At 40.9% G+C, this 128917-nt stretch overlaps 1 protein-coding gene, 1 long non-coding RNA gene and 1 pseudogene across 36 annotated transcripts; 2 read left to right on the top strand and 1 right to left on the bottom strand.

The window, feature by feature from the left end:
* Window positions 1-31312: 31312 nt before the first annotated feature.
* Window positions 31313-36673, bottom strand: LOC140712371 (uncharacterized). The gene is made up of 2 exons (XR_012093904.1): window positions 36525-36673; window positions 31313-31729 (listed from the first exon to the last, which is right to left on the bottom strand). It is a non-coding gene; the product is annotated as an uncharacterized lncRNA (long non-coding RNA).
* A 96-nt stretch (window positions 36674-36769) lies between these two features.
* CREM (cAMP responsive element modulator) lies at window positions 36770-122432 on the top strand. Of its 35 annotated transcripts, none has more exons than XM_008002794.3 (9): window positions 36770-37116; window positions 47962-48059; window positions 57647-57770; window positions 88592-88689; window positions 88837-88979; window positions 97393-97581; window positions 110442-110477; window positions 116849-117005; window positions 121611-122432. In XM_008002794.3, the coding sequence occupies exons 2-9, from the start codon at window positions 48016-48018 to the stop codon at window positions 121753-121755; spliced, it is 936 nt and encodes a 311-aa protein (XP_008000985.1). In that variant the 5' UTR covers window positions 36770-37116; window positions 47962-48015; the 3' UTR covers window positions 121756-122432. The 35 variants fall into 35 exon arrangements, with proteins under 35 accessions (XP_008000985.1, XP_008000983.1, XP_037842440.1 ...); XM_008002792.3 differs by having other exon boundaries at window positions 121203-122432; XM_008002793.3 differs by lacking the exon at window positions 36770-37116 and adding an exon at window positions 37139-37490 and having other exon boundaries at window positions 121203-122432.
* LOC140712370 (V-type proton ATPase subunit G 1 pseudogene) lies at window positions 58254-68705 on the top strand (annotated as a pseudogene).
* Window positions 122433-128917: the final 6485 nt, after the last annotated feature.

Genomic DNA, 128917 nt, shown 5'->3' with positions numbered 1-128917 from the left:
TTTCACCATGTCACCATGTTGCCCAGGCTGGTCTTGAACTCCTGAGCTCAGGCAATCCACCCACCTCGGCCTCCCAAAGTGCTAGGATTACAGGCCTGAGCCACCGTGCCAGGCTCCCCCCGGTTTTTGTTTTGTTTTGTTTTTGTTTTTGACACAGGGTCTCCCTCTGTCCCTGAGGCTGGAGTGCAGGAGTGCGGTGGCCTGATTATACCTCACTGCGGCCTCAAACTCCTGGGCTCAAGCGAGCGCCCCATCTCAGTTTCCCAAGTAGTGGGGACTACAGGCATGTGCGCCACCACACCCAGCTTATTTTTGTATTTTTGGTAGACGTGGGGTCTCACTGTGTTGCCCAAGCTGCTCTGGAACTCCTGAGCTCAAGTAATCTGCCCACCTCAGCCTCCCAAAAGTTCTGGGATTACAGGAGTGAGCCACCACGCCTGGCCTCCTCTGTCTTTTTGACTGAGTTTGTTTTTGTACTGATGGTACAAAGGAATAGGGACACTATTGATGCCTTAGCAGGGATCAAGACAGTGCCACCAACCTGTCTGGGTGGTCATTGGATCGCTGTATTTACTGCCACACATTCCCAGTTTTTAAGACTATTGATTTAGGAATATCCTGGATGAAGCAGAAGCATTAATTTTATTAAATTTTGGCCCTTGAATACAAGTCTTTCTAACACTGTAGGTGAAGAAATGGTACGTACACATACACTTCTGCATGCCAAAGTGGGATGACTGTCTTGAAGACAAGCACTTGTGTGGTTGACTTACAGGCTGAACTACCTGCATTTTTCATGGTGAAACTGCCTTTGCAAAATATGATAGTAAGAGGAATCTGACCTCATTGATTTAATCTTGCTTCTGACCTCCAAGGTGTTCCTGGTCATTCCTGGGCATAGGCCAACTTAATTTGGGGAGGAAGTTAGTTTATGATTTAACTTGAAAGCTAAGTTCCTCCCTAAAACTACCCCTGCTCTTGCTTAGGGATGAAAAACCACCTTTGGAAGACTAATGAAGAGCAGCAAGAATAGGATTATGGGAGGGGTGTGAACTTTGCTAAAGTGTAGGCATATTTCTATTAATATACTCCCTTACTGCTCAGGGGTCATATGGCCAGAGGTCACAAGATTTGTGACTTCCCCAGTTGCTCCTATAAATAACATCAGTATTGTATAACTGAAGATCGCTTTTTGAGATATTTTTCAGACTGACACCTGGACTCGTGACTTGTGACTCAGAACTGGTCCTATAGCCCCACCCAGAGGCAGGCTCAGCACTCAAGGACTGTTTTCCACACCCCCATGATTCCATCCCCAACCCATCAGCAGAACCCATTCTCTAGCCCCCTGCTCACCAAATTGTCCATAAAAACCCTGACCTCCAACCCAGGGGGAGACTGATTTATCACTCCAGTTCTCCTATGTGGCTGGCCTTGGGTCAATTAAACACTTTATCTACTGCAATACATTGGTGTCAGTGAATTTTGTCTGTGCAGTAGCCAGGAAGAACCCATCTGGTCATTACAATGGAAGGCCATTTTTACTTGAAAGAACAATGGACAGATTTGGTGACTCATGCCTCCCAGCACTTTGGGAGGCTGAGGTGGGCAGATCTCTTGAGTATAGGAATGTGAGACCAGCCTGGAAAATATAGAGAAACCCTGTCTCTACAAAAAATACAAAATTTAGCCAGGCATGGTGGTGTGTGCTGGTAGTCACAGCTACTTGGGAGGCTGAAGTGGGAGAATCACTTGAACTCGGGAGGCAGATGTTACAGTGAGCCAAGATCACTCCACACTGTACCCAGCCTGGGTAATAAAGGAAGACCTTCTCTCAAAAAAAAAAAAAAAAGAAAAGAAAAGAAGAATATCTGTAATTATCCAAAAGGACTATTTAATTTTCTTTCTAAGTCCTGAGTTTCTTCATATACTTCAACCATAGAGAACCTAGCTATCTTCTATTAAATCAAATACTTAGAGAGTTGCAAAAATACAAAAGCAATCCTTTTCTTCTGATCAAATTTTTTTTATTTTGGAAAATATGGTTATTTTTCATAAAAGCATGCAATTTATGTTAAAATGTGTTTGGTTTATTGTTTTTAAAATTAATCAACAATTTAAAAAAGTTTTATCCTTTAAATTTCTAATACAGTAACTATTTATAGATAGATAGATAGTTTCCTAAGGCCTCCCTAGACACTGAGCAGATGCCAAGATCATGCTTCCTGTACAGCCTGCAGAACCATGAGCCAATTAAACCTCTTCATTTCATCAATTACACAGTCTCAGGTACTTCATTATAATAATACAAGAATGGCCTAATACAATAGATATAAACCACATGAACATAAGCTCTTCGAAGTCCTCAATAAATTTTTTTTTTTTTTTTTTTTTTTTTTTTTGAGATGGAGTTTCACTCTTGTTGCCCAGGCTGGAGTGCAATGGTGCCATCTCGGCTCACTGCAACCTCCGCCTCCCAGGTTCAAGCTATTCTCCTGCCTCAGCCTCCCAAGTAGCTGAGATTACAGGCACGTGCCACCACGCCCAGCTAATTTTGTATTTTTAGTAGAGGCGGGGTTTCACCATGCTGGTCAAGTTGGTCTTGAACTCCTGATCTCAGGTGATCTGCCTGCCTGGGCCTCCCAAAGTGCTGGGATTATAGGCGGGAGCCACTGCACCCAGCCAGAATAATTTTTAAGCATGTAAAGAAACTGAAAAGTTTGAGAACCCTGCTCTAACTCATGAAATTCCTTCACTCTCATCACTTTTCTCTTAATTCTGGTTGGAAATGTGATCGAGCATGAAGGGTGCCAACCATGAATCACTATAACAGCCCCCTTTATTTCTAAATTCCAGAGATTGCCCCCACCTCTTGACAGTTTACCCCAACTCTATAGTAGGGAAATAATATTCGTAAAATAGTTATTAGCATCCAAGTCCTTAATATCAAAGTGAACTTACTTCCTTTTTCCAGAAAAAAAAAAAATGTTTTTGGGTAACCCTTTAAGTTACCACTTTTGCATTAGTTGGACCTTACTCCCCAAACAAACCTCAAATCCTAGTTCAGCTATGATTGCTTTCCTTGTTTTACTTTATAGCAAATACTACATTTTACAAAACTGTGTTTTGGTCTTGTATGTTTATTTAATTCCTTTATAATTGTTTCTGACTTCAAAAGTAATGTGCTGGCGGGTCACAATGGCTCACACTTGTACTCCCAGGACTTTGGGAGGCTGAAGCTGGTGGATCACTTGAGGTAAGGATCACTTGAGGTAAGGGGAATCACTTCGAGACCAGCCTAGCCAATATGGTAAAACCTTGTCTCTACTATAAAAAAATACAAAGATTAGCTGTGCATAGTGTTGCTATGGGATTTCAGTGTTGCTGAAATCCCAGCTACTCAGGAGACTGTGGCAGGAGAATCACTTGAATTCAGAAGGTGGAGGTGCGGGGAACCGAGATCGTGCCACTGCACTCCAGCCTGGCAACAGAGCAAGACTTCAACTTGAAAGAAAAGAAGAAAGAAAGAAAGAAAGAAAGAAAGAAAGAAAGAAAGAAAGAAAGAAAGAAAGAAAGAAAGAAAGAAAGAAAGAAAGAAAGAAAGAAAGAAAGAAAGAAAGAAAGAAAGAAAGAAAGAAAGAAAGGAAGGAAGGAAGGAAGGAAGGAAGGAAGGAAGGAAGGAAGGAAGGAAGGAAGGAAGGAAGGAAGGAAGGAAGGAAGGAAGGAAGGAAGGAAGGAGAAGAAAGAAAGACTTTTTGTAAAAACTACCTCTATTACAGAAATAGAGAATCATGTTTGGGTTGATGTACATAACTCACAATTTATTTCTATGAATATGATCAAATATATTTTTACACATATCAGAACATATAATATTTATGCCATTTTGTAGTCAGCTATTTGTACTTCTCTGCTTTTGACCTTTATGAAAATGCAAATAATTATTTTGTGTGTGTGTGTGTGTGTGTGTATGTTTTTGAGACAGTGTCCCTCTGTTACCCAGGCTGGAGTGCAGTGGCATGATCTTGGCTCACTGCAACCTCTGCCTCCCCAGTTCAAACCATTCTCACGCCTCAGACTCCTGAGTAGCTGGAACTACAGGCATGTGCCAATACACCCAGCAATATTTTTTGTATTTTTAGTAGAGACAAGGTTTCACCATGTTGGCCAGGCTGGTATTGAACTCCTGACCTCAAGTGAGACACCCGCCTCAGCCTCCCAAAGAGTTAAGATTATAGGCGTGACCCACCAAGCCCGGCCAGTTATGTCATGTATTAAACATTTTTCTACCTTTTATTTTGGGAAACTAAAGAAATAGATACTGTACAGCAGTTTTAATGTTTGGAGTGGCTCATTAAGGGTCTATTTTGAGGTTGGGCATGATGGCTTAGCCTGTAATCCCAGCACTTTGGGAGTCCGAGGTGGGTGGACTGCTTGAGGCCAGGAGCTTAAGACCAGCCTGGCCAATATGGTGAGACCCTATATCTACTAAAAATACAAAAATAAGCCCGGGTTGGTGGTGCGGGTGCCTGTAATCCCAGCTACTCGGGAGGCTGAGGCAGCAGAATCACTTGAACCTGGGAGGCAGAGGTTTCAGTGAGTTGAGATTGCGCCACTCCAGCATGGGCAATAGAGCAAGGCTCTGTCTCAAAAAAGAAAGAAAGAAAGAAAGAAACCCAGCTATTTCGAGTTTACAAAAGTGCGAGTCTCTTTAAAGAAGTGGCTAACGTGATAGCCGGATACAGTGGCTCATGCCTGTAATCTCAGCACTTTGGAAGGTGGGGATAGAAGGGTCACTTGAGGCCAGGAGTTCAAGACCAGCCTGGGAAACAGAGCAAAACCCTGTCTCTATGAAAAATAAATACAACAAAATATCAGTTGGGTATGGTGGTGCATGCTGGTAGTCCCAGCTACTCTGGAGGATCACTTGAGCCCTGGAGGTCGTGTTTGCAGTGAGCTGTGATTATGCTACTGCACTACAGACTGGGTGACAGGGCCAGACCCTATCTTTAAACAAACAAATAAACAAAACTGTATAGGTTAAGAAAGTAAGGAAGTACTAAAAAACAAAACAAAACAAAATCTGCTTCCATAAGAGTATTTCAAAGGGGCACAGGAGCCAACTGAGAGACAGATGTTGTTGTTTGCTGAAACTAAAGTGCTCGTGTTAGGTTTTTAGTAGTAGAAAGATGTAGCTTCAGGTCCCCCCCCGCCTTTTTTTTTTTTTTTTTTGAGATGGAGTTTCACCCTGTTGCCCAGGCTGGAGTGCAGTGGTGCAATCTCAGCTCACTGCAAACTCTGCCTCCTGGTTTCAAGTGATTCTCCTGCTTCAGCTTCCCAAGTACCTGGGATTATAGGCACCTTCCACCATACTTGGCTAATTTTTGTATTTTTAGTAGAGATGGGGTTTCACCATGTTGGCCAGGCTGGTCTCGAACTCCTGTCTTCAAATGACCCATCCACCTCAACCTCCCAAAGTGCTAGGATTACAGGTGTGAGCCACCGTGCCCAGCCTCATGTTCCTTTTCTTCAAAGGTTCACCTTATCTTATGTAAAATGTAGATTTACTGAGCACTAACTAAAGTGTCACAAGTATGCAACTATTTGCCTCACTGCCGCCCCCTTGATTTAAGAAAAATGTATAAATACTGAACTTCCTGCGAACCTCTTTGGTAAAAGCAGCCAGATGCATCTGTGCCTTGGATATTTCCTAGTTGTACCCTTAAGCTGGCTCAGCATACCTCAAGGAGGGAGGATTGCTTGAGGCCAGAAGTGCAAGACCAGCCTGGGGAGGCTGACATGGAAGGATTGCTTGAGTTCAGGAGACTGAAGTTGCAATGAACTGTGATCATGCCATTGCCCTCCAGCTTGGGCAACAGAGCAAGATCCCCTGTCTCAAAAAAAAACAAAAACCAAAAACAAACAAAAAAAGAACTTATAGTACCCCTCAGCCAGGTGATCAAGCTCAGTATTAACAATGTACCCTTGGCATGATGTGATGAGAATGGCACTTTACCTCTGTGATCATCCTCCCCAAACCTCTAAGCCCAGTCTATCATGAAAAGAATGTTAGACAAATTCCAGCTAGGCACAGTGGCTCACGCCTGCAATTGACACTTTGGGAGTCCCTGGTAGGTGGATCACTTGAGGTCAGGAGTTTGAGACTAGCCTGGGCAATACAGCAAGACCCCATCTCTACTAAAAATAAAAAACTTAGCTGGGCTTGGTGGTACACGCCTGTAGTCCCAGCTACTGGGGAGGCTGAGACATGAGAATCACTTGAGCCCGGGAGGCAGAGGTTGCAGTGAGCCGCAATTATGCCACTGCACTCCAGCCTGGGTGACACAGCAAGACTCTGACTCAAAAAAAAAAAAAAAAAATTAAATTAATTAATAAATAAATAAAAGAGAAAAAGTACAAGGTCTCTAATCAGAAAAGCTCAGAACTCATATCATATTCTGTGGGTGATGGTGGTACTAGATGAACAGGTTATATCTTTGCCTCTCCGAGACAATCCTGGTTGAAAGCTATTTAAAAAGGAAATATAAAAAGTATTCTTTTTTAATAAAAAGAAATTACCAGTGGATCCTTTATATTTCTTTGCAGTCACTTTTAGACAGGCAATTTAATAAGATAAAAGCTGCACTGAAAAAGAACTCATTTGGAGGAAAAACCCACTATTTGAGATAGATAGCTCACTATTTGAGATAGATGATGCATTTATGATTTCTCAAAATTGGGAATACAGAGTAAATCTCGGTAATGGATTGCAAGGACTTATACATGATATGTGAAAGAAGGGGAGATGACATTTTTCTGAACTGTTACATCATATTAAAAATACCGCACACACGGTGGCTTACACCTGTAATTGCAGCACTTTAGGAGGCCAAGGCAAGAGGATTGCTTGAGGTCAGGAGTTCAAGACAAGACCTGTTTCTACCAAGAAAAAAAAAAAAATGTGTGTTACCAAGAGCAAAATATGAATTGTGACCCACCCAGATAAGGATGATGACAAAGAAGATGGAATAACTTGTAACTTAATAAAAAATAAGCAGGCGGGGCACAGTGGCTCATGCCTGTAATCCCAGCACTTTGGGAGGCCGAAGCAGGTGGATCATCTGAGGTCAGGAGTTTGAGACCAACCTGGCCAACATGGCAAAACCTCGTCTCTACTAAAAATACAAAAAATTAGCTGGGCATGGTGGTGGGCGCCTGTAATCCCAGTTACTTGGGAGGCTGACGCAGGAGAATTGCTTGAACCCAGGAGGCAGAGGTTGTAGTGAACTGAGATTGCATCATTGCACTCTAGCCTGGGCAACAAAGCAAGACTCTGTCTCTAAATAAATAAATAAATAAAATAAGAAATATAGGCCATCTCATTTGAGAAGATAGGAACAAAGAAAGCAGAACAAGTCAAATGTGGCAAGTCTGGAGGGAAGCTAATTCACAGAAATAACAACTGAACTAAAAGACGTAGTTCCTGGGCTAAGGAAGGTGGTTGATCAATAATATTAACCTGGGCCGGGCGCGGTGGCTCACGCCTGTAATCCCAGCACTTTGGGAGGCCGAGGCAGGTGGATCACAAGGTCAGGGGATCCAGACCATCCTGGCTAACATGGTGAAAACCTGTTCTACTAAAATACAAAAAATTAGCTGGGTGAGGTGGTGCACACCTATAGTCTCAGCTACTCGGGAGACTGAGGCAGGGGAATCACTTGAACCCGGGAGGCAGAGATTGCAGTGAGCCGAGATAGCATGACTGCACTCCAGCCTGGCAACAGAGCGAGACTCCATCTATAAATAAATAAATAACTTGTACCAAGTGGGTCCTGAGTACTGGGTATGCTCAACATCATGTTAGAAGTAGAAACTACCCAAGATTATACAACCAGATTTCTAAAATAGCACACTTAGGCTTAGCAAGGCTGAGGCAGGCGGATCACCTGAGGTCACAAATTCAAGACTAGCTTAGCCAACATGGTGAAAGCCCATCTACTAAAAATACAAAAAAAACAAAACAACAACAACATTAGCTGTGTGTGGTGTGCACACTTGTGATCCCAGCTGCTTGGGAGGCTGAGACATCAGAATCGCTTGAACCTGAGAGGCAGAGGTTGCAGCCTGGGCGACAGAGCAAGTCTCCACCTAAAATAAAATAAAAAAATAAAATAGCACACTTAGGTATGGATGGCAAGGTTAAGAATCTTAGCTAAGTGTCAATGCCTTTTCCAATAAATAAAATATGTGTTAAGCCAAAATAAAAAAATTAAAAAGTAGACTTTTATTAACCTTATGGTTTACTTGACTAGATCTCTGTGGGCAAGTGAATAAAACTAATATACTAAGAATTGTACAGTGGGGTTTTTGTTTTCATTTTTTTTTTTCTAGAGACAGGGTCTTGCTGCGTTGCCCAGGTTGGTCTAAAACTCCTGGTCTCAAGTACTCCTCCTGTCTCGGCCTCCCAAAGTGCTGGAATTATAGGCATGAGCTGCTGTGCCTGGTCTTGTACAGTCGTTTAATATTTAATAAACATTCTATAAAATAAAATATTCTGGTATAACACCAACCTAAAAAAAGGTTAGCAACATCTTGCTTCCAAAAAAACATCATTTGCTATTAGAAAAGAAAACAAAGAAAAAAAAATTCACAATATGAACTCTCAGATCAGAGTATGCACCAAACACTCCACTAGGAATAAAAAAGGATAAATTTGCTGGGACTTTTGTAACCTGCACTACATGTAACAAGTTACTCACTTGAAGCCTACATCCTCATCACATTTCCCTTATTAGAAAAGATGGGAGGCATGGCCCCTATTGCACTCTTTTTTTTTTTTTTTTTTTTTTTTTTTTTTGAGACGGAGTCTCGCTCTGTCGCCCAGGCTGGAGTGCAGTGGCGCAATCTCGGCTCACTGTAAGCTCCGCCTCCCGGGTTCACGCCATTCTCCTACCTCAGCCCCCCCAGTAGCTGGGACTACAGGCGCCCGCCACTGCGCCCGGCTAATTTTTTTCTATTTTTTAGTAGAGACGGGGTTTCACCATGGTCTCGATCTCCTGACCTTGTGATCCGCCCGCCTCGGCCTCCCAAAGTGCTGGGATTACAGGCGTGAGCCACCGCGCCCGTACCCTATTGCACTGTTATACTTTATTTTCTGTTTTTCTGTTTTTATTTTTATTTTTAAATGACCTAGGCCAGGCATGGTGGCTCATGCCTGTAATTCCAGCACTTTGGGAGGCCGAGGCAGGTGGACCACTTGAGGTCAGGAGTTCGAGACCAGCCTGGCCAACATGGCGAAACCTCGTCTCTACTAAAAATACAAAAATTAGCTGGGCATGGTGATGCACACCTATAACCCAGGTACTCAGGAGGCTGAAACAGGAGAATTGCTTGAACCCGGGAGGCGGTGGTTGTAGTGAGTCAAGATAGCACCACTGAACTCCAGCCTGGGCGACAGAGTCCATCTCAATAAAAAACAAATGACCCTACAGTAAAAATTGACTGGGCAGAGGGGTGTACCTTCTGTCCATTTCAACCCATTTACGGCCATGCGTGGCCATCACCACAATCAGGACACAGAGGAGTTCCATTCTCCCCAACTCCTCTCTTGTGCTCTTCCTCTATATATCACAGGGTTTTCTTTCCATGTCACCATGGGTTTTTGTCCATGTCCTTTGCCACCTGAGTTTTTCTCCCTTCTTCCCAGTCATTTCTGAGCACTTGAGCCTTGGAACAATCAGGAATGGAGAGTGCCTCTAGTGAGAAGAGGGAGAGGGAATTAGAGGAGAGGCCTTCTGGGTTGTGGGAATACAGGAACTTTATTCAGATCATGAGGTTTCAGCCTTCTATCTGGAAGAGTCTCACAGCCAGTTGGGCACTTAACTTAGCTCAACTAAAAATCTTAAAGGTGAGAGGTATTGACAGACATTCACTTGATGTCGCTGGCAATAGTGGCTTATAATTGCAGGACAGCTCAAAGCTACAGAACCAGTTGCTTTCAGCATGGAGACAACTGGTCTACCATTGGAGAAAATCTGGAGACCACACTGTGACCTCATTAGTACCAACATCTAGCCATACACAGGAATCTGTTTTAATATCACCAGATTAACTCACATCAAAACAGCTGCTTTGATTTTTAGGGTCCATTATTATTCCTGTTTTACTGGAAGCTACAATGAAGACTAAAGTGATGGAAGCGTCAACACAATAGATTCATGCCTACTAATTCCTGCTGTAGAACCCCTGAGACTAAGATTAGTTTCAAATTGAAGAGTTACAAGTGGGATGCTAGGTCCTCTTACAGCTCAGTCACCACACACACAAGCACTCGTTTCTTCTGAATCAACTCCTGTAACTCTTCAGTTCCAAACTAATCCTTTGCATCATTCAATTCTACTGGGTATCAAAAGCATAATTAGAAGATGTGTTTCACCCAGAACTACAGCAGTTGCTATTGACATGTGTAGTATAGTACAGCTTGTGCTCGGCTCCCTGCTCCAATTCTACTGCACCAAAGGGGAATGGTTTCTAATTAGAGGGAGTAGAACTAACAGAGCATGAAAAACATGATATCCGTGACATAACCTAAGTTATTTAGTGTCTGCCGTTGACTAATAAAATAAGAAACAGTCTCCCAAAGTGCTGGGATGACAGGTGTGAGCCATTGCAAGGCGGGCCAATCACCTGAAGTCAAGAGTTCGAGACCAGCCTGGCCAATAAGGCGAAACCCCGTCTCTACCAAAAATACAAAAATTAGCCAAGCATGGTGGCACACGTCTATAACCCCAGCTACTTGAAAGGCTGAGGCAAGAGAATTGCTTGATCCCAGGAGGCAGATGTTACAGTGAGCTGAGATTGTGCCACTCCAGCCTGGGTGACAGAGTGAGACTCCATCTCAAAAAAAAAAATAATAACATTGATAAAAATAAAAACAAAATAAAATAAGAAACAGGTTGGGCACTGTGACTCATGTCTGCAATTCCAACACTTTGGAAAGCCAAGGCAGGCGGATCACTTGAGGCCAGGCGTTCGAGACCAGCCTGGCCAACATAGCGAAGTCCCATTTCCACTAAAATACAAAAATTAGCCAGGCATGGTAGCACATGCCTGTAATTCCAGCTACTTGGGAGGCTGAGGCATGAGAATCACTGGAACCTGGGAGGCAGAGATTACAGTGAGCTGAGATTGTGCCACTGCGCTCCAGCCTGAGCAACAGAGCCAGACTCTGTCTCAAAAAAATAATAAACAATAAATAAAATAAATTTAAAGGCCAGGCATGGCGGCTTACACCTGTAATCTCAGCACTTTGAGAGACCGAGGTGGGTGGATCACGAGGTCAGGAGTTCAAGACCAGCCTGGCCAAGATGGTGAAACCTTGTCTCTACTGAAAATGCAAAAATTAGCCGGGCACAGTGGCAGGCGTCACTGGCTACTCGGGAGGCTGAGGCAGGAGAATCGTTTGAACCTGGGAGGCGGAGGTTGCAGTGAGCTGAGATCGCACAACTGCACTCCAGCCTGGGCAACAGAGTGAGACTCTGTCTCAAAAAAAAAAAAAAAAAAAAATTAAGAAGAAACAACTGAGGTGACAATGTTAGTTCCAGCCACAATAATACTCCAATTATTAAAATCAAAGTTGAACAATGCTGCCTATCTATTAAGGGGAAGAGCCAGTTGTAACATTAGTATGAAGAGCTCTCTAATTTAATGTTTTCATTGTGTCCAATCTGTTATATATTTATAAATTACCTAATCCAGAAACCTATGCACTTTCAAGGTACTTCCATCCCAAATCTACTTGGCTCAAAAATTTTTTTTTGTTTTTGAGACAGAGTCTTGCTGTGTTGCCCAGGCTGCAGTGCAGTGGTGTGATCATAACTCACTGGAGCTTCAAAGTCCTGGGCTCAAAGGATCCTCTCACTTCAGCCTCCTGAGTAGCTGGGACACAGGTGCCTGCCACCAGGCCAAGCTAATTTTTTGTATTTTTAATAGAGATGAGGTTTAAGCATGTAGCCCAGGCTGGCCTCTAACACCTGACCTCAAGTGATCTGCCCGCCTCAGCCTCCTAAAGTGCTGGGATTATAGGCATGGGCCAACATACCTGGCCGCTCAGAATGTTTTCACCAATGCAGGATTTTCCCCAGCCAGTATGAACTAATATTGCTCTCATACTCTGCCTCTCATTTATTCTTTCTCCTCTAGATATAATCTAAAGGTTTACAATAAAATGTAACATCTCCAAGGGATAGATCTTGGAATTGAGGGAATCCACTTAAAAAAAAAAAAAAGAATATAAAAATGCAAATAAAAAATGCTAGTGCCGGCCGGACGCGGTGGCTCACGCCTGTAATCCCAGCACTTTGGGAGGCCGAGGCGGGCGGATCACAAGGTCAGGAGATTGAGACCATCCTGTGAATGGTGAAACCCTGTCTCTACTAAAAATACAAAAAAATTAGCCGGGTGTGGTGGTGGGAGCCTGTAGTCCCAGCTACTCAGGAGGCTGAGGCAGGAGAATGGCGTGAACCCGGGAGGCGGAGCTTGCAGTGAGCCGAGATGGGGCCACTGCACTCCAGCCTGGGCGACAGAGCGAGACTCCGTCTCAAAAGAAAAAAAAAAATGGTAGTGCCTGGCACAGTGCCTTGGGAAAGGAAATTTAAGCTTCTTTAGCTTTATGGTAACTCATTTCTGTCTCCAACATCTGGAAAACTTTAAATATAGTCCATTAGCCCTACAAAAACACTGTTCTTGAGATAAGCATACACACGTGCACACACACAATTTCACACATACATGCAGGGTCCATAAGATGGCACCAGAGGCTGGACATAGTGGCTCATGCCTGTAATCCCAGCACTTGGGGATGCCGAGGAAGGTGGATTGCTTGAGCTCAGGAGTTGGAGACCAGCCTGGGTGACATGGAGAAACCCTGTCTCTAGAAAAATATAAAAATTAGCCAGGCATGGTGTCATGCATTTGTAGTCTTAGCTACTCTGGAGGCTGAGGTTGGAGGATGGCTTGAATCCAGGAGTTCAAGGCTACAGTGAACCAAGATCTGGCCATTGCACTCTAGCCTGGGAAGATGGTCCCAGACATTACTCTTCCCATTAAGGTTAACCCCTTGACTTCCTGGTCTCCTTCCCTTTTCTCTCCTCCCCTCCATGTATTTTGATTGCCTAGAACCTTGGTGTAAGGAAGGAGGTGGAATTGCTGGGCTTCTTTTCCAATTTCTAGTTGTGTTAAGGATAGGGGAAATTTTAGGAAACTACAGTAATGTGCAAATACGGGCACTCAATACATTAATGGCAAATTAATTCAATGTATAAGTAACCATGGAATCCAAGATTTTTTTTTAATATGAACAGTCCTACTAAAGGAAGAAGCAAAGACTTTTTTTTTTTTTTTTTTTTTTGAGACAGAGTCCTGCTCTTGTTGCCCAGGCTGCAGTGCAATGGCGCAATCTCAGCTCACTACAACCTCTGCCTCCCGGGTTCAAGCGATTCTCTTGCCTTAGCTTCCTGAGCAGCTGGGATTACAGGCGTCTGCCACCACACCCAGCTAATTTTGTAGTTTTAGTAGAGACGGGGTTTCGCCATGTTGGTCAGACTGATCTCGAATTCCTGATCGCAGGTGATCCACCCGCCTGGGCCTCCCAATGTGCTGGGATTACAGGCGTGAGCCACTGTGCCCAGCCCAAAGATTCTTAAAGATATAGTCAGGCTTGGCCGGGCGCGGTCGCTCACGCCTGTAATCCCAACACTTTGGGAGGCCGAGGTGGGCGGATCACGAGGTCAGGAAATCGAGACCATCCTGGCTAACACGGTGAAACCCCGTCTCTACTAAAAATACAAAAAAATTATCCGGGCGTGGTGGCGGGCGCCTGTAGTCCCGGCTACTCGGGAGGCTGAGGCAGGAGAATGGCGTGAACCCAGGAGGCAGAGCTTGCAGTGAGCCGAGATCACACCACTGCACTCCAGCCTGGGTGACAGAGCAAGACTCTGTCTCAAAAAAAAAAAAAAAAAAAAAAAAAAAAAAAAAGGTATATTCAGGCTTGAGAAATGTGTTGAAACAAACAACATGACATTTAATAGGGATCAAATGTGATGGCTTGGATTTAGGTTTTAAAAAACTAAGTAACTGGGCCGGGTGCGGTGGCTCACGCCTGTAATCCCAGCACTTTGGGAGACCGAAGCGAGTGGATCACGAGATCAGAAGATCGAGACCATCCTGGCTAACACAGTGGAAACCCGTCTCTACTAAAAAAATACAAAAAAATTAGCCGGGCATGGTGGCGGGTGCCTGTAGTCCCAGCTCCTCCGGAGGCTAAGGCAGGAGAATCACTTGAACCCGGGAGGCAGACGTTGCAGTGAGCCGAGATCACACCATTGTGCTTCAGCCTGGGCGACAGAGCAAGACTCTGTCTCAAAAAAAAAAGAAAAAAAGAAAAAAGAAAAAAAGAAAAAAACCCCAGACTAATTACATACAATAAAAGGAATATAATTAATGTTCAACAGAACCCTTATTAAAAGCCATGAACCTGGCTCCTGAGTCAATCTCTTGAAAAAAAAAAATCAACAAACACCAATAAACTTTAGGAGAAAAACACACAGCAAATGACATACTGGTATGGGACAATGTACTTTACACATAGATAGCTAGGAAGGATGAGAACAGCATATATTCCCAACAATCACTGAAGTAACAGATTAAAAATTTAGAGGGTTGGAGATTAAACAAAAATGTGTAGGTGCTATAGAAAAAATGTTTGCATCCCCCCAAAATTCATATGTTGAAACCTAATCCCCAATATGATGGTTTTTGTAGTACAGGGCTTTGGGAGGTGTTACCTCATCAGGGTGGAGGCCTTCTGAATGCGATTAGTGCCTTTACAAGAGTTCCCAGAGAGCTCCCTCACTCCTTTGGTCATGTGAGGACACAGCAAGAGGACAACCATCTGTGATCCACAGAGGGGCCTTCAGCAGACACCAGATCTGCCAGTAACTTGATATTGGACTTAGCCTCCTACAAAAAATAATTTTTTTTTTTTGGGGGGTACAGAGTCTCACTCTGTCGCCCAGGCTGGAGTGCAGTGGCACGATCTCGGCTCACTGCAAGCTCCTCTTCTCAGGTTCACGCCATTGTCCTGCCTCAGCCTCCCGAGTAGCTGGGACTACAGGCGCCCGCCACCATGCCTGGCTAATTGTTTGTATTTTTAGTAGAGACGGGGTTTCACTGTGTCAGCCAGGATGGTCTCGATCTCCTGATCTGCCCGCCTTGGCCTTCCAAAGTGCTGGGATTACAGGTGTGAGCCACTGCACCCGACCAAATGTCTGTTGTTTATAAGCCACCCAATCTACGGCATTTTGTTATGGTAGCCCAAATGGAAAGATAGTGGGTCTGATGTTATCATTGTAACTCCTGTTAGAAAAAGGATAAATTGTGTCTGCATTGCCCTTATCTGGTTTTGAAAGCAGAGTGGTTATGATCTGAAAAAGGATTACAGGTGATGACTTTGAAAATAGGCTGAAGACTAAGATTTTAAAGAAAAGGGCAGTTTACTTTATGACAGTACGTCTGATGTTATCATTGTAACTCCTGTTAGCAATAAGGAAAAAGGATAAATTATGTCTGCATTGCCCTTATCTGGTTTTGAAAGCAGAGTGGTTATTATCTGAAAAAGGATTATAGGCGATGGCTTTGAAAGTAGGCTGAAAGTCAAGATTTTAGAGAAAAGGGCAGTTTATTATTTCAAGTATTTTTCATAATTGTCAATAAACAAATATACATAAAATACCTCCAACAAGATACATGCCTAAGTGTTGCCTCTGGAGAGAACTGGAGAAGTGGGGACACAGAAACGTGTCCTTTAATGTTGTTGTACTTTTAATGTCATGTGGATTTTGTGCCATGTTTATGTATCATCAATTTAACACTTACTAATTTTAAAAAGTAGAAGACCTGGTTCCTACTCTTCCTAAGTTCATTGCTCCTTTTCTGTGTACTTGTACTCTCTGGGATTATTGCTAATGTGGCACTTATCTGAATTCACTGCAATTATTTAGGGCAAGGGAAGAGTTTGTGAGGTTTTCATGTTGGAAAAATAACATCTTAGCCTTTTGTGAATGGAGAATGGATTAACAAGAGACCAGAATGGATGCAGGCTGATCAGTTAAGAGGCTATTGCACCTGCCTAAGTAAGAAGTGACAGTAGTTTGGGCCAGGCACGGTGGTTCATGCCTGTAATCCCAGCACTTTGGGCTAAGGTGGGAGGATTGCTTGAACCCTGGAGCTCCAGACCAGCCTGGGCGACAAAGTGAGATCCTGTCTCTTAAAAAAAATAGAAAAAATTAGTGGGGCGTTGTGGTGCATGCCTGTAGTCCCAGCTACTTGGGAGGCTAAGGTGGGGGGATCACCTGAGCCCAGGAGGTCGAGGCTGCAGTAAGCCGAGATCATACCACTGTACTCTAGCCTGGGTGACAAAGTTAGACCCTGACTCAAAAAAAAAAAAGGAAAAAAAAGAAAAAAAACACAGTTATTTGGACTAGAATAATGTGGGAAAGACAGGGAGGAATGAAAAATTTGGGAGCTATTTAAATGTCTTTGATATTGGAATTGAGGTAGGAGGAAGTTACCAAAGATGACACCTGTTTCCAGATTTGGGAATGTATTAGCTACCTATTGCTGTGCATGGATTCTTTGGGTCAGATTTGGGAGTGGCTTAGCTGAATAGTTCTTTTTCAGGGTTTCTCATGAGATTTCAGTCAAGGTATTGGCCTGGGCTACTGCCATCTGAAGGCTTGACTGTGGCTGGGGGATCCTGCTACCAAACCCACTCACATAACTGTTGGCAGGAGACCTCAGTTCCATGCTGTCCCTGTGGACTTCTCCCTGGGTCTTCCTGGATCTCCTCATAAATTGTTAGCAGTCACACAGAAATCCGATGTTTGCTGAATTAATGTTTTTTAAAAACCTAGCCATTTCTGCTAGGGACAGTGGCTCATGCCTATAATCCCAGCACTTTGGGAGGCCGAAATGGGCGGACCACCTGCGCTCAGGAGTTGGAGAGCAGCCTGGGCAGGATGGTGACACTATCTCTACAAAAAATACAAGTTAGCCAGGGGTGGTGCATGCCTATAGTTCCAGCTACTTGGGAGGCTGAGGTAAGAGGATTGCCTGAGTCTGGAGGTCGAGGCTCCAGTGAGCCATGTTTGCACCTAGCAGAAATTTTTTTTTTTTTTTTTTTGAGACAGAGTCTCGCTCTGTCCCCAGGCTGGAGTGCAATCTCGGCTCACTGCAAGTTCCACCTCCTGGGTTCACACCATTCTCCTGCCTCAGCCTCCCAAGCAGTTGGGACTACAGGTGCCCATCACCATGCCCGGCTAATTTTTTTGTATTTTTAGTAGAGATGGGGTTTCACCGTGTTAACCAGGATGGTCTAGATCTCCTGACCTTGTGATCCACCCGCCTCAGCCTCCCAAAGTGCTGGGATTACAGGCGTGAGCCACTGTACCCGGACAGAAATGGTTAGGTTTTTAAGAAACATTTAAAAAATGTTTAGCCTAGGTGACAGAGTGAGACCCTGTCTCAAAAACAAAACAAAACAAAACAAGAAACCTGGCCATCATTTCAACCAGGCAGAATTATACATTTATGCATCCATCAATCTTTAATTCTTTGATTGATTACATCATTATTTCATATATATTATGTGCCATGCAATGTTCTATAATTGTGCTGGGGCACAATATTTGTAGGGTCCTTTTCTCAATAAACTTACATTCCAGTGAGCAGAGACAGATAAAAATCAGGTAAATGAATGACAAAGATAATTTTGTCTACTAATTAATACTGTAAAGAAAAACAGTATAATTGAATGAAGTAATGGGGGATACTACATTAGCTAAGGCCATTAGGCAAAGATTTTCCAAGGCGACATTTGCGTTTACACGGCAAGGAGAGGCCAGCCCCACAAACATTTGCAGAACGAGATTTCCAGACAGTGGGAGCAGCAAGGGAAAAAGCTTGAAGGATGGATGAGTTAGGTGTGTTTGTGAAATAAAATGAAAGCCAGTGTGATCAGTGCATAATGAAAAGGAAGACCAAAACCAAATCTTGTAGGATTTTATCAACTTTAGTAGAGAAGTTCGGTTTTATTTCAACCACAAGGAAGTCACTGGAGGTTTTTAAGCATGAATAATGATATAATCTGGTTTGCCATAATTAAAATATCCATAGTAGGCCAGGCATGGTGGTTCACACCTGTAATCTCAGAATTTTGGAAGGCTGAAGCAGGAGGATTGCTTCAGGCCAGGAGTTCAAGAGCAGCCTGGGGAACACAGTGAGACCCCCATCTCTAGAAAATAATCGAAAAATTAGCTGGGTGTGGTGGCACACACCTGTGGTCTCAGCTACTCAGGAGGCTGAGTTAGGAGGATCGCTTGAGCCTCGGAGGTCAAGGCTGCAGTAAGCCGTGATTGTGCCGTTGCAACACAGCAAGATTCTGTCTCAGAAACAAAACAAAACAACACATGAAATATCCATACTGCTATAGGAAGAAGGCAGTATAATTGTTTGCTAGGGCTGCCATAACAAAATGCCACAGATTGGGTGGATTAAAGAACAGAAATTTATCCAGGCACAGTGGCTCATGCCTATGATCCCAGCATTTCGGGAGGCCAAGGCAGGCAAATCACTTGAGGTCAGGAGTTCAAGATCAGCCTGGCCAACATGGTGAAACCCTGTCTCTACCAAAAAATACAAAAATTACCTGGGTGTGGTGGTGCACCCTCATAGTTCCAGATACTCTGGAGTCCGAGATGGGAGAATTGATTGTACCTGGGAGGTGAAGGTTGCAGTGAGCTAAGATCACACCACTGCACTCCAGCCTGGGTGACAGTGAGACCTTCTCTAAAAAAATAAAATAAACAGAAATTAATTTTGTCACAGTTCTGGAGGCTGGGAGTCCAAGATCAAGATGCTGGTATGGTTGGTTTCCTCTGAGGGCCTAAGGGAGAAGTCTGTTCCAGGCCTCTTTCCTTGGCTTGCAGATCGCCACCCGCTTGGTTGCTGCCTCTTCACATATTTGTCTCTGTGTGCATGCATCCCCGGTATCCCCCTCTTATAATTACACCAGTCATATGTGATTAAGGTCCTACCCCAATGGCCTCATTTTAACTTAATAATCTCTTTAACGACCTAATCTCTGGATATGGTTACATTCTGAGGTGCTAGAGGTTGTGACTTAGACAAGTGAATTTGGGAGAGACACATAACAGCCCAGAACAGAAGTCAAGAATGGAAGCAGCAAGATCAGTTAGGACACTATTGCAGTATCTCAGCAAGAGATGCCAGTGGCTTGGATTAAGATTTTTAGATTAGGAGTAGTTGGATTAGATAATTATTTTAAAAGTAGCATGCGGCCGGGCGCGGTGGCTCAAGCCTGTAATCCCAGCACTTTGGGAGGCCGAGACGGGCGGATCACGAGGTCAGGAGATCGAGACCATCCTGGCTAACACGGTGAAAACCCATCTCTACTAAAAAAAATACAAAAAACTAGCCGGGCGAGGTGGCGGGCGCCTGTAGTCCCAGCTACTCAGGAGGCTGAGGCAGGAGAATGGCATAAACCCAAGAGGCGGAGCTTGCAGTGAGCTGAGATCCGGCCACTGCACTCCAGCCTGGGCGACAGAGCGAGACTCCATCTCAAAAAAAAAAAAAAAAAAAAAAAAAAATTAGCATGCATGGGTTTGCTACTTCTAAGTGCTAAAAAGAAATGACTCAGGGATTATCATCAGTTTTTGGCCTGAGCAACTTGGTTGCCATTTGTGAAACAGAGAAAATGAAGAAGCAAGTTTACAGGGAGAACAAGAATTATGAGATTAAATTATTCTTTTTTTTTTTTTTTTTTTTTCTTTTTTCTTTCTTTCTTTTTTTTGAGATGGAGTCTCGCTCTGTCGCCCAGGCTGGAGTGCAGTGGCATGATCCTGACTCACTACAAGCTCTGCCTCCTGGGTTCACGCCATTCTCCTGCCTCAGCCTACTGAGTAGCTAGGACTACAGGTGCCTGCCACCACGCCTGGCTAATTTCTTTTTGTATTTTTTGGTAGAGACAGAGTTTCACCATGTTGGCCAGGATGGCTACGATCTCCTGACCTCGTGATCCACCCGCCTTGGCCTCCCAGAGTACTGGGATTAGAGGCATGAGCCACCGCACCCAGCCAAGAATAAAGGATTATTTAAGAATCACTCTTCTTTTATGAGAAGATTTTTTTCTTTTTTTTTTTTTGGATTCAGGTTCTGGCTCTGTTGCCCACCTGGAGTGCAGTGGTACAATTGTGGCTCACTGCAGCCTCAAACTCCTGGGTTCAAGTGATTCTCCTATCCTACTTCCTAAGCAGTTGGCACTACAGGTGTGTGCCACCACGCCTAACTAAGTTTTTCTATTCATACTTTTTATAGAGATAGGGTCTCACTATGTTGCCCAGGCTGGTCTCAAACTCCTGGCCTCAAGCCATCCTCTGCCTTGGTCTCCCAAAATGCTGGCATTACAGGTGTAAGCCATGGCACCCAGCCAAGAATTCTACTTTGAACATGTTATGTCTAAAACATATTAGACATTCAGGCCAGGCATGGTGGCTCACACCTGTAATACCAACACTTTGGGAGGCCGAGACGGGTGGATCACTTGAGGTCAGGAGTTCAAGACCAGCCTGGCCAACATGGTGAAAACTGGTCTCTACTAAAAGTGAAAAAATTAGCTGGGTATGGTGTGGCACGTGCCTGTAATCCCAGCTACTCGGGAGGCTGAGGCAGGAGAATCGCTTGAACCTGGGAGGCAGAGGCTGCAGTGAGCTGAGACTGCATCATTGCATTCTAGCCTGATACATTGCTATTAATTTCCAAAAAAACTTTTCATGGTCTCTGATTCAATTCCTGCACAGCACAAACTCATAGCCTACTGTCCAAAGATTGGGAGTGTGGTAGAAGAGGAGTCACTGCTCAACTGTACAAGGGTCTATGTGTAGAGAGGACCCTGAAGGCCTCATTACTCCTTGTACAAACTCACAACCAAATCCTATTTCAGCTCCTATTTTCTGGTACCTACTTTTCCTAGGACTCTTAGAAGTTCTTCAAAGTAAATCAAATTGTTTCTCACTGGTCTTCCCTTCTGCATCCTATGTCTACTATTAACTATCATTCTTTCAGTCTCACAAAAATTTGTTGAACTCTCATCTGCTGGAACTCTGCTTTCAGCAAAGATGGAAAGACCAGAACTGGATTTATCCTTCTGCCTAAAACAACTAGAAAATCAGACAGAGTACATAAAACAATGGTTTTCAGATGGTGGATAATGGGCACTGCAGGACTGCGATCCCCAAGCAAAGGGAAGACACAGGTGACTCCTACAATTGAGCCAGCTTACTGTCTGGAGGCAGTTTTCAGGCTCTAGTGCACGTAAAGGGAACCCAGACAGAGCATGGCTCTCTGGCTAGGTTGAGGAGCTAGATACCAGGGTTCAGAGAAGTCACTAGAATTTTCAGAACAGACTGCGAGAGGAAGCCTTCTTGGCCGGGTGCAGTGGCTCACGCCCGTAATCCCAGCACTTTGGGAGGCCGAGGTGGGTGGATCACAAGGTCAGGAGATCGAGACCATCCTGGCTAACATGGTGAAACCCCGTCTCTACTAAAAATACAAAAAAATTAGCCGAGTGTGGCAGTGGGCACCTATAGTCCCAGCTACTCCGGAGGCTGAGGCAGGAGAACGGCGTGAACCCAGGAGGTGGAGCTTGTAGTGAGCCGAGATCGCGTCACTGCCTCCAGCCTGGGGACAGAGCGAGACTCCGTCTCAAAAAAAAAAAAAAAAAAAGAACAGACTGCAAGAGAAGACAGAGCTCTATAGAGAGAGGTCTAGAGACCTGGAAAACGAGTTTCCTCAAGTCTATGGCTGAGTTTTGGGCTGTGCATGCACGAGAAGAACATGACTGGGACAAGAGAAATAATCTCTGGAAAGGAGTAGACAGAAAAAAATCCTAGACCTCACACAGGGCTGGAAATAAATTATTCATGTTCTCAAAAGTCACAGTATTATACAGGGCATCAAGCAGAATCTTCAAAAGGTTGTTGCCTGAGTTGTGAAATCAAAATAGATCAAGATTAAAGACCGTTCTTTACTTACACCAATCATCTTAAAATAAAATTTCACAAGGATCTAACTGATTTCAAGTACTTAACTGCACGCTATATAAAATAATTCAGGCAGAGCATGGTGGCTCATGCCTGTAATCCCAGCACTTTGGGAGGCCAAGGCAGGCAGATCACGAGGTCATGACACGGAGACTATCCTGGCCAGCATGGTGAAACCCACTCTCACAGTGTATTTGTAAAAATACAAAAATTGGCTGGGTGTGGTGGCCTGCACGTGTAATCCCAGCTACTCTAGAGGTTGAGGCAGGAGAATGGCTTGAATCTGGGAGGTGGAGATTGCAGTGAGCTGAGATCAAGCCACTGCACTCAAGCCTGGCAACAGAGCGAGACTCCATCTCAAAAAAGAATTCAGCGGCCAGGTGCGGTGGCTCACGTCTGTAATCCCAGCACTTTGGGAGCCTGAGGTGGGTAGATCACCTGAAGTCAGGAGTTCGAGACCAGCCTGGCCAAAATGGTGAAACCCTGTCTCTACTAAAAATACAAAAAAATTAGCCAGGCGTTGTGGTATGTGCCTGTAATCCCAGCTACTTGGGAGGCTGAGGCAGAAGAATCGCTTGAACCTAGGAGGCGGAGGTTGCAGTGAGCCTATTATCACACTACTGCACTCCGGCCTGGGCAACAGTGAGACTCCGCCTCAAAAAAATAAAAATCAAAATAAAAATAATTCTGCAAGATCCAGTAACTAGCAATGTGAAATTCACAACATCTGGCATCTACCAAAAATTACCAAGAATGCAAAGAAGCAACAAAATATAATTCATAATCAGGAGAAAAATAGAAAAATCAATCAATAGGAACAAACTCAGAAATAATAGATATGATGAATCTAGCAGACAAGTTTTTTTTTTTTTTTTTGAGATGAAGTTTCGCTCTGTCACCCAGGTTGGAAGTGCAATGATCTCAGCTCGCTGCAACCTCTACCTCCCAGGTTCAAGCGATTCTCCTACCTCAGGCTCCTGAGAAACTGGGATTACAGGCACCCACCACACCCAGCTAATTTTTGTATTTTTTATTACTTTAAAAATTATTACTATTATTTATTTATTTTTGGGGATGGAGTCTCGCTCTGTCACTCAGGCTGGAGTTCAGTGGCGTGATCTTGGCTCAGTGTAAGCTCCGTCTTCTGGGTTCATGCCATTCTCCTGCCTCAGCCTCCCAAGTAGCTGGGACTACAGGTGCCTGCCACCACACCCGGCTAATATTTTTTTGTATATTTAGTAGAGACGGGGTTTCACTGTGTTAGCCAGGATGGTCTCGATCTCCTGACCTTGTGATCCACTGGGATTACAGGTGTGAGGCACTGCTCCTGGCCCTGTATTTATTATTATTTTTTTTCTTTTAGTAGAGACAGGGTTTCACCATGTTGGCCAGGCTAGTCTGGAACTCCTGACCTCAAGTGATTCTCCCTACCTCGTCCTCCTGAAGCGCTGAGATTACAGGCATGAGGCACCGCCCCCAGCTGCAGACAAGTTTTGTTGTTGTTGTTTTTTGTTTTTTTGAGACAGTCTTGCTCTTGTGACCCAGGCTGGAGTGCTATGGCACGATCTTGGCTTACTGCAACTTCCACCTCCCAGGTTCAAGCTATTCTCCTGCCTCAGCCTCCTGAGTAGCTGGGATTACAGGCGCCCGCCACCACACCTGGCTAATTTTTGTATTTTTAGTAGAGACGGGGTTTTGCTATGTTGGCCAGAATGGTCTTGAACTCCTGACCTTGTGATCTGCCTGCTGTGGCCTCCCAAAGTGCTGGGATTACAGGTGTGAGCCACTGTGCCTGGCCCACAGACAAGTTTTTAGAAATAGATTTTATAAATATATACAATATATTCATAAAAATAGAGGAAAACATGATCATGGTGAGGAGAGAGAAAATATTTTTATTTTTATTTTTATTTTTAATTTTTTTTATTTTTATTTTTATTTATTTATTTATTTTTGAGACGGAGTCTTGCTCTGTAGCCCGGGCTGGAGTGCAGTGGCCGGATCTCAGCTCACTGCAAGCTCCGCCTCCCGGGTTCACGCCATTCTCCTGCCTCAGCCTCCGGAGTAGCTGGGACTACAGGCGCCCGCCACCTCGCCCGGCTAGTTTTTTGTATTTTTAGTAGAGACGGGGTTTCACCATGTTAGCCAGGATGGTCTCGATCTCCTGACCTCGTGATCCACCCGTCTCGGCCTCCCTAAGTGCTGGGATTACAGGCTTGAGCCACCGCGCCCGGCCTGAGAAAATATTTTTAAAGTCCCAAATAGAACTTCTAGAAATGAAAATGCAATGTCTGAAATTAAAAAATACATTGGATGGAGTTTAAAGAAGATCAGATGCTGCAGAAGAAAATATCAATGAATTTGACAACACAGATATAGAAACTATCTAAAATGGAGCACAAAGAGGCTGGGCGCAGCAGCTCAAGCCTGTAATCCCAGCACTTTGGGAGGCCGAGGTAGATAGATCACCTGAGGTCAGAAGTTCAAGACCAGCCTGGCCAATATGGCAAAACCCCATCTCTACTAAAAACACAAAAATTAGCTGGGTGTGATAGTGTGTGCTTTTAATCCCAGCTACTCGGGAGGCTGAGGCAGGAGAATTGCTTGAACCCAGGAGGCAGGAGATTCTCTTGAACCCAGGAAGCAGAGGTTGCAGTGAGCCGAGGTCGTGCCACTGCATGCCAGCCTTTGCAACAGAGCAAGATTCTGTCTAAAAAACAAAACAAAAATAAAATGGAGCACAAAGAGAAAACAAGGCCAGGTGCAGTGGCTCACACCTGTAATCCCAGCACTTTGGGAGGTGGAGGCAGGCGGATCGAAGGTCAGGAATTCGAGACCAGACTGGCCAACATAGTGAAACCCCATCTCTACTAAAATACAAAAACTTAGCCAGGCATGCTGGCGGATGCCTATAATCCCAGATACTCAGGAGGCTGAGGCAGGAGAATCTCTTGAACCTGGGAGGCGGAGGTTGCCCTGAGCTGAGATCGTGCCACCACACTCTAGCCAGGGCGACAGAGCAATACTCCATCTCAAAAGAAAACATTAACAAGAGAGATAAATTAATCTAAATGTTGGTTCTGGCTGGGTGTGGTGGCTCACACCTGTAATCCTAGCACTTTGGGAGGCTGAGGCATGAGGATCGCTTGAGCCCAGGAGTTTGAGGCCTGCCTGGGCAAAATAGTGAGACCCCTGTCACTACAAAAAAATGCAAAATTAGCTGGGTATGGCACACACTTGTAGTCCTAGCTACTAGGGGGGCTGAGGCAGAAGGATGGGTTGAACATCCAGTCTGGTTAAGACTGTAGTGAGCCGAGACTGCGCCACTGCACTCCAGCCTGCAGGACAAAGTGAGACCTGGTCTCAAAAAATATAATAAAATAATAAATAAATGTTGATACTTTGAAGAGAGCATATCATAATCTGAAGAGAGCAATAAAATGGATAAAAACTGAAACAGAGAAAGAGAAAAGATAAAAATTACCAAGATCTGGCTTGAAAGATGATATCACTACAGATCTGATAGACATTAAAGGATACAAAAATATTATGGGCCGGGCACAGTGGTTCACGCCTATAATCCCAGCACTTTGAGAGGCCAAGGTGGACCGATAACCTGAGGTCAGGAGTTTGAGACTAGGCTGGCCAACATGGTGAAACCCCGTCTCTACTAAAAATACAAAAATTAGCCAGGTGTGGTGGTAGGTGCCTGTAATCCCAGCTACTCTGGAGGCTGAGGCACAATAATCGCTTGAACCTGGGAGGTGAAGGTTGTACTGAGCTAAGATCATGCCACCGCACTCCAGCCTGGGCGACGGAGCCAGAGTCCATCTCAAACAAACAAACAAAAATTATGAACAATTTTATGACAATAAATTTGACAATGGAGACAAAATAGAGAAATTCTCTGAAAGACATAAACTGCAAAACTTACTCTTTTTGAGTAAGAAATAGATAAGCTGAAAAGATCTATATCTATTGTTTCTCTCTAATGATGTTTAATTTCACAGTAATGTACCCAGCTGTGGCTTTTTTTTGTGATGTCGTTTAACCCTCTTTGAATCCTTTCAATCTGAAATTTTCCTTATTTATAATGTAAGAATATAACTTTTGGGGGATTTAAAAAACAGTATGTCAAGTATTTAGTAAATGTCCAGTACTCAGTAAATATTAGATGTTCTGGCTGGGCATGGTGGCTCAAGCCTGTAATCCCAGCACTTTGGGAGGCTGAGGCAGGCAGATCATGAGTTCAAGAGACTGAGATCATCATGGTGAAACCCCGTCTCTACTAAAAATACAAAAAATTAGCTGGGCGTGGTAGTGCACGCCTGTAGTCCCAGCTACTCGGGAGGCTGAGAATCGCTTAAACCTGGGAGGTGGAGGTTGCAGTGAGTCGAGATTGCACCACTGCACTCCAGCCTGGGCGACAAAGCGAGACTCCGTCTCAAAAAAAAAAAAAAAAAAGGTTAGCCAGGGCTGATTTCCAACTTGTTTTGGATGTAAGCATCCAGAAGAGACATTCTTCCACCCTTACAACAACAACAACAACAACAAAAGGCAAACTTACTTCAAATTACCAAGTATTTTTGAATTTATCAAAGAGTTGAGTTCCCAGAACAAAAAACCAGTCCAAAATCTAAGAAACAACAGATGCCTGCAGGAAGAGAAGGGCACTAGCTTACTTGGGACAGACACAACCAGGTACTGGTATAAGTTTAGCTAGAAGAATTGCGGAATTCATGCAGGCTGGTGTGGACTGGCAGAGCACTCAACTCTGTTGCTCAGGCTGGATCTTGGCTCACTGCAGCCTCTATCTCACAGGCTCAATCCTCCCACCTCAGCACTCGAGTATTGGGACTATAGATGAGCGCCACTATGGCTGGCATTTTATTTTTTGTAGAGACGAGGTCTCACTATGTTTCCCAGTCTGGTCTTGAACTCCTGGGCTCAAGCAGTTCTCCTGCCTCAGCCTCACAAAGTGTGGGAATTACAGGCATGAGTCAGTGCAACTGCCTTTTTTTTTTTTTTTTTTTTTTTAAACTGCTCTAAAAGGCAACTATCAAAAGCAAAAATAGCACAAGTATTGTATGTTTACAGCATTTGTAAAAGTGAAATGTATGGCAACAATAGCACAATGAATGGAATGGAAGAGCTGGGAATACAGTGTTTTAAAGTCCTTCTGCTACATGTGAAGTGGTCTATTACTGGAGGTTCCTATTATGTGGAACCTATTTGAGTGGACCATTCCATGAAAGTTGTAGGCATGCAAGAATAAAAGTGTTACAGAAATATGTGACCTTGAATTCTAAAATTACACTGCATTACATGTATTTTTATAACAAGTATGCTCTTATGCTTTAAAAAGCTGTCTTTGTTTCTTAATAGACTTGATTTTTTTCAGAACAATTTTAGGTGTGCAACAAAATTGAGCAGAAAGTGCACAGTTCCTATCATACCCTCCCCCATATATGCACAGCCTCCCTATCAACATCCTGCACCAGCATGTTCTATTTGTTAGAACTGATGAATCTACACTGACACATCATAATCATCCAAAGTGCATACATTAGGCTTCATTCTTGGTGATGTACATTCAATGGGTTTTGACAAATGTATAATCGCATGCATCCACCATTATAGTATCATGTAGAATAGTTTCACTACCCTAAAAATCCTGTGCGCTCCCATTGGTCATTCTAAATTTTCATTCCTCCAAAGCTACAAATCCCAAAGTTAAAGTTGGCCTTTTTCATTCTAAAGTATGTCTTCAATTCTGGGAAATTCTCAGCAATAATTCTTTCACATGTTATTCTTTTTTTTCTCCTTCTGGAATTTCTATTAGAAAAAATAGTTATGCTTCTACCTTCCACTTTTTTTTTTTTTTTTGAGACGGAGTCTCACCTGTGACCCAGGCTGGAGTGCAGTGGCACTGATCTTGGCTCACTGCAACCTCCGCCTCCTGGGTTCAGACGATTCTCCTGCCTCAGCCTCCTGAGTAGCTGGGACTACAGGCGCCCACAACCACGCCCAGCAAATTTTTGTATTTTTAGTAGAGACGGGGTTTCACCATGTTGGCCAGGATGGTCTCAATCTCCTGACCTTGTGATCTGCCCGCCTTGGCCTCCCAAAGTGCTGGGATTACAGCCATGAGCCACTGCGCCTGGCCTACCTTCTACATTTCTTAACTCTCCTTTCATGCTTTCCATGTCTTAGTTCCTTCCTTCCTCTAATCTTCTGGTTCATGAGTGAACTGTCCAGCTATATTCAACCCATCCATTGAGTTACTTCATTAATATTTGTCAACATCCAATTCACAAATGCTTGTTTGTGCTTTGTGTTTCCAACATTTTCCCTTCTTTCTCTGAAGCTCTGTTAAGCTTATTTTCCATTCTTATTGTCTGATCCATTCACTTGACTTTCTCTGATATAGCTAGTTCTATGTATTGCTTTAGTAGTTCTCATGGTCCTCAGATGTTTCATGATTTTCCCTCTGTCCTCATACTTATTCCTTGGGACAATCAGCTGCCTTGGCTATCATGTCTACTGAGGGAAAGGGAGAAAAGCCTCAATGTTTGTTTGTGCTGCTCCAAAGGGTTTAGGACTTGGGAAAAGGTATATCTCATGTTGAAGTGCTTCCAGGATAATGATCCAGTTCAAGCATTCTCTGTTTTTCCATTTTGGGCATGTCCAGATCATTTCACAATTCCTCTACTCCAGCCACTGCTACTGATGGAGAGGTAAAGGGAAAGAATAGGGGGATAGTGGGGCCCCCAGACACAGGCTGGCCAATCCACACTGACACACCACATTTCCAAATGTCTTGGCTGGTTCTTTTTTTTCTGACCTACTCCTTAAAGGTTGATGTTTTCCAATGCTCCCTGCATGTTCCTTTTATCTAACATTGGATGGACTTTCTCTGGCTCACATTTTCTTTGCCTACACATAGCAGCCAAACAAATAATATTCAAAGTTTGTTAAATAATTGTGTAATTGGGAAATTCAAGGGACATTTTCAACCACATTCTGAATCTTGGAGGAGGTAAGGCTCAGTTTCAGCTTTAAAGTACCTGTCTTTATTGGTTCAGTTATTTTATCTTAAAAAGGAGGTAAATACCAAACAAAGTTAGAAAAAGAATTATAACGGTCCAACTCTCTATTTCTGTGGATCTCCATTTGCATTGTGGAATTGCTCAAGCCATATAATTTTACCACGTTTAGTCTCTGGTGGATGTCAGTTAATATTAAGTGTATTATGGACTAATTTTTAGCTCTCTGTGAAAATCAACACACCCAGTTCTTAACACAAATATTTTGGTGTTCATATATCTAGGCATACTATAATTTTTAGGGAGGTTTTAAAATTAATTTTATTTATTTATTTATTTACTTATAGAGACAGGGTCTCACTCTGTTATCCAGGTTATAGTCCAGTGGCACAAACTCCTAGACCCAAGGGATCCTCCTGCCTCAGCTTTCCGCTTAGCTGGGACTACAGGTATGCCACCACGTCTGGCTCATTTTTCAATTTTTTGGTAAAGATAGGATTTCACTTTGTTGCCCAGGCTGATCTCGAACTCCGGCTTCAAGCAGTCCTCCCACTTCGGCCTCCGACCTCAACCTGTGTTGAGATTACAGGCACGGGCCACCTTGCCCAGCCCAGGGAGGTTATTTTTTGAAATTCTTTTCCTTAGACTGTATTGCTCTCTGGGCAATATAAGCCAGTCTGAGGTCACTCTTTTGGCTCTATACATTAATATTTATTTTTTATTCTTACCTTTTCAGAACATGGCAAAAAAAACCTTTGGCTCCAATTTCTTTGCACAGCCTAGTATCCAGAGAGAGAGAAAACTGATCATCTATAGGGACTGCATGTATTATCAAGCTATGGTATTCAGATCTATTTTATCATCTATATGATCATTTCCAAATTTTGTATATTAAAAACTCAGATATAGAAGTGAGTGAATCTGTACACAGAAAGGCTTAGACACAAATACCAAATTAATTGTCATGCCAGGCTGGGCACAGTGGCTTATGCTTCTGATGTCAGCTACTAAGGAGGCTGAGTTGAAGGATCGCTTGAGTCTGGGAGGCAGAGGTTGCAGTAAACTGAGACTGCACCACTGCACTCCAGCCTGGGTGACAGAGGGAGAATTTGTCTCAATAAATAAATAACATAAAATATAAATTGTCCTACCTGGGTTTGGGATGGCTGGGTTTTCTAGTTTCTATTATAAAAAGTTACAATTTATTTGAAGAAAACAAAGTATCCACATGATGGCACTATAACCTACAAAATAAGAGGTTGTCAATTTATGAAGACCAAGAACTTAGAGTACTTATTACTCTAAAATACTGAAAAGAAATTGCCTAAAGAATGTGCTGAAAAATGGCTGGGCTCATGCCTGTGAATCTCAGCAATTTGAGAAGCCAAGGCAGGCAGATCGCTTGAGCCCAGGAGTTCAAGACCAGCCTGGATGACATGGTGGAAACCCCCTCTAGGAAAATACAAAAATTAGCCTGGCATGGTGATACGCGCCTGTAGTCCCAGCTACTCGGAAGGCTGAAGTGGGAGGATTGCTTGAGCCCAGGAGGTTGAGGCTGAGCGAGCCAAGATCATACCACTGCAATCCAACCTGGGCCATAGAGTAAGAGATCCTGTCTCAAAAAAACAATAATGAAAAAAAAGAATGCTGAAAAATAAGGCATTTTATATATAAGGTACTATGGATATAGTTCCCTTATGTTTTACGTAGACTTACTGGCTAATCCTTCATATCCCTTTCCAAGTTCATTTTTCCATGATTTATTTAATAATAGTATCTTAGTCCTAAAGGGAGCACATGACCATATTGGGAGCTACTTAATGCATTCCCCATGTCATGTCTTCCTACAGGCGATTCTAGGGGAAACAGTGTTAAATGAGACAGATGCCATCCATGGAGTTTATATTCTGGCCGGAAGATAGGCTTTATTTATTTATTCTTTTGGGGTGGAGTCTCACTCACTCTGTCACCCAGGCTGGAGTGCTGTGGCACGATCTCAGCTCACTGCAAACCCCACCTCCCAGGGTCAATTGATTCTCCCGCCTTAGCCTCCCAAGTAACAGGGACTAGGGGCAAACCACCACGCCCAGCTGATTTTTTGTATTTTTAGTAGAGACAGGGTTTCACCATGTTGGCCAGGCTGTAAGATATGCACTGTATTAAAACCTTTATGTTATTCGCTAAGGTATTCTTCTTCACAAACACTTTATGAAGTCAGTACTAGGATCCCTGCTCTACAGCTAAAGAAAACTAGGCTGAGAGAGGGGCTAAGGCCACAGAACAAAAATGTGGCATGGAGCCCTTTTCCAATACGAAATATATTGATAATAACAATCTTCCTCTTTTCCTTATGCCTTTCTTCTCCCTTAGTGAGGCATGGTGGCACATGTCTGTAGTCCCAGCTACTTGGTCAGCAGAGGTGGGACGATTGCTTGAGTCCGGGAGGTCGAGGCTGCAGTGAACCATGATCACACTACTGTACTCCAGCCTAGGTGACAGAACAAGACCCTGTCTCAAATAAATAAAATAAAAATTAGTTTAGTTTAATGACTGCAATCTTATAGTTTTAAATAATTCAGTAGCCTGGGTTTTTATTACAATATCCTTTAGCGATAGTTCTAAGTAGTTTCCTGAGCACAGAGCACATCAGATTTAGAGGTTTAAGTTTACCAAAGTTAAAAACCAAAAGCACGTAAACACACATACAAAATGGTATTTCCCATGTTGGAACATAGAACTGTTAACTCTCTAATAGAACGAAACATTTTTTGCCACATCGCAAATCAAAGACATCATAAATCAAGCACATATTATACTAACTTGTTTTTACCTTTCTCAAATATTTAAATTGGGCACACTATCTTTGTAAGTCTCAAATCCTAAAGTTTGAATAGAAAGGGCCTGCGTAGAAATGCTTTTAAGGTGAATCCATTTTCTAGTTTTTCTCTGTATTAAATTAGTAAAATAAACAAAATAGGATAGTCATTTGAAAAATGCTAAATCTTGGGATCTGTGGTGTAGAGAAAAGAAAGAGTACAGGGCTAAAAGTCACAAGTTCGGGGTTCTAGTTCTAATATTACTATCTACTAGCCAAAGGACATTTTGAAACCTCTCAGCCTCTACTCTCTAATTTATAAAACAAAGGGGTTTATTTTGATTTCTAAGTTGTCAGATTTCACACAAGTCAACAAAGAAACTTGGCCAAGTCATAAAATAATGATTATAGCTTACATTTATTTAGTGCTTTACATGCATTAATTTAATTCATGTAACTTGTGAGGCAGGTAGTAATAATATCCTTATTTTATTTTATTTATTTATTTTTTTTGAGATAGAGTCTTGCTTCATTGCCCAGGCTGGAGTGCACTGGCACAATCTCGGCTCACTGCAACCTCCACCCCCTGGGTTCAAGTGGTTCACATGCCTCGGGGCTCCTAGGTAGCTGGGATCACAGGCTTGCTCCATCATGCCCGGTTAATTTTTGTATTTTTAGTAGAGATGGGGTTTTGCCATATTAGCCAGTCTGTTTGTTCTCAAACTCCTCGCCTCAAGTGATCTGCTTGCCTTGGCCTCCCAATGTGCTAGAATTATAGGCGTGGGCCACCGTGCCTGGCCAATATCCCCATTTTAGAGAAGCCACCTATATTAAAAAAAATAAAATTAGACAGGCGTGATGGTGCACACCTATAGTCCTAGCTACTCAGGAGGCTGAGGTGGGAGGATGACTTGAGCCTGGGAGGTCAAGACTGCAGTGAGCTGTGACAGCACCACTGCACTCCAGCCAGGGTGACAGAGTAAGATCCTATCCACAAATAAACAAAACATACAAAAAACAAAACAAAACAAATGACTTCATGCCAAACTTAGTTGTACTCTGTTAGCTAATAACATCTCACTGGAGTTTTTGCTTCAATTAAAATGTCATTTATTTTTAAAATATGTAAAGCACTCTTGCAGTACACAATTCAAGAGGCCACCAAAGATAATTCACAATCTCCTTTCACTTCTGTTCCTTAAGTTTCAGTCCCTCCTAGTCACTGTAGATTTTTTAAGAAGAGAAATCACATTACCAGAGCTATATCTAAGGAAAATGAATCAAACAGAAATGCTTAGGATGAACTATACTGGAAGTACCAGACAGGTAACAGTGGGAATAAAAAAAAAGGGATGGGTGCAAGTTTCTACAGGCAAAAGCAACAACACTTAGCATTTAGCACAGGGCCTGGAACATAGCAGGCACTTCAAAATATTTTCTATGTGGCTCCTGAATGACATGAGTAGACGAACAACCAAAATGATTTCAAGGTGTAGAGGCAGGATGACAAGGAGCTGAAAAGTGCCATTAACATTGCCAAAACAACAATAAAAAATCAAGATTCAGGTATGAAAGGGGAAGAAGACAAGACATGTAGTTTTGAACCTATGAGTTGGAAATGCTCATGGGCCACGGAAGTGAGAACTGTCAGGTGTTCGAAAATATGATCTGGTGCTAATGAATGAATTCGGAAGCTTTGGGTATAAAGGTTAGAATTATCTTTCAAAAAAATGGGTATGATTAGATAACTAAGGAAAATACTGTTTGAGGACAGTATAGAAGATGATGTCCAAGGACAGAAAATTAGTAACTGTCTACATTAGGGAGACAAAGATGAGTGAAACCATGAGAGCTAAGTATCATGAAAATTCAGGAGGGAGACTATATTAAGAAGGCGGCAGGCTTATGCCTGTAATCCGAACACTTTGGGAAGCTGAGATGGGAGGATCGCTTTAGACCAGGAATTTGAAGCTGAATGAGCTATGATTGCACCACTGCACTCCAACCTGGGTGACAGAGCAAGACTCTGCCTCTAAGTAAATACATTTAAAAAAGAAGGCAGCAGTCATTGGTAGTATCAGATGAGGAAAATAGGTCAAGTAGAATGAAAAATGAGAAAAAGTCATCAGATTTAGTAATCAGAAAGGGGACAGATTTAGTAATCATTCCAAGTGCAATGGCTCATGCCTGTAATCCCAGCACTTTCAGAGGCCAAAGTGGAAGGATTGCTTAAGCCCAGGAGTTCCCGACTAGCCTGGGCAAGAATGAGGCCCCATGTCTACATATAAAAATAAAAATTAAATTAAAAAAAAAAGAGAGGGAAGAGAGCAAAAATTTGGCAGGAAATAACAAACGAGTGGGTGGTGAGGAAGTGAATACAGCCCCTGCCTTGCCTTCCTCTCTTGAGAAATCTGATGGTAAGGGGATGGCAAGGGATGGAGCAGTAAGCAAATGGGCAAAAAATGAAATGTAAATGTACAACCTGGAATTGGCAACTCTGTGGCCTTCCTTATAGGGTTAGCAGTGCCAACGGTTTTCAAGAGGCAAGATACACATTTGTAGGGAATGAAGGAGCCAAGAGGACGAAAAAAGCTGCAGGTATGACTCGTGGTAATTGAGCAAGATCTGATATGGGAAAGAAATGACAGCTAACTTACAGTTGGATTTGGAAAGGAAAAGAGGCGCTCCTCCCGACCCAGAAAGGGAGGGAAAGTGGAAGATATTTTGAAGTGAGGAGGGAGGATAAGGGTGTGACTGACAGCCTGTATTTTCTCAGAAAAGTAGGTGACCTACTTGTCCCTCCCCACCAGAGAATTAACTATCACCTAGGTGAGGAGCCCCAAAAGCTAGACACTGGACTAACACAAACATGACTAGGTTTTTAAGTACTTATCTTATGGCAGATGTTTTTTAAAAATCTATAATAACCCTAACAGGTAGGTACTATTTTTCTTCCCATTTTAAAATCTTATGCTTCCCTTAAGAGGATATGAAACTTGCCCACAGCTAACAAGCATACATTTAAACCCAGATCCAACTGCATGGTTTTTTAAGTCTATTACATCTTATGGCAAGGGGATAGCAGAGGCCATGAACTGATGGGCTTATAAGTATGTGTATCTCACCTCTAGTGTTGATCTTCGTAAAAAAAATAGATGAACAAAAAAATATGGTTTGTGCTTTCTGAACTTTATAATTAAGACTACATACATATGGGAGTAAAATACTGACAAGAAAGGAAACAGGAGAGAAAATACTTTGCAAATAAGAAATTGCCGTTCCTTTGATTCTTTTTGATTCATATGAACTTCTGTTACACAGACAATTGTTGTGGACACAATTCCCTTTGACCTATGAAAATTAGATTTGAACAAAGGTTCAGATTGGATTTAGATTATGCTCAGTGAAAATTATGAAAACACTGACACTACAGTAACTGATATGAAAGAATACAATAAATCCTCACTTAACATTGTCAATAGCTTCTTAGAAACTCGTTTTCAGTTAAACAATGTACAATGAAACCGATTTTTGTTGTCATCAATATTATAATGAAACGAAGACAACATTGAATGAAATGTTTTTTTGTGGACCTGCTGTAAGTTGTTAGGCTAAAAATCATGGTTTCTAAGAACCTATCGTTAAGTGACGACCTACTGTACTCTATAACCATGCTGCTATTCTTTATTCCTGACATCTAATTTTTTTTTTTTTTTTTTTTTTTTTTTTTTTGAGATGGAGCCTTGCTCTGTCACCCAGGCTGGAGTGCAGTGGAACGATCTCTCAGCTCACTGCAGCCTTGACCTTCCAGGTTCAAGCGATTCTCTTGCCTTAGCCTCCCAAGCAGCTGGGACTACAGGTGTCTGCCACCACTCCCGGCTAATTTTTGTATTTTTAGTAGAGATGGGGTTTCACCATGTTGGCCAGGCTGCTCCTGACCTCAAGTGATCTGCCCATGTCTGCCTCCCAAAATGCTGGGATTACAGGCGTGAGCCCCAGGCCGACCTTTCTAATCTTAAAAAAAAAGAGAGATGGGGTCTCACTGTGTTCCCTAGGCTGGTCTCCTGGGCTCAAGCGATCCTCCCACCTTGGCCTCCCGAAGTGTTGGGATTACAGGCCTGAGCCAGTGCGCCCGGCATGCGGAGCATTTCCAGTCAAACACTGGGATAAACTGCAAGAAACGACCCGAAGAAGCAGGTGGATTGTCTCAGGCGCTCAAGCTTCCTTTGGAGAAGGACTCAACCAGCTGTGACTGGCTGTGAAGACGGAGGAAAAGGGCCACTAGTTAAGGCATGTAGACAGCTTTTAAAAGTCAGAAGAAGCACGCCTGTAGTCCCAGCTACTCAGGAGGCTGAGGCGGGAGGATCACTTGAGCCTCGGGAGATAGACGTTGCAGAGCCGAGATCACGCCACTGCAGTCCGGCCTGGACAGAGGTGACACGCTCGCGGATCTTGGCTTGGGGTTGGCGGCTTTAGGAAGAAACTGACCTCGAGACCCTGGGGACCTGGCGACAGCCGTTACTCTGGCTGACAAGTCATTGGACTTCCGGCGCACGCGCGGCGCGGCGCGGCAAGGTCAGCTTTCGATTTCCAGCCTTCCCCCGGCCCCTACCTTCCGCCCCACCTCCAGGCTAGTTCCTCCTCTTGGCCCCGCCCCCTGACCTTACTTCTCCCCACGCCTAGGCCCCGCCCCCTGACCCGCTCCTTCCCGCCGCCCTTCCCCCGTTCCATTTCATTGTTGGATTGTGGCGCCTCACTCCTGCTGGCGGCCGGCAGGGGGCGGAGTTCGAGCCTGGATTTTTCCTCGGGGCGTCCCCCGGGAGGCCGTCCCGGCGTGGGGGAGAGGAGGGCGGGGCGGGAGAACGCGGTTCCGTCGGCTGCAGCGCTACTTTTGGTCCGGGGTCGGCAGGGAGGCCGCGGCTACCGCATCAGAGCTGACGTGGGGACTACGTGGGGCCGCTGCCGGCGCCGGGTTGCTGGGCGGCGGCGCCGCTGCTGAGCGGCGGTCGGGCTCGCCGTCTCCACCTCCTCGCGTCCGTAATCAGTGACGAGGTCCGCTACGTAAATCCCTTTGCGGCGGGTAAGTGGTGCGCCGGCCCCGGCCCCGAGACCCAGCAGCCGGCGACGCGGCGCAGGAGGCGGAGGTGGAGGCAGGAGGCGGAGCGGAGCCGGGGGCGGTGGAGCAGCGGAGGCCGAGCGGAGCCGTGGGTGGCGGGCCGGGACCCCGGAGCCGGGCGGAGGTTTGGCTGGGAAGCCGCGAGTTCACCTGACGCGGCCCCTCGCTTGGCGCCCCCGTGGCCGCTGCCTTCTCGGTCCACGCCCGCTTGGTCATCTCAGCTGTCCCGGGACCCGCCTGCCTCCTCGCGAACTTGGGACGAGTTGGAAAATCCGCCCTGAGAGAGCCTTGCGGCTCAGGGGAGCGGTTTAACTCGGAAAAGGAAAAGGAAGCCAGAAGTAAGGACTTCGGATTTCAGTGCCCACAGCGCCTCTGCCCCACTTTGCGAGCTCAGTTCAAACTTCAGCGAACGCAGCCCGTTTTTCCCAAAACCCGGCCGGAGGGCCTCGTAGCTGAGTCATTCGGTCCCGGGCGCGGGCAGTCTTAGGAGAGGGAAGGGCAGAGCCGCGACCGCTCTCGAATGGCGCATTTTCCCTTCCGCCTGAGTCTTACCTTTTTAGGGCCATCTGGAAAGGTTTCCAGAGCCTGCTGAATTTGGAGAATAAACACATTATTAAACATGCTTCTTTTTTTTTTTTTTTTTTTTTTTTTTATTTGAGACAGTTTTGCTCTGTTACCCAGGCTGGAATGCAGCGAGCGGCATGATCTCAGCTCACTGCAGCGTCTGCCTGCTGGGTTCGAGCGATTCTCTTGCTTCAGCCTTCCGAGTAGCTGGGTTTACAGGCATGCGCCACCACGCCTGGCTAATTTTTGTATTTTTAGTAGAGCTGGGGCTTTTACCATGTTGGTCAGGCTGGTCTCGAACTCCTGACTTTCCACCCACCTCGGCCTCCCAAAGTGCTGGGATTACAGGCGTGAGCCACCGCGCCCAGCCTCAACATGTTTCTTGATCCTGTTGCGTTTTATTTGTATATCAGATACCTGAGTTTGAAATCACTTAGGGGTTTCCTGCATGCTGCTCAGTGAAGCAGCTGTCAGTTTGTAATCACATTTTAAGAAATTGTGACTTACAAGGCCAGTCTCAAAGTGTCATTGAAACTGAAAGAGCCCGTTAACAGTGTGGTTTATGTACGTGACTCAGTTTTCTTTTCTATTTAATTTGCCGGGCGGATAAGAGTGCACCTTTCCCTTGACACAAAAACCTAGATTGAACAGTGAGAGGTCCGCTATGAACATTGTATCAGATTACATTAATAAACCACGCTGTTTTGTTTTGCTTTTGCTTTGAGCACCACGTTTTTTTCCTAGTCTTTTTTTTTTTTTTTTTTTTTTTTTGAGACAGAGTCTGGCTCTGTCGCCCAGGCTGGAGTGCAGTGGCACGATCTCGGCTCACTGCAAGCTCCGCATCCCGGGTTCATGCCATTCTCCTGCCTCAGCCTCCCAAGTAGCTGAGACTACAGGTGCCTGCCACCACGCCTGGCTAATGTTTTGTATTTTTCGTAGGGACGGGATTTCACCGTGTTAGCCAGGATGGTCTCGATCTCCTGACCTAGTGATCCGCCCGCCTCGGCCTCACAAAGTGCTGGGATTACAGGCGTGAGCCACCGCACCCGGCCTTTTTTTCTTAGTCTTGATTCTGTTTTTGGATAACAAACTTTCCCTTCCTAAGTCATAGTAGTCTTAAAGTCTTTAAATCTAAAGTAATTTTTTTTTCCCAAAGGAAGGCAAATTGCACACAATATGTTTGGCCAATAAATGCTAAGTATTAAAACTGATGTTTAAAGAACTATGTATTGATCCCGACACAACTTTAACAAATACATTAAAATGGTTTTGATCCTGAATGAGTAAACACTTAAAGCATCATCAGTATACACACGACTTTGGCGAATCTGTAAATAGATGAATATAACACATACTTTCCCAGTGAGTTGGTGATGGATATGGAATCATTTTGGTGAGTGTGAAGTTGTAATTACGGTGATGTTTGTGTACATATTTTGGTGACAGTATATGAATAAATTTTTATTTAATGCGTAAACACAGAGGACATTTTTATTTTTAGTCTTTTTGTTTTTGCATTGTCCGTGAAAGTTAATGAAATTTACTTCTACTTTCTGAATTTTAAACTCTCAAATCCATAGTTAATAGGCTGTATTCCAGTTTCATACTCAGGTGAGTCATTGCGTAATCAAAATACAAAATCTTGCTTAGGGTTATGACCGTTTCATGAAAAGTAGGGAAAAGTTTTGCATTATTAATGTACATAAGGAATTCTGACTGAATCTTTACCAATATAGACATACGTTTCTGAAGTTGTATTTTCTCCTAAGTTGTATTCCCTGCAAATTAAGTATTGGGCCAGAAGATTGAGCTAGGTTTATTGTTGAAGTGGATAGTCCTACTGAAGAGCTCTCAAATGTCCTGTTCCTTTTAGATAGACTTCTTAAAACTGAGCAGTGCAAGTAATAGCTGAACCACTGAGAGACGTTATTTTTTAGAGCAGTTTTAGAACCAATATTTTTATATTTCCTTATCAACGTTGACAAGGAAATAAGCCTGAAATGCCGAATTTTATTGTTTCTACTTAAGTAAACTGATGGATTCCGTATGTAAAAGTCAGCTTTGAAAAGAATTATTATTGTACATTGAATACAGTTTTGATATTATCAACACAGGAACTTAAAAAACCCATTTTAGGCTGGGCGTGGAGGCTCATGCCTGTACTCCCAGTATTTTGGGAGGCTAAGGCAGGCGGATCACCTGAGGTCGGGAGTTCAAGACCAGCCTAACCAACACGGAGAAACCCTGTCTCTACTAAAAATACAAAATTAGCCGGGCATGGTGGCCCATGCCTGTAATTCCAGCTACTCAGCAGGCGGAGGCTGGAGAATCGCTTGAACCCAGAAGGCAGAAGGTGCAGTGAGGCGAGATCAAGCCATTGCACTCCAGCCTGGGCAACAGGAGCGAAACTCTGTCTCAGAAACAAAACAAAACAAACAAAACCCCACCCATTTTAGGAAAGATGTATCTCATTACACAATAGGTAGAAATGAACATTTTAAATAATTATGTTAATAATCTTTTAGACAATAACATTTTAAATACCTTTTGCAATGGGAGCTCTACAATAAAGACTGCTGTTGTTAAGAATAAATGCTTTTACTCATAGGTTTTCATTTTCTGATACTGTATATCCAGTAGAGAATAAGCAAGAACAAAGAAGAAAACCTAAGGATATCATTAGTGGAAATTTTTGTTGATATTACTTATGAAAATGCCTTAAATCTTACTGCACTGAATAATGATGTTTTGATCAATGATGGACCATATATATGTCCCTTAAGATTATAATGGAGCTGAAGAATTCCTGTCACCTAGTGATGTCCTAGCTGTCCTAATGTCAGAGGGCAGAGTATTACCTTTTCTATGTTTAGGTATGTTTCGACACACAAATACATTCCACTGTGTTCTGATCACCTGCAGTATATAGTACAGTAACATGCTGTACAGGTTTTGTAGCCTAGGAGCAACAGGCTATCCCATTTGGCATAAGTGTGTAGTCGGTTACGCCATCTTGGTTTGTTTAAGAGCAGTTTATAATGTTCGCAGAATGAAGTTGCCTAATATTTCTAAGAACGTATCCCCATTATTAAGTGAAGCATAACTGTAGTTCAGTTATAGTAAGGTTTACAAAGTAAAATGATATCTATTTGCACATTTCATGACAGGCCTTCATAGGAGTGATAGAGGAAATTACTGGCAACGTGTGTGAAGTAGTTTTTGTAAGTAGAGGAAATGCATAGGCTACAAAACTGTATGGTAGTTTTGCTTAAAGACTGCTTAAATCACTATCTCATTGGTCAGGAAGGATGCTTACCTCTAAGAAAACCTTACTAGCAACTCATCCTCTTGTTAGACGTTTTTGAAGCCTCATCAGTTCTCCACAGATGAGAAGCATCTTTGTGCATGTTTTCTAAACAGTAGTATAACCAGGCCAATTAAATGTCAAGATATTAGTAAAATCCTGTGAACATTTAAGAGTGGAGCTAATGTAATGCTAATATTTTCCTTGAGAATTTCACAAAATAAACTCAGTGTCTTCAAAGTTATCTTAGTAAAGATTTTTTTTTGTATTTTTTTAAACATAGCAGACTTAAATCATCCATCTTAGAATAGCAAAATAGCAGATAGTTTTGTTTATATTCTTAACCTCAATGTTTTCATTGATAGCACAAAAAATGATTTTTTTTTTTTTTTGGCTTAGAAATGGTTTTAACTGGAATTTATATCCTAGCATTGATTATGGTGAAAGTGTCCACCCTTGGAATTGTGGCAACTGTATCATACATAAAGACCTATATTACTGAATATGGGTGCTTGGAATGTTTTTACTCTTAAAAATTTCTGGAGGAGTAAAATTAGGCATGTTTCTGCACTTAGAAAGATACAGGTTTTGTTCAGATGTGTAAGATAGGCCCAATCTAGGTAAGTAAAATAATGGTAAAATTATTTTTTCTGATCTTAAGCTGATTCAGGTAGTTTACTTTGTCAGATTTACTATCTAGTAGTTAATGCATTTATACTTAATATGTAGATGTTTTGAAATGTACTTAATGTGCAGTAAAGAAGCATGCAATTGGAAGAAAAAAAAAAAAGACAACATTACAGTGAGCCTAGTCAAGCAAATAACTCCCTCAAAAGTTTACAAATTTGGTTTCACATTGGCCAGGTGCGGTGGCTCATGCCTGTAATCCCAGCACTTTGGGAGGCCGAGGTGAGTGGATCACGAGACCAGCCTGACCAAACGTGGTGAAACCCCGTCTCTGCTAAAAATACAGAAATTAGCTGGGCATGGTGGCTTGCATGTGTAATCCCGGCTACTCAGGAAGCTGAGGCAGGAGAATCGCTTGAACCCGGGAGTTGGAGGTTGCAGTGAGCCAAGATCGTGCTACTGCACTCCAGCCTGAGTGACAGAGCGAGACTCAGTCTCAAAAAACGTAAAATAAAAATTTGGTTTCACATGAAGTGGTGGTGGTGGGGGAGGGAGGTGTTTGAAAGGATGGAGATAGACCATGATTATTTGAATTTCATTTTTCATTTCCTCCTCAGCAGCCGATTCTGTAGGTCATTTACTGTGAAATAGCCAAAAGCAGGCAGCAGGTGGGGAAATTAATTGCAAAAGAGACACTTATTGAATAGCTAATCCTTTAGTGATTTTAGTAAAGAGTTAAGATTTCTTAATAACAGGTATCTCAGGCAATTAAATTGGAGTAGCCGTGAATCTGTATTAGAGAGCCTCCTGAATTTATGTATAATTCATGTTTGAAATATTAAAGACATTTACAAGTGTTTGGAATATTTATTTACGAGTATCCCTTTTGGCTATTCTGTTTTTACATGAAAGTGTAAAGATTATTTTTTGAAAGTTATTGTAACTTTGCTTCATAAAGAGTGTAAGACTAATGGTGTAATTTCATGGTACTGCTTTCTCACGTCGTTTTTCCTGTACTCATCTCCTTCCCCTAAAATGGGTAACCATAGTCTCATCCCTGTCAATTTCAGCTGTTGGAATTATTTGTCTTATAACTAGCCCCACCTTCTCTTAATATTTTAATCGACTTGGTTGAGAAGGACCAACTTTACAATATGATCTTCATATTCTCCTTTATCTTTCAAACTTTATTGCTATTGCTACTTAAATTACAGTTAACCTATGGATATCTACTTTTGCAAAGAACTAAAACCTTGCTTCATCACAGAACCAAATTGTATTTCTCTGTGTTCTTTCTCTTCCTGCTTCTGTAAAAGGTATGATACCTTTTATTCCACATTCCTTTCTTTTTCTTTTGGATGTGCTAGTTGCAGTGCTTTCAGTTTTTCTTATTATTTTTCTTAGCTTTTCTTTCCAAAACCATCTCAATAATGCATAATTTACAGTTTATATTTTTGGGTTTTTGAAAGTGGCGTAGGAACTTAGATTGTTTGGCAAGTGTCTTATAAATCTTCATTTAATATTTCCCGTATTTCATAGTTATCTCCAACTGTAATATCTAGTCCAAAAGCAGATTTTTTTTTTTTTTTTTTTAGACAGAGTCTCACTTTGTTGCCCAGGCTGGAGTGCAGTGGAGCGATCTCGGCTCACTGCAGCCTTCACCTTCCCGGGTTCAAGCGATTCTCCTGCCTTCGCCTCCCAAGTACCTGGGATTACAGGCGCCCGCCACCATGCCTGGCTAACTTTTGTATTTTTTGCAGAGATAGGGTTTCACCATGTTGGCCAGGCTGGTCTCGAACTCCTGACCTCATGTGATCTACCCGCCTTGGCCTCCCAAAGTGCTGGGATTACAGGCGTGAGCCACGGCGCCTGGGCAGAAGCAGTTTTTTTAAAGCAGAAAAAGCAAAACTAACTGTATTGTCTTTCCAAAGCATTCAACTTAGTCTTTAGAGAAACAGTTCTCTTTTTGAATCATTTAATCCACTTAGTCATTTCATCTAAGGTACTATTTAATAAAATTACAAAATTGCAACAAGTATGGCTGGCATAATCAGGTTTGGTGACAAATACAACTAACTCTTGGTAAGCACTCATCCCTGTTGGAGTGAACACAAGTGCTTGGGCACACTAGAGAACTGTGGTGGGCATTAGCTATACTGTAAGCTTCACAGGAGTGGAGAATGCTGTTAATATGGAGAGCTGGAAATTGGTTAAGTAGACTTAGGTATTCTAGTAAACTTGCCCAAGAAGTTTAATTCTTATATATACCTAATTTTTCCAGAAAGTTACATTAAGGTATTAATGTAATTAACCACAGCAGATTAGGTATTCAAAGTTTTTTGTTTTGTTTTTTTTTTTTTTAGACAGCTCTGTTGCCCTGGCTGGAGTGCAATGGTGCTATCTCGGCTCACTACAATTTCCACCTCGTGGGTTCAAGTGATTCTCCTGCCTCAGCCTCCAGAGTAGCTGGGATTATAGGCACACACCACCATGCTAGCTAATTTTTGTAATTTTTTTTTTTTTTTTTTTTTTAAATGAGACAGAGTCTCACTGTTTCCCAGGCTGGAGTGCAGGGGCGCGATCTTGGCTTATTGCAACCTCTGCTTCCTGGGTTCAAGCAATTCTCCTGCCTCACCCTCTCAAGGAGCTGGGATTGGTGCATGCCACCATGCCTGGCTAATTTTGTATTTTTAGTAGATGGGGTTTCGCCACGTTGGCCAGGCTGGCTGGTCTTGAACTCTTGACCTCAGGTGATCTGCCCACCTCAGCCTTCCAAAGTGCTGGGATTATTGGGGTGACCCATGGTACCTGGCCTCAACATTTTTAAGTGTTAATTTAATACTATCTTTATCAGCATATTGTATTTGTTTGCTTATTTTATATGAGCGTTTTCCAACATTTGCTTTATTACCCTCTCTGTAATATATAATCCCATATTCAGATTTCACCATTTGTCCCCAAAATGTCCTTTATAGCATAATCAACATATTTTAAATATCATTTGTATAGAAAGCTATATATTGAAGTATACTGACAGCAATGAAATTAATTAAGCCTGGCACGATGGCTCAAGCCTGTAATCCCAGCACTTTGGAAGGCCGAGGCAGGCGGATCACTTGAAGTCAGGGGTTTGAGACCAGCCTGTCCAACATGGTCAAACACCGTCTCTACTAAAAATACAAAAATTAGCTGGGCGTGGTGGCCTGTGCCTGTAATCCCAGCTACTTGGGAGGCTGAGGCACGAGAACTGCAGAACTGCTTGAACCTGGGACGTGGAGTTTGCGGTGAGCTGAGATGGTGCCACTGCGCTCCAGCCTGCGTGACAGAGCAAGACTCAGTCTCAAAAACAAAAAACAAAAAACGAAAAAAAAGAAATTAATTGAAGCTATTACACCAGAGGGTGAACATAGAGCAACATGCTGGTGAAAGTAAGGTGAATGCCAAATGTTATTTTTGGAATCATACCTAATAAAGTTTTTATCAGGATGTTAGATGGCCTTCAAAATATGGCACAGAAATCCATAACTAGGCAAAATAATTTTGAGTCTCATTTCTTCTTATAAGTTATTACTTGCCTGTAACAAACTCCTCTAAAATATGCCTTTCTGCTCTAAAAGCTAAAGCTTAAGAGTCCCTTGGCAGATGGGACTTTTAAATTATTCCTGTAGAAAATTGGTAGTATATAAGTGTCACGGCTCTTAGAATTTGTCCAGCAAGCTCTCTCTCTGGTTTTTGCCAGAATGCCCTCCACCCCCCAAAAAAAGAAAATTGGTAGATTGGTAGTATACAGGATATATCAGTGTTCTCTGGGAGTTTAGGTATAAAGAGATCTGATCAGAAATTATAACTGGAGAGCTGATTACAGTGGCTCATGCCTGTAATCCCAACACTTTGGGAGGCTGTGGTGGGAGGATTGCTTGAAGCTAGGAGTTTGAGACCAACGTGGGCAACACAGTGATACCCATTTCTGGGGAAAAAAAAAAAAAAAGAGAGACATTTAAAAAAAAAATGCGCCAAAGAAGATAGAGAACAAAAGGCTAGATAATTTGGAAGAAAAGCATGAAAGTAATGTCATAAAGAATTCAAAGAGGACAAAGTTTCAAATAGAGGAGGAAATGCTGTAGGGGTATTGAGGAAGATGGGGACTAGAAAGCATCCTTTTAGATTTGGCAAGCGGGCAAGCATTCATTGGTGACCTTGTGGAGAATAGTTGGAATGAAGTAAGACTCTGATCATCCTGAGTCAGGGTCAAGTTTATCTTGTCCTTATTCGGGTATGAGGCTAGTTTTTCTTTTTGATATCCTGTGGCTCCCATGGCAAGAATATGGTGCTTTCTTCAGTGCTGGTTACCTCTGGGAAGAGGAAGCAGGTGGCTGTTCCTGGACCTCTCTGAATACCTTTTTCTAGTTTTAAAGTTTTGAACCACAAGAATTTATTATTCAGCAAATAAAATATTTCCAAGTGAAATACAGAAATTGGCATTTGTTTCTATGATATAGTGCTGTGGTTGCCATTATTGTTCAAGTGCTATTATTATTTTATTGACACATCTGCCCCCTCTTTAGATTGTAGGCTCCTGGAGAGCTGTCTCCTGCAGTGCCCCAGCATCTAGTGTGAGGGGGTGGCATCTAATGGGTTATACAACTTTTAAGGAGCATAAGATGTCCCTATGTGAAATGCTAGTGTAGTATAACAGAATAAGGTTTAATCTCAGAATGGCATCAGTTCTGCTTTTTGTTCCTGTTGTGAGGAGCCTGTTCAAATGCCCTACTGTCTCTTGTCTCTATGCTGGGGGCAGATGGTAGCAGTAGTAACCATCGCCTTAGTGCGCTTAGTAAGGTCTGATAAACCTGCCTGCTGCCTACAGTTCCAAATTTGACCGGGATTGTATGCCATCATTTAGAGGAACCCTTAGGAGGGGACTCTGAAAGCAGTGTGTCTGTCTAAGCACTGCTGTTGCGGGCAGAGGTGCCTAGAGGTTACTTAGGGATGAGCACGATTGTTTTCTCCAGCTCTAAATTAAGGACTCCCAGAATTTTTTTTTTTTTTTTTTTTTTTTTTTTTTTTTTTTTTTTTTTTTTTTGAGACTGTCTCGAAAGAGTGTAGGTCTGTGAATGGTCTTGCTCTGTCACCTAGGCTGGAGTACAATGGTGCGAACATGGCCCATTGCAGCCTCAACTTTGCGTGCTCGAGTGATTCTCCCACCTCAGCCTCCTGAGTAGCTGGGAGTCCAGGCCTGTGCCACCATACCTGGTCAGTTTTCTTGTAGAGACAAGTTCTCACTATGTTGCCAAGGCTTGTCTCAAACTCCTGAGTTCAAGCAAACCTGCTGCCTCAGCCTCCCACAGTGCTGGGATTACAGGTGTGAGCCACCATGTCTGGTGACAGAGCAAGACTCAGTCTCAAAAACAAAAAACAAAAAACGAAAAAAAAGAAATTAATTGAAGCTATTACACCAGAGGGTGAACATAGAGCAACATGCTGGTGAAAGTAAGGTGAATGCCAAATGTTATTTTTGGAATCATACCTAATAAAGTTTTTATCAGGATGTTAGATGGCCTTCAAAATATGGCACAGAAATCCATAACTAGGCAAAATAATTTTGAGTCTCATTTCTTCTTATAAGAACACCATGTGTTCTTTTGTCTTTTTTTTTTTTTTTTTTTTTGCCAGTTTTACTTTGTTCCACATGTCAAATATATCTTTTTAAAGATATTAGTAAAAAAAATAGAGTTTAATTGCTACAGTGTCTAAACTAGGTTTTTTTCATGGATTGAAGGCTATCAGAAGGACGTTTTGAATAAATGTATTTTGTTTGGAGTTTAATTTTTGGATAAAAACCCAAGTTGGAATTTAAGGTAAATGAAAATTTTGTTGCATTGAAGTGAAGTATAAGGAAATAATTCATTAAGTTTATTAAATGATCATTACTTCTTAAAAATAGAGCTGATACCCATGAGCTATACTTAGTGTGTATTAGATGATTTAGATAGCACTGCTTTGTCTTCAGTAGCAAATAATCAGAAAAATAGTGTATCATTTCAGTTTTGTCAATTTTTTCCCCCTGGGAAGATAAGAAAAATACAGTAGAAATAAGATTGACAAAAAACAGTACAGGGCTGTTTTTAGCTTTCTAGTCTTTTGGTTTTTTTTGCGGGGCAGGGGGTGGTGTTTTGTATTTTTAGTTTTATAGAAATTAGAATGTTCTTCCTGGCCTCATTTTGAGAGGTTTTAATTTAAATAAAATTTAATTTGAGAGTTTTTTGAAGTGAAATGTTACGATCTCCCAATTCAACATTATAATTTTACTGCAGGATAAATAAAGAAAACGGGAAAGGAGGAAAGCATTGATTACAAATGTCTTAACAATGAGCAAATGTGCAAGGAAAAAATATATTAAGACAAATCTAAGGTAGGTAGATGTATGTTTTTCTGTTCTTTTGAAAATTCTACTTAAAGTTCATGATGAGTAAATGGATGTATAGATGTACACATACATGTATGTATGTATATATATTCTATTATATACTCAAATTATTCAGCCATTCACTTAAGGTACCATGTACTGTGTACCATGCTAGGCGCTGTAGGGGACGTGTGGGTATGTCAGTTGACGTATGCCAAGTACTGGTCTTTTCAGTTAGAAAGTAGACCATTTGTGAGGATGTCGATAGTTCAGCGGAATTGTAGAGTTTGAAGAGTCCCCAGGGTTTTATTCTTCCTCCTGGCCTTTTGGCTATACTTGTATTTAACCTTACGAAATAGAAGAAAGTTTCTACCAACACTTTACAAATATCCAAATAGAATTTTTCAAGTTTTCTTTTGATTACTTTCAGAGACATTCTGTTTCATCAGTTGGATATAGCCCTGAAGAGAAAATTGATTTTCCACTTTTTCTAAAGTTATTTAAAAGAATAGAAACAACTTTAATAACTTCCTTTTCCAATTGGATTCTGTTTTTAGAAGAGGTGAAAATTTTTTTCAAGGGTAATGCACTTCCTCTGCAGTGTAATTTGTCTTTGAAAATTGGATGCAACTAAAATTTTAGAATTTTTTTTTTTCTTTTTTTTGAGACAGAGTCTCACTCTGTTACCCAGGCTGGAGTGCGGTGGCATGATCCTGGCTCACTGCAACCTCTGCCTCCCAGGTTCAAGGGATTCTCCTGCCTCAGCCACCTGAGTAGCTGGGATTACAGGGTGCCACCATATCTAGCTAATTTTTTGTATTTTGTATTAAAACAATTTTTTATTAAAAATTTCTTTTTTTTTAGACTGTGTGCAGTGGCTCAAGCCTATAATCCTAGCACTTTGGGAGGCCAAGGTGGGAGAACTGCTTGAGGTCAGGTGTTAAAGACCAGCCTGGGAAAAAAAAAGAAAGCAAGAAAAGAGAAGAAGACCAGCCTGGGTAACATAGCAAGATCCTATCTCTAAGGAAAAAAAATGTTTTAATGGAGGGTCCTATTTTTAAAAAAACAATAGTTATATTAATATTTTATTAATTTGGATCCCAGTATATTCAAAACAGGTTGGGATAATATTTGCTTTTCTATCAAAGGAGAGAAAGGTTTGCTAAATAATATAAAGGAGATTTCAGAAGAAATGTTTAACTTCAAAGGAAAATAATGTTCCTGCTATTATTAGTTGTTCGTAAATTTAAATATCCCCATTTTAGCTATTTTTTTGTTTGTTTGTTTGAGACACAGTTTCACTCTGTTGCCCAAGCTGGATTGCAGTGGCACAATCTTGGCTCACTGCGACCTCTGTCTCCCAGGTTCAAGAGATTCTTGTGCCTCAGCCCTTGAGTAGCTGGAATTATAGGCGCGGGCCACCACGCCCAGCTAGTTTTTGTATTATTAGTAGAGATGGAGTTTCACCATATTGACCGGGCTGGTCTCAAACTCCTGACCTCAGGTGATCCTCCTGACCTCAGGTGATCCACCTGCCTCGCCTTCCCAAAGTGCTGGGATTACAGGCATGAACCTTCATGCCCAGCCACCATTTTAGCAAATTTGTACCTGTTTTTAGAATTGTGGAACCAAATATTTGCCAGTATTTTGCTTGTTGTTAATTTATAGTGCTTAGTGGACTTTTTTGTTTGTTTTAGTTTTGTTTTATCCTTACATGTTTTTATTTTTAAATATTTTGTAATTCATAATTGTGAATTGGTTCTTTTCTCTCTGAAAAGGATTATTGTTTAAAATTAAAATACTACATAGTTAATTAAACACTATTAGTTTTAGTACAGCTGTGTTTATTTAATATCACAACTATGTTTAATTTAGAAAGTGAGATTTGGGGAAATATATTCTATGAGACATCTCTTCAATTTTAATATATTTAGTTATAAATTGTGTAGTGAATAATGTAAGATGATAATGGACTCTATAAATTCTATCTGGAGCAGCTGTGGCTGATTTATAGATGTTAATGTTGTATGTGCAACATTGACAGCTGAGTTTGGGGTCCTGCATTTCTGCTGAGATAGTGCTTGAAAAATGCCTGGTACAGTGCTTGACCCATGTTGAGCACTGAATTGTTAGTTGAATCTTCTGCACTGAGTCCTGTGTAGGAGTTGGGTTTTAGTGGGTTTAGGGGGTTGTACTGGAGGGCAGTTGGATATAAATCTGCGGAATAAACTGGCTGGAAATAGCATATCTAGTTTAAATTGCTAGTGTTAACCTTACTTTTTTATAGATGATTTTTACCTTCAAAAAAATAATTTTAGTATCAAACTTTAACTAAATGACATGAACTGAACACCGTGCTAGGTACTCTGACAGAATACAAATGGAATAAAATTACAGTCCATACATTTGCTATGAAAGAGAAAGCATATCTGAGTGAGATTGCAACAACAATTGCAGCATACTCCAAAACACATCATCATCATCATAAAATGTTGTCCAAACTGGAATACACAGGGCACTGACCATGGAAGGAACCCTGGAGTCACAGTCACAACACCTCTTTTTCATCCCTCATCATGCTACCTATTATGTTCCCTGTAAAAGTCCCTTGATCTCTCTGAATGTTATTTTTGTTATTATAATAACACCTGATAGTTGCACAGTCTTCCAGGATAATTGAATAATTGGTTTATGTAGCATATACTGTACTAGGCACTGGGAATGCATAGAAATCTATAAGATAGGATCCCTGTCCCTGAGTTGCTCATGCTGCTGTGTGAATACATGTATTATATGCTACACAAATGTTATAACAGACTTGTAAAATGCTTTGGGAACTCAAAAAAGAATATCTAATTCTGCCCATGGCTGTTAGAATAGGCCTTTGAAAGATGGTGTCCTTGAACCAGACCTTGACAGACTAGTGAGAATTTGCCAGTTGGACAAAGAAGGGTAAAGGGCATTTCAGGAAGAGGGAAGATTAGATGTAAAAGATTAAAACTGGGAGAGTAAGATATGTACTTGAAAAAATGTCTGATTAGGAGGCTGGCATGCAGTGTGTTGGAAAGAGTAGAGGGACTGGAGATGAGGCTGTAGAACTAAAATGGGTCACATTGTGAAAGAGATCGAATGGCAGTGTGGTTTGGTAATGGAGTATATGGACTTCGGAAAAAAACCTTGGTTCGAAACCTGGCTATGCCACTTATACCTTTGTGGTAAGATCAAATTCTTAACCTCCCTGAGTCTCCTTTTCCTTATTGCTAAAAGAAGAACTAATTATTTTTTATTTTTTGGGACAGTCTCACTCTGTTGCCCAGGCTGGAAGAACTGATGATAGTGCTCTTACAGAGTTGTTAATCGAAACTACCAGTCACTTACCACATGCAAACTCTCAATAAATGATGGTTATAGTTATAAGAATTAGAAGTTTGGATTTTATTCTGTAGTCAATAGGAAGCTACTAAAGAGTTTTAAGCAAAGAAATATTTTAAGTAGAAATACATGTTTTAGAAACGTAACTGTTGGCATGGATTGGAGCCAGGAGATAGAGTGGTGGCTATGGAAATGTAGAGAAGGAGACTTAATTGTTCTTTAGAAGGTAGAATCATCAAACCTGATGATGGTGCTGTGTGGAATGACAGGGAGTTTCAGGGGTTTCTGGCTTGAACAATTGGTTGGATGGTGGGGTCCCATTTCCTGAGATAGGAAACTCAGAAGGGTAGAAAGTTTGTGGAGGAAGAAGAGGAGTTTAGTTCTAGACCCATTGATTTTGAGATTCCTGCAGGCCATGTGTTTGGAGATGTTAAACAGGGATTTGGATATTGCATTTTGGAATTCAGAAGAGACGTCTGGCCTAGAGTCGTGGACTTAAATCTGGCACTTGAATCCAGAGAAACAGACCCCATGAAGTAGGGAGAGATTTGAGAGTGAGGCAAGAAAGCTAAGCAGAGTCCCAAAGACATGCAACGTTGAAGGTTAACATTGAGAAAGGGTAGGAATTGTCAGAGGAGCTTGTGGAGGAATTGTCAGCGAATCAGATTGGAAGAGGAAAATGTAGTATCAGTACACTGAGACAGTGTTCAAGAAGGAAGATGTTGTCAACAGTTTCAATGCTGCTGAGGGATCAAACAAAAGATAGGACTTAAAATGTACATTGGATTTAGTGACAGAGATTAGTTACCATTTCTAGAGATGTTTTAGAGGCAGAAACCTGTAAACTTGGGGGGGGGGTGTCTAGGAGTATGTGGGATGTGAAGTAACGGAGATAGTGTTGGCAATTCTTTCAAGTAGTTCAGCAGTGAGAAGGAGAAGAGAGGTTCAAGGGAATCGCTTGAGAGATTTCTGATCCAGTGGATTTGTGGCTGTGTGTGTAAGTTGTGAGATGGGACAGATGTGAATGTGTTTAAGTCTTTACAGGAAAAAACTGTTAGAAGGGGAGAGAATAATTGATAGTATAAACCCCTGAAGGGCATGGGCTCTAAACAACAGATACAGGAATTTTAAGAGTGGGGAGGAGGCAGGAGGCAAGGGAGCATGGTGAGTGTAGATGTCAATAGCTTTGTTGATTTGGTGTGGGGAGTTGATGGAGTTCTAATTAGAGACAGCAGGCAAGGGCTTTCATTGAGTGTAGTCAGTATAGAAACGCAGGGATTGAGAAGAGGGAGCACATTCGAAACAGTTGTGGAGAATGGGAGAGTAGTAAGCCAAGTAGGCAAACTCCATCAGTTTGCCGCCCATTTGAGGTTGAAAACCAAGAATTTAATAGCTATATTTATTTTATGTTTTTAGAGATGGGGTCTTGCTCTGTCGCCCAGGCTGGAGTGCAGTGGCACGATTATGGTGCGCTGCAGTCTTGACCTCCTGAGCTCAAGCATTCCTTCCACCTCACCCTCCTGAGTAGCTGGGACTATAGGTGCCCACCACTATGCTCAGCTAATTTTTTTGTTTTTTGTGTAGAGACGGGGTCTCACTATGTTGCCCAGTCTGATCTCGAACTCCTAGGCTCATGTGATCCTTCTGCCTTGGCCCCGCCAAAGTGTTGGGATTACAGGTGTGAGCCCCTGTGCTTGGCCTTAATAGCTTATTCTGGCTTATAATTTCATTCAATATTGTTCATCTGCCTTGGTGCAGGCATAGAGGAGATGAAGAGTTGGTTTTATACAAGGTTGGTATTTACTAAGAATTTACAGCAGCGGCATAATCTTGGCTTACTGCAACCTCCACCTCCCAGGTTCAAGCAATTCTCCTGCCTCCACCTCCCAAGTAGCTGGGATTACAGGCCCCTGCCACCACACTCAGCTTATTTTTGTATTTTTAGTAGAGACAGGGTTTCACCATGTTGGCCAGGCTGGTCTTGAACTCTTGACCTCGTGATCTGCCCACCTTGGCCTCCCAAAGTGCTGGGATTACAGACGTGAGCCACCGTGCCTGGCTGGGAAACAATAATTAAAATGAGAAGCCATGCTAGCTGAATAGGGTGGGAGGTGAAGAAAGAGGGAGGTGGATGGGCAGAGAGAAAGTGATGTGGAGATCTCAGTGTGCTGGAATAACAAGTGTGATGGGAGTGGTCAAGGGAGAGGGTAAGCTGGGGGAATAGGATGTTGTAGGCAGGGTGGTATGTCAGAATTAATTTTTTCAGAGCTGGACCAGTTTGCACATTGGCAGTGTCCAGGGTGTGGCCAACCATTCCAGTAGATGGCTGAAGTGGCATAAAGTAAGTCATTGATCTCAGACATCTGGGTAAGGGATGGGTCTTCATTTGAGTGTTGAACATAGACAGAATGGTGAAGAGGAAGACTTTTACGTCAGGAGCCAGAGTCTTCAGTTTACATCCTGGAGGTCAGTAGATACTGGTTATCTTATGGATCCTGATGACCTTGAGCCTCAGTTGAACAAGGGTTTTTACAAGGGAGTAAAGGAGGTGCAGGTGGGAAGCAACAGTGGAGAACAAAGCAGATGGCCAGTCGACATGATGACCTTGATTGGGTGTGGGAAGATGAGCAGTACCTTCTTGAGAGGACAGCTGCGAGGCTTTGGGAGTTCCAGATAGCACATTGCTGGGGTTTGGAAGGAGAACAGGAGTGAGGGGTTGTATTATGGAGGGAAAGGAAGCACTGGTTATGAGAGTGAAGATGAAATATGGAAGGAGTTTATATCTTGGACAGTGATTTGAGTATGATTCTGGCATGGGTACAGGGGCATTGCAGTTTAGTTGTGGCTTAGGAAGAGGCCCATTGTCTGTGATTTTTGTCTTCAGAGTGGGTGGCAGCAACTGTGTGGAACAGCAGCTCAATTACTTTGTCCAGTGAGGCGATGGGAGGTTACAGCGGACAGTGCCCAGTGCTAAATTCTGGTAAGGAGGAGGAGTTGGGGTGGCTGCTGACCTTCCATCTCTGCCTTTCTCCCTAAGGCTCAAGGCCTCATGGCATTCTGACTGCTGTTTAACTTTGTGGGGTTGCTTTTTGTGGTTGATCTGGTTCTGACTGATAATATAGATACACGATTCTAGCTTTGGAGTCTGAATGGACGATGATACTCTTGACTAAAAGAAGAGATAAAAGAGAAGGGACAAATGTCCATGAAAACCCCAGGTTGAGATGCTCAGTAGGAGGGAAGTGGGTGTAAATACAGATTTGGGAGCCATCTGCATATAGGATTGAAGAAGCCATAGTATTCATATTGGAAAGTTCTGTAATACTGACAAAAGGAAAAGGGCAAAGGACTGAACTCTCTGGGAAATGCCCCCAGAGAAAAATGGACCAATTAAAATGATTTCTTAAGATGATACGTATCAAGACATTTTCATGTATAAAACATTTTGAAATCTGTTTGATAGCTTATAGTCTTTTATCATATCTCAAAAATTGAGTCCCAAATAGTTTATTTTCTTAATCATTAAAACTTTTTTTGTTTTTAAATGGGAGACTTCTTGGATTCCACAGTGTGTACCCCTCTGTCCTTAAAATATACTGAACATAATTAGCCTTTTTTTGATGACTTAGGATAGTTATTATAAATATCAGTTATTGAGTTGTAACTCAGGCTGGGCATGATGGCTCACGCCTGTAATCCTAGCACTTTGGGAGGCTGAAGCGGGCTGATCACTTGAGGCCAGGAGTTGGAGACCAGTTGGAGACCATGGCCGACATGGCGAAGCCCCGTTTCTTCTAAAAATACAAAAATTAGCTGGGCACGGGGGTGCACGCCAGTAATTCCAGTTACTTGGGAAGCTGAGGCCAGAGAACTGCTGGCACCTTGGAGGCAGAGGTTGCAGTGAGCTGAGATCATGCCTCTGCACTCCAGCCTGGGTTAACAGAGCGAAACTCTGCCTCAAAAAAAAAAAAGAAAGAAAGAAAGAAATTACTTTACTTGTGATTTACTTTAATTACTGACCTGCCAATAAGCTGTGTTTCTCAAATTTTAGTACATATTGGAATTGTTTGAATATAAGAAGTTAAATTCTCAAGAAAGTTTGATTAACTAGGTTTGGGGTTGAGCCTAAGCTTCTGCATTTTTTAGGGCAAATACTTTTCGTTAATTCTGATGCGAGTTGTCCAAGGACCATAATTTGAGAAACCAACAACATAGTTAATAGATTCCGCCAGGGCAAGGGCCATGACTTACCTGCTTTTGTATTTTCAGAGCCTGCCATGTAGATGATGCTAAATGAATGTTTCTAGAATGAAATAGAGTTTACTGGGGAAGGCCTTTCGGCATGTAATTTTTGAGTTGAGACCCAAGTTGTTGCAGAACCTTAAGAAAGGTTTTATCTTTCAAAGGTATACAAAATAGCACAAGACAACATTTCCCATGTGGTTTCCAAAATACTCCTGCTAAGGCATACTTTGTGGGAAAAGGGTTTGTTTGGTGGTCAGATACTTTTAGAAAATGGTGTCTGTTGGACCTGTGCCTTTCACCCTTCTCAAGACACACTAGCAGATTGAAGCTTTTGAGCTGTTCTGTGGGAAAGAAACCCTTTTAATCTTTAAAACGTTTTGACAAAGCACTTTCCCTACCCTTTTTCCCCAGATAATGCCTTTTTAGAACCTGCAGAACTAATGTCTTGAGGTATTTTCTTTGGAAACTGCTCGCGTAACCAAAAGTAGAACAGTAGGAGTTAACCCTTTATGTGTGATGATGACCTATAATTACCTAGAATTGGAGAGGCCACTCTGGGAAGTTTTAAGAAAAGAGGTAAAGGATTAGGCAATATATAGGGAAAGACATTTTTCTATGGTAGGCTCTATGTTTGTATTTTGGTATAATTGCTCTAAATTGTCCTGGTCAGTTGTAAGTGTTAAAATAACTGTAATATAGACGATAGCAGACAGGTTTGAGCATGGAAGGATTGAATTTGGCTAATGGCTACTGGAATGCAAAAGGTGGTATGAAGTCAAAGACACTAGATGAAGGATCTGTAGGATCTGGTAACTAATTAAATCTGGAAAAACAACTTGGATATTTTAATTCAGAGATCTAAGTGGACCATATACTTTTTGGATATATAGTTATACTAAGGTGAAAAAAACATACTGTATTATTGACAGCTGAAAAGATGTATAACAACAGGGAGTAGTTTCTGTAAGTTTTTAAATTTAAATTTTATTTTGTTTATATTTTATCTTTAACAGGATAAAATTTATTATAATATAGTTTGCCTTCTAAAAAGAGTCCATATAGAAATCATTAACTTAAACTGAATTCATACACAAACTTCAAATCACATCAGAAGTTTTTTCCTGGAAAAATTAGGTCCTCTTTTTTCAATAATTGGGGTTTGTTTATCAGAAATGACTTAGTGATAACAAAGCAAGACACATTTTAATATTATTATACATTTAATTTAGACAATGGGGAAATTCCTTCACGCTACCTCATAATATAAAACAGGTTTATTAGGCCTTGAGAATCATAGAATATTTATACTTTTCATGTAAAATAGGAAACATAATTTTCCAGTCATTCATGCTAAACAGCAGGGTTAAAGTAATGATCAGGAAGATTTTATTATAAGTATTTTAAGTTTTAAAATAAGGTAGTTCTCACAAGACGTTTTGCAGTGCTCCCTTGGTAATGTTCATATTCAGTGAGCAGAAAAGAAAAGCTGAGAGAGTTAGGACTCTACTATTGAACCTGTTTCTTGGAAAAAACAAAAACAAAAAACCGATAGTACAATTGGATGTCAGAAATGGTTATTAGAAAGCTAGGTAAAAACAGTACAGGTTGAGTATCCCTTATCTGAAATGCTTGGGACCAGAATTGTTTCAGAATTTGGATTTTTTTGGATTTAGGATATTTGCATATACATGTGAGTTACCTTGGGGATGAGAGCCAGGTCTAGACATGAGATTCATTTATGTTTCATATACACCTTATAGTCCGAAGGTAATTTTATACAATATTTTTAATGATTTTTGTACAAGATACAAAGTTTTGAGCCATAGCATGAGGTCACATGTGGAATTTTCCATTTGTGGCATGTAAATGCTCAGAAAGTTTCAGATTTTGGATTTTTGGATGAGGGATGTTCAACCTGTATTTCCAAATACTTAAGATAGGGCCTTAATTTGTCTTCCTTTTTATTGTCTTTTCAGACAAATGACCATGGAAACAGTTGAATCCCAGCATGATGGAAGTATAACAGCTTCTTTGACAGAGAGCAAGTCTGCTCATATGCAGACTCAGACTGGCCAAAATTCAATCCCTGCTTTAGCTCAGGTAGGCAATAGGCAGGCACCGTTGAAAGTCAAAATACATGGAAATGAGAATTAGGTGCAGATTCTGTTTTCTTGCCATTGATCTTAAATTTTCCATGTTCCTTGGTTATCAGCCATTCTTGCTGATTTGATTGTGAAGAAAAGATACATATTGTGATTAGCCTTGCATTTTAACAGACATTCAGCAGTGCCCCATCTCCACTGCCACTACCACTATGGACAGAAAAACAAAAACCCTTCCGGAATATGTAATCCTCAAAGTATGATATGAGAGGGTTGCTAATTCGAAATCGATACAGTTCTGATGTCCCTAGCTGTTAAGATGACAGAAATCTTACCATTTGCCCAGTATGTATTTGTCTTGATCATTACTTTCTTTTCAGTTAGGTCTCTAACTTTGAATTGGTTTCATTCAGAGAGCACCAGTATCAGTCAGTACCTGTTTCCAGATCCGAAAATTTATTTCTGAGATATCTATAAAAATATATAGCAAAAACAAACACATTTGTTAGTTCATCAAATATTTATTGAATGTCTGCTGTGTCTAATTATTCCAGATGCATGTGGATATGTAGTTTCGGGCCTTAAATATCTCATGGTTTGGTAGGGTAGACATATTTTAGCAATAACTCCAGTAGGGTAAGAAGTGCTGTAAAATACTATGTAGAAAATGAATAAGGCCTACAGAAGAGGGAGCAGCCTGCTGACTAGGAGTGTTTTACAGATCTCCTTTGAGCTAGACACAAAGGATGAGTAGGAGTCTGCCAGGTTGATAAGGTGAGGAAGCATATTCTAGGCAGAGTGAAGAATGTGCACAGAGGCACAAAGCCAGGGCATGGGATGTTCAGGGAACTATGGGTATTGAGTTTAACTGGAGCCAGGTGTCTGGGCTGGGCAGTCCAGCTGGTGAAGGTAAGCAGAGGATTGTATACATTTCAGGGTTTAGAGTACACTGTACTCTAAATAGTCCTGAAATATATTCAGGTGCCCACCATATTTTCAGTTTAGACACTAGTAGCCATGTGGAGGTGGAATTGGAAGTCAGTGAGTCGGAAGTGAAGACACCATCAGGATGCCTGGTGGAATCAAGGTAGCGTGAGGTACAGAGCAGTGGTGAGACCTTTGTGGTATGTTAAAGGGAGAATAAAAAGGACCTGGTGGCTGACTGGAAGGCGCCGGGGGAACACCAGGCACTTCTTGGTTTATATTAGGCCAGACTGATGTGAGAGCTCTCCTTTCCCATGCACCCAGCCTACTTTTCTTTCCTCTTTAAAGCTGCCAACACCCACTCGTTCCCTGGAGGTTTTCTGCGATGTTCTGTAGAGCTGTATCTCCCTAGCAACACCTTTTGTTACACTGAAAGACAGGCATGTAGGCCAGGCCTTTTGCTTAAACACACAAATACACACATACCCCCTCACACATGCACCCACCCTTGTTTAAAAAAAAAAAATGCATGTTCATTGTAGAAAATAAATATTACTAAAATGAAGAATATGAAAACTATCCATAATCTTAACATCCAGAGATTTAATCATTGTTAACATTTTGGTGTAGCTCCTTTAGTCTTTATTGTCTGTGTGAATTGAATAGAAAGCATATACTTTTTTTCATGATTTTGGGATTTTCCAGAATTTTTAGAGCTATGATTTCTGGTCAGTAATCTCCCTTTGCTGAAGTTGTAGTTGAAAGCACTTTTTTTTTTTTTTTTTCCCCAGTAGAGACAAGTTCTCACTATATTGCCCAGGCTGGTCTCAGACTCCTTTGCAGAAGCTGTCCTTGCACCTCAGCTTCCCAAAGTGCTGGAATTATAGGCGTGAGCTTCTTGTACCCAGCCTGAAAATACATTTTATTCCTTCTGACTCTACTTCCCTCTAGGTGGGTCCTGGCTCACTAAGTTCTACAGATGCCTTTTACCCCAGAATTCTGGGGCTGAAGTCCCAGCAATAGATTCCCATTATCTAAATATGGTAATTTGCAATTCTGAGGACCTTCAGGCTGGGTGACAGCCACATCTGTGAGCCTCACTCAGAAATTGCCAACAGGTGGCTGGGTGCAGTGGCTCGTATCTGTAATCCCAGTACTTTGGGAGGCCGAGGCAGGTGGATCGCTTGAGGCCAGGAGTCCGAGACCAGCCTGGCCAACATGAAGAAACCCTGTCTCTACTAAAAATACAAAACTAGGTGGGTATGGTGGCACATGCCTGTAGTCCCAGCTACTCGGGAGGCTGAGGCACGAGAGTCTCTTGAACCCAGGAGGCCGAGGTTGCAGTGAGCCAAGATGGAGCCACTCCACTCCAGCCTGGGTGACAGAGTGAGACTCTGTCTCAAAAAAAAAAAAAAAAAAAAAGTTGCCAACAGGTTGAGTAATGTGGAGTCTGAAAAGTAGCCTTGGGTTTCTGAGGGCTTGGAATTGAATAGGAGTCCAGTGGACAGAAACTAGCTTAGAGAATAAGAGGCGGGGAAGTGGAAATTGGAAGTATAGAGTCTTTTAAGAAACTTGTCTTGAAGTAAGAGAAAGATGGGTTTGTGAGACAAAAGGGTGAGAACTGGGATGTGGGAAATTTGGGAATGTTTTGAATAAAATGGAAGATTATAGAAACTTGTGAGAAGGCAGAATCAAGGAACTAGAAAAAACCTGTGTTTATGTTTGTAATGCTTCTTTAAAAATCTCAAATGTATGCTAATAAATATTGATAGTTATTAAATCTGGATAGTAAATTAATGGAGTTTTGCTGTTTCTATTTTCTGTTGTTAGAAGTATTTTTTGTTGTTGTTTTTGTTTTGTTTTGTTTTTGAGACGGAGTCTCATTCTGTCGCCCAGGTTGGAATGCAGTGGTGCAGTCTCAGCTTACTGTAACCTCTGCTCACTGCAACCTCCACCTCCCGGGTTCCAGCGATTATTATGCCTCAGCCTCCCGAGTAGCTGGAATTACAGGCATGTGCCACCATGTCTGACTGATTTTTGTGTTTTTAGTAGAGACAGGGTTATGCCATGTTGGCCAGGCTGGTTTTGAACTCCTGACCTCAAGTGATCCACCTGCTTTGACCTCCTAAAGTGCTGGGATTACAGGCGTGAACCACTGCACCCAGCCTGTTTGAAGTATTTGATCCAACAGTAAACTATGGTTTTTGTCTTTCACATGTTAGAAATATAAAGAGATTAAGAAGTAATCTGTATGCTGACTCATGGATTATTTTATTTAAGAATTATCCTCCATACCATGCATGGATCTTGATTTTTTGAAGAATTAGAAGACAGTTCTTAGCAGTCAGAATTTTCTGAACATAATTACTCATTTAAGTTCTTGTGACACCAGAAGCTGTTTGTTTATGAGTATTATTACTATCATACGATGTCATATATCTTATAAGGAGTAGGAAATCAAGCTGAACTCTATTAACCCTATGATGTATGCCAAAAGTGACTGACTCTTCTGAATTTCTGATGGCTTTATATTTACTTGCTGCTTGACTCATTTTTCTTCAAACTTAAGGATTGTAAATTTCCATATGTTTTAGATTTAAATTTAGTTGTATATAAAGAGGAATTTCTGACACTCACCTTCCTTGTTTATATTATCAGATTATCAGTAAACAGTGTGGGAACAAAAGGTGTGAGCAGAACATTCAGTGGGTTTGATTCTCTGCATCTAATGTCATTTGATACTAGTTGTTTTGACTGCTCTGGCCTTTCCGGAGCTTCTGCTAATCAAGAATATACTCTGAAAATCATCAGAGACCTAGCAACTGTTGAGCTTGGTCTTGGCTGTCAGGCCCCTGTCCTGCTGATGGATTGAGGTGAGGTGCAGGTACACCAAGGGAGACTGGAGTTTTGCTTTTCTATTTTATAACTTTGTAGTAATAAATGGAGCCTTTCTCTTCTGTTTGAAAACGAAATCACGGTGGTGGTAATGTCAAAAAGTTGGAAGCACAAGTTGCCATTAACAAATCCTGATAACTGGAGGTTAAATGTTGTCTTGGCTTTCTTCTTGTCTAAATTATTTTTATGCTGATTTATTTTTAATGGAAGCTGGTCTTTATTAAGTATGTGTGTTGATACATAGGACTAGACCCACTGGATTCTGGTAAAACCTTTGATAATAAATTGGAGAGTCCATTTTAAATAACCTGGCCAGGCGGAAATCTTTTCCAGAAATCAAAATGGTAAAAAGCAAAAATATTGTATGTATAATACAAGTAGTTTTAAAATAGTGACACATCCTCTGGAAATAATATGGTTTTTAAATGGGTAATGGGAAGTTAAAACTTCTTTTGTTGTGAAAGACTTCAAACATACAGAAGAGTAGAAGAATGATTCCACGTACATATAAAGTTAGTAATTGTTAAGATTTTGCTGGGCCAGGCATGGTGGCTCATGCCTGTAATCCCAGCACTTTGGGAGGCTGAGGCAAGAGGATTGCCTGAGCCCAGGAGTTCAAGACCAGCTTGAGATCCTGTCTCTATAATAAAAAATATATTAATATAAAAAAATTTTTGCCAGGTGTGGTGGCATGCCCTTGTAGTCCCAGCTACTTGGGAGACTGAGACCAGTGGATTGCTTGAGCCCAGGAGCTCAAGGCTGTAGTGCACTGTGATCATGCCTACGAATAACCACTGCACTCCAGCCTGACAACATAGCGAGACCTTGTCTCAAAAAAAAAAAAAAAAAAGACTTTGTAGCACTTGCCTCATCTATCTTCTTTTTTTCTTCTTGTCGCTGAAGTATTTTAAGCTGTTCAGCAGATCTCAGACATCATGTCATTTTACTCCTACCTACTTCTGGGTATACAACTCTTAAAACATTATGGACATTTTCTTATATAACAAAATGTCATTATACCTAGTTAAGTATAATTAATATGCAATCCATATTCATTTCACAAATGTATGATCTACTCTGAAGGCAGCAGAGTGGACACCTTGAACTTTTCTTGTTCCTAGACTCTTGGGAATTGATAACACTGCCATGAAGACCTAGGTGGGTGAGGTCATTCAGATGGAGCCAGTGGGAAGGATGTACCTTAAAAGTGACTTTCTGAAGTATAATTCCCCATAGCTGCTGATGAAGCCTGGAGGCCTCGACTCTGAAAGCTAAATAACTCTTCTTTATAAATGACCACTTCTCAAGGTTTCAGCAAAGATAGAAGGGAAAGATGAAAGGAGCAGCATCACAGGAGTCACGGGGGGGAAGGAAACTCTGGAGATTGTCAAGGTCGGCATACTGCCTCCAGAGAATTAGTTCTCATATAACACTTAACCTCTCCAAGGACCTCTGTATTTTTGGAAACAAGGAGACGCTAGGGAGGCAGAGAAGGCCACTAGGGAATGTTGTTCAGAGATTATACTCTCCTAATCAAGCTGAACTCTGTTAACCCTATGATCTTTGCCGAAAGTGACTAACTTCTGAATTTCTGATGGCTTCATATCTTATCCTTTCTTATCTTTCCATTCTAAATGCACACTGTGTAAGGAGTCCCTTGGAATAAAGCAGCCCTAGCATGCCGTGGGGGATTGAAGTAGGAATGATTTAACAAGGGATACTTGGAAATGTTGTCGTGTGTGAGTTGTAAATTTTCTTTTTTAATCTAGTGGAAAATTGGAATGGCATTTCTCTGTTTTGGCCAGCTATGCCAAAAATCCATCTTCGTGGTTCCAGATAGGCCTAGGAAGGATGTAGATGGCAATCACAAAACAAACAAAAAATGAGCAAACAAATAGAAAACCTCAAGCAACATTTTCTCTTGTTAATAGGTCAGCAACCTCATATTTGTGTATTAAAGATGGTCTGCATTATGTTAGGTTGATTTCATATAATTTCAGCTAAGTAGATCTAGTTATGGTCAGTATTCTATTGAATCTTGTGTTTTAGTTTCAGTATATTAATTTTCTTAGGTGAGGGACTCTTACTGAAGGAGAAAAGTGTTCCTGCTAAGATTTTGAAATAGAGCCGGGCGCGGTGGCTCACGCCTGTAATCCCAGCACTTTGGGAGGCCCACGTGGGCGGATTACGAGGTCAGGAGATAGAGACCATCCTGGCTAACATGGTGAAACCCCGTCTCTACTAAAAATACAAAAAAAAAATTAGCCGGGCGTGATGGCTGGCGCCTGTGGTCCCAGCTGCTCCGGAGGCTGAGGCAGGAGAATGGTGTGAACCCAGGAGGCAGAGCTTGCAGTGAGCCAAGATTGCGTCACTGCACCCCAGCCTGGGTGAGAGCAAGACTCCGTCTCAAAAAAAAAAAAAAAGATTTTGAAATAAAAATTTCTGTTTTACTGTTGATTTTTTCACTATTGCTCCTTATTTTTATGTATCCTTTCCCCTGGCTGTTTTTCATTGTTCATATTTTATCTGTTACATAGAACATTTGTATTCTGTTAGAATTATCTGTAAAAATGAACAAAGGTTGGCAGAAAAAGGAAGAGAGTAAATTTTTTTCAATTAATGCTAAATCTGTATTATAGAATGTTCCTTAACCAGTTCAGAAAAACCCACTACTTTGAACTGTAACTCATTATTGAGGGTAATTCAAGGTTCAGAGGCCATAATAAAAAGTAACTCGTGAACTGTTAGTAACCAACTTTTTTCAGCTTCAACAAGAATTTGTTATGTATCTGTGCTCACATTTTGATAATTTTGTATATAATAGTATATTTCTTTAAAGGTTAGTTTTTGGCTTTAAAATACGCTTTTTTGTTTTCATCCCAATGTATTGAAGGTGACAGTACTTTGCGTTAAATAAATTTTGGTGTTTCAGAGGTAATTTCAGGAAGTATAAATCAGTCAGAGTCAAATTTCAGAAAAAGAGTTTAGTTTTATACTTACAATAAAAATGCAAACAAATTTATTTTAGTGTTTGGGAGACTGTTAAAGATTTTTCTGTAATTTGTAATGATTTTCTATGAAGTTTGGATACTCATAGAAAATGTTCACGTTCCCCTTCTTAATTTTACTAATGTGTAGTTTGTCACTAGCAGCAATGAAAAAATAACTCAGTATAAATACAGTTATTCCTTTTGCCTTTTTCTGTATGATTTTCTTTAGTAAAAGAGTAAGCTGCGAGGATGGAAAAATGGGGAGTCATTGTTTAATGGGTATAGAGTTTCAGATTTGCAAGATGAAAAAGTTCTGGAGATCTGATTAACAATAATGTGAATATACTGAACACTACAAACGACACTTAAACGGTGAATATGTTATGTGTCTTTTACCCCAATAAAAGACAATGAATAACAAAAAAAAAATAGGCTAGATGTTGAAATTTGGAAAAAGAAACAATTTTATAGTTTCTTTTTTGAGTAAGACTTAGGGATTCTTTTCTTTGTTGTTGTTGTTGTTGTTGTTGTTGTTGTTGAGACAGAGTCTCGCTCTGTCACCCAGGCTGGAGTGCAGTGGCGCAACGTCAGCTAACTGTAACCTCCACCTCCCAGGTTCAAGTGATTCTCTTGCTGACTCAGGCTCCTGAGAGCTGAGACTACAGGTGCATGCCACCACACCAGGATAATTTTTCCTTTTTCCTTTCCCCTTTCCTTTCTCCTTTCCTTTTCCCTTTCCTTTCCTTTCTTTCTTTCAAGATGGAGTCTTGATCTATTGCCCAGGCTGGAGTGCAGTGGTGCGATCTCGGCTCACTGCAACCTCTGCCTCCCGGGTTCATGCCATTCTCCTACCTCAACCTCCTGAGTAGCTGGGACTCCAGGCTCCTCCCACCACGCCTGGCTAATTTTTTGTATTTTTAGTAGAGACGGCGTTTCACCGTCTTAGCCAGGATGGTCTCAATTTCTTGACCTCGTGATCCGCCTGCCTCAGCCTCCCAAAGTGCTGGAATTACAGGCGTGAGCCACCGTGCCTGGCCACCTCTTTTCTTTTTTTTAAGAAACAGAATCTCACTCTGTCACCCAGGCTGGAGCACAGTGGCATGATTGTGACTCACTGCAGCCTCCGTCTCTTGGGCTCCAGTGATATTCCTGCCTCAGTCTCCTGGAGTAACTAGAACTACAGGTGTATACCACTACGCTTGGCTAACTTTTAAATTTTTTGTAGAGATGGGGTCTCACTGTCTTGCTCAGGCTGGTCTCGAACTCCTGGCCTCAAGTGATCCTCCCTCTTCAGCTTCCCAAAATGTTAACATTACAGGCGTGAGCCACTATGTGTAGCCAGAGATTGTTTTCTTTGCCTTATTTTATCGTTTGTTATTTATAACCCTTGTAAATCCCAGACTATTAAGAATTATATTTGGAAAACAGAGGCTTTGGGAAATTTCTGCTTCATTGAATAGTTGTGACGACATCTTCATAGTACTCTTACAAATGTGGATTTTGTAGTCCTATCAGAGATAAAACTGTAGTGGTTTTCTTAAAAGGTAGAGGGGAGAAAAGCCTGGTTATGGTATTGAATGTATTAGGTAGAGACAATATGAAATGAAGAAAACAGACATAGTTCAGGAAAAACACTTGTCTTTAAACAGGTTTCATTCAGAAGTAGACCTCTGTTTTGGCAGATAATAACTATTTTCCTTTAAAACAATGCATATAAAGATACAACAGCAACAAAAACTACAGTCAGTATCCCTGATGAACATAGGTACAAAATACTAACAAACCAAATTCAACAACATATTAAAAAGATCATTAACAGTGATCAAGTACCATTCATTCCCAGGGATGCAAGGATGGTTCAACATATGCAAATCAGTAAACCTGATACATCACATCAACAGAATGAAGGAAAAAGACCATATCATCATCGCAATATATGCATAAAAAGCGTTTGAAAAATTCAATATTTCATTATAAAAACTCTCAACAAATTACATAAAGAAGGGATGTACCTCAATGCAACAAAGGCAATATATGACACACCCACAGCTAACATGCTGAATGGAGAAAGGTTGAAAGCTTTTTCTCTAAGATCTGGAATAAGACAAGGATACCAGGCCAGGTGTTGTGGCTCACACCTATAATCCCAGCACTTTGGGAGGTTGAGGCAGGTGGATCGCTGGAATCCAGGAGTTAAGAGACCAGCCTGGGCAACACGGTGAAACCCTGTCTCTACCAGAAAACATACAAATATTAGCTGGTCATGGTGGCACACACCTGTAAGTCCCAGCTACTTGGGAGGCTGAGGTGGGAGGATGGCTTGAGCCTGAGAGGCACAGGTTGCAATGAACCAAGATCACACCCCTACACTCCAGCCTGGGTGGCAGAGCCAGACTCTGTCTCAAAAAGAAAAAAAAAAGAAGAAAAAGACACAGATGCCCATTTTTGCCACTTCTATTCAGCGTTGTACTGAAAGTCCTAGCCAGAGCAATTAGACAAAAGAAAGAAAGAAAAGGCAACTGAATTGGAAAGGAAGAAGTCAACTTGTCCCTGTTCACAAATAACATAATCTTACATCTGACACGACCTTTAAAAAAAAGGAATGAAAATTAGAAAACCTTAAAGATGCCACCAGAAAAACCTGTTAGATCTAATAAATGAATTCACTGAAGTTGCAGGATATGAAATCAACTTATAAAAATCAGTATTGTTTTTATCTACTAATAGTGAACTACCTGGAAAAAAATATCAAGAAAACTCTATTTACAATAGCTATGAAAAAAATACTTAGAAATAAATTTAAGCAAGGAGGTGAAATATCTCTACATTGAAAACTATAAAAAACATTGATGAGAGAAATTGAAGGAGACACAAATAAATGTTCATGGATTGGAATAATTAGTATTGTTAAAATGTCCACACTACCCAAAGCAGTTTACAGATTCAGTGCAATCCCTATCAAATATCAATGACATTCTTCACAAAGATAGGGAAAAACGGTCCCCAAATTTATACAGAACCACAAAAGACCCCAAATAACAAAAGCAATCTTGAACCAAAAGAACGAAGCTGGAACCCCTGCCATGGCCAGTCCGTTGCAGGGTATCCTGCAGCTGCTACAGACCCAGAAGCGGGCTGCTGAGGTTTCCAAGGCCCACAGGCGGATGGACGGGGGACTGAAGCAGGCCAAAGAAGTAGCTTAGGCTGAAATTGAACAGTGCCGGCTGCAGAGGGAAAAAGAGTTCAAGGCGAATGAAGCTGAAGTGGAAAAGGAGGCCCAGGAGAAAAGATGATCATCCTCCAGACCTACCTCTGGCAGAACAAGGAGGAAGTCTTGAACAACCTCTTGGCCTTTGTCTGCAACATCCGGCCAGAAACCTATGAAAACTGCTGCGTAAATGGGTAGGAGAAGAAAAAAGCACCTGCTCTATGAATTGGCATTTTAGATGCTGTCATGGAATATGAAGTTTCAACATAGCTCTAGTTATATTCTTAGGGAAAGGCATTAAATTATTTCTGTATATTATGTAATAGGTCCCTCCCCTTTTTGGAGAGTAACAAATGCAGTTTTTTTTCCCCCCAGACTGAGAACTTATCTAAAGATTTCATGTTTCCTAGAAAATTAATTGGTATATGTTGTCTATTTTCACATACCTTTTGGTTCAAGCAACATATATGTCAGTGTTGACATTTTCTTTCTTAGATCTAATTAAACAAAACCAATTTTTTTGAAGAAAGAAAGGGATTAAATAATTTTCCCCCCTAATGCATTACTGAATTTGCCAGGGCTTTATCTATGAAAAAATAGTAAATACTTATTTGTAACCTGTGTGAAGCAACATTCAGCCTTAATCTATTCCTGCTAATGGTTAGAAAAACAATATTGGTATAATTGTTTGGGCTGCTTTTAGTTTCTGTTAACCATGTTTACTAGATTATAGAACTTAAGAACTTGTTACACGTTATTACTTGGTGTACTGATAATCATTTGAAAGTCAAGACTCTTTGTCTTGTGGAAAAAAAAAAAGAGAACAAAGCTGAAGGCATACCACCACCTGACTTCAAAATATACTATAGAGCTATAGTAATTAAAACTGCATGGTACCAGCATGAAAACAGATACATTGATCAATGGAACAGAATATAAAGTCCAGAAATAAAACCATGTGTTTACTTACAGCCAATTTATATTCAACAAAGATGGCAGGACCACACAATGGGGAAAGGGCCATTTCCTTACTAAATGATGTTGGGAAAACTAGATATTCACATGCAAAAGAATGAAATTAGGCCTTTGTCTGTCACCATAAACAAAAATCAACTCTTGAAAATGGATTAAATATAAGACCCCAAACTATGAAACTACTACAAGGAAACAGGAAACTCCTTGACATTAGTCTGGCCAATGAGTTTTTCGATACGACCTTAAAAGCACAGGCAACATAAGCAAAAATGGACTCACAGTATTACGTCAAACTATAAAGCTTCCCCATAGCAAAGAAAACATTCAGCAGAGTGAAGAGGGAACCTACAGAATGGGAGAAAATATTTGTAAACTATACATCTGATAAGGGGTTAATATCCAAAACACAAGAAGGACTCAAACAACTCAATAGTAAGAAAACAACCTGACTTTCTAAAAATCTGCAAAAGACCCGAATAGACTTTCCTCAAAAGAAGACATAAAAATGGCCAAGTACAGTAATTCATCACTTAACAACAGGTATACATTTTGAAAAATGTGGTGTTAGGCGATTTCATCTTTTTTTTTTCCCCTTCTGATCCAACAGAACCAATGGTATAGTTATTTCATCTTTGTGCAAACATCTAGAGTATACTTAAACAAACCTAGGTGGTATAGTATAGCCCACTACATACCTAAGCTGTATGGTACAGCCTATTATTCCTGGGCTGCAAACCTGTACAGGATGTGATTATACTGAATACTATAGGCAATTGGAGCACAATAATAAGTATTTGTGTATCTAAACATAGGAAAGATACAGTAAAAATACGGTATCAAAGATAAAAATGGCACATCTGTATAGGGCACAAAACCATAGTGGAGCTTGCAGGACTGGATATTGTCCTGGGTGTGCCAGCGAGTGGGCGGTGAGGGAATGTGAAGGCCTCGGACATTATTGTACACTACTGCAGACTATCTTTTTTTTAATAGAGTTTTACTCTTGCCCAGGCTGGAGTACAGTGGCACAATCATAGTTCACTGCCGCCTCAAACTCCTGGGCTCCAGTGATCCTCCTGCCTTAGCCTCTCAAGTAACTGGGACCACAGGCACATGCCACCATGCCTGGCTAACTTACTTTATTTTTTTGCTATTGTAGACTTGATAAACATTGTACACTTAGGTTATACTAAATTCATAAAACATCATTTCTTCAATAACTGTAGCTTACTGTAAATTTTTTGTTTTTTGACTTTTGTAATAACACTTAGCTTAAAACACAAACATACAGCTGCATAAAAATATTTTTTATGCTTGTTCTATAAACCTTTTCTGTGTTTGAAATTTTTTATTTTTTACTTTTAAACTTTTTTGTTAAAAACTGAGACACAAACACACATATTGGCCTAGGCCTGTATAGTGTCAGGATCATCCATATTGCTGTCTTCCACCTTCACATCCTGTCCCATTGGAGGGTCCTTAGGGAAAGAACACTCATGGAGCTGTCATCTCTTATAACAGTGCCTTCTTCTGGATACTTCCTGAGAAACCTGCCTGAGGCTGTTTTACAGTTAACTTTTTAAAATAATTTGAAGTAAAATAATAATAAAAAATACAATAAATACATAAACCAGTAACAGTCATTTATTATTCAAGCATATGTACTGTACATAATTGCATTGCTATGCTTTTATATGAGACAGGGTCTCGCTCTGTTGCCCATGCTGGTGTGTGGTGATGGGATCTCGGCTCACTGCAACCTCCACCTCCCGGGTTCAAGCTATTTGCATGCCTCAGCCTCCTGAGTATGGGATTACAGTCGCGCATCACCAGGCCTGGCTAATTTTTATGTTTTTAGTACAAAATTTCTCTACCAAAAATACAAAAATCAGCAGGTGTGGTGGTGGGTGCCTGTAATACCAGCTACTCGGGAGGCTCAGGCAGGAGAATCGCTTGAACCCAGAGGCGGAAGTTGCAGTGAGTCAAGATCACACCACTGTACTCCAGCCTGGGCAACAGTGAGACTCTGTCTCACCGAAAAAAAAAAAAAAACAAAAAAAAACCTCAACATTATTAATCATCAGGGAATTGCAAATCAAAACTACAATGAGATATCACCTTCCTCCTGTTAGGTTGGTTATTATCAAAATGACAAAAGATAACAGGTGTTGGCAAGAATATGGAGAAAAGGAAACACTTATACACTGATGATGGGAATGTAAATTAGTATAGCCATTATGGAAAACAATATGAAGGTGCCTCCAGATATTAAAAATAGAAGTACCAGATGATCCAGCAATTTCACTACTGAGTATCTATCCAAAGGAAATGAAAGCAGTGTGTGGAAGAGATATCTGCACTTCCGTGTTTATTGCAGCACTATTCACAATGGCCAAGATATGGAATCAGCCTCAATACTCATCAGTGGATGAGTGGATAAAGAAAGTATGGTATGTATACACAATGGAATACTATCCAACCATAAAAAAGAATAAAGTTGTGTCATTTGCAATAAGATGGAGGCATCTGGAAGACATTCTGTTAAGTGAATAAGCCAGGCCCAGAAAGACACATACTGCATGATCTTACTCGTGTGGAGTCTAAAACGTTCTCATAGAAGTAGAGAGTAGAATGGTGGTTAGCAGAGGTGGGGGTGCTTAGAGGAAAGGGTGGGAAAATGTTGGTCCAAGAGTATATAATTACAGTTGGGAGGAATGTGTTCAAGAGAGCTATCATACAGCATGGTGACTATAGTTAAGGACAATGTATTGTTGAAAAATGCAGAGGTAGTTGAATGTTAATAATGTTCTAACCACAAAAACAACTACATGAGGTAATGCTATTGTTAATTAGCTAGATTTAACTTTTCCACAACTTATATATACTCCAAAACATCATGTTGTACGTGATACATGCAATTTTTTCTGTCAATTCAAAATGTAAAGAACATCTGAAAGGTATATCTCTAACTTCCACATACTTCCCTTGCCCAGTCTTTCTCTCCTGTTTGTCTCTCTGCCTATCAGTATGAGACAGTCTCTCTAGGAAGCTGCTGTCATCCTTTACAAAGAAAGAGTCCAGAATCTAAAATCATACACAGGCTGCTTCAGGCAGTACTGAAGCCTGGGCTTCTCAGAGGCCATAATAGAGGCCAGTTGTAGCAAATTTGGTTGAAAAAGCAGGAATTATTTTAAGTTTTTCTAACCACCTGAGCTCAATTTGCCCGGTTGTGAGATTAAACACTTTCTTAGGGCAACAGTAAACCATGGCCACCAGAAAGTAAAATCAAATACAAAATAATAATTAATGGGCGAGGAGCAGTGGCTCATGCCTGTAATCCCAGCACTTTGGGAGGCCAAGTCAGGAGGATTTCTTGAGCCCAGGAGTTCAAGACCAGCCTGGGCAACAAAGTAAGACTCCATCTCTACAAAAAAAAAAAAAAAAAAATTAGCCAGGCATGGTGGCACTTGCCTGTAGTACTGTCTACTAAGGAGGCTAAGGTGGAAGGATCTCTTGAGCCCTGGAGGTTGATTGAAGCTGCAGTGATTCATGATCATGCCACCACACTCCAGCCTGGGTGACAGAGCAAGACCCTGTCTCAAAACAACAAAAAACAAAAATAAAAACAAAACAGAGAACAAAAATAATAAATGTGTGCATATTTACTATTGGATATGGTACTATACCATGGTAGGTATTGCCTTTGTAAGTTGGTCTCCACTGTCTTTTGTTCCTAGAGCTTTCTCATTTTCTCATCTCCAAGGGCTTGTTTACTGCTTCATACATAAAAAGAGGCCAGGTATGATGGCTCATGCCTGTAATGCCAACACTTTGGGAGGCTGAGATGAGAGGATTGCTTGAGCACAGGAGTTCAAGACCAGCCTGGACAACATAGGGAGAACATGTCTCTACGAAAAATCAAAAACTTAGGCCAGGAGCAGTGGCCCATATGTGTAATCCCAGCACTTTGGGAGGCTGAGGCAGGCAGATCACCTGAGGTCAGGAGTTCGAGACCAGCCTGGCCAACAACATGGTAAAACCCTATCTCTACTAAAAATACAAAAAATTAGCCAGGCTTGGTGGTGGGCACCTGTAATCCCACCTACTTGGGAGGCTGAGGCAGGAGAATCGCTTGAACCCGGGAGGCGGAGGTTGCAGTGAGCTGAGATCGCACCATTGCACTCCAGCCTAGGTGACAACAGTGAAACTCTGTCTCAAAAAACAAAAACAAAAACAAAACCAACAGTTAGTTGAGTGTGGTGGCATGTACTTGTAGTTCAAATTACTCAGGAGGCTGAGGTGGGAGGATTGCTTGAGCCTGGGAAGTTGAGGCTACAATGAGCCGAAATTATGCCACTGCACTCTAGCCTGGATGACACAGCAAGAACCTATCTCAAAACAAAATAAACAAAAAGAGCCCTAATTTATACATGTATACTTGGTTTGAATTAAATTTAGCTTGTTTACTTAAAACTAGTGTTGAAGGTATTTTTCATACTATATTTTAATACTAAAGTTGATACTAATTTTATGCAGTTTTAAGTATTAAGACTAATCATTTGATCTTTGCTTTCTTTACCTAAAACATGGAAAATACTAGATTAAATGAGATGATTTGTGTGAAGCACAAGCAGAGTTTGGCATCTGGTCAATGTGCAATAAATGCTTGCTTTTATCCTCATAGTGACTTGCCTTGATCTTAAAATTAAAATGGTAGTAATTAGGTTTTAAGATGAAGTGGCTTATGCTGGTTTTAAAATATATTGTATTCAGAATCCTTTGTAAGTAACTATGTTTTCTTGTAACATTGTAATCTACTATGCTTAGTAGGCCTCCAGAGGGTATAGAGGAGAAAAGCTAATTTTTTATAGTTGTTTTATAAGTAAAGTTCCGGGATGTCAGGAGCTTGCTTAAAATGGTTATGTTTTATGCTTCTTAATTTAGGTACTTTAGATTTCTCCTAGATATTTTAGAACATTGCAGGCCATTTTGGGCATAAAAATCTACAATATAATTTGTAACTATTTCAGATTTCATGGTAAGACCAAACTGCGTTATAATTTTTGTAAGGAGCTAAACTCTTAGACTTTACTATTTATGTACTCTGACCGTTGGACTGGAACTGAAAACAACTTAAAGATGCAATTTGGCCTGGCTGTGTTAAATTAGTCTGCTTTGCATTGCTATAAAGGAGTACCGGGCTGGGGCAGTGGCCCATGCCTGTAATTCCAGCACTTTGGGAGCCTGAGTTGGGTGGAATTTTTGAGCTCAGGAGTTCGAGACCAGCCTGGCCAACATGGTGAAACCCTGTCTCTACAAAAAAAATACAAAAATTAGCTGGGTGTAGTGGCAGGTGCCTATAATCCCGGCTACTCCAGAGGCTGAGGCAGAAGAATCACTTGAGCCCTGAAGGCGGAAGTTGCAGTGAGCCAGATTGCACCACTGTTTTCCAGCCTGGGCCACAAAGCGCGGCTCCATCTCAAAATAAATAAATAAAATAAAAGGAAAAGAAATACCTGAGGCTGGATAACGTATAAAGAAAAGAAGTTTGTTTTGGCTCATGGTTTTGCAGGCTGCACAAGAAGCATGGCACCAGTATCTGCTTCTAGGGAAACCTCCGGAAGCTTCAAATCATGGCAGCTGGAGAAGGGGGAGCCAGGGTATCACATGGAGAGAGAGGGAGCAAGAGAGAGGGGAGGTGCCACACTCTTCAACAACCAGCTCTCAGAACTACTAGAGCGAGAACTCACCATGACCCAAACACCTCCGACTAGGCTCCACCTCCAACATTGAGGATTATATTTCAACATGAGATTGGGAGGGGACAAGCATCCAACTGTATCATATGCTTTGTCAAAATGATTCTGATTTTGACATCTTTTATGTAAATCTTCTTTCCTTGCCTCCATTTTGGGGATGATTTTTATACATTTAATCCTTTAAAATCAAAGGGTTTAATATACATGTATGTTATCTAAGCTGTACTTTGTTGACCAAATTGTTTGAGTAAAATGTAGCAATAATAAGAATAACAAAAGTGAACTTTTATTGACTATTCGGTATGTGCTAGGCACTGTTCTTCTTTTTTTTGAGACGAAGTTTCACTTTTGTTGACCAGGCTGGAGTGCAATGGTGTTATCCTGGCTCACTACTACTATCTCTGCCTCCCGGGTTCATGTGATTCTCCTGCCTCAGCCTCCTGAGTAGCTGGGATTACAGGCATGTGCCACCACACCGAGCTAATTTTGTATTTTTAGTAGAGGCGGGGTTTCACCATGTTGGCCAGGCTGGTCTCAAACTCCTGAACTCAGGTGATCCACCTGTCTTGGCCTCACAAAGTGCTGAGATTACAGGTATGAGCCACCGGGCCAGGCCGCCAGACACGGTTCTGAGTGCCTTACATGCATTGACTAAATCTTCACAACCCTGTAGAAAGGTACTGTTTTCATAACCATTTGCACCTGAGGAAAACAAGGCACAGAGAGTCTAAGTCACTTGTTTCAGATCATACAGCTAGGAAAGGCAGAGCCAAGATTTGAACCCAGGCAGTCTGTGTTTAGAGTCCATTGACCACTCCACCATTTATCACCTGAAATACATAGGTACTCAGTGTTTAACCAGACAATCTCAGAGAACATTACCTAGAAAAATCCATAGTTCATTAAGAGTGATAATGAATATATGCTCTCTTGTCTCCCTATATATATATATATACTTTATAACAATTTATACGTCCGTGTGTGTGTGTTTGTGTGTGTGTGTGTGTGTGTGCACTATGTGTACTATGGATACATATATACTGTTACTCTTACTCCATTATTCAGTGGCAGAGAAGACAGTTTCCAATTTAGATCCCAGTTCAGCTTCTGACCCTGGATGTGTGAAGTCATAGAAAATTTAAATTTTACTCATTTCGATGCATTAGGAATTGTTTCCATATAATTCCTGGCACCAACAGCCATTGTATTTGTTGCACTATAATTCTCGGGTCAGGAGTACGAGAGAGTCCAGAGTTTTAGAATTATATCATTTAAGATGATGAGCATCAGTCTCATTGCAATTTAGTAAAATCAATTTAATGAGTGTTTTCTTGGCGAAAAGCCAGTTAATTATCATATCCATTAAATTTGGGGCTATAGTTATTAAAATTTTTTATTGTGGGAAAAATATCTAACATAAAATTTACCATGTTAGCATTAAAAAAATTTTTTTTTTGAGATGGAGTCTCGCTCTGTCACCTAGGCTGCAGTACAGTGGCGCGATCTTGGCTCACTGCAAGCTCCGCCTCCTGGGTTCAAGCGATTCTCCTGCCTCAGCCTCCTGAGTAGCTGGGACTACAGGCACGTGGCACCACTCCCAGGTAATCTTTTGTATTTTCAGTAGAGATGGGGTTTCACCGTGTTAGCCAGGATGGTCTTGATCTCCTGACCTCACGATCCACCCGCTTTGGCCTCCCAAAGAGCAGGGATTACAGGCATGAGCCACCACGCCTGGCCCATGTTAACAGTTTTTAAGTGCACAGTTCATGATGTTAAGTAACATTTTCATGAAACAGATCTCCAAAACTTTTTTTATCTTGCAGATCTAGAACTAAGCACCCATTAAACAACTGCCTCTTTTACCCTTTCCCTCAGCCACTAGTAACCACCATTCTACTTTCTGTTTCTCTGAATTTGACTAGATACCTCGTATAGGTGGAATCATGCAGTATTTTGTCTTTTTGTGACTGACGTATTTAGCATTATGTCGTTAACATTTTGTAGCATGTGACAGGACTTTGTTTTTTAGGCTGAATAATATTTTATTGTAGGTATGTACCACATTTTATCGTTACTATTTTTCTATACTGTTTTTCTATGGTGGTTTTTGTCAAGTCAGTACTCGTTAGACTTACACCAAGTGATTGGTAGAAGGAATATGATAATCAGCATAATTCATATAAATTGCAGTTTGTTTCATAGATACTACAATAAAGAGTTGGTTTAGGTTAGAAATAAAGATTAACATGAGAGTTTTGATAAGTGGTTTGTAGGCATTCATTCCCTGTTTTTTAGCTTTTGGCAAGAACATTTCCTGTTCATTATTAGAAGTGATCCATATTACTGTTAAGAGCAATTTTAATATCTACTGTTTGCCCTTATATGAAGTCTGTTGCATAAAAAGTCTTTTTTTGGCTTAGGATCTTAATTGCAAATTCTTTATGTGTATTTATTATTTTGAAATACATTTGGCTAGCAAATTATGATCAGTTTCCTTGTTACTGAAACCAAATATGAGATTGACTTCCAGAAGTTCCTTCCAGAGCTAAAAGAGTTTGACTTCTATAAAGATCATGTTCATTTCTATAGTACTTTAATATATATATTATAATAAGTGAAACATGTCTCATATTGGTTAGAATATAAAATGATGCCCCAAATACTATAAATAGGAAATCCAAGATACCATGAGGATTAACTCGGAAGAAAAAAAAGATTAGCTAGAGCACTGTTTTCAAAGGATAAAGAACCCTAATTTTAATTTAAGTGGTTACTGGAAGTATTATCAAAATAGATTATTTAAACTCTTCTGGATAATTAAGAATGACCAAATTCTAATACTTACTTTGCTTTCAAGAAGTGAATTTTTTAGAAACATGAAATTTGACCATTTACGTTTACAGTATCAGAAACAATGATCCTCTTCCCCCTTTTTAATTTAGATTATGGATTTCAGCTTATGTGCTATACATAAAAAAGGGATTGGAGGCAACAACAACATCTCTTTAGAAGATAATGGATAGCAAATATAGAAATAATATCGTACTTGGCTAATCTCTTTTTAACAAATATTTTCAACATATATTCCTAAGGTAAAATTTAACTACATTGATTTTGCAATTTGTTAGCCACACTATCTTCAAAACAAAACAAAACAAAAACACCTAGGCCAGACGTGGTGACTCACACCTGTAATCTCAGCACTTTGGGAGGCCAAGGCGGGTAGATTACCTGAGGCCAGCAGTCGAGACCAGCCTGAACAACATGGTGAAACTCCGTCTCTACTAAAATTACAAAAATTAACTGGGTGTGGTGATGGACACCTGTAATCCCAGCTACTTGGAGGCTGAGACAGAGGATCGCTTCAACCCAGGAGGTAGAGGTTGCGGTGAGCCCAGATCACACCACTGCACTCCAACCTGGGCGACAGAACAGGAGTCCGTATCAACAACAACAACAACAAAAATTACCTGGGCGTGGTGGCGGGCACCTGTAATCTCAGCCACCAGCCACCAGCCACTCGGGAGGGTGAGGCAGGAGGATTGCTTGAGCCTGTGAGGTGGAGGTTGCAGTGAGCCAAGATTGTGCCACTGAACCCCAGCCTGAGCAACAGCTAGACTCTGTCTCAAACCAAAAACAAAAAACACTTTAATGGGAAGGAAGTCACTCAATACAACCAAAATGAAGACCAACTACATTTTTCATTTAGTGTTTGTCTTACTCAGCACAATCAAGTATGACTTTTAAAAATTAAAGTAGGCCAGGCACGGTAGTTCACACCTGTAATCCCAGCACTTTCAGAGGCCAAGGTGGGCGGATCACCTGAGGTCAGGAGTTCAAGACAAGCCTGGCCAACATGGTGAAACCCTGTCTTTACTAAAAATACAAAAATCAGCCGGGCGTGGTGGCGCATGCCTGTAATCCCAGCTACTCAGGTGGCTGAGGCAGGAGAATTGCTTGAACCCAGGAGGCGGAGGTTGCAGTGAGCCGAGATAGCACTACTGTACTCCAGCCTGGGCGACAGAGCAAGACTCCATCTCCGGGGGAGAAAAAAAATTAAAGTGGAATATTTTACATCTTTATTCAGGTATTTGATTTATAATATTCTTATAATTTTCAGCTTTAAAACATTTGAAATATTCTTTTAAATGCTTTTTCCCTCATAGAACAGACTGTTGAGAATCCTGTCTTAATACATAAACATCAAGATAGTTTTCAGTTTTTGCTTAGCTTGTTAGTGTATTTTTATTGTAGTCCTTAAACTAGGTAGTACAAAGATTTGATTTTTCAGGAGCAGAGTTGATAGAGCAGTCTGCTATATTGTGAATTCACATTTTAAAATCCTTTATTAATTGTCTTGAATGCAGGTCTAGTAGCTCTGTGACGTGTGCAGCTATACTATGACATCATAAAGCCCATCTTGAGGGAACCTAGCTACGGGTCAGAGCTAGTCCACTAGGTGCTAATCAAACAACGCTGTGAGGTTTTCCCAGTTATAAGTGTCATTATTAGGGTTTTTTTTTAAATTGCAAAGCCAAGTAAGGCTGTCAATTGCATCATCTTACCTTATTTCTTCAGATTAAGTACTGTTTATAGTGGGATTTTCGGTGGATGTGGTGGCATCAGCATAATCTATGTTTCAGGCATCCTATAGAGGAGGATTATTCTTCAAGGGATGTGGAAGAAAAGGTAAATGATGTCTACTATAAGTACCTTCTACACAGTTTTAAAGCCTCATGAAAAGAGGGGTAAAAATTGTGAAATATAAAATAACATCCATTTTATGTTTTAGTTTTTTGAGCAGTTGCCTACTTGGTTATTGGAATGTGATAAATTATTCATAGATCTTGGTATCACTTTTTCCTTCTCTTCATTTAGGCTTTTTGTGCAAACATTCCCGCCTCTGAGAAATTATCTACAACAAATAGCCTCTTCCCACACCACCCCCAGCCCCTGCTTTGTCACTCTCAAATCCGTTATTCTGCTTTACTGTTCTTTTAAGAATGGAGCACCACCCAAATTATTTCCTCATCTATTTCTGCCTTCTAATCTGGGAGAGCAGCGACTTATTCTCATTCACTGCTGTATTCCCACTGTCTAGAATAGCCCACGACAAGCTCCCAATAGATATTCAGCAAATAGAAGGGTTAATTCATAAATATGATGTGTTTTTTGATGTTTATAAGAAAGATTTCTCTATTTCTGCCTGTGATATGCATATTTTAGTTCAAGTGAACTTTGGTTTGTCTCCTTGTGTGTCTTTTAGGAAAGACTTTTTAATTCCTTTCTGTTTCCAGGGCTTCTTTAGAACCCTACTTATGAATAAAGTAATTATAATACTCTGTAGATTCCTCCTTGTTTATATTACAAGGATCTTCTTCTTCTTCTTCTTCTTTTTTTTTTTTTTGAGACTGAGTCTCACTCCGTTACCCAGGCTGTAGTGCAATGGCACGATCTCGGCACACCGCAACCTCTGCTTCCTGGGTTCAAGTGATTCTCCTGCCTTAGCCTCCCAAGTAGCTGAGATTATAGGCATGTGCCACCACACCTGGCTGATTTTTATATTTTTAGTAGAGACGGGGTTTCACCATGTTGGCCAGGCTGGTCTTGAACTCCTGACCTCAAGTGATCCGTCCACCTCGGCCTCCCAAAGTGCTGGGATTACAGGCATGTGCCACCATGCCCAGCCGCCTCCTCCTTCTTCTTCTTTTTTTTTTTTTTTGAGACAGACTCTCGCTCTGTCGCCGAGGCTGAAGTACAGTGGTGTAATCTCAGCTTACTGCAACTTCCACCTTCCAGGTTCAAGCAATTCTCACGCCTCAGCCTCCCCAGTTGCTGGGATTACAGGCACATGCTACCACACCTGGATAATTTTTGTATTTTTAGTAGAGATGGGGCTTCACCATGTTGGCCAGGCTGGTCTTGAACTCCTGACCTCAATCGATTTGCCTGCCTTGGCCTCCCAAAGTGTTGACAGGCGTGTGCCACTGCACCCAGCCTCAGATGTTTATTTCTTATCTGGGCTCTAATCCAATAACCAGTCCTCTAATTCTCCTTGCCTGTGGAACATTTCCACCTGGTGGTCCTGCTGTTGCCCTGCCATTTTAGTGGCTTAGGCTCCCTAAAACTGAATCCATCACCTTGCACAAATCAAAAAAGATGCTGCTTTATTTACCTATTTTGTCTCTGGGGATACCATGCATGTTATTGGATCTTTCACTGCCCTTCTTCCCTCCATGCCATCTGTGTACCATGCCCTACTTCACAGGCAGCCATGTACTCAGCTATAGCCCTACGCACTCAGTATAATAATAGTGCTTAGATGTTAAGGGTAGGAAGCCATGTGAATTTTTTTGATGAGTAATAATGGTGGAGTTTAACCTATTAACTCTACCAGTATAATTATAAGCTTGACACTCTTGCTTATAAGTTTTGGCCAAACCAGTGAGAATGTAGAATGATAATTCTCCAGATCTAAGGGTTTTCTTTTTTAAAAGGAGATATTTGAATTCTACCTCCAGGTGCATCATTTGTGCAGGTTCTCGGCCTTTATTTTAGCAGTTTAATGAAAAAATTGTCTCGTGAGCTTTTGGTCTGCCTAGAGTTTGGACATATAGAAGTTTCCTTGTAGTTACAGAATCTGTATAACCCATCTCCAGAATTGTTGGAATATGGTTTATGTTAGCAGGTACAAGTTCTTTTTCTGTATCAGGTATTTTGAACCAAGCCTTTTTTTTTTTTTTTTTTTTTTTGAGACAGAGTTTTGCTCTGTCATCCAGGCTGGAGTGCGGTGGCATGATCTCAGCTCACTGCAACCTCCACTTCCTGGGTTCAAGAAATTCTCATGCCGCAGCCTCCCAAGTAGCTGGATTACAGGTGCGCACAACCACACCCGGCTGATTTTTGTATTTTTAGTAGAGGAGGTTTCACCATATTGGTCAGGCTGGTCTTGAACTCCTGACCTCAGGTGATCCTCCTGCCTCGGCCTCCTGAAGTGCTGGGATTACAGGCGTGAGGACTTAGCCGTTTTTGATAGAGCTATTGTTTAATTAAAATTCTGAGAGTTGTACTTGAAAGATGATTAAAGCAATGTAAAGGATGATTTATGCCTATCAGTCACCCATGAATCTTTGTTGAATTGTTTTTCTGTTCTCCAGAATAATCTGATTTCTTTGAAGCTGGGCATTTCCCCACAAAAAGTGAATGTGGACACCACCTGCCATCTCAACCCATAGGTCTAGTTTGTGAGAATACTTGTAGGACCCCTGGATTTCCCCCTATAGTTTCAAGTTCATTGTCTTCAGATACCTTATTCTATGTATTTGGAAAAAAGAGTAAAACTTTGAGAGCCATTGGGTATCTGACAAGGTATCTATGGGAGCTCCTTAATTCTAAAAAGAAAATTATTTTGATTTGAGAAAATGTGGTATCTTCAGAAATTTCCACCACCCAGCTATGTGACTGCATTTTTTAAAAAGGAAAGGAACAGAGAGGAAAATCAAGTCACTCCACCCTCCTTCCTTACCTGTGGATTGTCCCTGCACGTGGTGGTGGGTGGTAGAAGTGGTGGTGGAGCACTGGTGGTGGGTCCTCCAGAGAGCTCAGTCCGGAATCTGGCAGTAAAGATCATGTCCCAGTTTCCTGAACTGATGGGATAGAAGCTGGTCAATGAAGTCTTCTCTTTGTGTTATTTTTTTTTCTTTTGTTTTATGTAGTTATGAAGTATAATTTCCATTTTGCCAGTTTCTGACATATAGGCTCTGTCAGGGTTACTGGATATGTTTATTTTGTCTCTGCTGCTCTATTGGAGCTGAAATCTCAGCCTGTCTGAGCAGTTCTTTAAGCTGAAAGCCAGGATGGTAGGGGCTAGATTAGAGTGGAATAACTGTTTTCAAAGTGTGGTGTGCAGAACCCTGGGGGTGACTCTGAGACACTTTCATGAGGCTTGCTAGGTCAAAACCATTTTTACAGTAATGCTAAGATGTTATTTTTCTTTTTCTCTGTTTTGATATCTGCACTGATGGTGCAAAAACGGTGGTGGGGGAGTGGTAAATTGTTGGTGCCTTAAGTCAGTGACACAAACTGTATTGGTATTCACTATATTCTTCACTGCCATCCACTTGCAGTTTTTTTTTTAAGTCAGTTTTACTTAAGAATACCTTTGATGAAGCAGTAAAAATTACCATTGCGTTAAACCTTGACTCTGAGTACATGCTGTTTTGATATTGTGTGTCCTGAAGTAGGACAGCCGCAGAAAGCACCCCTGCTGCGTCCTGAAGACCTGTGGTGTTCTTGAGGAAAAGCATGTGTGTTATTTGAGTGCCAAGATGAATTAACTGTCCGTTTTTCCACAGAACATCATTTTCTTCAAAAGAATGACTAATTGCCAAATGATGGCTATTCAAACTTGAAGACATTTCCTCAAAAACAAATGAAGTGAGCTTGTCAGTTCAAGGGAAACAACTCATGGTGTTTATTGTCACAAGCTTTTAAGGCAAAACTTTGAATTTTGGAAAATCTGCATCTGCCATTGTGAGCTTGACAATATTCATAGTTTTCTGATCAAACTGGTTATACTTTAATGAAATGTGATTTATAATAGTGTGTCATGAAATGTGTCCACATTTGGAAGATCTCCTGAACTCAGTAAGCCAGTATTTTCCAAATGAATACTTCAGGATGTTACAAAATCTTATGTGAGTAAAAGATTCATCCAAAGTACAAGACAGATCAATGGATTTTAATGTAATTGATACAGTCTCAGATTGTACGTTGCAATTAACCCTTAAGAGACAACCAGTTGTCAAGTTTTGGTGTATCGATGAAGAATATCCATGATTTTCTACAGCAGCTATTATAATATTCCTCCCTTTTTCTAACATGAGTCTGTGAGGCCCAGATTTTCTTCACATACCAACTAAAGCAACATATTGCAACAGATTCAGTGTAGAAGTAGATATGAGAATCTAGCTGTCTTCAGTTAAATCTGACCTTAAAATAATTTGTAAAAATGTAAAATAGTGCTACTTTTCTGATTTTTTTGAAAATATAATCATTTTTCATAAAATGTTATTTATGGTAGCATATATTATTTTAAAATGAGTTACTAAGTATTTTTTAAATTTCTGTTTTAATTTCCAATATGTTAAATATCAACAGATATAACCAGTAGTGTGCACAGCTGGCTTGTACCAGTGAAAGCCAATTGTATAATCTTTATCCGGCTTTGTGTTCAATGTCATCCATTGGCAGATTGAAATCAGCCATAGTAGGAGTATTTACATCACAGAAATGAGCAAACACCACAAGTCAGTGTTCCTCCTTCTTAAGATCTAGTTATTAAGTGTTTACCAGCCCTCTACTGAATATGAATCACAGAAACAAAAGCTCTTTGATGTCATCAGTAATTTTTAAGAGTGTAAAGATGCCCTGAGACTAAAATATTTGAGAATTAGTTGTGAGGAGAAAGAGTTATCTTTTGGGAGTTAGTCACCATAGAGGTGGTTGCCTTTTTATAATTCATACAGAGTTGCCTTTTGTGCTGGAAACATTTGTAGAATAAATCCCATGTTTTAAAACTTGTAGTTGTTAAATCTACTGGTTCCATAATGGGATGATGTTTTTCTTTTCCCTGGAATCTAAACTGGACGATAATACTCTGGGGGTAAGTGAGCTGAATTTTCCCTGTAGGCTACGTATTGGTTGCCTGTGTCCTGGTTTCTCACTATCTGTCCAACTGTTATCTAGGTTTAGATCAAGCCTTCACTCACGCTCTGGCACCTACACAAAGCCCTCACTTACTGTTTGGGCCCATACTGATCTTTCTATTCTGTACTCCTATGATATTCAAGGCCTCTAAAGTGGAGCAATGAGTTCTATACTATTTGGCGTGCCATTGTTTCTTAGGTGCTAGTTTTATTCTACTTTCTACTAGTGCACCTAGTACAATGCTCAACACCTAGGTTCTCTTGACGGATAAAACATGTTTTAACTTTTGGATTGCCAGAGAAGTTTGTTTTCCAAGGGAATGATATTGTAAATAAATCTTAGTTATTTGTTATAACCACAGTTTTTACTAATTATTTTCAGGTATTAATATAAGTTGGAAATCATTGGTGTTCCTCAAAGTGAAGTCACACACAAAATCTTCCTTGAAAAATTGTTTTAGATCCTGTGGTTCTACTAACCGCACATGATAGACACTGGTGACTTATTTCCAAAGTCTTTGACTCTTGAGTAAGTCATAATGAATAGTGAATCTTAGTAAAATGAGTCAAAGTTTCTGAAATTATGCTGGCCTATAGGACAGAGTTGTTTACTAATTAGAAAACCTGGCAGGTTTTGAGTCTAGAGGAGTGGTAGTATCGTGCTTTCTGGTAGGGATCTCTTTTAAAGGAACTCAGGGAAGTAGTGAGGAGATGGCTGTTGTACCGATCTCTACCCAAGGCTAAGTGATAGTTCTGGCCTCTCTGGATGCTTGAGCTAGGGAGACGGAAAGTGTCCAGAGGCCTCACCAGCCTTGAAGGCATGAGCTTTCTCTGGGTCAGAGACACCAGGGGCTTGAAAGGTCCTGGAATTTCTTCAGCCTATGCCTTTTTAGTGGTTATAAGGGCATAACAGTGACTGTGATTTTTATCAGTCTAGAAACAAAGCATCAGCTTACATCTAGAGTAACACTAGAATATCGTATGTCACACATTTAATAAAAATAATGCACTGGCCAAGCGCGGTGGCTCATGCCTGTAATTCCAGCACTTTGGGAGACCAAGGCAGGCAGATAACAAGGTCAGGAGATCGAGACCATCCTGGCTAACACAGTGAAGCCCTGTCTCTACTAAAAATAAAAAAATCAGCCCAGCATGGTGGTGGGCGCCTGTAGTCCCAGCTACTCAGGAGGCTGAGGCAGGATAATGGCTTGAACCTGGGAGGTGGAGCTTGCAGGGAACCAAGATCATGCCACTGCACTCCAGCCTGGGCAGCAGAGCGAGACTCCGTCTCAAAAAAAAAAACAAAAAAACCACAAAACCATATTTAAGTTCTATCTCCAATTTCTCTGAAGAAGTTAGAGAGGATAGTTTATATGCTGGCCTAAGAAAGGCTTCACTGTTAGTAGTCGTGAGGTCGTAGTGAGGTAGTTTAACTGCTTTAGAACTTCGTGCTTGGAACATTCTTAGCCACCGAAGTATGGGCACCAAAAGTGATAAGGAGCATGTGTTCCTTAATATCTGTCACATCAGAAAATGACTGTTCCAGGACAGTAACCACCTCCCGATGGTAAGTATCCTAGCTGGTTTGTCATTTCTCAGGAGCAGGATAAAGAGAAGTAGGGCAGCCGTATTAGTGAGTGGTATTGGTTAAAAATAAGCAAAAACAATAACAAAAAAGATCCAACTTTAATCCTCAATGGTGATCGTTTTGGCGGGTTTCTGTAGCTGGATCAGGCACCGGAAGAGGCTCCCCAGCTGTAATTCTAGTGCAGTTACCTTCGGGCCAAACTATACATGTCCAGGGAGTAATTCAGACACCACAGCCATCGGTTATTCAGTCACCACAAATACACACTGTTCAGCTTAACTTCCTTCCCGGATGGTTTCTCTTTTACTTTCTTGAGCCATTTTTTTCCTCTTTCACTAATTCATTTATCATTTTTCTTTATGAAGCTTTTATGTACAAATCTTTTTATTAGATATTTGGAGGAATCTCTTTTCCTTGCATAAGGTACTCTGTGTCCTGCTAAGTATGTAGGTTTCACTTCAGAGCTGCAGCTTTGTTGTCAGCTCTTCATTTGGGGACTGAGTAATTGCAGATGAGCAGTTCATGTGTTCTTCATATTGTTTTTCTATGTTCAAACTCAGATTTATTTAGTGGTGCTCCCCAAGGGTGCTGAAAAATATTTTGAGGGTTCTTCAGAGAAGATGTCTGATAAACACAGTAATATAAAGATTATAGTACTGATGCTGTTTTCGTGAATAATCACCTTAGTAGGTAGATACAAATTTATTTAAAATTCAGTATACATAATTCTTAGTAAGATGATTTTATTGATGTATCCCTCTCAGATTAAACCTTGGCTTTTGTAGATATAATTATTATTGTGGTTGTGATCCAGAGATGTATTTTACCCTTAACATTTCTTGAAGGTAAAACATTTTTTTCCATCAATAGATGTAAATTATTAAGTATGCATTTTTTTAAAGTATGCATCTTAATTACTGAATTTATTTTTGTTCCTTTTTAAGGTCAGTTATTATCCTTTAAATGCTGAAATTATCTGAACCTAATTGATGACAAAAAAAAAATCTGTGAGGAAAAGGGAGACACATATACATAGTGTAGTCCTTTTCCTGCGTGTTCAAGTAGTTTATCACAGGAGAACGATGAGAGTGGCAACAAGATACCTGACGTGACAAATTCACATATGTTAAAAGCTTGATTATCTTTGTGGCATGAGTATCTTCTCCTGTATTGCCCAAAAGTGTAAGAATAATTCTCATCATTATCTTTTTTTCCTGTGATGGCCCCTGATTTCAAGAGTTTCTAACTCTTTCTGACACTAATTATAAAACAAGAAAGTCTTTCCTACCTCTTCTTTGTTTTATGCCTTTTATTGGGGTCCACATATTTCTACTGAGTTTTAACCTGGCTGGTATTGGAAGAAAGTATTGTCTATTATTTTTATTATTTAATAGAGACAGAATTCTCGGTATGTTACCCAGGTTGGTGTTGAGCCCCTGGCCTCAAGTGATCCTCTTGCCTCAGTCTTCCAAAGTGCTGGATTACAGGTGTGAGCCAGAGCACCCAGCTGAAAGAAAGTATTCTCTTATATTCAGTAGGCTTTGTTTGGATTTTGTTAAGTGAATGATTTAATTGTCCTTGTAGAAAGAGGTGCCAGTGGATCTTGTCCTAGAATACTTAATCCCTCTGCATGAACTTTAATTTTCATCTTTTCTAAAATAGATAAATTAATAGCCTACCTCACCTAAGGGAGTTATGATTCTATGACAGATGTGTGAGAGCCCGGTGTAAGGTGATAAATACTTAATATTTGGTGGTGATATATGATTATCTGAGGCAACAACATTTTTTTCAGTAAGTTCTGTTGATTGAGTGTGTGTGCTTATGTGTGGGGCGTTCATGAGCAAAGATGCAGAGTCATATGTGAAGGTGAATATACACCTCCGTGTACTTTGGGAAGTGTATATTCTTGCTTGCATTGTTGATATTTTGATAAGCTCTTTTGATTTTATCCAAATCAGTTTCCCATGTACTTACAATATGAAGTGAGTTTTGTAAACTCTGCTACCCTAGGCCCTCAAAGTATTAATAATTGACTGAATATATCAAAAGCGGTCATGCTGTTGAAGAGATTCATTGTTTTAGTTTTCTGACTTCTTTAATAATCATATCACTGTATTATTACTTGACTTGAAAAATGAAATCATGCTTAAAACTCTGATCTTTCTCTTAAGGAGAAATTCTTTATTTGGATCTTCAAGACTTACCATCACCAAACCCTAACTTACTCCTTGTAATAGAAATCCTAATTTTACCCAGGCTTGCTTACTGACTTGCTTATCTACTTAAATATTCTGTCTTGGGCCTATCTGATGGCTAATGTGAAGACCCAGCTCACGCCAGTGCCAGCTGTGTGAGAGTGGAGACTGCAGTGTGATCCAGGAGCTCTCTTCTGCCTTGGCCCCTGCTGGCTCCCTCCTGGATCCGTAGGAGCACTTTCAGGTTGAGAGCTTAGGTCTTGGGTATTTTACATTTTGTTCTTTGCTGCAATGCCTTATTTGACATCCCAACTACTCTTTCCCTTGTATTTCTGTAGTATATAGTACCCGTATCATTCCTTTCCACACACGTTTGTTTTATAACTGAAATGTTTGTGTCTGCGCTTCCTTTCTTGAGCCAGACTCCTTTAGTGCAGATTCACCGTGTTGTATTGCTTGGTTGCTTCCACAGTGCCTGGCTCAGTGCTGCACACGCAGACTCTTAGCCTCAATTTTTTGAATGAAGGAAAAGAACATATATTTTATGATACATTTCAGAAAATCTTGTATTATAGGTAGCAACAATTGCAGAGACAGATGAATCTGCAGAATCAGAAGGTGTAATTGATTCTCATAAACGTAGAGAAATCCTTTCACGAAGACCCTCTTATAGGTAAGTTAACCAAGTTTCCTACTGTAAAGATACTTTTTCCAAAATGGTAGAAAAATTATTCATCAAATCAATTCTTCCTTTATAGCTTTTCTGTTTTAAGAGTCATTCATGTATCTTAGTGACTTACATTGTTAAATTATATTTTAGGAAAATACTGAATGAACTGTCCTCTGATGTGCCTGGTGTTCCCAAGATTGAAGAAGAAAAATCAGAGGAAGAAGGAACACCGCCTAACATTGCTACCATGGCAGTACCAACTAGCATATATCAGACTAGCACGGGGCAATACAGTATGTATGCTGCAATTCGATATGATACAGTGCTAGCTTTAAGTCTTCTCTAGTTATATTGAAGCAACTCAGGTTTTGGCATTAAATTGTTCCATTTTTAAGTGCATCAATACCTAAACTGTATCATTGAATGAAAGTATATGTTAAAAAGTGAGATATTTGTATTGACAGCTATCATATAATTTTGAAAAGTAAAAATTTTAACTGCTGAATATAGAAGAAAAATTTGGAGTAAAAATAAAGGGAGGATTTTTTCCTACTTACATGTTTATATTAATCTCTAGTAAAGTGTTGTTTTTGTTGTCTTTATGATGCATGCAAACATAAATGTCTGTATTTCATTCTTGTTGGCTTCTGTTACCCACAATTACATACTATACTTACTAATCTAAGAGTTTTCTAAAGTATGTTTTCAGTGTTTCACTACTCTCTGTTAATTCGTGCTACAGTTTTTCCTAAAAGAGAATGGAAAAATGATTTAAGTTTTTAAACTGTAGCAATTGGATAGATAATTTTATTTGAAATTTTACACACCAAAAGTTCTAAATAAACAGATACATTCACATTCAGTCTTGTGCATTTTAATGGACTGTTAATTCTGTGCTTTTAGCTCTGATTAAAGCACTGGTTTTTTCCCAAATGAAAAATGTTTGATACATAAAAATAGTAAAAACCAAGAGCTAGAAAGAAAAGAAAAAGAAAGAGAAAGGATAGGAATATCACATATCCTAAGCTAGCCACTTAGGTACTGGAATAATGTGATATTCCTGTCCTTTCTGCAGTATAAATTGTCCATGGAAATTGTCCAAATCAGTTTCCCATGTAATTATAATATGAAGTAAAGTGAGTTTTGTAAACTCTGCTACCTTAGGCCTTCAAAGTAATTCACTGAATATATTGACAGCAGTCATATTGTTGAAGAGATTCATGATTTTAGTTTTCTGACTTTAAAAAGAGCTACTTAGGTACTGGAATATATGTGATATTAAATAATGTGTTTATCCAATTAAGGTATGGAGATTTTAGATATATTTGTTTTTCCTTTAAAAAGTAGCAATACCAAGGAAAAAAAATCTCAAGTCTTAATTTAAGTCCTGGCTACTAAAACAAGCTATAATTTTTAATATATGAGAAGACTTTATATAGTCATTTTTTTTTGGAGCTTTTTAGAGTTTTTCTTATAGCATTGGTAGATTTGCAGTAGTAAACTATTAAATACATTCTCTGTTGGTAATTGAGGGGAACTCCTACCATGATACCTAGTAGATCCGGGTTGTAGTATATTCACACCTTCTACAGGGCACCCAGTAGACTTGTCCAAAGTCAGTGTTGGGAAAAGAAAACTCCCCATCATCTGTAAGAAATAGACCTTGAGGTTTACATTGTCACTTTTTTATTACTTCTTTCGTTTACATGCTCTTTTGTCTGGCACACTGGGAATCTCTGGTGGGTTTTAGAACTGTAAAAGTGAGTATGCTAATGTGCAAGGCCTGCTGGTGAGCCTCTGCAGCACAGCACGCAGGTTATGAGAGTGCTGAGTGCCTCGTCCCTCCGTCCCCAGAGGGGCTGGGCAGAAGCTGCTGGCACCTCCTGGCTGGTCAGCCCTGGCCATGAGCAGCTCCATCTGCTCACCCCAGTGGGCTGTACACATATCATCATGTTCTGTTTGTGTCATGACAGGGAAAAGGTTGGAAGTGACTGCTGAAATGACACTAAGACTTCTCAAAGTGTTGGGGACCACTAAGATGCTGTCATCGTAACATTTCTCTGGCATGTCCTAATGCTGCTTAGGACTTCTGATAGAAACAGTGATTCCTTTACAGGTTGATAGGGAAACAGATGCTGTAGGGTTAACTTGTCTAGATTATTAGCTGAAAATTTGAAATTATGAAAATGTTTGGGGTTAAAGCTGGAGAGGATGTGGGGAAGGAACCATCTTTGTGCCATTTGCAAACTCAATGATCAGAGCAAGAAGCTTTATTAAATTCACATCTCAGGTTTTAGTCTTTGAAGTGGGAATAATACTAAATTGCCAAACTCTGGGGTTCGTGTGAAGGCAAAGGAGATAAAGGGTAAAAGTAGGGGGAAAAAGGCATGCTACTATTGGCATGAAACAGAGAAATTAAGTTAGGTGTACCATTGTCTCAATCATGTTCATTGAACTTTCCCTCCAACTAGCCTCAATGGCTTCATTCCCTGTGTCCTTGGTGCCTGCTCACAGCAGGGGGCTGGCATTAGACCTTACTCTGTGTGTCTGTAGGTGGATGAGAGGAGCAGAGTCAGGAATTCTGATTGAGAACTAGAAAACTGCATCTTTAGAAATTAGATCTTAGGCCAGGTATGATGGCTCCCACCTCTAATCCCAGCACTTTGGGAGGTCTAGACATGAGGGTTGCTTGAGGCCAGGACTTTGAGACCAGTCTGGGCAATAGAGTGAGACCCTGTCTCTACAAAAGCATTTTAAAAATTAGCAGGGCGTGGTGGTATGCGCTCATCCCAGCTACTCAGGAGGCTGAGGTGGGAGGATTGCCTGAGACCAGGAGTTTGAGGCTGCAGTGAGTTATGATTGCACCACTGCACTGTCCAGCCTGGGCAGTGGAGTGAGACTCTGTCTCAAAACAACAAACAAACAAAAAAGCACATCTGTGTATTTGCCACATAAGAAGTCATGGACTATTTCTTACTTTGATTTCTTAATTTGAGCCTATACAGTATGATCCTAGAAATTATTTTGATAAGGATTTATAGTTCTGTGTGTATAGTCTGCAGGTAAAAATTGCCATTTATTGGTTCACACAATGTGAATTTCCTTTGTTAAAAATGCATTTTGGGGACATTTAGTGACGTTTATGTAGATAATTCTTTGATAAGTGAATACTAACAACATTCAAACTTTTTAGAAGACATTTAATTGGAGGGTAAACATATACTTACATACACAACATCCATTTTTATTGATCTTATTTCCTATAGAACTAACTTAGCAGATATTAGTGCTTTAATGTTGTAGCAGAATGTCTAGAAATGGAAACAATTGCCAGTGTCCTTTGGTTTTTAGAATAGAGGAATTTATTTTACTAGAATTTCTGGAGCTTTTCCTATGTTTTTTCCCTCCCTTTCAGCTGTAAATGTTTTTTCCTTCCCTTTCACCTTCCCTTTTAATGCTGTTTCATAACCTTTTATTATAAAAAATTTTTTTAGGTTTAATTCTTCAGCTTTATCCATGGATGGCTTTCTCCCGAACTTTGCTTTTCTTTTTTTCCAAGATTAGTATTTTGTTAGTTATTTTTAATTTGAAATAATGAGTTAGCTGGTGTTTAAAAGAACTAAATGTGTATCAAAGTTGAAGAAATAAAGTATATTCAAGTTTTCCCATATACAAGCAGTTACGTTTTTAACAGTTGAAAGATACTTGGCAGAAGTTGGCCTTATTATATTGACTTACTATTATCACAAAAACTAAGAAGTGAAAGTTGGAATAGGCTACTCCCTGGGGAATAGGAAAACGAGCATAAAATAGACAGGGATCCATTATTACAACACCAAGTAAGTGAGCTCTACCTGCAGAATCCTCGCTGGAAGTACAGATCTTAGTGATAGGTGTGTTGCATAACAGTTGAGCGATGCTGGTCAAAGAAAGTCTTTTATCTCAGGAGCATATACCTGAGACATGGCAGGAGAAGAGAGAGCCTTAGAATGAACAAAGAATGTTACTTACTGCATAAGACAGTTAAGATATGCAGTAAATGAATGAATTTGTAAAAGCAACTGAGGAAATTAAAATGTTTGAAGCTTCCTAATTCATTAAATTTTCTCTTGAAACAAAGGTTACTTAAATCCCCCATCCTACTATACCCAGCTTCTTCCTGTACCAATTAAAGACTATCACCCAAGACTTCAATTTTTTTTCCCCGTAAATGACCCTTGTCTCTGTTTGTGCCTACTGTATTTTACTAGGAATCTTATTAGAGTCTCTATTAACTCCTTGTTCTGGAATTCTTATACACGAAAGGTAAGTGGGTCGATCCAAACTGCACCATTATGAAAAGAAAAATGTGAACTTTGTGGATTGCTTATAAGAATTCAGATTTCTCAGGACGCTCACAAATAAACACCAATTCAACTTCTTCATAAAGGGAATTGGAACATGATAGGCTTACACATTTGAAAGTTAATCCAGTTGCAGTTCTTAATAGTGACGTTTACATTTCTTTAGGGCAACTGTTTCAAAAATTTTTAAGGCACTACTTAATGTAACTCTGGCTTGTAAACTTTGGTGTTGCTATTCTTGTTAAAGCATGATTTAGTCTTCTTTCTGCTATATGCACCTCTTGGCTTTTAAGGTACAGGTACTCATAGGTACTCTCTTATGGTCACTCTTTGAATTTAAACCTGAGAATTCATTGGAACAAAGGTCTGTTTACTGCTCTTTTTAAAGTTAATGCAGTGAGATTTCATTTAGGAATCTTTGCATTGCAATTTGGAACAAGAGTGGTTTTAAATATAAACATTTACATGTTTATGTATTTTAATTAGCTCATGTGTGTAAGTTTAAGTTTAGAAGTATATAACATGGGCTGGGCGTGATGGTTCACGCCTGTAATCCCAGCACTTTGGGAGGCCAAGGCGGGCGGATCACCTGAGGTCAGGCGTTGGAGTCCAGCCTGACCAACATGGTGAAACCCTGTCTCTACTAAAAATACAAAATTAGCTGGGTGTGGTGGCGCACACTTGTAATCCCAGCTACTTGGTAGGCTGAGGCAGGAGAATCACTCAAACCCAGCAGGTGGAGGTAGCAGTGAGCCAAGATCACACCATTGTACTTCATCCTGGGTGAGAAGAGTGAAACTCCATCTCAAAATAAATGAATAAAATAAGTAAATAAATAAATAAATAAATAAATAAATAAATAAGTATATAACATCACCAGGCTTAGTGGTTTGTGCCTGTAGTCCCAGCTACTCAGAAGGCCGAGGCAGAAGGATTGCTTGAGTCTAGGAGTTTAAGACCAGCCTGGGCAACATAGCAAGACCCCCATCTCTTAAATAAATAAATAAATAGCTAAAATAGAAGATGTGTCTAAATTCATTCAGTTAATTTCATCATTTTTCTCACTACCTTGATTTATGTTTATTGAAAGCACATGTTATGCTATCCTTGAATATTTTGAAACCTAAACAATTTTCTCCTCAAATCTCTGAATACAGACAGGCCCACATAAAACCTATTTCCAGGATCCTGAGGCATTGGGAAATCTTGTTTCTTGTCAGATGAGAGAGAACATTTTCAATGGGAAGGTCCTCTGTCATTTGATAACAACAAAATCAAGAGCACCTTTGGTATAAAAAATGAAAATGAGGCTAAACGTGCCGACTTAATCAGTAGAAATGTTTTCTCACTAGAGCCAGTGTGTGAGGGGTGTGTGTGTGTGTTTAGCTTTTGTTTTCCACATCTAATTATATAATGACCTCACCAGAAAATAAAATGACAAGCAGATTCTTGATGTTCATATTGTGAAAACAAAGTTTTTTGATCAAACTGTGGGGAAATATTAGTGAAAGAAAAAAGGAAATGAGTAAATCAAAAAGAAAGAAGAGAAAAAGGAAAGTAAAGATCTTTGTTATCTACCTGTTCAGGGGTTCTTACCCCTGAGGGAGCTACTCTCACCTCAGATTGACTTGATCTAAAAGCTTCATAATTACATTGGTATTGAAAAACTAGGTTCTATGATTAGAATTTGAAACCATACCTCATTTAACTCTCCTAGATTCACAGGTGGCTTAAGTTGTTTATAATACCATCTGTCATGAGGAAATGATAGCCATTCATTCATTCATTCATTCATTCTGTTTATTGAATGGCTGCTCTGTTCTAGGCTTTGTCCTTCTCTTTTTTTTTTTTTTTTTTTTTTTTGAGACCGAGTTTCACTCTTGTCCAGGCTGGAGTGCAATGGCGCGATCTTGGCTTACCGCAACCCCCAGCCTCTTGAGTAGCTGGGTTTACAGGCATGCACCACCATGCCTGGCTAATTTCTTGTATTTTTAGTAGAGACAGGATTTCTCCATGTTGGTCAGGCTGGTCTTGAACTCCTAACCTCAGGTGATCCGCCCACCTTGGCCTCCCAAAGTGCTGGGATTACAGATGTGAGCCACCGTGCCCGGCCTAGGCTTTGTACTTCTAACACACCGTGGTTACCTGACCTTAGGCTGTTCTTTCTAAAGCACTATTTCTGTGACATCAAATTAATTATCAACTGAAAAATACACATTGAAATATATGACAACATACAAAATTGACTCATGTCTAGCCACAAAGGGCCAAGAAAGCAGTGTCTTTTGACATTTTCATACTTATAAGAAGTTAGATCTCCCTCAAACCCTGTTACTGTGAGGGCTGAATCCTGAAACCCATGAAATCTTTGGAAAGCCATGGTTTAAAAATATCCTGTTTTTAAAGTATGTACAGAAAATACTGCTCTAGATGAGCCAGATAAAGTGCTGTTACATCAGGGTATCTCAGCCTCAGCTCTGTTGACATTCTGTAACTGACTTTAGTTTCTGCCACACTGGCCTGTCAGTGAAGTAAAACACAGAGAACACAGCATGTGGAAATCTTTTTAAAAATGTTAATCTATCTTCCTGTGTAGACACTGGCACCCTAGGTGAAAGAAGTGAAAATTTGTTGTTGTTACTCTTTCCATAATTCTCATAGGTTTGTCCTATCTAAGGTTATTACCTAAGTGCTTTTTTGGCTACATGCTATTAAAAACGTTTGGAAATGACTTGAAAGTATTCAGAGTATATTTTAAACACTACTTTACGCTACTGTAAGGCATTTACATTGATGTATAGATGTTATGTTATTCTGGTGATGTGTTTTTAAAATCTTTGTTGTAAAGCCTAGTTAGGTAGTTTATATGTGATTTTTTTAAAAAGCATAGCCTCTGGTACCATTTAATACCTACTATTTAAAACATGCAGTTGGAATCTTTATGTTAAAATATACAGACCTTTCAGATATTTTAAATAATACTTGTCTATTAGAGTGAAATTTTGAAACAAAACATTTGATCAGTTATTCTTTGGAAGCTTCAAGTCAATATGTCAACTTTTAAACGTGACTGGCAAATCTCAGTATTTAAAGGGAATCTACCTCATATTTGTTGCCATTAGCTGTAATTATTTGAGACACTTGGTAAAGATAAATATTGTAGCACAAATCCTTTTAGTAACAGTTACTTTTTAAGGACCTTTCCAACTTGACATTTTATATTTCAGGATTCTCCTGACATAGACAAAATGGCAAAGATTACACTTTTCTAGACTTGAGTTTTATAACCAAAATATTTTAATATAAATTTACATATAAATATATATATTTATAACATATATATGTTATATATGACACATATATGACATAATTACATTATATATAATTATATATTTTTATATAAATATATATAAAAATACTTTGGTTATATATATAACATATATATAATTGTATGTGTGTATTTCTATTTTTTTTCTTTTGTAACGGAGTTTCTGTTGCCCAGGCTGGAGTGCAGTGCCGCGATCTCAGCTCACTGCATCCTCCACCTCCCGGGTTCAAGTGATTCTCCTGTCTCAGCCTCCCGAGTAACTGGGACTACAGGCGCCTGCCACTACGCCTGGCTGATTTTTGTATCTTTACTAGAGATGGGGTTTCACCATATTGATCAGGCTGGTCTCAAACTCCTGACCTCAGGTGATCTGACCACCTTGGCCTCCCAAAGTGTTGAGATTACAGGCGTGAGCCACTGCACCTGGCCTATATATTTCTTAAAAACTACTTTCTTTTGATGACAAATTAGAAAAGTAGTTAGCTGAATGAAGGTACAAATTCATTTTAATTGTAATATTAAATGGGAATTTTTCTCTTTTCTCTCCTTTTATTAGAGACAGGGTCTCCCTATGTTGCCCAGCCTGGCCTCGAACTCCTGGGCTCAAGCAGCCCTCCTGCCTTGTCCTCCCAAAGTGCTGGGATCACAGGTGTGAGCCACCACACCTGGCCTTAAATGGGAATTTTAAATAGTAGAAGAATGGTGTTTGTAAGGGAAAACATCTGAAAGAATGGAGAAGACCAGGAAGCTGGACTCTCCCTGTCTGCTTCTCCACTCTTCCCCTTGAGTAATGTAGTTAGCTGGATGCTAAGGAGTAGGAACACTCCATGGGCTCTATGAATCTCAAACAGTTATTTTCAGGTGTTTATAAGCTTTTCCTAGGGTATTGTCCCATGACGAATTCAGCATAGAAAATAAGGGTAACCTGAGAAAGAAACAGTGGTAATAAATAGACCCAGAGTATATTCTTCCAGTAGGGGATTATTAAAAATAAATCTTGAAATTCTCTAATATTTCTTTTCTTTTTCTGTTAAGTTGCTATAGCCCAAGGTGGAACAATCCAGATTTCTAACCCAGGATCTGATGGTGTTCAGGGACTGCAGGCATTAACAATGACAAATTCAGGAGCTCCTCCACCAGGTGCTACAATTGTACAGTATGCAGCACAATCAGCTGATGGCACACAGCAGTTCTTTGTCCCAGGCAGCCAGGTTGTTGTTCAAGGTATATTTTATTAATCTAATACATTTAGAATACCTGTGGATTACTATATCACACCATTGAGTGGTGATTTTATAGTTTTCTGAAATATATCAAAGGTAGATGGGGGGGTTGGGACGCACTTAAAAACGCTTACAAAAGAAATATTTTAATACATTAAATAGCAAATTAAGTTTTATCATTTTTCACCTTTTAGCAGGTTTTACTGGCTCTGGAGAAAGGCCAAATTCAGAGTAGCATGACAGAAAAAGAGAGAGAGAAACATGAATGAATTTTTTGTTTTGTTTTGTTTTTGAGATGGACTCTCGCTCTGGTGCCCACGCTGGAGTGCAGTGGTGTGATCTCGGCTCACTGCAACCTCTGCCTCCTGGGTTCAAGCGATTCTTCTGCCTCAGCTTCCCAAGGGTCTGGGATTACAGACATGTGCCACCACGCCTGGCTAATTTTTGTATTTTTAGTAGAGACGGGGTTTCACCACGTTGGGCAGGCTGGTCTTGAACTCCTGACCTCAAGTGAAGGCCTCAGCCTCCTAAAGTGCTGGGATTACAGGCATGAGCCACCATGCCCAGCCACATGAATGAATTTTTAAATTAAGTAAATATCCTTCATTTGGGGGTTGCAAATGTTGTACCTAATAGATTTATATTACCTAATCTGTGACAATTTAAGTATTCAGGCTATGATGCCCCAAATTTGAGTTTTTCCCCAGCTGTTACTTTCAAGTCTAATTTTTAGGCAACTCATTTCAAAACAAATGCTGACTTTGGGTTTTTTTGTTTTTTGTTTGTTTTTTTGATGGTTCTTAGTATGTTTGAATTCTAAGGTATCCATTCTAGTTCTTATGGAAGCTGTCAGTAGTGAAATAAAAGTTGAGATGTAGCCCTAAGCTTTTAGGGTTACCTGAGATTTCAACTATTTCAACTGGATTTGCGATATACATTATTTTAATTTAATTCAGTTGTGCCTATGATAACTATAATAGATGTATTTAATATAGCTTTCAAAACTCCTGTGTTTTAATTGAATTCTGTTCCTTTTGGTCCATTTGCTTAGGATTCAGGATTTAGCACTAATTTTTTTTTTTAATTTATTTGTTTATTTTATTTATTTATTTGTTTTTGAGACGGAGTCTTGCTCTGTCGCCCAGGCTGGAGTGCAGCAGTGCGATCTCGGCTCACTGCAACCTCCGCCTTCCTGGGTTCACACCAATCTCCTGTCTCAGCCTCCCGAGTAGCTGGGACTATAGGCGCCTGCCACCACGCCCGGCTAATTTTTTTTGTATTTTTAGTAGAGACAGGGTTTCATTGTGTTAGCCAGGATGGCCTTGATCTCCTGTGCTTGTGATCCTCGTGATACAAAAAATTAGCTGAGCGTGATGGCAGGCGCCTGTAGTCCCAGCCACTTGGGAGGCTGAGGCAGGAGAATGGCGTGAACCCAGCAGGCGGAGCTTGCAGTGAGTAGAGATGGTGCCACTGCACTCCAGCCTGGGCGAGAGTGCGAGACTCCGTCTAAAAAAAAAAAAAAAATTACTTTTCTTCACAAGTCACAAAGATATTTTTCCACATTTTTTTCTATTTGCTTTATGGTTTTACCTTTCACATTTATGTCTTTAATGTATCTGGGCTTCACTTCTGTATATAGTATTTGGTGGGAATTCATTTTTAACTTATATGGAGCCATTCCCAAGGGTTTGTTGTTTCCTCATTGGTGAATGGGGAAGCCTTAATTAGACAGTAGGTTTGCTTGTGCACGTGGATCTGGCCCGTCTTCTGTCTGATTCGTCTTTTTCTGAATGCCAGTGCCATACGTGTTTGTTATCTCATAGAACAAGTTCCCCTTGTCTTTTTTCTCAGTTTGATGGAGGGTTAGCTTTTTGTGCACTATTATTCTTTCATATGCGTTTGGAATAAGTTTGAGTTTCTAAGTAGTAGTAATAATAATAATAAAACCAATGATGAGACTGCATTAATTTTGTTTTGTTTTTTGAGACAGAGTCTCGCTCTGTTGCTCAGGCTGGAGTGCAGTGGTGCAATCTCCGCTCACTGCAAGCTCTGCCTCCCGGGTTCATGCCGTTCTCCTGCCTCAGCCTCCTGAGTAGCTGGGACTCGAGGCACCCGCCACCACGCCCAACTAATTTTTTTTTATTTTTAGTAGAGAGGGATTTTACCGTGTTAGCCAGGATGGTCTGGATCTCCTGACCTCATGATCCGCCCGCCTCGGCCTCCCAAAGTGCTGGGATTACAGGCGTGAGCCACTGTGCCCGGCTGAGACTACATTTAATTTAGGGACAGCTGCATAATGTTAAATTGACCTATCCCAAACCATAGAATGTCTTGTTTATTCAGATCTCATTTTACTACTTTTTAACAGTTGAACATTTTTCTTCATGGAGGTCTTGCATATTCTTTCTTCAGTTGGTTCCTAAATGCTTTATGGGTTTTGTTGCCGTTACAATGGTACCTTATTTTTTATTGTATTTTCTCATTGTTGCTGGTGTAGAGAAATACAGATTATTTTAAGTCGATCTTTTATCTATTAACTTTGCTAAACTCTAATTCTAATAGTTTACTGATTCTTTGTGAATCGGTCTATGATCCTATGTGAATGTTTATACAAATAGTGATGTTTTATTTCCTTCCTTCCAATCTTTATTCCTCTTTTCTTTTTTTCTTTTCCTTAAATAATCATGGCCAGGAGCTGCAGTTTAAATGCAGCAAGGCCAGTGGGCATTCTTGTCTTCCTGAACTTAGTGGCAGTGTTGCCTGCCCGCCTTCTGCCTTCATCTCACTGAAGGGCTGTGTCAGCTGCTTTGTGGATTCTCAGTGCCTGTCTTGGCTGATGCCTCAGCAGTATTTAACACTGTCAACTTCTGCTTCCTCCACTTCCTGAGACTGTGTCCTCCTTGCTCTTCTCTCTCTGCTGCTTCTCCGTCAGTCTCGTTGCTGGGCGAAGCTTCCCTACCCCTGTCCTGAGTGTTTCAGTGATCTTCACGCTCGCTCCCCCACCCTCTTCCTGCTGAGCTCCCTCCCTGAAGGACTCCCTCCCACCCTGGCTTCAGTTCACTGTGACTATGTCCTGACTCCAGCTGGTTCCTTAGATGGCCCACACATACCTCTGATACAAATTCCTGAAACCCGCTGTTCCTATCTTCAGTGACCGACCACTACTATCCCACCTGGTGCTTGATGCCAGAAACCTGGGTGTTGTCCCTTATTCTCCCCAGTCTCCACTCAAAGTCACTGTGTAGATTCTTCTCCCTGGCTGAACCATACATGCTTCTGCCACTCCACGCCCCTCTGTCCTGGCCCTGGCCCTGGCCCTGGCCTGGGTGCTGTCCCTCTGACCCAGGCTACCCCTGTGGGCTGCAGTCTCCAGCAGCCACCAGAAGCTGGCTATTGTGGAATAGCTTTCTGATCCTCCTAATCATGCCAGAGGCAGCAGCTCCTTTCTTGGCTCAGTTTTTTGGGAATTGTTCCTGAAAATTCAGCTAGACTCTTCATTCCTCACAGTGATTCTGGGAGCCACTGATACTTCTTAAAAACCGCAGCTTCTTGCCCCCAACATCTCCATTACTGCATTGCACTGTGTTTCTTTTCTTTTCTTTTTTTTTCTTCTTCTTTTTTTTTTTTTTTTTTTTTGAGACAGAGTCTCACTCTGTTGGCCAAACTGGAGTGCAGTGGTTGGAACTCAGTGGTGTGATCTCGGCTCACTGCAACCTCTGTCTCCTGGGCTCAAGCATTTCTCCTGCCTCGGCTTCCCAAGTAGCTGGGATTACAGGCATGTACCACCACGCCCAACTAATTTTTGTATTTTTAATAGAGATGGGGTTACACTATGTTGGCCAGGCTGGGTCTCGAACTCCTGACTTCAGGTAATCCCCCCATCTCGGCCTCCCAAAGTGCTACAATCACAGGCGTAAACCACCGGCACCTGGCATCTGGGGTCTTTTTAATAAGGGCATTAATCCTGTTCACAAGGGTGCCACCCTCATGACCTTATCACCTCTCAGAGGTCCCACCTCCAAATACTATTGCATTGAAAGTTAGGATTTCAACAGAGGAAACTGGGCAGGGATACAAACATTCAGTCTATAGCATCCTCTCGAAAGCATCCATAAATGTCTGTGACCTGTTTAGACAAAGCCCCAAATCTTTCATGTGGCCCGAATCTTTGCTTAATCAAAGCCTTGCTTTCTTTAATAGCTGCCTACCTCTCCATTTCTCCCTCTTGTGTAATACAGCTCTTTATTTCATTTCCTGGGATAGGCTCTCTCCCTCCAGGGCCGCCTTCACACATACTGATTGCCTGATAAGAATACTTTCCCTGATTGTATGCCCTACTTGTGTTTCACCTTAAATGATTCTTCCTCCAGGAAGCCTTGCCTATCCTCCACATCTGGCTTAGGCAGCCCCCTGTGAGTTCCTGCTGTACTTCCTTGGGCACACATCATGTTGTATTGTGGCTCTGTGTGTCTTGGTAGATGGTAAGTTCTATTTGGACAAATACCTAGCACAGACCTTGGCATGTGATAAATGTTCAGTAAGCATTTACCAAATGAAAGTGAAATATTCTTCCTCTGAAAATGTGATTTGTTCCATGTGTGATTTGTTCTATGTGAGATTAACTGGTCCAGGGAATATATTAAAACTTTACTAAGAGCAGTAATCAACTAAGCAACCCATTTCCCTTCTTTCTTTCCTTCCTTGACTTTTTTTTCCACACCAGTATTTATTGAGCATCTATGTGCCAAAGAAATGCTGACGTAAAAATCAATTTCTTACTGATTTTCTGAAATTTGAAATAAAATTTCCTAATAGCATTCTTGGACCCAAACCCTCAGGTGTTGCTGGGACAGCAAAGAGTCCCTGCTGGAGCCCCAGATTGGGGTTGATGTCTAGGTCTAGGTGACCATCCAGGCTTTCTTACTTAGCCAATATATCTTCAGCTGAATTGAAACCCTAGCCCCCTTGTCAGGTATCCTGGAGAATTACTAGAAACATGGACACCCCCTGAAACTTTACCTCCTGAGCATCTGAGGTGTAAAGTCCTTACCTTTACTGGAAGATGATTAAATTAAATACAGCTAAAATGTGGTGGGATGTCCTTTCATTGACATAAGGTTGGGTTGAATTCTAATCATACAAGGGGAAAGGGCTTTGTACAACTCACTGATAAAAACAAAAGGTCGGCCAGGTGCGGTGTCTCACGCCTGTAATCCCAGCACTTTGGGAGGCTGAGGTGGGCGGATCACCTGAAGTCAGGAGTTCGAGACCAGCCTGGCTAACGTGGTGAAACCCCGTCTCTACTAAAAATACAAAAATTAGCCAGCCATGGTGGGCACCTGTAATCCCAGCTACTCAGGAGGCTGAGGCAGGAGAATCATTTGAACCCGGGAGGCGGAGGTTGCAGTGAGCCAAGACCGCACCTTTGCACTCCAGCCTGGGGGAGAATAGCGAGACTTTGTCTCAAAAAAAAAAAAAAAAAAAGACAAAAGGTCTCAGTGGCATGTCACTTATCTTTTTGCAGTGGAAATGCCCATAATTTTTTTCCAGGCTATGGTCTGTTCAGCGGTTGAACATTTGCCCATTTTTGTGTCTAACCTTATAATCACTGAATTTTCTATAATGATCCAGCTTTCTATGTGCTGAGCCTTCATTAAGTGATCCAAATAAAATTTGACATTTAAAAAAAATGTATAAATAGTAATTTTGATTTATTTATGAATTTTTAAAAATCACAAAAGTCTTTTCAGGTTGGTTTAATCTGGTAAAACAATGTATTAGATTGAATCAACATGAGACTGCTATTTTTGTGGGCCAAAAGGTCAAATATCAGCAAGTTCATGTGATTCAGTCTAGTAGTTATGGGGGAATACTACATAATACTTGCTCCATTGGCACAGTGAATTCTAAAAATTTCATGATCTACTCCCTTCAAGTGAAAGTAGCAAATTCTGTATCACCTTAGGAAGAGTTGGATTTTTTGATGGTGTAGCAAATAGCTCAGCAAATAAAAATGTGTTAAGTAAACACAGGTGGCTGGATATTTCTTGGTGAATTTAGAAGTGACTATGAAATATGGTATTTCTTTCCTGATAACCAATGTGTTTTTTTTTTTTTTTTTTTTTTTTTTTTTTATCCCCAAAGTTTAAATCTCCAAGTGTTTTTTTCCTCCTATAAGTTAGGAAAATATATAGCGTTTATTCTCACTATGTTTACCTGGAAACCTTGGACACAACAATAATAAAGAAGTAGCCCTGTAAGATACAATCATGTAACTTTTAGTGCTAAAAGAGACATTATTATTATTATTATTATTATTTTGCCAGAGCCCACCTCAAACAGATTTCTATGTAAAAATGAGAAATGAGCATTAAGATGGTTTATTACAGGAAGAGTTTTTATAGGGCTGGGGTTTCAGTGAGCTCGCCTGTGACAAAGCAAATTGATGGCAGTGATAGGCTAGTGATGTCATTGTGATGTCAGTCCTTCTGCTTATCCTGCACATGCTTGCTAATTTGGAACACTTTATGTTGAACTGTGGTAGAGGAAACAAGGCAGTTCTGTCTGCAGAAGCCCATTATGGCTGTAACTGGAGATGACACAGGTAAGAATGTTAAAGAGGGGTTTCAGTTAATTCTGCAGATTGTTTTGAAGTTTAGGAAGTATTCAGGAACATCTGAGTGTTTCAGAAAGTGTTACTCTCCTAGTCACTTAGGTTTAAGACTTTTTTGAAATACACATCTATATATATTCAGCTCTCTTTGTTAGGGCATCTTAGTGTGATTGTTTCTTTGCTCAATATTCTATTGCTTGCTTGACTGAGGCACTAATCCTTTCTTCCTCCCTCTGTCCTCCCTCCCCTCCTCCCCTCCCCCCCATCCCCTCCTCCCCTCCTCCCCTCTTCTCTTCCCCTTTCTTCCTCCCCTCCATCTCTGTGTCTCTCTTTCATGTGCATACCGTTCTGCCCTACTAAAATAAGCTGTTACTTCATCTGCAACCTGTTGCAAATTCAATCTAGCCGCAGGTTAAACATACAGTATATACTGTTCATGTTCTGATTTCGTTACTGTGGACAACTGCAGCTCCAAACAGAATAGGAAAAACCCGCGTGTTATGGATGTTTGTGTGCCTACTTGTTTCTTTCCTCCTGTATTTAAAATGGTCTGTTCAGCTAATTGAGTTCAAAGGGCTGATGTCATTACATTTCCTGGAATCGTGTTTCAGCAGGGGAAGTGGAAAAGTTAAACTCCAAGCGAGCTGCACATTGACGTCAGTTCCGAGTCATGTTGTGATTTAGTCAGTTCCTTTCTGTTTTGTAAAATGCTGCTGACAGATTTAGAGTTAACTGGCTCACCACTGCCTCTGCCTCCAAGCTCCCTTTTAGACTGAATAGCTTTTCTTGTTAGCCCTACTTTAACATTTCTTTTGAAGTGGGTATCTGCTTGAAGAGGGAAACACGTCACGAAACTGTAATGCATGAACAGAACTCAGGAGTTGTCTGGCCAGCTTAGTGGTAAGATCGAGCCTCCTACTGAGGCCGTCCCTGCACGCGCCTGGTGAGAAATGGACGGTGTATGTATAAGCTGGCGGGTTCTTTACTCTTACTCCATCTATAGGAACTTGCGATTCAGAGCGCTCTCTAGTGTTCAGTCAGGGAAGTGCTTGTCTTTTACTTACTCTCCCAGCCTCTGGTATTTAAATTTGTAATGGGTTATTTTTCACTAGGTTTGCTTTTCTCAGTAACAGATAGTGATTTCGAAAGACTTAGTTACTAATAACCTTTGTGTGCTTGCAGCGTTGTTTATTCAGTGGTCTTGTTTGTAATACAATACTGAATTTGCAGTTGAATTAAGAAAGAGTGGATGGTTTTAAACAACTTCACTACAATTTAGCTCTTCGAAGTTAATGGGTCTCAGCCCTCTTTCTGGATAGGAATACTGGATTGTCTTGAGTAAGTAAAACCTGTATTACATTGTTTTTAAAACTGTCTTGAGGAGCTTTTTTTTTTTTTTTTTTCCCTCAGAAGTTTTGTGAAGTTCTAGAGATGCTATAGACTGCAGAACTCAAATGATGAATTTATTTTAAGATATAGATGAACATCTCAAACACTGCATGTCATATGATTCTTAGAACCAGATGGCACTTTTGTACATATATTTATTTTCTAAAAATTATTGGTTTGTATCTTTCTTTACCAGGCCTTTCATTCCTATTCCCCTTTTGACTTGTCTAAGCATAAGACTCATAACAAAAAATAAATAAAATGATGTGAAAACGCTGTGTACCTTTTTTTTTTTTTTTTTTTTTTTTTTTTTTTTTTTTTTTTGAGCCGGAGTCTCGCTTTGTCGTCCAGCCTGGAGTGCAGTGCTGCGATCTGATCTCGGCTTACTGCAAGCTCCGCCTCCCGGGTTCACGCCATTCTCCTGCTTTAGCCTCGTGAGTAGCTGGGTCTACAGGCGCCTGCCACCGCGCCTGGCTGATTTTTTGTATTTTTAGTAGAGACAGAGTTTCACCGTGTTAGCCAGGATGGTCTCGATTTCCTGATCTCGTGATCCACCCGCCCGCCTCGGCAACGCTGTGTACTTCTAACCACTATTTATAAATAGATAAACGTTTTTGACATTTGTTTTTACAGAATGAACATAACATCCTTGAAAGATTTTTTCACAGTTTTACCAGTAATGCTACACATGATTGAATTTCCCTTTCGAATTTAAACTTACCAAAATGCTGAAACTTTAAGATGTCAAACAACAGAACACTTTTTCAAAAGACCTGATTTTGCCTTTGGAAATCATATTTTTAAAATCTGGTCAATTCTTACAGAATCAGTGCTACTTGAAAAATGAGTAATAAGTTTTATTTCATTTTTATTTGTTTATTTATGAGACAGAGTCTGGCTCTGTCGCCCAGGCTGGAGTGCAGTGGCACGATGTCGGCTCACTGCAAGCTCCGCATCCTGGGTTCACACCATTCTCCTGCCTCAGCCTCCTGAGTAGCTGGGACTACAGGTGCCCGCCACAACGCCTGGCTAATTTTTTTTTTTTTTTTTTTTTTGTATTTTAGTAGAGACGGAGTTTCACCATGTTCGCCAGGATGGTCTCGATCTCCTGACCTCGTGATCTGCCCGCCTCGGCCTCCCAAAGTGCTGGGATTACAGGCATGAGCCACCGCGCCTGGCCTCATTTTACTTTATTTTTTAAAGCCAAAAGAGCACAGGGTTAAGGGACTTTCTTAAAGGTATAGTAGAGTAGCTTTAGGAACCAGACTTCTAGGCTCTCAGTTCTGGGGTAACCCTGTGGATCAGCAGACCAAGTAGATTGAGCTAGATTAGTGGCTTGCAAACTTTTCAACCATGACCTACATTATATCACGACAAAGTGGACCTATGTGTATGTGTACCCTACATTTATATAAAACATGTTTCAGACATAATTCTTATCCTTAACAAAATATGATGTACCCATAATTCCTTTTCTGCCCTTTTTCTAAAATGCTTTTCTTGACCCATGACATTTACTTTATGACCCGTTAATGGTCTACAGCTTACAGTTTGAAAAACTCTAATCTAGACCGAAATCAGGCTCCTAGCACTAATGGCTGGCCTGGAAAAGATATTAGCATTTACTTACAGGATCATGAAATGAAATATAAAAAGTAAATGACTGGGCGCGGTGGCTCACGCCTGTAAACCCAGCACTTTGGGAGGCTGAGGCGGGCGGATCACAAGCTCAGGAGTTCAAGACCAGGCTGACCAACATGTTGAAACCCCGTCTCTACTAAAAATACAAAAATTAGCCAGGTGTGGCACGCACCTGTAATCCCAGCTACTCAGGAAGCTGAGGCAAGAGAATGGCTTGAACCCGGGAGGCAGAGATTGCAATGAGCCGAGATTGTGCCACTGTACTCCAGCCTGGGCAACACAGCAAGACTCTATCTCAAAATAAATAAATAACTGACTATAGTTTATGGGATTATATTATTGACTTTGTGGGGCATAAGTTACATTTTTATTAGAAATTGCCTTTTGTTTTATTCATAAACTGATTCTGTTAGCATAATTTCCTATCTTTTAGACTCTGAGTCTCACGTTGCATTCTGGCTGGATTTCTGAATTGTTAAACTTTCCAACAAATTTGGAAAATGTGTGTCTTAGTTAATATTTGATGCATGAGAATAAGGATATATATCATCTTTGCGAAAGGAGGCTATTAGCAATTATTTTTGCTTAGAAATATTTACATAAAAGAATAATTTGGAGGCCGGGCGTGGTGGCTCACACCTGTAATCCCAGCACTTTGGGAGGCCGAGGCGGGCAGATCACCTGAGGTCAGGAGTTCAAGACCAGCCTGGCCAACATGATGAAACCCCATCTCCATAAAAATACAAAAATTAGGCAGGCATGATGGCACATGCCTGTAATCTCAGCTACTCGGGAGGCTGAGGTGGAAGAATCGCTTGAACCCGGAAGGTGGAGGTTGCAGTGAGCTGAGATCGTGCCATTGCACTCCAGCCTGGGTGACAGAGCGAGACTCCATCTCAACAACAACAAAAAAGAATAATTTCATTTAGGTTGTGACAGCTTCTTGAAGTTGGTAGCTGAACAAGTTATAATCGCTTTGGAAGTGGAAATAACAAGGCATTTATCTACCTTAAGATTCAGTAAACCAAATCTGCAGGGTGAAATTGGAAATTACTCATGTTATTTTCCTACTACTTTTGAAAAATGTATAATGAAATGTAATTTGGAATATTTATTTCACTTTGCTCTGTTTTATTTGCCTGTATGAATATATTAGGCAAATATATTTATTCATTTATATTCTAACAAAATAATTAACTTTGCATTTATGTAAACTTTAAAATAAATCACCTAATGTTACAAATAAACATGAATACAAACTGTAGCAAGTGCTGTCAAATCAGATTGTGAGTGACACAGAAACATCTGGACATACAGGTTAAGGGATCAAGTAGGCCTCACTAGGAAACCATGTTCAAATGCTAAAAAAGGCAGTTTACAGGTATTCTCACTGATACATGCCCAGCTACACCCAGGTCAGACTGGGTAAATGACTTCCAATTTCACAAAGCTAGCAAGTAGTGAACCTGTTTGAGTCTTCAGAATCCTTGGGTTCTGTTCATAGCATATTAATGTGACTCCTCAAAACTCACCTGACATTGACACACGAATGCAGTGTCATGTGAGTACATGCTGCTACACACTGCTTATAAAACATATAAAATGAGGTTAGGTTAGCATCATTTTAAGTCATTAAAATGGCTTTTTTTTTTTTTTTTTTTTTTAAAGACAGAGTTTTACTTTTGTTGCCCAGGCTGGAGTACAGTGGCGTGATCTTGGCTCACTGCAACCTCCGCCTCCCAGGTTCAAGTGATTCTTCTGCCTCAGCCTCCCAAGTGGCTGAGATTACAAGCGCCCACCACCACGCCTGGCTAATTTTGCATTTTTAGTAGAAACAAGGTTTCACCATTTGGTCAGGCTGGTCTTGAACTTCTGACCTCAAGGGATCCACCTGCCTCAGCCTCCCAAAGTGCTGGGATTAAAGGCATGAGCCACCACAGCCAGCCTAAAATTGAATTTTTTATAGATTATTATTACTCTCAGAGGACAACAGAGCATATATTTGCTATTATATGGAACATTAAATTTCAGTGTTCATAATTTCCCATCTTTTTTATAGACTGACTCATAGATTTTCACATACTAAACAACTTTAAAAGGTCCCTTATGTATAACTTACTTAGCTGGACTGTGATAATAATTTCATAATGTATGCATATGTGAAAGCATCACATTGTACACTTGGAGTATATACAATTTTTGTCAATTACACCTCAAAGCTGAAAAGATTTTGGTGAGTTATCTATGCGGTCTATGTGTTACAGTGATTGTAGCAAATTTGAAAATGATCAGTGCTTAAATAGCTATTTGTATGTAGGATTTAATTTTCACGGAGAAGGGAACGTTTTTGGCAGTGTGGGACACCAGGCACGGAAATGTAGGATCTGGGTATTAGGAGCAGGTGGTGGTAGGGAGGAAGAGAACCACAGCAGTGGTGGTGATGTCAGCAGCTTACCAGAGCTAGGGATAGAAGCCCCCGACTTAGAAGTGTGACATCTAAGTTGACCTCTGCTGCTTACTTAAAGGTGTATTTAGGATTAGTGCCATGCTGTGAAATGGCGTATGAAAGCAGGAACTCTCTATACAAAAATATTTTTTATTCAGTCTTTGTGCTCAGTACTACAGATATCTTAATAAATAAGCAATTGAATAAAATCACCATCATTTGGAGGGTTGAGAAATCATTTCACTTTGGAATTTACCAGCATAGGTACTTGGCTGGGTTTCTTATTTATTTCTTTGTTTCCTACTCTCACTTGAGGTTTTTTTTCAGTTTTCTTCTTCCCAGTCTGATGAGAGTATATCTTTGGCCATTCGAGGTTCTATTATAAATGATTGCATACATTGAAAAGGACATCTTACATTATCTTTAATAATATATTCTCTAAAGGAATATAATGATATATAATTTTATAAGTTTTTAATAGGCATATTCTTTAACAAAATAAGGAATAAGAGCCATAAATTTTGATTCCTTGGGTTTGTTAGAAGGGAAACTCCAGGGGGAAATGGGTTTATGGATGTTATATGCGTTTTAACTAATATACATTGTAAGCATAATTTGGAACATTGTCTTTCAGAACCTAAGGAGGGGAAGAGGAAGGGAACTAACATTTGTGGAGTGCCTGCCATGTGCCAGGCACTGTGCTAGACACTTTGACATACATTATAGGGTTTATTGTGAGTACTAAATGAGATACTGTATCCCCATTTTACAGATGAGGAAACTGAACTTGCCCCAAGTCACATGGCTGGTAAGTGGCAGAGCTGGACTAGAACCCAGACTCCAAACCCCATGCTTTTTCTGCTGTACTGTATTTAAAGCTTGCAAAGAGAGGTATGAAGTTAATGACCAAAACTGAGAGTTCTAGGAATTTTCTTTTCCCATGAAATATTTGATACTGAACCTAAAAAAAAATTTTAAAAATGCTTTCATGTCAGGAGCTAGATGGAAACACATCATAATGAGAACGCCTTTGTTTTTAAAATGCTATGTTAGACTTATCTAAAGTGCATCTAAGTAAGATTTAAGAAATAATGCCTTTTATCAAGAAAGGCCACTTTGAAGAGACACATTGCATCTTGTAGGGCTTTCCATGCTAAAGGTTTAGCTATAATAATGCAAGTTTATAAGAAAGACTGCTTATTTTAAGCATTCCAAATGACAGCAGCCTTGTGCAAAACCCCAGGAAGTTCAAATTTTACTTCATACAGCACACATAAACTCATGAAACACCCATTATATGCCAAGTACTGTGCTAGATTCTAGGGGATTCTGGGGTTAAAAAGATACTATCCCTGATTTGTCTTAAAGTTTTTGCTTTCCTGAGAATAAAGTTAGTGTACAAATATCTTATAGTCTTTCTTCAATCATGATTGTTAGTTCCCCACTGATAACCCATATATTTTCAGAATATGAAAATTCTAGAATAAAAATAATTTGGACACTTTCAGTAGTTAAATGGGACAGGAAGTGGCCTTTATAAGAGTACAGGAATAGCAGTGTGTCATCAGAGAACGCAGGATGGTCTTTGAACTGTGATCCTTGGTATCTTATCTGCTTTAAATTTCCACTGAGTTCATATTATTGGAAATTTGAAGCTAACTAAGATAAATATTTTTTATAACTTGTTTTAAAATTAAAACTTGTGACATTTAGATTTTTTCAAAACAAGAGATTATCTTTGTATCTTTATTTTTTTAAGAGACAGGGTCTTGCTATGTTGCCCAGGCTGGACTTGAACTCCTGGGCTCAAGTGATCCTCATGCCTCAGCCTCTGAAGGAGCTGGGATTACAGGCATGAGCCACTGTGCACAGCTGTCTTTGCCCATATCTGTTAAAATGTACTTTACTAATAAGATCATATTTGAGTATATGGAATTTGTCCATTGACCATTAGAAGTATACCACTATATAGATCTGTTGGGATATTATAGAAATTTATGCAAATTCCTACTAATTTATACGAATTCCTGTTTCTGGCTTGAACTAATGCACTGTCATTTTTATTTTATTGAGGGAAGTAAAAGGAATATATGATACCTCTGAAAAATTATAATAAAACCCAGTCACCTAACATCTCAGAACTAATATATCTGAATATATCATCCCCTTCCAAGTTATTTTAAAGTGGTATTTTTTTCTGAGCTATTGCTCAAAATGTTTTTAAGAATTCTTAGTTTGGAATTGCCATTATCTTTCATGGTGCCAAATTTGGTCCCTTGAGGGTGGTTGTTGCTTCTGGAAACAGGCAAGAGTTGTTGAGAATCATTTGTGATAAATACAAGGCCAATGAATGAACTCCTTTTTTCTTTTCTTTTTTCCTTTTTTTTCTTTTTTTCCTGAGACAGGGTCTTACTCTGTCACCCAGGCTGGAGTGAAGTAGCATAGTCATGGCTTACTGCAGCCTCAACCTCCTGGGCTCACATGATCTTCCCACCTGAGGCCCTGGAACCACAGACGCATGTCACCACACCTGGTTAATTTTTGTATTTCTTGTAGAGATCGGGTTTCTCCATGTTGCCCAGGCTGGTCTTGAACTCCTGGACTCAAGTGAATCTCCCACCTTGGCCTTCCAAAATGCTGGGATTATAGGTGTAAGCCACCATGTCTGCCTTTGAACTGCATTTTTCACCTGTGACTATTCCCACCCACCCTTTTTTTTAAAAAAAAAAAAAAAAAAGTTTTTTGTGGCCGAGCGCAGTGGCTCACGCCTCTGATCCCGGCACTTTGGGAGGCCAAGGTGGGTAGGTCACGAGGTCAGGAGTTCGAGACCACCCTGGCCAAAATGGTGAAATCTCATCTCTACTAAAAATACAAAAATTAGCTGGGTGCGGTGGCAGGCATCTCTAATCCCAGCTACTCAGAAGGCTGAGGCAGGAGATTTTGCTTGAACCTGTGAGGCGGAGGTTGCAGTGAGCCGAGATTGTGCCACTGCACTCTACCCTGGGCAGCAGAGCAAGATTCCGTCTCAAAAAAAAAAAAAGTTTTTTTTTTTTTGTGTGTGTGTGTGTTTTTTTTTTTTTTTTTTTTTTTTTTTTTTTTTTTTTTTGAGACGGAGTCTCTCTCTGTCGCCCAGGCTGGAGTGCTGTGGCGCAATCTCGGCTCACTGCAAGCTCCGCCTCCCGGGTTCACGCCTTTCTCCTGCCTCAGCCTCCCGAGTAGCTGGGACTACAGGCGCCCGCCACTGCGCCCGGCTAATTTTTTCTATTTTTAGTAGAGACGGGGTTTCACCATGGTCTCGATCTCCTGACCTTGTGATCCGCCCGCCTCGGCCTCCCAAAGTGCTGGGATTACAGGCGTGAGCCACCGCGCCCGGCGTTTTTTTTTTTTTTAAACTAGCTTTTGTATATCATGGAACCATCCTGCTCTAACTTCATATTACAAGAAAACAGCAAATGTCTACAGAACTAGAGTGTAATGAGCCCCTCTCTACCTATTACTTTTACTGCACATCTGTGTGAGCAGTGTTTGGAAAGAACGATCCTAGACCGAGGTCCCTATCCATGCTGCCTGCACGTGTCAACCTGGTGTCATGTAAACTTCTCATTCATCACTGGCTATTGTTCCAATTTTAGAAGGCCTAGGTGGCCACCAGCTGTTCCATTGTTTCAGCCTTTATTACCCCATTACCTTCTTCCCTGGGTGTGGGTGAAGAGAGAAAAGAGGAGAACTATGTTATTCTCTGCTCCACTCCATCTCCTCTGACAATACGATGAAGATATTTTAAACATTCTGTTAAGTTAGTTTATAACTGGCTTAACGTGACTTTCTTAACTGTCTCAGAGCTATACAGTTTTGTATGACTTATTGAGTTGTCTGTGTATGCATTATTTTGAATAGTCACAAAAACAAATTTAGGACTTTTCTCAAGTTTATTCATATGCTGGTGATCATTAGTCACAATTAGGCCGGGCGTGGTGGCTCACACCTGTAATTCCAGCACTTTGGAAGGCCGAGGCAGGCGGATCACAAGGTCAGGAGATGGAGACCATCCTGGCCAACCTGGTGAAACCCCGTCTCTACTAAAAATACAAAAATTAGCTGGGCATGATGGCGTGTGCCTGTAATCCCACCTACTCGGGAGGCTGAGGCAAGATAATCACTTGAACCAGGGAGTAGGAGGTTGCAGTGAGCCAAGATCGCACCACTGCGCTCCAGCCTGGAGCCAGCAAAACTCCAGCCTGGAGTCAGCAAAACTCCGTCTCAAAAAAAAGAATTATTATTACCTATCACCAATGTTTTAAAATTACATGTAGAAGGAAAAGGCAGTACAACCTTATAAATGATATTTTTATTAATTCTATGAAAATCTTTAAGTGAGCTTCCTTGAAAGCCACGTTTTTAACTGTTGTATTCTTTCACCTAATTCTCAAGCCTTAGAAGGCAAAAATCTGGCATATACCCAAATAGAAGCACATAAATCAGTTAATCTTTGTTTAACTGTTTTAAACAAAGTTTCAGTGATAATATCCTATTTAGCTGACAAAGTATTTGTCTCCCATGGGTAACATTTCACTTCTTTTTTTTTTTTTGAGACGGAGTCTTGCTCTGTCGCCCAGGCTGGGGTGCAGTGGCCGGATCTCAGCTCACTGCAAGCTCCGCCTCCCGGGTTTACGGCCATTCTCCTGCCTCAGCCTCCCGAGTAGCTGGGACTACAGGCGCCCGCCACCTCGCCCGGCTAGTTTTTTGTATTTTTTAGTAGAGATGGGGTTTCACCGGGTTAGCCAGGATGGTCTCGATCTCCTGACCTCGTGATCCACCCATCTCGGCCTCCCAAAGTGCTTATTCAATGGGTATAAAACATTTCTATGAAATACAGAAATGCTGTATTTTCCTCTTTTGATTGTAATTTAGTTCAGACAATTGTTAATAGAATTTGATAACTTGTTTAAGAAATCTTTTTTCTTGCACTTAGCTTTGAGAGAGCATATATTTTGTAATGTCTCATCGGAGTGACAAACTAACTCTGGACCATACGTTTCAATGTTGAAGCGTTGGTGGTAGAAACGTTTTATCACTCGAATCCATCTGTCTTTTCTAGGAAGCTATGTTTCTTGAAGTAGACAAATTCTGAATATAAATTAGGAAACTTTGAGAACTTACTTTTAGTATTTTATCTGAATACTAAGTAAATATTAAACCCTGTCTTTTTTTTTTTTTTTTTTTTTTTTGAGACGGAGTCTTGCTCTGTCACCCAGGCTGGAGTGCAGTGGCCAGATCTCAGCTCACTGCAAGCTCCTCCTCTCGGGTTCACGCCATTCTCCTGCCTCAGCCTCCCGAGTAGCTGGGACTACAGGCACCCGCCACTTCGCCCGGCTAGTTTTTTTTTTGTATTTTTTAGTAGAGACGGGGTTTCACCGTGTTAGCCAGGATAGTCTCGATCTCCTGACCTCGTGATCCGCTCGTCTCGGCCTCCCAAAGTGCTGGGATTACAGGCTTGAGCCACCGCGCCCGGCCAAACCCTGTCTTTTAACTCTATGGTTATACTATGCTTAGACAATACTTTTAAATGAATATTTACAAATGTATTATTTTTCCTAGGAAACCTAAGAAAGACAAAAATTATCTTTCCCCAGAGAAACTAGGTTTAAGCAGAGCTTTGCTGGGTTTTTGTTGTTGTTCTTTTTTTTTTTTTTTTTTTTTTTTTTTTTTTACTGAAACTGCAGTGAGCTCAATTCCTTCCAGTGCTTCAATCATTTTCTAGTAATGAGAATTGCACTTAAAGACATTCAGTGACTGTTTCAGGCATGATATGTAGTATAGGAAAATCTCTAAACTGAAACATTCACAGGATGGAGATATTCTTCTTCATGGAAATGTTTGCAGTGGTGTGCTACAGTCAGCTCCTGCTGGCTTGTTAGAGCCTATTGTTAAATTTTCAGGCCGGGCGTGGTGGCTCACGCCTGTAATCCCAACACTTTGCAAGGCTGAGGCGGGTGGATCACTTTAGGTCATGAGTTCAAGACCAGCCTGGCCAACATGTCAAAACACGATCTCTACTAAAAATACAAAATTAGCCAGGCATGGTGGTGCACACCTGTAATCCCAGCTACTTGGGAGGCTGAGATACAAGAATCACTTGTACAGGGGAGGTGGAGGTTACAGTGAGCCAAGATTACACCACTGCACTCCAGCCTGGAGCCACTGAGTGAGACTCTGTCTAAAAAAAAAAAGCCGGGTGCGGTGGCTCATGCCTGTAATCCCAACACTTTGGGAGGCCGAGGTGGGAGGATCACGAGGTCAGGAGATCGATTTCATCCTGGCTAACACGGTGAAACCCCATCTCTACTAAAAATACAAAAAATTAGCCGGGCGTGGTGGTGGGCACCTGTAGTCCCAGCTAATCGGGAGGCTGAGGCAGGAGAATGGCGTGAACCCTGGAGGTGGAGCTTGCAGTGAGCTGAGATTGCGCCACTGCACTCCAGCCTGGGCAACAGAGCGAGACTCCGTCTCAAAAAAAAAAAAAAAGAAAAAAAGAAAATGTCAGTACCTTTGTGAGCTGGTTGTAAAACAACGATTATTAAAAATTAAATATATGTATGCACACACACAATTTATTTACACATTAAAAACGTTAGTACTCAAAACTCCTAATTTCTAAGTATTTTCTCTGTGCTCTGTGGGTATTGGCATCTGTTTTGTCTGTATGCTGTGTGCTTACTACGTGTATGTCTTTCCAACTCTATGATCAGCAAAGTCACCTTGGCAGCTTGAAATTGGCCATGGTGGAAGTATTTACACCATGAGAATTATCGGAACACTACACATCAGGGCTTTTTCATTGTTTTCCCCTGAGGACTGTTTATTAAATATTTATTAGCACACCACTGATTTTAAGCTAAATGAGCACCTGTGAGCTTTTGCATTTGATAAAAACCTGTCTAAAATGCATTAGGACACTTTTCTCCTTTAATATTTAGAGCGTGCTGAATATCATTGTTCTAAGTGCTGAAGAAGATCTTTAATACTTGAGATTGCTATAATGCTCAGAATAATTATCTTAAACATTACAAGATCACCTCTTATGAGATGTCAAAAGCATACTGTTTCCAGGTCAGTTTTATGTAAAATGCCAAATTATGAATTCTTTATATAAGCTCGAAATATTTTGTTTTACTGCAGCTGCCACTGGTGACATGCCAACTTACCAGATCCGAGCTCCTACCGCTGCTTTGCCACAGGGAGTGGTGATGGCTGCATCACCCGGAAGTTTGCACAGTCCCCAGCAGCTGGCAGAAGAAGCAACACGCAAACGAGAGCTGAGGCTAATGAAAAACAGGTGAGATGTTTCACAGGGAATCGGTAACTTCTAGAACACTTTTTAAAAATTACAATTTTCACTGGGTGCGGTGGCTCACGCCTGTAATCCCAGCAGTTTGGGAGGCTGAGGCAGGCGGATCACAAGGTCAGGAGATAGAGACCATCCTGGCTAACACAGTGAAACCCCGTCTCTACTAAAAAATACAAAAAAATTAGCTGGGTGTGGTGGCGGGCGCCTGTAGTCCCAGCTATTCGGGAGGCTGAGGCAGGAGAATGGCGTGAACCTGGGAGGTGGAGCTTGCAATGAGCCGAGATCGCGCCACTGCACTCCAGCCTGGGCGACAGAGCGAGACTCCATCTCAAAAAATAATAATAATAATAATAAAATAAATATTAATAAATAATAATAATATATTAATAAGCAATAAAAATAAATTCCAGTTTTCAGCCAGGCGTGGTGGCTCACGCCTGTAATCCCAGCACTTTGGGAGGCTGAGGCGGGCAGATCACACGGTCAAAGGATCGAGACCATCCTGGCCAACATGGTGAAACCCCGTCTCTACTAAAAATACAAAAATTAGCTGGGTGTGGTAGTGTGTGCCTGTAATCCCAGCTACTTGGGAGGCTGAGGCAGGAGAATCACTTGAACCTCGAAGGCGGAGCTTGCAGTGAGCCAAGATCAGGCCACTGGACTGCAGCCTGGGTGACAGAGTGAGACGCAGTCTTTAAAAAAAAAGAAAAAGATTACAGTTTTCATAAGCTGTTTCTCCCAAGTTACATGTTATGTGGCATTTCATGTAAGTTTGTGCTCTGTGTGTGTTATTAGTTTGTATTCTAGTCAGAATTCCTGGCTGTTAACTATTTCATCATCAGGAATTACATCCCTATGTTGTAAGGGTAGTGTTCAAAAGATACAGTAATTTTTTAAAATAATGATCAAAGGACTTCATGAGAAACAAAGAGCTATTTTGTATTTAGTATTTGCTTTGTGAAGTAGATGATAAGTCGAATTTTTTAGCTTCTCTGAGCAAAATAAATTGAAGTGTAAGTGAAGCATTTCTTTTTGACATTTTCTACCTATAGTTTCCTTTTGTCTATTTTGTAACTTTTTTCCTCGATTACACTGAAATACATATTTAATATGATAAATTCTAGTCAAGTGCAAATACAAAATAACAAAAAGAATTAAAATCATCCATGGCTCTAATCACTTAGGATACCTCCTATTATAGTCTATGTACTTCCAGTCAGCTGTCATTTTCTCTCACTTTTTCTTGCTCCATAACTCTGTAATTTTATTTTTTAAGCAACATATTATAAAATGCTATTTTCTAAAACTTTTTAAAAATTAAAACATAAAATTTTATTTAACTTGTATATTATTTCTTGGTTTAGTTTTTATTATGGATAATGGTGCAAATTAATCTGATTTTCAAAAGGAACAGAATTGTCTTAGAGTTTCCCAGTAGTCTTGTCACCTTAGTCCTAAGTGTCAAATAATGTCCTCATTGTGTGCAGCCAGGACAGAGGCTCAGCAGTGTTTGTTATCAAGGGTCCAGGCTCCCGCTCCCGGCTGTGTCATCTTCAGCATGTATCATTCATTCTCATGATCACAGCGTGGCTGCTGAACCTCTAGCCATTGCCTCAGACAGGAAGAAGGAAGAAGGGCTAGAGCCAAATATTGGGGCTAGCTGAGGTCTGGCTCAACTGCAAACGTTTCCTGGAAGACCCTCCCAGCAACTTTCACCTACATTTCATTGGCCAGAAATAGGTCTTTAGTCCCTAGCTGTATGGGATTCTGAGAAAGGTTTATTTTCGCTTTCTAAATCTCAGTTTCAGAGCAAGACAAGAGAAAAGCAGATGATACCTGGCTGTTAGGTTGCTCATTATCTGTTTAGCAGGTTTTAAGTGCTTTGTTCTACTGTGTCTTTAATGCTTACATGAGAGTAGGTGATTATTATGCCCAGTTTACGGATGAGGACCAGAAGTTCAGAGATGTTAAAGTTGGTCAAGATCACATGGCCCAAACTGGGCAGAACCAGCGCAACCAGGCAGTCTTTATTCTAGAGCCTGTCCTCTATCCCAGCATCGGGCACCCCGAAAATACCCCATGATAACCTGCAGATTTCACTTCCTGGGAAAGTGTGTAGGCTTTAGTCTTTCACAGATAGATCTCTTACATATTCTCTTTTTATTCTTTGGTTCGTATCTCTATTCGATATTTCATTATATCACATTTCTGCCAATCCAGCAACAGTTTTTATTTCTTTCCAGCCTTGTCAGAGTTTCTTCTTTGCCTTGCATTTCCTCTCCGTGCTGAGGATATACTCAGACACATGCAAGCCTGAAAACTGAGCTCACTATTAATAGAAGAAACAGGTGTTTTCCATGGCTGAGGAGTACTTAGGAATGTACCATCTACTGATATGATCGGGGAAAGCTTTGTGCCTGGAATATTTTGACTCTAGTAATATGTGTGTCTGTGTGTGCACACACACACATGCACACTCAAATGTAAAATATGAAGTATGAATATTTATAATAGCTTGGTAAATAAAATGTTAAAGATTAAACACCCACAACACTACTATTAGGTCTTTAAATTTTTCATTTAATGGTAAGCCTGTTTTGTAAAATGACTATCTTCCTTCTAGGTCTAGAATTTAATATAATTTACTCATGAAAACCTTGGTATTCATAAATGAATTTCAGTTCCTTTGTGGAAAAGAGTTGAATTATGTTCCCAAAGTGGCAAATGTGTGTTTGGATTTATTCTTAACTTTTCCAATTGCATCATTTAGATTAAATTAGTCACTATAACATTCAGTTCAGTTTTACATTTTAAATTTTTTTTGTTAACCAGCTGAGAAGTCTGAGAACTTTGTTCGTTCACAGGGTGAGTCCACTGTTCCTGGCTAGGAAGCAGGGGTCAATCTTTTCCTGCAGTTCATTTGGATTGAAGGTTCTTTGCTGACTCTTGCTTCCACAGTGAAAACACAGATATCCAGTCAGTGAGAGTCAGCTATCTTAAAAAAAAAAAAAACCATGTATACATCACATGTGGTTCAGGATGCTAATTGGCATTATAGAAACTGGCGTTTAGACATTCAACACTGCTTTTGTTAACCTATTTGAATGATAATATATGTTTCAGTGTAGGCTTTTTTGACATGAACGGTGATCTACCTCAAAGGCAGTTATTCTGGAATTGAATCCTCCAAAATGAGGCCAATCAAAGGGTATCTTCTACAGAGGAGTTAAGGGAAGTGGTTGCCGTCCCTCCCACCCTGAAAAAAAGAAAAAGAGAAAATGTTGGCTCTACTTATTGTTTTGGTGGGGTTATGTATGAAAATGACTAACTCAACTCATCTGTTGGTGTTGTTGCTTTGGCTACTGGTCTGTTCCTTCATTTGGGGCTTATTAGTGCTTTAAAATTCAACATATTGGATATTAAATGCATGTGATGAGGAAACAGTCTTGAAATATGCCCGGAGTTACTCAGTAGCTTCTTTTTTATAATTTTAATTGTGGTGGTCTCACATTTGTGGGTTTAAATTGTCTGAGTTATTGAGTGTTGTATTTTGTAGCCCCTGTCTTTAATTTTCAGAAGCACTGTCCATTTCATTTTGGTTTATAAAAATGCACATCTTTTGTTTTTTGTTACGATTTATCCATGTTGTGTTTTCTAGCCAATAAACTGTGTCTTGCAGTCACAGTTGATCTTGTTTTACTGAGATTTAGTTTTGAAGACTAAAAATCTCCAGTGTTGATATTTAAGGTTTTTGAAGATTAATTCTTATAATCATTTTTGATCGCATAAAATTGACTTATTATGTTGGAGTATGTGCCTTTTGAGAGACAAAAAAATTAAGAGAATTGAAAGGATCTATAAATGTTTTTGTAGAAATTCCATTTGGGGATGTGGTCCTATTGTAGTTTACTGAAAACAGTTCTGGTCATTGTTATCAGTGGAATGTGTGCCCTAAGAAAACACCATTTGTGATGAATGCTGGGCAAACTGTGTTCTCAAGTCATTCCTGTTGTCTGATGGTTATCTTACAAAAAGCATGTGCTTGGTTATGTTTGTTATGTGGCTTTGTACAGTCCTTACCTAGGATCGATTGGCTGTTGAGTTCGGGGGGCAGAAGTGTACTGACCCACTGTGGATTGTGTTGGAAGGCTGTTCCTGTAGTCATTTGCCTTGTGTTGGTTCCAGGGAAGCTGCCCGGGAGTGTCGCAGGAAGAAGAAAGAATATGTCAAATGTCTTGAAAATCGTGTGGCTGTGCTTGAAAACCAAAACAAGACTCTCATTGAGGAACTCAAGGCCCTCAAAGATCTTTATTGCCATAAAGTAGAGTAACTGTCTTTGACTTGGACCTTGTTTACTGTGAACTCTAATCAAGGCAGGAGATGCAGCAGTCCTACTTATTGCCATGTGGACTTGTGGAAAGGACACGTGTGACCCTTAAGAATCCAGTTCGGATTAGTGTTTGAAATTGAATTGGGAATGTTGTTCCAGGATGTGGAATGCAGCTGTGATCACACTTACCGAGCTTACTTTGACCTGTTTGTCAATAGCATGCAAAAAATGCTTTGTTTGCCCTTTGCTTCTGCTTTTTTCAGGGAAGCTGCCAAAGAATGTCGACGTCGAAAGAAAGAATATGTAAAATGTCTGGAGAGCCGAGTTGCAGTGCTGGAAGTCCAGAACAAGAAGCTTATAGAGGAACTTGAAACCTTGAAAGACATTTGTTCTCCCAAAACAGATTAGTAGAAATATTTAACTATGAACTGAAGACAGCATGTATAGTTGCTTTTGAAGGAATACAGTATATAGCTGGCAAGAATGGTGGCTTCTTTTCTTTGTATCATTCATCTTCTTTAATCTCTTAACATTCCTAAAATGCTTCACTGTACATAGTTAAGTCATAGCTATAACTTCAAATTTTTTAAAAGAGACAAACTAAAAAATGTATGTAACAGATTCTTAAAACGCAATATTTGTAAGGCTTGTTCCAATGCCACATACTTGCAGCTCCCATTCTCTGTCATCAGTAGTGTCCTATGCAATAAAATTATTTGCAGGTCTTTAAATCATTTTAGGAAAGGATGATCAAAAATAATGCATCCAGCAGTACAATGAAAGTAAACCACAAAAAAAAATACCTCAGGAAAGAATAGAAAGAAAGTCTATCTAATGGCATGCCTATATGAGAAGAATAGCCTAGATATGAATATACGGCATTTGCAGATTTTTATATTAGTTGCTTTGTTAAAAAAAAAAAAAAAAAAAAAAAAAGAGATTGTATTGCTGTCCTTGAATGCAATAGTCAGAGTTTTTAATAGAACCATGTTGGTTGCACTTTGTAGTGTTTGGTGCTCATTTAAATATCTGAACATTTACTACAGTTTTTAACTGTATTGTGTAACATAAAAGATCTTGCAGAAGTTCTTAGTGTCGGTTTAATATTAACTAATGAAAGTGATGACATATTTTTTCTATCTGGAGTGAGCCTGTTAGGATCACATTGCATACCTTCCGGGTACAAGTCAGTTTCTACACTGGGTGCTGATCCTTGCATGCACCCTTTCTACCATCCCATGGTGGGGATGGCCGCAGGCTGTGCACTCAGAAGAAAAGAATGGCTGTTCGCGTTTCGGCCTTTGTGATGGCCTGAGACTATCTGTAGGTGGTCTGGAGCTGTCTGGCTGGTGGCCCCCTATTTTGCCATTTAGCGAACAACCACAGAAATTTTAAAAACAAAAGCATCCCAAGATTTTTTCATTTCAAAAAGCCTCAAAGTCCACATTAGATCAGCTGAGGTTCATTACAGTCAAAGCCAAAGCCGCAGTGTGATCTACGTTTCTACGTTTCATCTTGTTTTAATAATAAAAAGCTTCAGGAAACAAGCCCAAAGCCCTCACCACAGGATGCTCTGTTCTCTCTCATTCCCTGACATTTCTTGATTGTCTGCTGCGTGCTGGACTCTGCTGTGTTTCCTACTGTGACTTCTGCTTTAAGGATGTCCCCACCCCACCCCCCAGTTTCAAGAGTAGATCTGGTCAGTGTGGTGGGAGATAGAAAATTGGGAGGTGGTTTGTGGAGCATCCAGCTGCTGCTTCTCCTGTACCACTGGAATTCTTTCCCTTATCTGTCGCTCCCAGCAAGTAGGGCATGTCATTGTTGGCTTTCTTTAAAAATATGTATTCTCCCTTCAGAGTCGGAGCTCTGAATTTTCTTTCTTTCTTTCTTTCTTTCTTTTTTTTTTTTTAAGACAGAGTCTTGCTTTGTCGCCCAGGCTGGAGTGCAGTGGCGTGATCTCAACTCACCACAACCTCCACCTCCCGGATTCAAACAATTCTCCTGCCTCAGCCTCCCAAGTAGCTGAGATTACAGGCATGCGCCACTACATCCAGCTAATTTTTCTATTTTTAGTAGAGATGAGATTTCACCACGTTGGCCAGGCTGGGCTCAAACTCCTGGCCTCAAGTGATCCACCTGCCTTGGCCTCCCAAAGTGCTGGGATTACAGATGTGAGCCACTGCACCCGGCCTGAATTTCTTTTATCTCAATTTTTGTCTTCTCTTCTACAGAGAAGATGAGGAAAGAAGACAAGGAAGAAAAAGGAAAGGAAAACTCCAGGTTTCAGATGCGGGACAGTAGGGCCTTGCACTCACTCATCTGCCCAGTCAGTTGCTGTACATCAACGGTGTGGCTGGGGTGGATGGACACACAGTGGGGGCACAAGGATCAGCAGGCAAGATGTACAAAGTTGGAGATGATGCTCGCTACATGTTAGAATTCTAGAAAGATGCAGCTGGGGGTTAAATAGGAGACTTCATGTGGTAAGTGGATTTTGAACTGGGCCTTGAAGTGATTGACAGTGCTGGGGCAGGGGGTTGGTACTTAGGGAATACAGAGCACACACACTGCTCCAAGGAGCTTGGGTCTGGAGGATGAGAGAGGCCAAGTTAGTTCTCACCCAAGAGTTAGTTTCATTTGAAAATTGGGGAAGACAGAATGAATGTGCGCGTGCATGTGTGTACTGTAGTCTGTAAAAGAGGTTATATTATTTCAGAGGAAAGGGGCTCTATCCAATTTCTTGGGATCACCAGCAACAGAAGTCCCCCTTCCCAAACCCAGTGGTTTAAGCAATAAGGAAATACACTACCTTGCAAAACAAGAAGTCCAGTGGTAAGAAATTCCAGGCTTGCTAATTTAGTGACAACAGAGTCATCACGACCAGACCCTGCCTCCTCATTCTTTTCCCTCTACCTGCTGGTTCCCCTGACCTAATATTGCTGCCACAGTCCCAGGCATCAGAAATCGGAAAGACAACACCCTTTTTGGAGGGTACTTTTTTTTTGGTTGGTTTTTTTGTTGTTTTTTTGAGACTGAGTCTCACTCTGTCACCCAGGCTGGAGTGCAATGGTGTGATGTCGGCTCACTGCAACCTCCACCTCCCAGCCCAAAGACTGGGCTGAAAGGCACTGGGTTGCTCATGAGGATTCCACCCCTAGGGTTGGGGAGCTTCCAGGCTCGGGGGAAGCATATGGCCATCAATGTCGAATAAAACTGGGCTTCTGGAAGAATGGCGTGTAGACACTGGGGACGTCTGGCGCTGGGACTGAGTGAGCGCTTACCCTGTTCAAGAAGTGAGGAACAGCTTGTGAGAGGCTGGGGCTTGAGCCACGCTCCCAGACATGCACGGGAACTCTTATTCTTGTTCATGAAATGCATCTCTGAAACCAAGCTTCTGCTACCAAAATAGCACCATTTGACAGCAGTGCTTTCAGCCTTACAGCAGATACTGCCTACGACCTCTCCCTCAACAGAACCAGCAGTAGGGGAAGCTTTGCAGGGGGGAACATTGCACATCTCACACACCCGTGCGTGCGGGATCCACAGCGCTCCCCACACCTGTGCATGCGGGATCCAGAGTTCTCACTGTGTGTGTCTGTCTTTGAATCCTAAAAGTTTCAGAATCTGGACTACTGGGTATAGAAATTACTGCTCCAGGTTTAGGGGACTGCATACCTTCTCTGTCCTATCTAACTAGGTACTTCATAACGCTAAGTCATGTGAGATGGGAACATTAAGGAAATGAACTCCTTCTAGTATTTAAACATGTGTGACCATGAGGCATGCCTGAAACTGAGAGCATGGACATCAGCAACATACTGTGCATGAATGGCGGCTGTTTCAGTGCCAGATGCCTCATTCCTTGTTCAACCACACTTCTCAGTTTTCTTCATATATGTTTATGTCCAAAACATGCTGTTTCCCATGTGCCTAACAGTACAACTTTAAAAAATATGATTTGTGAAACCAACTTGATTGTTCTAGTCTACACCAAAAATAATTAGCCCGCTTTGACGTGTGAGGCAGGCAGAGCTGTTGCCAGTTGGCTGGCCATAATGCAATGACTGTCCTATGGTAATATACCGTGGTTCTCAGAAGCTCAGATGTGTCAGGCTGGAGTGCAGTGGCATGATCTTGGCTCACTGCAATCTCTGCCCCCTGGGTGCAAGTGATTCTCCTGCCTCAGCCTCCCGAGTAGCTGGGATTACAGGTGTGCGCCACCATGCCCATCTAATTTTTGTATTTTTAGTAGAAACAGGGTTTTGCCATGTTGACCAGGCTGGTCTGGAACTCCTGACCTCAGATGATCCACCTGCCTTGGCCTCCCAAAGTGCTGGGATTACAGGTGTGAGCAACCGTGCCTGGCCATGCTTCACCTTTTCTAAGAGCATTTTAAAGACATAGACTTGATTCTGAACTACTCAAGCATGGTATATTTTAATCTTTATGGTTTGTGGGCAGGTTTTTCTATATAAATCCATTTTCTTGGCTGGGCATGGTGGCACACGCCTATAATCCCAACACCTTAGGAGACTAGGGCAGGAGGATTGCCTGAAGCTAGGAATTAAAGACCAGCCTGGACAACATGGTGGGACTCTGTCTCCACAAAAAACAAACAAACAAAACATTAAGCAAATTAGTTGGGCATGGTGGTGTGCACCTATGGTCCCAGCTATAATATGTACATGATTCATTGATCATGTTGCCTGTATCCTTAAATTGTCCCATCTTCAGGGCTATGTGATGCGGAGTTTCCAGAAAGCGACATGGGAGTCAGCATGTTCATTCACTCCTTCAAGTCAACAATGAGGCTGCCTTTGTAAGAAGTCCAGAAGGAGAGAGGGCAGCTTTGGGACCTAGGGCTGTGGCAACCCTGACATTACCAGCACCGTCCTGGGCTTGCTTTCTTCCAGCTGTGTATGTAGCTCCATGGATGCTACAGCCACGCAGTCATGGCAGTCAAGAATAACAGCTACTGTGTACAGAGTGCTCACCCTGTGCCTAGGGGCTTCCACATTTTATTCTCCTAACAGCTCTCATTTTGCAGATGAGGAAGCAAGGTTGGAGAAGTTCAGTAGCTTGCCAAAGGTCACATGGCTCAGGACTAAGCGCAGAACCAGGACAGGGAGCCTCTGTCCTGGCGGCTCTCACCCAGTCTGGACCCAAAGGCAGGAAAGTGATAAGAAACTCTTGCTGGCAATGACTCAAGCAGGTGGTGGCCGCAGAGAGAGCTCTGTGGCTCTGAGTGGCTATGTGTGGGAACACCCAGACCTTCCTGTTCAAATGCACAAAAGCACATTTTCACTTCTCTGGTTTTTCAAATCCCTGATGCTGATCAGGAAAAAAATGACTTTACAGTTTAAGGACTAAGGACTGGCTAGCTATTGGAACATCAACGTCACAGTTACGCTTATTGAAATAGAATCACAGCTAAAAGAGGTCTCGCCAGTGTAATTTTTTTATTTTTATTTATTTATTTTATTGAGACAGGGTCTCACATTCTGTCACCCAGGCTGAAGTGCAGTGGTACGATCTTGGCTCACTGCAACCTCCGCCTCCCAGGCTCAAGCGATTCTCCCACCTCAGCCTCCCCAGGAGCTAGAACTACAGGCACGAGCCACTACGCTTGGCTAATTTTTGTTTTTTGTAGAGATGGGGTTTCACCATGTTGCCCGGGCTGTTCTTTAATTCCTAGGCTCAAGTAATCCACCTGCCTCGGCCTCCCAAAGTGCTGGGGTTACAGGCATGAATCACTGAGCCTGACCAACAGATGTAATTTACTCCTTTCATTTTATAGACAAGAAAACCAAGTTTCAGGCTGATTTACTTAAATATTGCCAGCTATTGACAATAGACTAGAAATACTCAGATCTCTGAACTAGTGTGATAATCTTTATATTACTGTGATGCCTCTATTTTTCTATAAACTGGATTTTCAGTCAGCTTTTGTGCAGCGTAGCTTTCTGAGGAAGGATTTGTCCCTGTGGTTTGAATGGACGGAAGCTGGAAGGAAAAACCCCATCACTTACTATGCAAAAGTCCAGCTGGTCTCTGTGACAGCTGGAGGACACAGGGCCAGATCTATCTCAGCCACCTCACTTTATGAAGGATGCTTGACTTGTGGTTCAGTCATTTTCTAGGACAAATGGCTGTTAAGGTATGTGAGAGCTCTTGCTTTCAACGTTCGTGGAGCTCTCAGAAGCGCTAACTTACATCAGACCAGTGTCAGGCTTGACTTAGGAACGAACTTTTAAATTCTTACCTTTTAAAACACAGTTCACGATTGACACACGCTTTTTTTTTTCTCTTTTTTTCTTTTCTTTTTTTTTTTTTTTTTTTGAGACAGAGTCTCACTCTGTCGCCCCGGCTGGAGTGCAGTAGTGCAATCTCGGTTCACTGCAACCTCCGCCTCTTGCGTTCAAGTGATCCTGCTGCTTCAGCCTCACGAGTAGCTGGGACTACAGGCGCACACCACCACACCCAGCTAATTTTTGTATTTTTAGTAGAGATGGGGTTTCACCATATTGCCCAGGCTGGTCTCGAACTCCTGACCTCAGGTGATGCACCCGCCTTGGCCTCCCAAAGTGCTGGGATTACAGACATGAGCCACTGCGCCCAGCCACTACTGATAGACTTTTGAGGAGGTAAGAAGCCCAAATAAAGGGGCTGTGGATGAAAGTGGGCTGTCCTGGGAGAGGATGGCATGAGTGTGCCCGTCTGCGTCTTCTGTTTTGTGTCCCATACCTCTGGAATTTTCATTCAGTAGGTCTGGGTATTTGTATTTTTAACCAGTTCCTTGCATGTTTGTTTGTTTGTTTGTTTTTGAGACAGGGTCTTGCTCTGTTGCCGAGGCTGGAGTGCAGTGACACAATCACAGATCACCTCAGCCTCTACCTCCTGGGCTGAAGCAATCCTCCTGCCTCAGCCCCCAGAATAGCTGGGACCACAGGCATGTGCCACCACCACGCCAGGCTCAAGTTCCTGGCGTGTTTCTGAAGCACTCTAGTGTTGGAGGACACTGAACTGTATGATCTGGGGTTGGGCCTAATTTTCCTTTAAGTTATGTGTGCTCTTACCCAGCATTTACCCAGCCCAAAGACTGTTTAATGCCACAGCCACAGCGCCACCTAGTGTATGTGTGACTTCCAAGCGGCTTATTTTCTTGAAACAGTCCATGAACATTTCAAAACTCAACGGGTGGTATTTCTTTTCTGCAAGGGACTCTCCAAGTGTATGCCAAGCCCTATGGGGGCAAGGGAGTAAGGGCGGTTTTTTCTGATCTAACTTGGTTAAATTATATTCAGAGTAACTCTGGGGAGTCTTGGGTTAACTGTGGGGAAGGGGCAATGATTTGACAAGGTTTGGGAATGTAACTTAAACTAAAGATTTTTCTCTAAGAGTACACAGTTACTTGCAAATAGACTGAATTATTTGACATAAGACCTTTAGACATTACTTCCAGGCCACAAAGTTTTAGCAAGTAAGTGACTTTAAAATGAATCCATCTTTTCTCAGTAAAATTACCAGTTTTGCTTTAACTGCATATGATGGTTACTTTAGGTGGTTAGAA

This window comes from Chlorocebus sabaeus, chromosome 9 (genome assembly GCF_047675955.1).
Source record: "Chlorocebus sabaeus isolate Y175 chromosome 9, mChlSab1.0.hap1, whole genome shotgun sequence".
Lineage (NCBI taxonomy): Eukaryota > Metazoa > Chordata > Mammalia > Primates > Cercopithecidae > Chlorocebus > Chlorocebus sabaeus.
Note: the sequence above shows the minus strand (reverse complement) of the source record. Positions and strands in the feature narration are given on the sequence as shown.

Coding starts and splice junctions, on each gene's coding strand:
- CREM (XM_008002794.3), top strand. CDS start 48,016: ATGAGCAAATGTGCAAGGAAAAAATATATTAAGACAAATCTAAG. Junction 88,980..97,392: donor GACTAGCACGGGGCAATACA/GTATGTATGCTG, acceptor TTTTCTGTTAAG/TTGCTATAGCCCAAGGTGGA. Junction 117,006..121,610: donor CTGAGGCTAATGAAAAACAG/GTGAGATGTTTC, acceptor TGCTTTTTTCAG/GGAAGCTGCCAAAGAATGTC.